The 141,667-nt window shown below is 48.5% G+C and overlaps 4 protein-coding genes across 6 annotated transcripts; 2 read left to right on the top strand and 2 right to left on the bottom strand.

Moving 5' to 3' along the window:
* Positions 1 to 2,124: 2,124 nt before the first annotated feature.
* Positions 2,125 to 9,219, bottom strand: Rbp7 (retinol binding protein 7). The gene is made up of 4 exons (XM_041653048.1): positions 9,088 to 9,219; positions 7,153 to 7,331; positions 6,606 to 6,707; positions 2,125 to 2,279 (listed from the first exon to the last, which is right to left on the bottom strand). Exons 1-4 carry the CDS (start codon positions 9,158 to 9,160, stop codon positions 2,229 to 2,231), a joined length of 405 nt encoding a protein of 134 aa, XP_041508982.1. The 5' UTR covers positions 9,161 to 9,219; the 3' UTR covers positions 2,125 to 2,228.
* An 8,833-nt stretch (positions 9,220 to 18,052) lies between these two features.
* On the bottom strand, positions 18,053 to 42,686 carry LOC121448161 (nicotinamide/nicotinic acid mononucleotide adenylyltransferase 1). The gene is made up of 5 exons (XM_041651948.1): positions 42,607 to 42,686; positions 25,938 to 26,108; positions 23,906 to 24,089; positions 19,744 to 19,886; positions 18,053 to 19,356 (listed from the first exon to the last, which is right to left on the bottom strand). Exons 2-5 carry the CDS (start codon positions 26,050 to 26,052, stop codon positions 18,941 to 18,943), a joined length of 858 nt encoding a protein of 285 aa, XP_041507882.1. The 5' UTR covers positions 26,053 to 26,108; positions 42,607 to 42,686; the 3' UTR covers positions 18,053 to 18,940.
* A 74-nt stretch (positions 42,687 to 42,760) lies between these two features.
* On the top strand, positions 42,761 to 54,210 carry LOC121448162 (protein LZIC). Its single transcript, XM_041651949.1, has 7 exons — positions 42,761 to 43,071; positions 44,188 to 44,296; positions 45,410 to 45,545; positions 46,112 to 46,210; positions 49,437 to 49,532; positions 49,929 to 50,010; positions 52,165 to 54,210. Exons 2-7 carry the CDS (start codon positions 44,196 to 44,198, stop codon positions 52,221 to 52,223), a joined length of 573 nt encoding a protein of 190 aa, XP_041507883.1. The 5' UTR covers positions 42,761 to 43,071; positions 44,188 to 44,195; the 3' UTR covers positions 52,224 to 54,210.
* Positions 54,211 to 74,552: 20,342 nt separating this feature from the next.
* On the top strand, positions 74,553 to 122,188 carry LOC121447914 (beta-catenin-interacting protein 1). Of its 3 annotated transcripts, XM_041651207.1 has the most exons (5): positions 74,622 to 74,739; positions 97,818 to 97,902; positions 103,534 to 103,654; positions 104,249 to 104,339; positions 121,852 to 122,188. In XM_041651207.1, the coding sequence occupies exons 3-5, from the start codon at positions 103,559 to 103,561 to the stop codon at positions 121,908 to 121,910; spliced, it is 246 nt and encodes an 81-aa protein (XP_041507141.1). In that variant the 5' UTR covers positions 74,622 to 74,739; positions 97,818 to 97,902; positions 103,534 to 103,558; the 3' UTR covers positions 121,911 to 122,188. The 3 variants fall into 3 exon arrangements, with proteins under 3 accessions (XP_041507143.1, XP_041507141.1, XP_041507142.1); XM_041651209.1 differs by lacking the exon at positions 97,818 to 97,902 and having other exon boundaries at positions 74,553 to 74,739; XM_041651208.1 differs by lacking the exons at positions 74,622 to 74,739; positions 97,818 to 97,902 and adding an exon at positions 102,875 to 102,999.
* Positions 122,189 to 141,667: the final 19,479 nt, after the last annotated feature.

Here is a 141,667-nt window from a genome sequence, read left to right as displayed (position 1 = left end):
TGGAGCCTGTCCTGGAACTAGCTCTTGTAGAGCAGGCTGGTCTCGAACTCACAGAGATCCGCCTGCCTCTGCCTCCCGAGTGCTGGGATTAAAGGCGTGCGCCACCACCGCCCAGCTAGTGGAGAGCAATCTTGTTGGCCCTAAATTTTATTTATGAGTATGAGAATTTTACTTGCATGTATGTTTATGTGCCACATACATTTTTGGTGCCCAAAGAGGCTAGAAAAGGATCCCCTGGAACTGGGGTTACAACAGTTGTTAGCTGCCACTTGGGTGCTGGGGATTAAATCTGGGTCCTCTGGAAGAGCAGTTAGGGCTCTTAGACATCTCTGCAGTTACCCAAACTGTGACTTTTAAAATTTGTCAGTTAAGGTCTTTCTTTGGTGACCTCCCTTGTCAGTCCAGTCTCTACTCACCCCACCCATGCATTTCCTGTGCTCAGCCCTCTTGCCTCAGCCCGGGCTGCATACAGATGTGAAGTGGCCTGTACTCGGCTGAGGATTGCACATTCAAGGCTGCAGGAGCCGCCATAGAGAAGCAAACAGCTCCCTAGAGCTCTCCTGTTGTAGGATAATCTTTGGGTACTCTGTGAAGACGTGCCTCAATTCTACCTCATCTGTACCTCATCTGCCTAAGGCACCTTCTGAAGCGCTGAGCAGCCAGTAGATGGGTAGGAGAGGATAGGCAGGTAGGAACTCTGGGAAGAAACCAAAGAAGGCAGGATTCACCAGACAGACTCAGAGGAAGTAGGACACACTGTGCTGGGGAGAGGTAATGAGCCCTGTAGTAGAACGTAAATTATATAAATGGGTTAATTTTTTGTTTTTTGTTTGTTTTGCTTTGTTTTGATGTGGGGTTTTTGTTTTTTGGGTTTTTTGTTTTGTTTTGTTTTGTTTTTTTGTTTTTTTTGGTTTGGTTTTGGTTTTTTGAGACAGGGTTTCTCTGTATAACAGCTCTTGCTGTTCTGGAACTTCTTTTGTAGACCAGGCTGGCCCCAAACTCACAGAGATCTGCCTCCCAAGTGCTGGGATTCCAGGGGTGCACCACCACCATCACCACGCAGCTTAATTTAAGTTTTGCGAGCTAGTTGGGAACAAACCTAAGCTAAGGCCAATAATTCATACTTAATAAGAAGGCTCTGTGTTTCATGACTCAAGAGCTGGCAGTCCAAAGAAAGCCCTGTTACACTCCCCTCTGGCCTTTCAGTAAATTGCTTCCTGTTTGCATCCGCATAAAGGCCACCTCTAAGTACCTCACCCTTGCCAGTGCCACAACTTGTCCATCTCCGAAGCCACTTCATCAACCTTTCTCACTAGCCTTGGAGGCAGCAGTTATGTCCTGTTCCCTAGCATGCACTTCACAGATGGAGCAGGCTTTCAAACATTCCTTTAAAAAGTGGGTTGTAGGGGGCTGGAGAGATGGCTGAGTGGTTAAGAGCACTGACTGCTCTTCCAGAGGACCAGGGTTCAATTCCCAGCACCCACATGGCAGCTCACAACTGTCTGAAGATCCAGTTGCAGGGGATCTGACACCTTCACACCCATGCACATAAAATAAAATTAAATAAAGCATAAAAATATTTTTTAAAAAAAGTGGGTTGTGATCTGGGCGGTGGTGGTGCACGCCTTTAATCCCAGCACTCAGGAGGCAGAGGCAGGAGGATCTCTGCGAGTTTGAGGCCAGACTGGTATACAAGAGCTAGTTCCAGGACAGGCTCCAAAGCTACAGTGAAACCCTGTCTCAAAAATAAAATAAAATAAAAGTGGGTTGTGTTGGGCCTGGCCTGGTGACCCATGCCTTCAATCCCAGCACTCAGGAGGTAGAGGCAGGCCAACAGGTGGATTCAAGGCCAACTTCGTCTACACAGTGAGTTCCAGGTCAGCCAGGGCTGCATAGTAAGACCCTCTCTTAAATGTGTGTGTGTGTGTGTGTGTGTGTGTGTGTGTGTATAGATAGATCGATAGGTAGGTAGATAGATAGATAGATAGATAGATAGATAGATAGATAGATAGATATCACGTTAAATTTGGAAAGAAAAAACAATTAGCATCCCTTGGACAGGTTTATTGAAACTGAGGTTGTCCTGCAGCCAAATTGTTTCCAGCACAGGTTGAATGACATCTTTCCAATTGCAAGGCCCTTCATCAAACCAGGACAGATAAACACCCATGCCTTCTGCGGGCAATTCAGCACTTAGCAGCCTTGAATAGGCTCTGCTGCTGGACGGTTCAGGCTCTCTGGAACGTTTGTTTGCACACCTGGCCTTCGCAGAACATTTCCTGTGAGAGGAAGGGGAGGAAGAAGAAAGTTGATGGATATTCTTAGCATGTTTGACACCAAATGGGGTTTTGCCTCCCGACACCACATGTAGGGTCTTCTCTGCCCTAACTTCTTCACTCTAACACAAAACGGGTGTCAACAATTTAATCTGATCTCTCCTGGTGTTAGTGTAAACCCACAAACAAAGGCACAGTTTTGTACTTTTTTTGAGACAGGGTCTCTATATAGCCCTGGCTGTCCTGGAACTCATTACATAAACCAGACTGGTCTCAAATGCACAAAGATCTGCTGACCTCTGCTTCCCAAGTGCTGGTATTCAAGGCGCTTGGTGCCATATCTGACACCAGTTTTATTCTTTCTAAAAGCAGAATTTTATACCTTCTAGATTGTGTTTTAGAGCTGTTGATTAGTTTGAGTTATACGCTGCAGTCAGGAAGTTCTGATTGTGAAACAAATCAATGCTTCCTCTGTGAGGAGGCCTTAAAGAAGCAACCTAGTGAGCTGTGCCCGGGTCTCTCAAGGGAACAAGACGCACCAGGGACCTGAGCTTTATTCATCGTAGAGACCACCCTGAGACACTATTATTTTGGGGATTTCATATCATTCAAGCTAATCTCCAACTTGTTCTGTAGCTGAAGATGACTTTGAACTTCTGAAGCTCCTGCGGCCATCTCCCAATTGCCACGCTTACAGATGCGGGCTCCAATTTGGGATTTCCCACGTGCCGAGCGTGTACTCCGCCAGCTGAGCTACACCACCAGAACCTGCAATGGTATTCTTTAATATTCAATCAAGGATGTGTTTCATTAAAATGTCACTCCCTCAGTCAAATGGACCACGAAACAGCCAGCTCACCGCCTTAATATATGATTTTTAAAATACATGGTGAGCCGGGCGATAATGGCGCACGCCTTTAATCCCAGCACTCGGGAGGCAGAGGTAGGCGGATCTCTGTGAGTTCGAGACCAGCCTGGTCTACAGAGCTAGTTCCAGGACAGGCTCCAAAGCCAGAGAAACCCTGTCTCAAAAAACCAAAAAAAAAAAAAAAAAAAAAAATACATGGTGAATTCAGCTGAGAGTGGCACCAGACACCTTTAAGCCTGGCAGTCGGAAGGCAGAGGCAGGTGGATTGCTGAGTTTGTGACCAGCCTGGTCTACAGAGTGAGTTCCAGGACAGCCAGATCTGCTAAACAAAGAAACCCTGCCTGTCTTTTTGTTTTGTTTTGTTTTTGAGACAGGGTTTCCCTGTAGCTTTGGAGCCTGTCCTGGGCCTATCCCGGAACTAGCTCTTGTAGACCAGGTTGGCATTGAACTCACAGAGATCCACCTGCCTCTGCCTCCTGAGTGCTGGGATTAAAGGCTTGTGCCACCACCGCCTGGCTGAGAAACCCTGTCTTGAAAAACAAACAAACAATCTCTTTTTATTTCAAAATTACACATTTTAGAAGAATGTGCATTTTAGACAGGTAATAGTGGCACATACCTTTAATCCCAGCACTTGGGAGACAGAGACAGGTGGATCTATCTGAGTTTGAGGCCAGCCTGGTCTACATAGTGAATTCCAGGATAGCCAGAGCTACACAGAGAGACCCTGTCTCAAAACAAAACAAAACAAAACAAAGAAATAAAGTAAAAAATATAAATACACAGTGAATTCAAGAGAAAAACTATCTAGAAAGCTATACAACATTCTTTTTTTAATATTTACTTTTATTTTTCAGTTATGTGTGTGTGTCTGTATGGGGGTATTGCTCGCGAGTGCTGTTACCATCAGAGACCAGAAGGGGAGGTTGGATCCCCTAGAGCTGGAGGTAGAGGGAGCGGTGCTGGGAGTCAGGTCCAGGTTCCTGCAAGAGCAGCACCTTCTCGTTTGCTGATGCCATCTCCAGTCCCAGGAAAAGGTTCTTTTGGTTTTGGTTTTTCAAGACAGGGTCTCTCTGTGTAACAGCCCTAGCTGTCCTGGAACTCACTCTGTACACCAGGCTGGCCTTGAACTCACAGAGATCCACCTGTCTCCTGAGTGCTGGGATTAAAGGTATATGCCACCACCATCTGGCATAAGTTCTTATTTTTTTTAAATATTTATTTATTTATTATGCATACAATATTCTGTGTGTGTGTGTCCGCAGGCCAGAAGAGGGCACTAAATCTCATTACAGATGGTTGTGAGCCACCATGTGGTTGCTGGGAATTGAACTCATGACCTTTGGAAGAACAGGCAATGCTCTTAACCACTGAGCCATCTCTCCAGCCCATAAGTTCTTATTTTTATGTGCACGGGTGTTTTGTCTGCATTTACATCTGTGCACACATGCCTAAAGAGCCAGAGGAGGCCACAGAAGAGGCATTAGATCCCCTTGGACTTAAGTTCTAAACAGTGGTGGCCCACAGTGTGGCAGCTAGGAATTGAGTGGAGGTCTTCTGGAAGAGCAGCCAGTGCTCTTAATCATAGAGCCATGGCTCCAGTCACAGAAAATGTTCTTCAGTCAGGCAACGGTGGCACACCTTTAATCTCAGCTCTCAGGAGGCAGAGGCAGAGGCAGGCAGATATCTGTGAGTTCGAGGCCAGCCTGGTTGACAGATCAAGTTCCAGGACAGCCAATGCTACACTGAGAAACCCTGTCTCGAAAAACAAAACAAAAAAATTATTTGTTTATGTAAATGAGAGTTTGCATGTATGCCCATGACAGAAGAGGGTACCAAACAGAACATGGCATTAGATCCCACTATAGATGGTTTTGAGCTAACATGTGGCTGCCGGGAATTGAACTCAGGACCTCTGGAAGAGCAGTCAGTGCTCTTAACCACTAAGCTATCTCTCCAGTCTCCAGAAAAATGTTGCAATATTGAATAAAAAGGCAGACCATCCTGAGCAGGACATGAAGGTAACTTGCAAAAGTAAAAGTTAAAACAAGGATCGAGAAGGGTAGGGCGACTGTCCATGGCTAATGTGTTGTTCAGCCCTCATCAGAGCGGCTTCCTCTAGCAGGAAATGGTGATGAACTGACTGAGACCCACAACGGGACAACAGACAGGCAGTGGGAGACCTCAGCGCACTCAGCACTGAATGAGACGCCTTAGGACCTCCCTGGAGGCTCAGGGATCTATGCCACAGGGCAGAAAGACTGTGAGAGCCGGAGGTGGTGGGTGACTCCAAGGAGACAGCATCTCCCAGATACAACTCACAGAGACTGACAGCATGCAAAGGACCTACATAGGTCCGGACAAAATCTAACCAGGGAGCCGGGCGATGGTGGCGCACGCCTTTAATCCCAGCACTCGGGAGGCAGAGGCAGGCAGATCTCTGTGAGTTCGAGACCAGCCTGGTCTTCAGAGCTAGTTCCAGGACAGGCTCCAAAGCCACAGAGAAACCCTGTCTCAAAAAACAAAAAACAAAAAAAAACAAAAAAAAAACCAAAATCTAACCAGGGAGAAAAAAATGGCCAAAGCCCCTCCCCTAGCCACGAACCTATTTGCATTGATACCTTCTTGAGAGAGGGAAACCAGTTTTCTCCAATGGTACTGGGTATTATTGGCCACACTCCAGGGCTGACCTCATGCTCAGGGAAAGTGGGTCAATGCAAACTAGACTCTAAGTTTTGTTGTTGTTATGGTTTGGTCTTTCTTTCTTCCTTCCTTCCTTCCTTCCTTTCTTTCTTTCTTTCTTTCATCCTGTCTTTCTCTTTTGGGTTTATTTTGGTTTCCGAGAAAGAACATGGAATCAGGTAGTTAGGGAGACAGGATAGTCTGGGAAGATTTGGGTAAGGACAAAGAATGTGATCAAAATATACTGCTATGACAACAATTTTTTTAAAATAGTAAAAACATGTAATAGAGAATCATAACAAGGGGATGGCAAAATGGCACAGAGGCTGACAGTTCTTTCAAAGGACCAGGGTGCAGCTCCCTGAACCCACACTGGGCAGCTCGCAACCACCAGTACCTCCAGTTCCAAGGGGATCCAGTGCCCTCTTTTGGTCTCTGCACACACTGCATGCATGTGGTGCACACACAGGTGCAGGTATACATTCACACGAATGAAAATAGAGAAATAGAGATTTGGGCTGGAGAGGTGGCTCAGAGGTTAAGCGCACTGGCTGCTCTTTCAGAGGTCCTGAGTTCAATTCCCAGAAACCACGTGGTGGCTCACAACCATCTATGAGATCTGGTGCCCTCTTCTGGTGGGCATGCACACATGCAGTACAGAACATTGTATACATAATCAACAATAAATAAATTAAAAAAAAATAAAAAAAGAAATAGAGATTTAAAACTCTCCCCTCCCCGCCAAAAATGGATTTTAAAGAACAAAATGTGGTAGGTACCAGGTGGAGCTGGCCCCCTTCAATCCAGTGGCTCCAACCTCTGTTCTTCTTCTCCCCTTTCTGCACACAAGTGAGTTTGTCGTTCTCCCAGGTAACCAAGCTCTGCATGAAGGAAGAGAGAAAACAACACTTTGTTCTGGCAGGAACCCTAATATCATCAGGTAGGATGCATGCCGAGCTAACCTTGTGAAACTGATAGATAGCTTATGCTACATTTCAAAATTTTTTATTTTGTGTGTGTGTGTGTGTGTCTGTGTTGCCTACATGTATGCATATATATTGTGTGCATGCCTGGTGCTCACAGATGTCAGAAGAGGGCATCCCTGGAATTGGAGTTGTAGGAGGATGTAAGCAGCTATGTGGGTGCTGGGAATTGGACCCCAGGTTCTTTACAAGAGCAACAAGTTCTTTTAACTGTTGAGCTGTCTCTCCAGCCCCACGTCTATGTTATTTTCTTTTCTAGCACCATAGGGTGCTTGAAATCTTAGCCGGCTTTCATGCATGCTAAGTGAAAACCCGACCTCTTAGTCACCCCCTACTGCCTTACCGTGCATCTTCTGTTATCCAGGCCTTTGTTATCTTCCTCAAATTCTTCTCCAACTTTGAACTTAACAAGATAATTCCTTAGACTGCTGTATGTGTGGATGGTAAAGGAATCCCCATTTTGTTCAATCACCTTCTGTGGCTTCAATAACTTGGCGATCTTACGAGTCGCAAAGTCGATACCTAGAAAGTTATTGTTCTTATTATATTTTTTATCTTAATATTTTACATTTATTTATGTATGTATGTGTAAGTCAGAGGACAATTTGTTTTAAAACAGGATCTTACATAACCGTGCTGTCTTTGAACTTGGTGCAAAGTTTTTTTTTTTAAATATTTATTTATTATGTATACAATATTCTGTCTGTGTGTATGTCTGCAGGCCAGAAGAGGACACCAGACCTCATTACAGATGGTTGTGAGCCACCATGTGGTTGCTGGGAATTGAACTCAGGACCTTTGGAAGAGCAGGCAGTGCTCTTAACCACTGAGCAATCTCTCCAGCCCCCAAACTTGGTGCAAAGTTGAAGGTGACATTGAACTCCTGATTCTCTTACCTCTACCTCCAAGTATTGGATTATAGGTGTGTACCATCATGCTTGACTCAAGAGATTTTTTTTTTTCTTGTGGATTTTTTTTGAGACAGGGTTTCTTTGTGTAACAACATTGGCAGTCCTGGAACTTAAACTCACAGAGTTCCAGCTGCCTCTGCTTCTCAAGTGTTGGGATTAAAGGTGTGAGCCACTTCACTCAGTGACTTAAGAACATTTTTGTAAATGTTATCTATTTATTTCATGTGTATGTGTGACACCCGCCTGCATGTCTGTACACCACGGAGTACCCACAGAGGCCAGATGAGGGTGTCGGATTCCCTGTAACAGGGCAACTGGGAACCAAACCTGGGTCTCTTGGAAAAGCAAGCTAGTAAGGGCCCTTAACTGAGTCATCTCTCTAGTCCCTCAAGAGGACTTTTTAAAAAATTGCTTTTACTGGGGTGTTGAATTCTGTTCTATTTACTGGAAGGCAAAAGGAAGAGTTTGTCAAGTAGCAAGTGTACCAAGGTATGGTAGCTTAGACCTGTAATCCCTATACTTGGAAGACTGAGACAGGAGGATTTCCTGGACCAGCCTTGTCTACATAGTGAGGTCCAGACCAGCTCGACCTAAAAGGGAGACCTTGTCTTAATATAGATAAACAAAACCCCAAACAAATAACTCCCAGAACAAGCCTGCCAAGGCAACGATGGTACTCCACTTATAATAACAGGGGCTGCCAAATCCATAAAAATCAGAGCAAGCTGAACAGACTCAGTTTGCAGGGCAGCAATATACCGAGAGTCTTTTGGGAAGCAGGGACAGTGACAAGACCCCCTCTTGTGGACCCATGCACCCCACTGGTGGCCACAGAACAGGGTCCAGGACTCAGTTTTCCCACTGCATGCATAGGCAGCCCAGGCTGACTCTACCGGCTTGCTCATCTGCAGGAGTCTGCAGTGGTCTCCCTCACCCAGAGCAGGCCCTGTTCTGGCGGGGGAACTGAATTCCCAAGGAGATTGTAGCTGCTGTCTGTCTGGTTCAGAGCCCTGGCCGGTCCTGACAGTCCCCACACAGAATTGGATAGACAGGAATACAGGCACATCTGGGACTCGACAGACGCAGAGGGGCATGCAGGAACCAGACTCGGGTGGGCAGGGACGATTGGCTGTCAGACAAGACAAGGGGGACAGAGCAAAGAGGATAGACAGAGGGCTGAAGATGGGTGCGGGGAGTCAGGGACAAGGACTAAGCAACATAACCCAACCGAGAGCATAACTCACGGGAGACAGGAGGACCTGGAACAGACAAGACAGGACAGATGGCCTTCGCTCAACCCCGAGACCCAAAGCTAGAGTCTTTCTCCCCTCCATTATCCCCTTTGCTGCACAACCCTCTGGTCCTACCCAGGGCCAGCATGTAGCCCTCGAAGTTGTCACTGCTGAGAAGGTTCCAGGTGCCGCTGAGGTCCGCTGGCATGGTGGGGGGTTGGCAGCCAAAGCCTGAAAGTCAGGGGACAATGCTGCCCTTATATTGTCATTGGGGTGGGAACGGGGGCCAGGGTGGAGCAGAGGGAACAACAAGCCTGGTCAGTGAAGCTGGGGTGGAGGTTGGGAAGCCCTGGAAGCAGCCTCTGGCTGCCTCTCCTAGCTTCCTTCCCCACCCGCTTCTGGTTCTGTCCCTGCTCCTGTCACACACTACCTTGGCAACCCCTGTTTCCTTTGGACTCCCTCCTGTCATTCAACTCTAAACACCTGTGACCCCAGCGAGTGTCCCAGGTCACCCTTTATTCCATGGCCTGGATGTTAATGACTAAAGGAAGGGCTTCAGACTCAGCACGAAGTACGGTGGTAACCACAAATAACAGTACATGCATGAGCCCAAGGCCACTCACAGGTCTCCCAGAAAATAGAAATTTTTACCTTGCTCGAGTTTAAAAAAATTATTTTTGTTTATGTGCATATGTCTACGTGGGTGTATATCACATGTGTGCTGGTTCCAGGAGAGGGTAGATCCCCAAGAGATGGAGTTAGAGGCAGTCTGCAGCCTCACCCACCCCACCCCACCCCATGGATGCTGGGGACCAAATTCAGATCCTCTGAAAGAGTAGCCAGTGCTCTTAGGGGTGTGATGCCTATCTAGTGCCTGCCTTGTTTTTGAGCAAGGGATTCGTGTAGCTCAGGTGGGCTCCTAACTCACTATGTAGGCCAAAGATGGCCTTGTGAGTTCATGATTCAGCTGCCTCTGCTGGATTACAGGTGTGCAACACACCCGGTTTATATGCTTGGGCTTTAACACAGAACTTCATGGGTAAAAGCCAACTGAATCACATCCCAGCTTCTTACCCAGTATTTCTGTGACCACTAGATTCCTAGGTGACACAGAATGGACGTCTGCAATCCTGGGGACTTTTTACTTCTGGTTTTGACTTCACTGTCATGACTTGGATTTCAGATGTCAGCCAGGTGGAGAAGACTAGGAAATGTCACACACTGTTATTCCCTCAACAGAAACTTCTTTAGCACAGTTCCAGTTACTGCTCATCTACACAACATGTCAATTACTACTGCTAACTGCATGGAGCCTGGGAAATGTAGTCTTCAGGATGTAGTCTCTACAGTAGAGTGAGGCAGAGGAGGAGAGAGGAGAAGAATGGACTAGCTAATAGTATCAGCCATAGTCAGCATCCATATACACTGTCTCCAAGACTTAGAGCCATGCTCATTCCTGTAATCCCAGAACTTTGGAGGTAGGGGCAGGAGAAACAAATCTAAGGCCATGCTCAGCTACATAATAAGTTTGAAGCCAGCCTGGGTTGTATGAGATCCTGATTTACAAAGACGAAATATAAAGTGGGGGAGGGTTTAGAGAGGTTAAAAGCACTTACTGCTTTTCAGAGTCAAGTCCCCAGCACCCTCGTGGCTCACAGCCAACTGCACCTCCAGATCATTCATAACACCTGTTCCAGGGGATCAGAGGCTGTGCCTTCTAGATTCTGGGGTGCCAGGAATTCATGTGGGACACATACATATAAGCAAGCAAAACACTCATACATATAAAATAAACCTTTAAAAATTTTTTAAAAAAGAAGTGGATTCCAGACCATAGGTAAAGGGCTTGGTGTGTGAGCAGAAGCCTGTTCTATGTGGTGAGGTTCCAGGCCAATGACAATCATGTCTCAAACAAAAGGTGGAAAGCGCCTGAGGACTGACATTCAGGGTTGTTTTCTGGCCTCCACGAGCAAACTGTACACACACACACACACACACACACACTCCATGACATATGCTTGAAGATCAGAGGACAACTTGTGGGACTTAGGTCTCTGCTTCTGCTGTGTGGGTCCCAGGGACCAAAGTCAGGTCACCAGATTGGCCACAAGCACTCTCTGAGCCATCTTGGGACCCCCGAGGTTTTATCTTTGAATGGAGTCTCTGTCATTCCCAATGGTGCTATTTTGGTTTCTCCATTTATGGCTTTTATGTTTTAAAGAACTTTAATGGAAAAGTACTTGGCTTTCTTTAAAACCTCTGACAGTCACTTTCTCAGTGGAACATTCAAATACATTTGTAAGTCTTTGAAAACTATTATTTAGCTGGGTGTGTAGGCAGATGCCTAATGGAGGCAGATACTGGAGGGGTTTGTGAGTTCAAGGCCAGCCTGGTCCACAGAGTGAGTTCCAGGACATCCAGGGCTGTCACACAGAAAAACATGTATATAATTTAATGTGGATATTTGTGGGTTAACGGTATATCTGCACACCATGTGTGTACAGTGTCTTCAGAGGCTAGAAGAGGGTGTCAGACCCTGGAAGTGGAATTACAGGTGATTGTGAGTCACCATGTAGATTCTGGAAACCAAACTCAGGTCCTCTAGAAGAGCAGCCTTAATCTTAACCTCTGAGTCATCTCCAGCCCCGTGGATAGGCTTTATCTCCATCCATCCATCCATCCATCCATCCATCTATCTGTAGGATTTTCTTTTGAGACAGGGTCTCACTATGCAGTCTTGCATTCACTATGCAGAGCAGCCTGGCCTTTAATTCACAGAGGTCTGCCTGCCTTTGCCTCGTAAGTACTGCAAGTAAAGGCATGTGCCACCATACCTGGCCACAGAGATACTTCTTAATATCCATTTCACCTGCATCACAGCCCTGCTTGAGGTGTTCATATGTCTCCCACTCCAAGATTTGATGGGTAATCTTGAGAATCAACGTGGTTGGGCTGAGAAGTGTGCCTAGGAGATCAGTAAAGCACACTGCATGGGTGAGGGTTCCCAGAGAGCTGCCCTGGATGTGGGTGACATGATCCCATAGGTTATAGGAGGCTACAGGATGAAAAGAAGTCAGAGGGGAGCTACCGGGACAGGAAGTCTCTCTTTGCTTCCTGGCAATCAAGATTTGGACACATGCTCTGCCTTGCCCTCCCCATTTTGATTTGAAACCCCAAATACTATCAGCCAAAAAGAAACCCCCACTTCTTTAAATTGTTCCTCACAGGCGTTTGGCCACAGAAATGAAAAGGTGACTAGTACTTGCCTCTGTTTCCCTTGTTGGCTGGCTGCCTTTTTCCTTGCAAGCAGAGACTGTGTTCACGTTATTCACAACTAGTGTCCCCAGGCCTTGTGCTTCTGCTCGATAAACACTTGAATGAATGAATGCATGCATGAATGAATGTGACCTTTTCCAGGGTGGGAGCAACTTTCCCAGAAAGGGCTGTTGACGCTCTTCCATCAGTTGGCTTAGGCATACCTTGAGGGATACAAAACCATGAACTCTGCCCAGACTTTTGGAGTGTGAAACAGGACATGAACAGAACAGCACCTACTTCCTATCCTTAACCATTTTATTGTTCCAGAGCCTGACCTAAGGTTGTATCTAATAATACTCTTAGCCTCTGTGCTAGTTGCTATGGCTTTGGGCCAGTTTGAGCAAAGGTCACCTGTTCTACCCAGGATGGAGCTGCGCTGAAGGGGACAGAGATTTGACTGTTCATAGGTTCCAGAATCACGTTTCTCCTGTTCAGTTCCAGGAGATTCACTCTAGGAAGGACCAGAAAGTATTGCTGGAAAGGGAAGAAAATCAAAGAAGGAAGGTATTTGCCTCCGTACCCCGGGCTTAAGGCTAGGGGGGGCTCAACTCTAAACTGTGGACAAGATGAGGCTCTGGACCTGCGCGTCGATGGAAACTGGACGGGAATGGATGAGGACACTTGGAGTGGGGACTGTTATTTGATGGAATTATATATTCTCCTCCCTACTGTCAGGAAATAATACCACCGAGGGAGTGGCTTCCATTCTGGGGATAGACCCAAATTAGTTTAAGGTTGACCCAATCACCGCAAGCTTCTCTCCTTTGCCAAGGACTGGCTTTAAGGATATGAAACTTCCAACAAATTTGAAGTACGCAGTGACTTGTGACGGCTGCTGGGAAAGATGTCTGATTTGAACGACTTTTCCCCACATCTGAGCTCGGGCAGGCAGCTGGCTTGTTTTCTGGGCCAGGAGCACCGCACCTTCCAGCTCCAGGGGAGCAGAACTAGGACACTGTGATTGGCAGGGACTGCAATGACTCTGGTGAGTCACTCGCACGAGCCCTGCATCCTGTCCTACATCTGCGCTTCTGAACACAAAGGTCTTTATTGTTTAGGCCACTTGGGGGTTGAGCTTCCTACAGTGGACAAATCTGACAGAACATAATGTCGAGGTATTTTCTCCCCCAGCAACTCTCTTGCCTTTGGTCACCTATGTGACCAGGGGGACATTCTGATTCAATGCCAGTGCGTGGATCCACCGTTTTTGAGTGTCTGTGTTGAACAAAATGCTACTTAATAAATACTGTTCTCTCAACAGCAGTATTGTGGCTGGAAACACATGAATTCTGTTTTGGGGACTCTGCCACTTTGAGCGGTACCCCTGTAAAGTTTGTTGGTTGTGGCAAAGTTTGGACCCTAAAAAACCTACATGGACAGCTAGGGACCAAAACAAGGGGCACTGAGCCCCTCAGCCTTGCTTGGCCACACCACTAAGGAAAGTCATCATGTGGATCATTTCTATCTGCTGCGTTCCCATGAAGCCGGCTCTTCCTCACAGCACAGGGCCAGAAATAGATGGCTTCTCTTGTGCACTTTTTATTTTGGAGCATTCTATGGTGGCCAGACCAGATTCAATGAAATCTATCCTCCAGCGAATCATCTTATATTGGAGACAAGGTGTCAAAGAGCCCGGGCTGGCCTTAAACCACTAATCCTCCTGAGTACTGGACTTCTAAGCATGTGCCACCACATCTGGCTACCTTCTTGTAAACGTTGTGTTCAATGTATTACTGTTGACTACAGGTACGATATTCTACAGGGACTCTAGATCTTTTTAATTGCACTATAAGATGTTGGAAGGGTATGTGTGCGTGTGAGCTTGTGTGAGCACATGCACACTCAGACAGCATCTAGATGACTTTGTCAGATCTCCTGGAACTGCAGTTACAGGCACTGTGCTGCTAGAAACTGAACTCAGGTCCTCAGCAAGTGCTCTAACCACCGAGTCACTTCTCCATTCTCAGATTTGTTTGTTTTTGGTTTTTGAGACAGGGTTTTCTCTGTGGGACAGTCCTGGCTGTCCTGGAATTTGTTCTGTAGACCAGGCTGCACCCAAATTCACAGAGATCCGCCTGCCTCTGCCTCCCAAGCGCTGGGATGAAAGGTGTGCGCCGCCACCCGGTCTCCCTTTTCCCTTAAAGGAAGGCACAGCAACTGTAAATTCCAGAGCTGGAGAGATGGCTCCGTGGTTAAGAGCAATGACCGCTCTTCCAGGGGACCCAGGTTCAATTCCCAGCACCCACATGGCAGTGCACAATCACCTGTAACTCTGGGAGATCCAATACCTTCTTGTTCTTCTCAGGCACAACTGGTGCACAGATACACATGCAGGCAAAACACCCACACACATAAAATATAAATTAAAAAAAATTGTAATTCCCATCATCCGGAGAGGAAGTTCTGGTCTTGAGGACATGTCTGCCTTTAGCAGAGCTATTCCCAAAAGCCAAGTATCAGGTTCTGTGCCGGAAGTTCACTCACAGTGTAATTCGGGGATCCCTGGGAGGGTCCCCGCAAGCCTTGCCCATGGGGTCCGAGGTGATCATAAGGTAGTAGGGTTTCAACACTTCCAAACGGGAGACACTAAGGTCTAAGGTAAGGTTACAGCAGTAACCCGTACAGCTCACGGCACACGAGATGAACTGTGTGTGCTCTGCCAGAGTCAAGTCTGATGGCTCTGCTGACTACTGTTACTGCTCAGTGCTGTCTCAACTCTTTAGGATCCTTATCTTGTCTCTACCGATTGAGATCTGGCCATCCACACAGTCAGCCAGCAGGTACTAATGCTGTGGGTGCCAGACTTTTCATCTCTGACAGCTATTGGATGGCTTTAGTAAGATGAGTAAACATTTCTCCCTTCCTGACATCAGATTTGGATCTGACAACTGCACAATTACTTTTTCCTTCTGTGGAAGTACAAAATCTTCTTCAAGAGAGGTGAGCATCAAACACGAATTTTGAGGGAAATTTAGGCTACTTGGGAGACAGGCAGGCAGATCTCTGTGAGCCCTGGGCCAGCCTGGACTGCTTATGGAGATTTCCCATCTCAAAAATTTAAAAGGGGCCAGGCGGTGGTGGTGCACGCCTTTAATCCCAGCACTCGGGAGGGAGAGGTAGATGGATCTCTGGGAGTTCGAGGCCAGCCTGGTCTACAAGAGCTAGTTCCGGGACAGGCACTAAAGCTACAGAGAAACCCTGTCTCAAAAAACCAAAAAAAATAAATAAAAAAATAAAAAAAAATTTAAAAGGGGAAATTATCTTTTTTTTTTTTTCCTGTAGCTTTGGGGCCTGTCCTACAACTAGCTCTTGTAGACCAGGCTGGCCTCAAACTTACAGAGATCCACCTGGCTCTGCCTCCCAAGTGCTGGGATTAAAGGTGTGCACCACCACCACTGCCTAGCTCAGGTGAACTTGAACTCCTGATTATCCAGTCTCCATCAAGTGAGTGCTGGGATTATGAGTGTGTCCCACCATGTCCAGTTGAGAAGTTTAACTTTACCCCTGTACCAATTGCAAGACCACTTTCATAAAAGTCCACACTGACCCAGTACCACCCCCTCCTCTGGTGGCTGCTAAAAACAGGACCATCACATGTGTGCCTGACACCTAGTGAGGTTCCCAGAGACACCGACTCAGAGACACCCTGGGTGAAGTCAGTGAGGACCAGTAGGAGCCAAGATGAGACTTTTCTACCATGTGGTGTTTGCCACACTGGCTGCTTCTCCATTAAATTCTCACATTGATTTGACTGCGGGGAAAGATCTCCAGGGCTCATTCTAGAACCCCCTAACAATGTCAGAAGCCCGTGGGGCAGATTTCTGGGGGCTACCATGCACAGTACACACAGAACCCTGCCAACTGCAGGGCTGGATCCTAGGGAAGGAGGACCTGAGAAGACAATGGCCCACAGTCCTTGGTGCCCATCATCCCCACCCAGTTGAGCCCATGACTCAGGGCCAACCTGACCCTGAAGACCACACCAGGCACTGACTATGTTTTCCAGGAGAAAATCCTAACTGAAAAAAACAAAAAATGGGGCAAATTCCTGTAAAATTTCAATCAGTAACAAATCATGTAATAACTTTGTGTTTTAACAAAAAGCTATGATCTCAGTTATTGGGTCAGAGAAACAGCTCCAGAAAAATGATGAGGCAATGGACCCTTCCTCAGCAGGTGCAGGATATGCAGATTCACACGGCTGGCACAGAGACCACAGGGCTCTTCAGAAACTGACAGCTTCAGGTGGAGCAGCAGTCACTGGCTCCAAGGTCGAGGCAGGGAGGGCTGCTGGGGCTGACCCAGTCCACTCCTCATGTTCTTAGGAGCTTCACTCATCTTTTAATTATAAAATTATAGATAGGGGCTGGAGAGAGGGTTCAGTGGTTAAGAGCACTGCTGCTCTTCCAGAGGACCCAGGTTCAATTCCCAGCAACCACACAGCAGCTCACAACTGTCTGTAATTCTAGTGCCAGGGGACCCAACACCTTCACACTGACACAGACGTGGGCAAAACAACAATGTCTATTAAATATAAATACATTTTATAAAATTATAAATAAAGGTGAAGAGGACAGTGGTGGTGATGCTTTTAATCCCAGCACTTGGGAGGTAGAGGCAGGCGGGTCTCTGAGAGTTCAAGGCCAGCCTGGTCTACAGAGTTCCGGGACAGTCAGGGCTACACAGAGAAATCTTGTCTTGGGGGAGAAAAAGAAAGAAACCCACAGAGAACGGCTGGTTAAAATATGAATGCTCTTCACCTTCATTTATTTGTTGTTTTTTGGGACAGGATTTCTCTACGGAGCCTCCCAAGTGCTGGGATTAAAGGCGTGCATCACCACTGCCCAGCTCTTTGAGATTTTCTTTTTTTTTATTTATTTTTTTATTTTTTCTTTGAAATTTTCTTAAAGGCACTGAGACATTGTCTTTGAAGCTGTCCCCAGAGTTAAAAAGAACGGTGAAGAGTCAGCAACGAAGGTTTGCTAAGACGACATTTGAAGCAGAGCCTGTCCCCACCCCCGCCTCCAAGCAGCTACACACAGGCAAAGCTTCACCAGCTTGGTTTTATTTCTCTCGTGCAGGTCAGCTACTGTTTAGGAATGGGTCTCTATTGCTACTGTGTGGGTCCTGGGGCTTGAACTCAGGTTGAAAGACTTGGCAGCAGGTACCTTTGTCCACTGCACCATCTCGCCCGTGGAGCAAGGAAAACTGTGGTATAGTCTGACTTCTTCAGGGTGTACTCACAACCTTCATTTTGCAGAGCTAGAGGACCACTGGTCACAGGTCATTTTACAGAATCACTTATTTTATTTATATAGAGACAGGGTCTCCAGCATCCCTTGATGGTCTCAAACTTGCAGGCTGTCCAGGATGATGCTGAACATTTGCTCCTTCTGCTTGTCCTCAAGCACCTGAATCACAGGTGTGCACTGCCATGCCTAGCTATGTGGTAATTTAACCCAGGGCCTCAGGCCTGCTGTGCAAGTGCTCTACCAACTGAGCTACAGCCCCAGCCAAGGTATGTTTTAAAGAATCCCTTCGGGCTGGAGAGATGGCTCAGAGGTTAAGAGCGTTGCCTGCTCTTCCAGAGGTCCTGAGTTCAATTCCCAGCAACCACATGGTGGCTCACAACCATCTGTAATGAGGTCTGGTGCCCTCTTCTGGCCTGCAGACATACACACAGACAGAATATTGTATACATAATAAATAAATATTTAAAAAAAAAAAAAAAAAAAAAAAAAAGAATCCCTTCCTCTGTCTATCCTGGATAAAGATGGCTGGCACCAAGCACAAACCGCATGTCAGGTCTCTTCATAGTTAAAGCTAGGATTTTGTTTTGTTTCTTAGGTTTTTTTTTTTTAATATTTATTTATTTATTATGTATACAATATTCTGAAGGCCAGAAGAGGGCGCCAGACCTCTTTACAGATGGTTGTGAGCCACCATGTGGTTGCTGGGAATTGAACTCAGGACCTTTGGAAGAGCAGGCAATGCTCTTAACCACTGAGCCATCTCTCCAGCCCTGTTTTGTTTCTTAGGAAGGGTCTGTGTTGTCTAGAGTCATCTCAAACTCCTGGGTTCAAAGTGATCTCATATGTCAGCCCCTAGAACAGCCGGGGTCTCAGGTGTGCATCACTGACCTGGCTGAAGTGAAGCTTTTCTTCCTTCTTCTGTGTGGGTGTTGTCGTGCATGTATGTCTGTGCAGCACGCGTGTGCCTGGAGCCCACGGAGGCCAGAGAGGACATCAGATCTCTCGAATCTGGAGTTACAGCCAGTTGGGAGCTGCCGTGTGGGTCCCCTGGAAGAGCATGGCATGCTCTTCACCTCTGGGCCATCTCTCCAGACCCTACAGGGAGGCTTGTGAATGGATTTGCTTTCACATCTGCTTCTCTTGTGTGGTAGAGCCGTGGGGTCTGTTCTTAGTAAACTTAGAGTAAACATGACTGAGATTTCATTTCAGTGAATCAGCTGTTATTTTAAAGAGGAATTATTCTTTTTCTAGAGACCTTATCTAAAACACTGATCTCAGCAACTGATCTGAATTTCCTGTTAGTTTTTAATCAAACCTTTAAACTTCTGTTTATGAAACAGGATGGCAATTCCTTCCCTGAGTTACTAATACTGGGTTGTTTTGAATCTCCACAAGAGCATGTGACGTCAAGCAGAGCTTCATGCTGTGGAACTGTTGTGCTTAGCCTCGGCAATGTTCCTCTGCAGAGGAGCCAGAATGACCCCGGCATTCCTGTCCTCACTCTCGGAGCTGTACAGATCATGCTTTTCTATGTACTCTTGGACAAGGTCCGGCACCAAGTAGCGGATGCTCTGGCCCCTTCTGAGAGCTCTCCGGATCTTAGTGGATGAGATGTCATTGGTGATCCATTCATCCACCAGGTGGATGTTGCTCTGGTATCTCCACAGCACATCGGACTCATAGATGAATTTCTGAGCATCACTGCCAGCCCGCGTGATACATATGAGCCCATAGTTGGCTACAATTTGCGTGATGTCCTCGATCTTCCACAAGTTGGGCACACTAAAGGATTCCAGTAAATCTGCCCCACACAGCAATTTCACCCTGGGTACACCTTGAAGAGAAAACCAGAGGTTCAGGGTTTCTTGTCTCTCTCTCTATTTTCCCCCAAGACAGAGTTTCTCTGTGTAACAGTCCTGGCTGTCCTGGAACTCACTCTGTAGACCAGACTGGCCTCCAACCCAGAGATCTATGTGCCTCTGCTCCTGAGTGCTGGGGTTAAAGGCAGTGCCACCACCTGACAGGTTTGTTTTCTTAATAAACACCCATACTGAAGTGCTCGTGCCTGTGCGTGTGAGAAGCAGATCTGCTGCCTTCTACTCCATCCTTCCCGACCATCAGAATCCAGCAGCTATGGAGTAAAATAAAACTACCCAGGGAGTTTTATCTACTCTACTGTGGAGTCTGAGCAATGGCTGGATCCTGATAAGACCCCACGAACCTGTTGGTTTGGACTCTTGGGGCTTCTTTGGACTAGAATCCTGTTTTTGTTCATCCCACTTCCTCTTCCGCCCAGGCCTGTCCAGCGAAGGTGAACTTTGTGGGTGACCACAGCTGCCAGTTGCCAGTTTCTCCTGATGGTGTCTACAAGATGACAAAACAAAAGAATGTTCTTTGGGGGCTGGAGAGATGGCTCAGTGGTTAAGAGGACTGGCTGCTCTTCCAGAGGACCCAGGTTCAATTCCCAGCACCCACATAGTGGCTCACAACTGTCCAGTTCCAAGGGATCGTACACCCTTATACAAACATACACGTACACAAAACACCAATGTACATTAAATAAAGAAAAAATAAAAAAAAAACATTCCTTGAAGTCAGCGTGTTCTCTGAAGCACTCTTGTGTGAGTGCTGCGACAGGAGAGTTAGTGGTTATTCCTCTTCACAACCGTCTGACCCCATCTCCTCAACTCCTCATGTAGTGATGGAGAGGAAGATGAAGACTGAAGAGATGCAGGTCTGCCGGGAAGTGGTGGCACACACCTTTAATCCCAGCACTCAGGAGACAGAAACAGGCGGATTTTTGTGAGTTCGAGGCCAGCCTGGTCTACAGAGCAAGTTCCAGGACAGGCTCCAAAGCTACACAGAGAAACCCTGTCTCAAAAAACCAAAACCCCCAAAACAGCAGCAACAATAGCAACAGCAACAACAACAATAACAACAAAAAGAGTTGCAGGTCCATCTCTCCAGCCCAGAGATGGCTCAGTGGTTAAGAGCACTAGCTATTCTTCCAGAGGACATGGGTTCAAATCCCAGCATCCATATGGCGGCTCACAACTGTCTATAGTTTCAATTTCAGGGTATTTGACACCCTCACACAGACATCAAGGCAGGTAAAACACCAATGCATGTAAAATAAAAATAAATCATTAAAAAAAAAAAAGAGCTGCAGTCCGCTTGGAGCAGAGTTCCTGACACTGACCGAGAACAGGCGCTACCATCAGCCCCACTGAGAGAGGAGCTAGTTACACTGCCCAGTCTTTTAGCTTTTGCTCAGCAGAACTGGGATTTGAGTGTAGCGCTCTGGACTAGAGCCTGCACCTTTGCCCACTAAAGACCACGGCCCGATCTTGTAGTGAAGAAGAACAGGGCAAGCACAGGGACTGGGAGGGGCAAGTGCCTGAGGCCGGCAAAGGAAGCAGCACTGCAGGAGCCAGGGCTGGCAGCAGGGGCAAAGCTATCCCCACAGTATGGCCCACACCTCTAGAACCAACAGTGGGCAACCCTCCACGCCCTTAACCCCGCCCCAGACTAACAGTCACACTGAACATGTAAGAGACACCAGTTACCACGGGGCCAGAGAGGGATGAGTGGGGCTGAAACAAGAGCACGGTCCCCAAGGAGAGGTTTTACCATTAGCAGGGAGACCGCTTTGATGGAGGAAGGTCATTGGTTAAATAAAAAGAAACTGCTTGGCTCTCATTGGTTAGAGATAGGTGGGAGGAGTAAACAGAACAGAACGCTGGGAGGAAGAGGAAGTGAGCTCAGACTCCACAGGTCTCCTCTCGGGAGCAGACGCCTCAGAGAGATGCCATGCTCCGCTCTCCCAGGCAGACGCATGCCATGAAGCTCCTACCCAGGATGGACATAGGCTAGAATCTTCCCAGTAAGACCGGTGCTCACAGATTATATTAGAGATGGGTTGATTGGGATATCAGAATTAGCCAGTAAGGGCTAGAGCTAAAGGGCCAAGCAGTGTTTAAATGAATACAGTTTCTGTGTTGTTATTTCAGGCATAAGCCAAGCAGGCGGCTGGGGTGCTGGGAATGCAGCCCCGCCGCCCCTATTTACAACACCGCTTTCCTGTCAATGCTGAAAAGGAAGCCCCAACACATCCAGGTAGCTTTTACCTTCTGGCTCAATGCCCCACCCTAACACCAGCCCATGCTCCTCATGGAAACTTCCAGTGTGGCTGAGCTTCTGTGGATGAGACCGATGCCACTGTCACACCGCGGCATCTTCCAGGACCCACAGAGGTCCTGCTCTGCAGCCCCCAGTCTCTAACATGTGGATCTCAATGAGCAAGGACACTGCATCCAAAGTGCCCAGAAGGGTTTCTGTGGCCTTCTCTGACCTTATTCAGCCAGTCTGAAGGAGTGAGAATCCTAAGAACAGGCATTAGACAAAAGTTTTCCAGAAATCCCCTTAACTCTCTCTCAAGACTATTAGAGACATCACTTCCTTCACTGGGCTGGTTTCAAAGGTCTGAGCACGGAGGTCTGGAGAGCCTCCTGTGTGCTCCAGGAAGCACCACACAAGGTTGGGCTGGATCCTGGGCAAGCAATGCCCGACACTCCTCCTTATTAAAAATGATAAGCCAGGCCATGGTGGCATACACCTTTAATCTCTGCACTCAGGAGGCAGAGGCAGGCGGATTTCTGTGAGTTTGAGGTCAGCCTGGTCTACAGAGATAATTCCAGGACAGCTAAGGCTGTTGCACAGAGAAACTCTGTCTCAAAAAACCAAAACAAACATAAAGCAAGCAAACACAAAAACAGAGAGAGGGAGAAAGAGAGAGAGAGAGCGCGCTGCTGTGAGAGGGATGTGGGCAGAGGAGCGTCTTCAGAACATCCAGCACACTTCCCTGAGCAAATCCCGAGAACAAAGCAAAGCTCATACATTTCTAAGTTTGGGGATGGCTGGCAGGAAGTTTCCCTGATCTGGTCTAATTGAACATGGTGACGACGAGCACAAAGAGCCAGTGTCCTAAGTGGAGAACTGTCAGGTCACGTTTCAGATGGCTTCTGAGTGAACCCTCTCCCAGAGACGGCTGCAGGGAGGGAGTCTTGACTTCATGTCTTCGGGCTGTGAACCCTGGCCTTTTGAAATAACTACTGTCTTGGAGAGGTAGGCCACGCTCCAACCTCCCCTTTAAGCCATCTCCTTCCCTCTTCCACAGCTAAGAAGACAGATGACTACAATACCCTGAGGAATTCTGTCTTTCTCCCTTCAGGCAGGAAGGCCAGGCTGGCTTCCTTTACTCTCTGACAGAGATATCTCTGAGGAACAAACATGTCAATATCTCACCCATGCTGAAAGACATGCAGGTGTGCCCATGTTCTGCTGCTGTGCTCTGCAGCCTGGGGTAACTTGCAGCCTTGGTGTGGTGAAAAAGAATGGCCCCCACAGGCTCGTACATCTAAATGCTTAGTCACTAGGGCCTGGCACTATTTGAAAGGATTGGAAAGGTTAGAAGGTGGGGTCTTGTTGGAAGTATAAGTATGTCACTGTGGTGATGGGGGATGGCCTTCTGTGTATGTGCTTTTTTTTTTTTTTTCTTCTTCGAGACAGGGTTTCTCTGAAGCTTTGGAGCCTGTCCTGGAACTAGCTCTGTAGACCACACTGGCCTCAAACTCCCAGAGATCTGCCTGCCTCTGCCTCCTGAGTGCTGGGATTAAAGGCATGTGCCACCACCACCTAGTTTCATGTGCTGCTTTTATTGATTAATGAATAAAGCTGTTTCAGCCTATGGCAGGGCAGAATATAGCCAGGAGGGAAAAGATATATTTAGAGAGAGTAGGCGCAGTCAGAGAGACTTCATGTAGCTGCTGAAGGAGACAGACTCATGGAACTTTACCTGGTATGCCACACACAGAATAATAGACATGGGTTAATTTAAGATATAAGAGTTAGCGTGGAATATGTCTAAGCTATTAGCCAAATGGTGTTGTAATTAATATATATCTGTGTGATTATTCAGGGCTGGGTGGCCAGAAAAAGAACGTGCAGTCTCCTCTGCCTACACTGTGGGTGGGCTTTGAGGTTTCAAAAGCCTGTATGCCAAGGCCTGACTCTCTCTTGGCCTGCTGATTAGAATGTAGCTCTCAGCTACACTTAGGCAGGCACAACATGTGCTGCTGTGCTCCCTGCCAGGACGATAATGGACCAAACCTCTGAAACTGTAAGCCAGCCCCCAATTAAACGCTTCCTCTTACAAGCACAGCCTTGGTCAGGGTGTCTCTTCACAGCAACAGAACACTAAGACGCTTAGTGACACCTCACAGACCTGACAACCAGAAGCAGGCAGAACTGCAAACACGGCAACAGGAGCGTCCAGTCCCCTCTCCCTTCCCCAGAACCAATGACGTGGACTGTAGCGGGGTTACCTGAGCACCTTCACAGTCTCCACCCACTCCTTCTGAAGACTTTCCCACGTGTCCACTTCCACCCAGTGGGAATTCTTGGTGGCAAGTTCTGCCATGATAACTCGGTGGTGGGCAGGGATGAGGCCTTTCTTCCTGTACGCATCGCCAACAGGTGAAATTATACCTTTGATAACTCTGTATTTTCCTGGATAAAGAGTTGGCTTGATATTAGGGATAACAAATCAGATTTAGTGGACAGGAAGTATGATTGATGTTATTTTATAGTTATAATCCCCCCTTTTTTAAACAAAGAGTCAAATTAGTAGCTAACTGAAACTGTGGTAAGACTCTGGCAAGATGGCTCAATGGGTCAAGGGGTATGCCGTCAGGACTGATGGTCTGAGTTCAATCCCCAGGACACTCATGGTGAGAGGCGAGAACTGACGTCTCCAACTGACCTGTGTAGCATGCCTCACACAACACCTGCACATGCAAAGAAACACATTTTTAAAAGTTATCATTTACAGGATTTTAAGTGTGCAATTCTGTAGTGTTGAGCACACACATGCACACTGTACACAACCTCCACCTTCTCCAACTAAAGCCCTACACCCCTTACACACGCATTCTGGGTTCACTGACATGACTTATATTTAGAGTTCTTGTTGGTCAGAATTCCAACCAGAATTGAACTCCCTTGTTAAAAAGCCTGACTCAATTTGCCTGTTCACCTAGACCAGAGGCAGGGATCTGTCTCTCCTCACTTAGGTGCTTGACCACATCTAACAAGAACTTTCTGGAGAGTGTCTGCCCAGCCCTGCCCCTTCTTATGCTAGTCATGCCCCACCACCCTTCAAGGTCTCACTGTGCAGTCATGGCTGCCCTGGAACTTGCTATACATATAGACCAGGCTGGTCTGACTCACAGAGATCCACCTGCCTCAGACTTGCAAGTGCTGAGAGCTCCACCATGCTCGGCCTGGCCTTATTCACATACATACTTTACAACATGTACTTTTCCTGCTGAGCTACCTCTGCTGGCCCTGTGAGGACCTGACCTTGCAAACTCCATTTTAAAGAAGGGGCTTCATCTTAAGCCATATAATGAGCTGGGGGGAGGAGAGCAGATCTCAGTTCCAGAAATGTGCTGTAATAGCAGAAATCTGAACAGATGCCCTAAAAATGGCCAATTAAGAAGATAGGGAGCAGGGCCATAAAATTTAACGAGATCCAGATGTTCTTGGGAGGCATCCTATCCTTGAACATACCTTGTCAGTAATTTATGGCTCTTTGTTAGGTTTTCATGCCCCAAAACTGACCAATGGGTTCTTACCCTTACCCTATGTATTCCTCACCCAATCCCAAGACGATAGAACTGAACTCCCTGGACTGTGGTATTTTTCCTTCCCCGGGTTCGGGGCTACACTTCCCTCACCCACTGTGTTGATGTGGTGGAAGTGGAGTCCAAACTTGAGTTGAAATAATATTAAAAACCCTCATGTAATTTGCATCGGAAATCTGGCTCTGTATATGCATTTGGGAAGCAGAAACTTGTGCATAACAGTCCCATTGACTTTTTTGGCTAATTCTCTACGCCAGGAAACATAGGAACACACTGTGTCCAGGGTCAGGTATCACACTGAATAGTTAAATGCGTTGCTAGTCTTTTTTTTTTTTTTTTTTTTTTTTTTTAAGAGACAGTTTCTCTGTGTAGCCTTGGCTGAAACTCAGTCTGTAGATTGGCTGCAAACTCACAGAGATCTACCTGCCTCTGCCTCCCGAGTTCTGGGGTTAAAGGCGTGAGCCCACCCTACTTCATCTATAGTCTTTTTTATTTTTAAATTCATTTTTTTCACATTTTATTTTATTTTAAAGACTTATTTATTTATTATGTATCCAGTGTTCTACCTGCATGTATGTCTGCAGGCCAGAAGAGGGCCTCAGATCTCACTACAGATGGTTGTGAGCCACCATGTGGTTGCAGGGAACTGAACTCAGGACCTCTGGAAGACCTCTGAGCCATCGCTCCAGCCCCGTCTCTAGTCATAAGCTACCTGTTGCATTCATGTAGTCCTTGCCCAGCTCAAACAGCCTGAGGTGCATGTTGGTGATGGGATTGAAAGAGCCACAGGCCAGAAGAACCACATCGGTCTTCTCAGACGTGTCCATGGCGACAAGTTGTAGCTGCCGATCTAAATGGAGACCTCTGACACCATTGCTGTCGTCTACAAAGGAGAAAGGAAACAAGCTCGTTTATAGATCTCTTGACATCCGCCATGTTCTCCCTGCAAACAGGGCAAATAGTCAACTTCACTGATGGGGATGAACTGCAGAACTGGCTTTACTTTCTGACCTCTGTCTATATAAGCGTGCAGTTCCTACCAAGTGGAATGGGATTAACTCTATTCCTTATAATTCACTTTGCCCAAAAGAATACAGCAGAAGAGGGCATGTTAACTGAGCCTAGCACTGAGGCCATTATATCACAGAGTAACACATAATAACATGCATGTCCCTAATTTCAGAATGTGGGAGAAGGACACAGGAGGAGACAGAGACAAAGTCTCATAGCCCAGGCTGGCTTAAAACTGGCTATGTAGTGGAGGATAACTTTGAACTCCTGATCCTCTTGCTTTCATGTTCCAAGTGCTGGGATCACAAATATGGCGTCATAACTAAGGGTTAGGTACATTTTATTTTTATTTATTTATTTATTTATTTTTTTGGTTTTTTCGAGACAGGGTTTCTCTGTGGCTTTGGAGCCTGTCCTGGAACTAGCTCTGTAGACCAGGCTGGTCTCGAACTCACAGAGATCCCCCTGCCTCTGCCTCCCGAGTGCTGGGATTAAAGGTGTGCGCCACCATCGCCCGGTGGTTAGGTACATTTTAAAGAGATTCCATAGGCCTAAGAACATAGCACCAGCGTACTGGTTGCTATCACATGGTGGAGAAAGAGAAAGTGGACAAGCCCTGTGTAGACAGGGCCAAGCCTATGCTGTGAAACAAAGTGTGATGGGGAAACTCTGTTAACCAATCACCTTTAAGAAGTGGAGCCTCTTAAGGCGTGGCTACCTGGAGCCCAGGAAGAAAACTGGGACGGACCAGGTGCTCTCTTTGGGTGACTCCTGCCAGAAAACAGAGGAACTCTGACTTCCCATTCTTGTGGTGTGAGTTTCCCCTTATAACAATTAAAAATATAATTTTAAGCTGGTCTGGTTATTTCCTGAATCAAGCCAAATTCAACAAAGGTGCACACCTTTAATCCCAGCATTCAGGAGGCAGAGGCAGGTGGATCTCTGAGGTTGAGGCCAGCCTGGCCTATAGAGTGAGTTCTAGGACAGTCACAGCTACACAAAGAGACCCTGCCTCAAAAAAGACAAAGAAACAAAAGAACAAAACCCTACTCTCCTGAGAACCAAGTCAGCCTCTCGACCTCCTTGTTTTCCACCAGGCACCTGTCCTGAAGGCACCGCCTCAGCACGGCCACACCGGATAGACACCACGGCACCACCTCAGCACGGCCATACCGGACACCACGGCACCGCCTCAGCACGGCCACACCGGACACCAGGCACCGCCTCAGCACGGCCACACCGGACACCACGGCACCACCTCAGCACGGCCACACTGGACACCACGGCACCGCCTCAGCACGGCCACACCGGACACCACGGCACCACCTCAGCACGGCCACACCGGACACCACGGCACCGCCTCAGCACGGCCACACCGGACACCAGGCACCGCCTCAGCACGGCCACACCGGATAGACACCATGGCACCGCCTCAGCACGGCCATACCGGACACCACGGCACCACCTCAGCACGGCCATACCGGACACCACGGCACCGCCTCAGCACGGCCACACCGGACACCACGGCACCGCCTCAGCACGGCCACACTGGACACTAAGCTTTCCACATTTCCACACACGGGCTTCTGAGGAAACAGTCAGACAACACCTAAACTGTAGCAGAGATGTCCCTGTCTTCCTCAGCTGCCCCTACCATGGAAACTAGCCCACGCTAGGCTGCTATGGGATGACAGCCGTGCCCGCCCCCCCCAGCCCTGCTGGTAAGACAGCTGACCTCTCAATATGTGACTGCAGCCATCAGAGGCCAGCTAAGCCACAGCCAAGATGACCATTCCCACAGCAAGCCCAGGTGACACCAGAAGCACGTGATCAGCAAACCCACAGGTGGTCCTGTGTCACAAGAAATGAATATTTACTGATGGATGACGTCACAAGGCTTTGTAATGGAGACAATCTTTTTTTTTTTTTTTTTGGTTTTTCGAGACAGGGTTTCTCTGTATCTTTTTTGGTGTCTGTCCTGGAACTAGCTCTTGTAGACCAGTAGACCAGGCTGGCCTCAACCTCCCAGAGATCCGCCTGCCTCTGCCTCCCGAGTGCTGAGATTAAAGGCGTGTGCCACCACTGCCCGGCTAGAGAGACAATCTTCTTAAAGTAATGCACAGGGCTAAGTGACAGAACACTTGCCTAACATATAGGAGGTGTCCAATTCCCTGCATAGCAAGCAAACAAACAAGCAAACAAACAAACAAGCAAGCAAACAAAAAAGGTAATTTATAGCTGGGAGGTGGTGCACATCTTTAATCCCAGCACTGGGAGGCAGAGGCAGGTGGATCTCTATGAGTTCGATGCCAGCCTGGTCTGCAAGAGCTAGTTCCAGAACAGTTAGGACTGTTACACAGAGAAACCCTATCTCGAAAAACAAAACAAACAAAACAACACAAAAGTAATTTATATAGCTCTTGAAGAAAGAAGAGAAACAATGAAGTAGTCGGTGGGAATGCAGATGAGCATGCCCGAGGCCCTCAAACCAAACAGCCCCTGAGCTCCAGCTGCTTGGGTGGGTGGATGGGGTGAGGCAGGGGTCTGAGAGGAGCCTGAACAAGAGACCAAGACCTCACCTCAAAAAAAACTTTCCAATCCCTCCCACCCTGTTCAAAAACAAACAAACAGACAAAATAACACCACAACTCAGGGGCTAGGAGACGGCTCAGTAAGTAAAGTGCTTGTCAGTCACGCAAACATGAGGACCTGAATTTGACCTCTGGAATCACATAAAAAAGACAGATACAGACAGGAGGGTGTCAAGGGATCTCTGGCTAGCCAGTCTCTCCAAACCAGTAAATTCCAGGTTCACTAAGAGACCCTGACTTAGAAGAAGATGGAGAGGGATTAAGAAGAAGCTGACACTGACCTCTGACTTCTACATGCATGCATATACACTTCCGCTCGCTCGCATGCAGATGGGCATTAGGTTGGCGGTGCGCACCTACCCCAGTCCTAGAGGAGGAGTCAGCTAGTCTAGTTCAACCAACAGGCTTTAACTTCTGTGTGAGACCCCATTTCAAAAGTTAAGATGAACAGCTATTGAGGATGACATCAGATACTGACCCGGGCTCCCACATGCACACACATATATATATATACATATATACATACATATATATACATGTGCACTTTCACACACACACATACCAACCAACCAATAAAACCAAACTACAAAAGACACAGGGAAACTGTTAAGCGTGGACAGAAAATTAAGAAGAGTCCCTGATGGTCAGTATGCTGTTCAATGAGTTAAGGGCTGGGACAGTAGCTCAGCAATCCAGTGCTTGCCCCACAAGCAGGTGCAGGATGCCCTAGGGACAATCCCCAGGAGTGTTCCCTCCACCTTCCAAAACAAGAAAAAGAGTGAGTTAAAACAGTTAGGATAGCTGGGCGGTGGTGGCACATGCCTTTAATCCCAGCACTTGGGAGGCAGAGGCAGGTGGATCTCTGTGAGTTTGAGGCCAGCCTGGTCTACAAGAGCTAGTTCCAGGACAGGCTCCAAAGCTACAGAGAAACCCTGTCTCGAAAAAAAACAACAACAACAAAAACCCAGGATTTCAAAGACCCACCTCACTCTTCATCACAAAACCAGGGTCCCCAAAGCCTGCTCCTTCTAGTGTTAGCTCTTTCCATTTCCCATACAAAGTACCTGTAGGAGAGCTGGAAGAAACAGAAGGATCAGAAGCTCAAAGCCAACCTGTCTCAAAAAAAGGCAGCATCTCTATAAAACTGTGGCCTAGGGAACTGGGGTGTCTGCCAGCCCTGGGCACGTTCAAGTCAGGCTCTAGACATTACGCCCCAAGGGTGGCAGAGTGGAAGGAAGGTAAGGCTAAGAGCATGGTGTGGGGGAGTCAAGGAGCCAGCTGGGGTCCTGAAACAGAGACGGAACAAAATGTTCCCAGCCCCACTCTGCTTTGGGGATGAGCTCAGGTTCCTTCCCTTGGGGAATGAGGAGGCTGGTGGAAGCTGATCTCTCAAGCATACAGGAGGCAGTCTTTGTCCTTTGTCACACTGGTGACCTGTCTCAGATGTCCATCCTGGCCTCACCAACTCAGTCATCTCAGCGAGTCTCTCGACCCTCCAAGCCATAGTGAGCTCCTACACTGTGGCCCGTCCCAACATGGAGGTGACGGATGGGTGTGGAATCTCAGACAGAACTGTTCTGAACGCCACCGGACCAGGGTCGCCATGATTCACTTTTGTTTGGTGCACACAACCTACCACCTGCACTGCTGGCTGCTGAGGTCGCATCGGCTCAGGCTGTAAGTGTTCCTCCCCAGCACACTGCGTCAAAAGGCTCATTGCTTCCTGGGGTCGTCTTCAAGTTTAACTAAAATTTACTTGTAATTCACCCATCTTTTGAGTTTTAAAGACACCGTGGTGGAAACGTTAATGTAACACCTTGGAAAACATTAACTCACAACTACAGCTGTTTCAAAGAGCACCGTGACTGGGCTGGGCTCTCCTCCTCCCACTTCCGGATGCTCAGTCTGAAGCCATGTTTGCCCACTGTTAAAGGACCTGCCCAGCCACACCATCCTCTAACAGGACGTTGTTTCTTTCAAACTAGTAACCTGAAGCATGATCCCATGTCTCGTTCTGACGCTGCTGCTGCTGCAGCTGTTTTAAGCAGTGTAGATTTTGAAGGTATCTACTGAGCACCTTCACCTGAAGGTGCAATAATTGTTTTCTATGAACATCCGAAAGTCATTCGGCCCTACAGCTACAGTGGAAATGGGGGAGGGGTCGGACTACTATGTAAAAACCAGCGTTTGCAGCAACTAGCCCTGATTCCCATCTGGTCTGCAGGTTGTGGCAAGCAGGCTACCTGGGTCTGTCAGTCACACTGTGGCTGACACCAGCAGGAGGCAAGGCTGTCCCAGTCTTGGTGACATGTTCCTCTCTAGTCCCAGTACTTGGCAAGCTGAAGCAGAGGACTGCTTTAGCCTATGAGTTCAAGGCAAACATGGGGACATAGTAAGACTCAGTCTTTAAAAAAGTGATATACACTCATGTGTACATGCTCACGTGGTGGTGCTTGTCTTTAATCCCAGCACTCGGAAGGCAGAAGCAGGCAGACCTCTGTGAGTTCAAGGCCAGCCTGGTCTATATAGGGAGTTTCTGGCCAGTCAAGGATATGTAGTGAGCCCTATTTGTAAAAAAGAAAATAGAAAAAGAAAAAAAGGCAAGGGGGAGTGGGCATAGTCCTTACCTTGCAGAACTTTGTGAATATTGAATAAGATAGCACATATAAGATATTCAATATATCTATCCAATTCAAATATTAACTTTTTAGTTTTGCTTTTCTATTTATGCTTACTTTGAATGAATACTTCTTACTACTTGTATGCTGCTTCCTGACATTAACTACAGTAACGGAATCAAGGTCCCCCGGATTTCTCAGTGAGTTCAAAAATGGCAGTTAGGAATTTTTGCTTAGGTATTAACAGGTATGTCTCACTGGAGACTGCAATGCTTGGCAATTCACTCTTGCCTGGTTTAAAACCCTCCCTGTGGTTTAATTAGCATGAAACAACTTGAATTTAGTTCCTCAAGGTCATAAAGGTGTACCTCCTGTCCCCTTGCTGTACAGCCAGGTGGTGGTGTTCCTGTTTGGGATCGGCACCCTGACGCTCCAGTTCTACGTGCTGCTAAGGTGAGTCAGCCCAGGCAGGCTTATCTGCGGGGTGGTGCCCGCTGCTAAGGTGAGTCTCAGCCCAAGCAGGCCTTACCTGCGGGGTAGTGCGGGTGTTCCTTGACATTCCTGTCACGCGCCTGAGCGCTGCCTGTCCCATTGTCTCTGCTCCTGTTATTGGTGGCAGTCAAGTCCACCTCTCTGCATTCTTGAAATCTCAGTAGGGTGAAGGTTGCAGAGATTTTGACAGATCAAGTTTAACTTTAACACATATTGACTTCCTGTATAAGAGACTGTGAGGGCACCAATGTCTCTATTCATGGATTCCCCAGAGGCCGGTCCCAAGGGCCTAAGCATTAGCTAATGTCTACAGGGCCAAGGGGAAAGCGGGCACACTCAATCAATCAACTGGATTCTGAACTGATGTATGATACAATTCAGTGCTAGAGCTTAGTCATGGAGGCCAGAGATCGTCCACTAACCACGGTGGAGGCCAGAAACCGTCCACTAACCACGGTGGAAGCCAGAGACCGTCCACTAACCATGGTGGAGGCCACAGATGGTCCACTAACCACGGTGGAGGCCACAGATGGTCCACTAACCATGGTGGAGGCCAGAGACCGTCCACTAATCACAGTGGAGGCCAGAGATTGTCCACTAATCACAGTGGAGGCCAGAGACCATCTACTAACAATGGTAGTGGGTAGAGACCATCCACTAACAATGGTAGCGGGTAGACACCGTCCACTAACAACTTTCATTGAGGAAACAAAGCAAATATAATCTATTTGCTTAAAGTAAAGAGTCACAATCTTAAAAATGTGAAAATTGTTCAAAAATCTGAAAACTGAGAATTCACTGGCCTGATGGGGATGCAAGGCAAAGGCATGAGCTGGTGGAATTACTCAACACAAGTCTACCACAAGAGGTTTGAACACAACACAGCACAGTTCTTTACTCCCAAAGGTCAGAATTTCTACAAAGCGCTTTTCCCCAAACCATCAAAAAGGATTAGCAAACCTCAGCATTATTTCCCAGCTTTGACGAATGAGACTCATTATCAAGCCAAGATGAAGCCACTGTCAGCGTAGTTAGGGCAGGGAGGGAGCTCCTGATGTGTCTCAGACATGGAGGGCTCTGTAACGAGTGGTGGGCGAAGGGTACCAGCCTGTGAATTGCTTTGCAGGCCCAGATCCTCCCGGCACTGCAGTCAGCCTCTCCTGGCCAACCTAGTTGGCAGCATCGTCTTCACCTTCTTCACTTTGGGTAGGTGTGCAGCTGCCTGTGGGTGCTCACCAGGTGTCTATATCTAGTACCCGCTGTGGGGACAGAAGCAGCCAAGAGGAGGTTTCTGCTCTGGGGATGTTCACAGGCTGGCACCCAAGAAAATGACACTGGAAACTCCGGTGGTTGGCTGGGTTGCAGACCAATGGTAGAATGTTCGCCTGCTATGTGTGCCCTGGGTTTGATTGGCACCATCACTAAAAATGAAACAAAACCTTGAATGAAGAGACTCTTAAATTCCTTGGATAGCAGCCCTTATAGTTATCCTACAATCAGAGTGTGGAACTGAAGCTGAACCTAGTATTTCACTGGATTCTCACATTTTTCTCCTTTCTTCGCCCTCCTCATTTTTGGGGGTGGGATGTGGGGTGTTACTTTCTTGAGATGGATGGTCTTGAATTCACCGTGTATTCCAACTAGCCTCAAACTCATGGTAATCTTCCTGCCCCTCGGCCTTCAATGCTGGGATTGCACGCCTGTGCCGCCGTGCCTGACCTGCAACAGCCTATACAGTTATAATAAAGTTATGGATTTAGCTATTTATTCAGTAATAGTGTTGGGGCAGCACACTGGCTCAGCAGGTAAAGGCTGCTTGCTGGGCAGGCCTGGCAACTGGAGTTCTATTCCAGGATCCCAAGTAAAAAGAAGGAGACAACAGACTTCACAATGCTGTCTCCTGATCTCCTGCCACATACAGCCAGTGAGTGGTCCTTGTGCCCACACACAGATCTCGATTTTGATCCATCTCTCTCTTCTTAATAAATATATAAAAATAAGTCATGTTGAACAAGAGATGTTGTTTCTGAGGTCGGGCACAGTGGTGCACACCTGTGATCCCAGTACTCAGAAGATGGAGCTTGAGGCTAGCCTGGGCTACAATAGTAAGAGTGTGTTACAAGATACAAAAACAAAACAAGGAAGAAGCGCATGTCTCTGAGCACACTGTCCCGTCCTTCCAGGCCTCATCATACTGCTTACTCAGACGGAGCCGGCCCCGCAGGCTCTGAGGACAACGTTCTCAGTGTTTGCTGTTGGGTCCTTTGGTGAAGGAGCGTGCACCGTGCTATTAACAGTCTTGGCATCAGATTGTGTATGCTTTTTTATTTTTTAACATTAATTTATCTGTGTGTGTGATGCATGCATGCCACAATATTTGAAGGGGCCAGAGCACAATTACAGGAGCCAAGTCTCTTCTTCTATCTTTCCCATGGGCTCTAGGGATATTTGGGCTGTCAGGCTCCGCAGCACTCACTTCACCCAGGGAATCATCTCTCTGGTCTGGTCCTGGTTTGTTGTTTTGTTTTTTAAGGTTTTTTTCAATCAGGGTTTCTCTGCATAGCCCTGGTTGTTCAGGCAGATCTCTGCTTCACAAGGACTGGGATTAAAGGCGTGCACCACCATCGCCCGGCTTTAAGAATTTTAAAAGGCTCATCATACTCTGAAAGCTTGGTTACAAACAATCATTACTTTTCAATATTTACTATCTATTTACGCAGAAAATAGAAATATGCAGGCATGGAATTCCTCATCTATGCACAACGCAGCTACTTTAGGAAAGACAAAAACATCCTAGAGAGCTCAGCTGGTGAAGCGCTTGCCTCACACGCAAGGCCTGGATTTGATCCTCAGAAGACAGGATGGAAAGGCTGGGTGTGCTGGTACATGCTGTAATTCCAGTGTTGGGGAGGTGAAGACAAGCGGATCCCGGGGGGTCAAGGGTTGCAAGCCTAGACTAATGACACGAGGCAAACAGCATTCCTGAGGATGATACCTGAAGCTATCCTCCTGCTTCTATATGCAGGTTTACACTTGCACAAACATTACACCCTCACACACACATGAATATACACACACATGCACAAGAAAGAAGAAACTATTTTTTAAAAGAGTATGGGTTGTAGCTCATTGGTGAAGAACATGTGTAGCATGTGTGAGACCTGGGGTTATGCCAGCATGTTCCTAAAAACATCCCCAAATGACATTTTGGTTGTTTTTGGTGGTGATGGTGGCCTTGTTGTTTTGTTTGTTGTTGTTTGTTTTTTGAAACAGAGTCTCTCTTTGTAGCCTTGGCTGGACTAGAACTCAGAGATCTACCTACCTTTACCTCCAGAGTGCTGGGATCAAAGGTTTGCATCACCACACTTGGCCGAGATTTTTCTTATTGTGAGTGATTTCTACTTTAGTAGAATTTTATCTTTTAAAAATTTAAAACTGTATCACTATTGTGTGTGTTCGTGATGTGTACTTCGTGATGTGTACTTGGAAACTTAAGCCATGGCAAGCAAGTGGAGGTCAAAGCTGACTCTGAGGAGTAGATGTTCCTCTTCCACCATGCAGTACTGAACTCAGGTCATCCGGCTTGGCAGCAATCACCTTTACCCACTGTCTTAGTTAGAGTTTCCATGGCTGGGAAAGACACCATGACCATGGCAACTTTTATAAAGAAAACATTTAATTGGGGTGGCTCATTTACAATTTTAGAGGTCGAGTCCACTATAATCATGGTGGGGAGCGTGGCAGCACACAGGCAGACATGGTGCTGGAATAGCAGCTGAAGTCCTACATTCACAGGCAACAGGAAGTCAACTGAGACACTGGGTGGTGATCTGAGCATAGGAAACCTCAAAGCTCACCCCCTCAGTGACACACTTCCTCCAACAAGGCCATGCCCACTCCAACAAAGACACACCTCCTAATAGGGCCACTCCCTGTGAGATTACGAGGACCAATTACATTCAAAGTACCATACCCATTAAGCCCTCCTGCTGGCCCTAAAAACCCTTTTTGGTAACTATTGACAATAAATGTGACAAGACTCCTGTAGAGCATGTACCTGTGACTTCAGAACTTGGGAGGCAGAGCAGCAGGACAGCAGACTCTGGGTAGACTGCCTACACAGATACACTAAACCAAAACCCAAAGAAACCCGGGCGGTGGAGTCACACACCTTTCATCCCAGCACTCAGGAGGCAGAGAAAGGCAGATCTCTGCGAGTTTTTGTGTAACCTGGTCTATAGAGTGAGTTTCAGGACAGCCAGAGCTACATAGTGAGATCCTGTCTCGAAAATACAAACAACAAAAAGTCAAACAAAACCCAAACCAGTCACCACTGGCCAAACAACAAAGGTGCTTCTGATGGTGCTTTTTGCATTTCATACAGGAGAAAACCAGCCCTGAACTGTACTACCTGTCTGTGCTGTTGTCAGTGGGCAGCCTGGTATCCACGGGTAAGTCAAAGCACTTCCCAAGACCCATCCGGGTTAGACACTTGCAGACCCTCAAGAGAAGACCACTTAACTAGGATCATTACACGGTAAGGAGCCCTGGCTCCTCTGACTGCAGACCCTCAGAGACAACAGAACCACACAGGAATGGGGGGCTTGGGATGGGATACAAAGCATCTTGGGGATGTAGCTCAGTGGGGAGAGTGCTGACCCAGCACAACACAGGTCCAGGGCTCAGTCACTATGCCCAGGTGGTGGCACATAGGCTGGTAACCCACACTCCAGAGGTGCAGCAAGGGGAACAGTAGTTCAACCAGTTCCTGGACCACTAAGGTATATGATACCCTGTACTCAGGAAGCAGAGGTAGGTGGATCTCCGTGAGTCTGAGGCTAGCCTGGTCTGCATAGTGAGTTCCAGGAACTTCATAACAGAGAAACCCTGTCTAAGGTAAGCTTTTCACAGCAGCAATCATTAGCTGTGCAGGATTGAGCCTCTCAACATTCCATCATTACGGACGGAGGAGGGGCCCATAAGGCTCCACCCTCCCCAAAGAGCTATAGACAGTTAATGGTTGCTGGTGGAGAGAAAGTCAAAATTCTCATTGGTGTACCCACTGGTAAGTTACTCTTGCATTCTCTCTCTCTCTCTCTCTCTGTCTGTCTCTCTCTCTCTCCCTCTGTCCCTCTCTCCCTCCCTCCTCCTCTCTCACACACCTTAATTAAAGCCTCTGGGCCACAGAGAACAAAAGGAGAGTGAGGGGACTTGCTGGGGAGGAGGGTTTTGACGGAAGGGGAGGGGACAAGAGGATACTGTTGGGCATTTTATATATGTGGCCCCATGTGTATGAACTTTTGAAGAGATCTTTCCAACATAATATTTTTATTGAATATTTGTGAATTTAACATAACGTACCCCATCACACTCACTTCCCAGTCCTCCCAGGTCTGCTCCTCCATCCTTATGACCCCCTCAAAAAAAAAAAAAAAAAAAAAGAAGAAGAAGAAGAAGAAAAAAAATACCAAGTCTAATTTGCATTTCCTTTATACTCCCTGGGCAGGGCCAAAATCCCGGCACCAGCCCCTTAAAGAGATCCAAGTCCTTCCCCACCCCCACCCTGCCAGAAGCCAGCAGGTGTGGAAGCTACACTTCAGCACCCTCTCACAACTTTGAAGAGTTCTCTATGGCTTCCTGCCTAGACTTTTTTTTCAGGGGTGGGGGTGAGATGGGAGGGTGGGAGGAGAGGGCTGTCAACGAAGCCCTCTGTGTCTCTTCTCAACTCCAAGTCTGCAATTAGTGCTATCAGTGCAAAAGAAGCTTCCTTGAGAAGGCATGTTTTTTTTTAACGCCAAGTTCTGCTCCACCTTGACTAGACCCTGTGCTTTGTCCCGCAGTGCTTTTCTCTGGCATGGGGCTCATCTGGCTGTCTAAAGTGACCTGTCCAAAGCCAGACGCAAAGCCAGCAATCTAAAGCTGGCCAGAGGGTCCTGCTGGTCTCCTGCCTTAGTTACACGCCTGGGTCAACTGAGCCTGTCCCAGCAGCACTGCCAATGCTGTCACCATCTCACAAGACTATCTTAGCTGCCACTCTACACAAAATGTCGGTTGCAAATCATGGCCACAATAGAAGCATGCCAAGACCAGCCATTGTGGAAGAAAGTTGCTTTTAAACATGAATGAGCGCTGAGGAAGTGGGAAATGAATTGGTCAAGTGACATCACAGGATTGCCATCACCATCAAATATACCCAAAGGAGATTGTGGCACTGGCTTCTGAGAAACCCGTTTCCTGTCCATGGAAGTTAGGCTCTGAGCGGATGATGGCCACAGAAAGTAGCAGGGACATAAGAAGGGAAGTCACTTATCTCAGAAACGCAGAGCGAAGCTTCACAAGGACACAGCAACTTGGACCATTCATTTCAACAGCATCAATTTATTGACTCTTTACATTGTGGGAACTTTTGGGTAAAGAGACAGTGGATTACAACAATCTTTCACATCATTACAGCCAATTATTGTGTAGCCATGTCTGAGTTTCATTCCTATGCTGTTACAAACACTCTAACCAAAAGCAGCTCGGGGAGGAAGTTTATTGCCTCCTATTTCCAGGTCAGTACATCATTGAAGGAAGTTGGGGCATGAACTCAAGTAGGAGCCTGAAGCAGAAATTACTGAGGAATGCTGCTTGCTTGGCTCAATCATGGCTTAGGCCAAGCAGGCTTTCCTGTACACACAGGACCACCTGGCAGGGAATGGTGCTGCTTAGGGGACCGTGCCCTCCTCTATCTACAGGACAGTCCCCCACAGACACACCCACAGGCCAATCCAGTCCAGGCAATTCTTCAATCAAGTTGTTCCTTTCAGATGGCTCCAGGCCGTGGCAGTTAACAGTTACAGGTGATCATGAACCTTTACCCCTTCTCTACTTGATATGCAAACACACATTAAACCATGACCTTTTGATGTCTTGGCCCCAAAGTCTTATGTTAATATTACAATACAACCATCAGCCAACTTTCACAATTCTCTGTCTTTAAAATCTTCAATACTTTTAAAATTCTAAGTCTCTTTAAAAGTTCAAGTCTTTTTTGTTTTTTGAGACAAAGTTTTAGTGTATAGCCCTGGCTGTCCTCGAACTCACTCTGTAGAACAGGCTGTCCTCGAACTCACAGAGATCCACCTGCCTCTGCCTCCCCAGTTTTGGGACTAGTCGTGTGCTACCACTGCCTGGCTCAATCCTATAGCTTTTTTTTTTTTTTTTGGATTTTCGAGACAGGGTTCCTCCGTAGCTTTTGGTTCCTGTCCTGGAACTAGCTCTAGTAGACCAGGCTGGCCTCGAACTCACAGAGATCCGCCTGCCTCTGCCTCCCGAGTGCTGGGATTAAAGGCGTGCGCCACCACCGCCCGGCCTAATCCTATAGCTTTTTATGTCTTAAAAGGAAACAGGACCTCACAGAGACCCTCAGACATTGCCACATTCAGCTGCTAGCTCGAGTATAGTCTTGGACCCCTCTGGACTACAACTCCATGTACTTTACCTGAGCAAACACTTTGTCCCAATAAAGCATAAATTTCACATCAATGGCATTGATCTCTTATTAACTGTAGCTGTTTGCCCCAGCTGACCAGCAACCACAGATTCTTAATAGAAAGCATCACACAGAGCCAGGCATGGTGGTGCAGTGCACACCTTTAATCCCAGTACTCAGAAGGCAGAAGAAGGCAAGCATCTCCTATGCACTCATAGAACCTGACAACACAATGAGGTGGGAATATCCCCAAACCCACCATCTCTACAAATGAAGACGCTGGGGCTTAGAAAGGTTGATTAACCTGCCCAGGACTTGACCACTGGAGAAACACGCTAATTCTAAAAGTAGAAGCTCTTACCCATTATTGTAAAACTTACAATGGTACAAGCTATCTGTTAGTGGACACAGAAAAGAGGCCCGGGACTAGAGGTCTACAGGACTTGCCTTGTATGCAGAGGGCTCTGGGCTCAACTCCCAGCACTGCATGAATAGGACAGGTAGTGACTTTGGGAGGTGGAAGCAGGAGAATCAGGAGTTCAATGTCATTACATCTCTAGCTCAAGGCCAAGCGGGGCTGCATGAAAACTCTGCCTCAGATATTAATGAGATAATTAAGCTCAACACAAGCATTAGGTGTAGAACATTAGGCTTGGGTTCAATCCCCAACATCACATAAATAAATAATAATGGTGGCCCAAGTGTCCAGAAAACCTTTGGATTGTGGTCCTTCCCACCACTCAGGTTCCATCTGTCCCAGCATGTCCCTACTTGGTTCTCTCAGCTCTCACACTAAGTCCAGGCTGAAGTCCCCTAAACTCCTGCCAAGCCCACGTTTATTTAGCTTCTCTATTAGGATTCCCACTGCGGAAGTGGATTTCTTTAGTTCTGTCTTCCACAGTGACTTTCCCAACACATCATTCCTCCTTCCTAATTTCCTCTCAGTCTCCTGCCTCAAGATCATAAACCCAACACAAGACCCCAAAGGCACGGAAGAAAACTTGGCATAGAACTGCCCTGTCAGACTGTCACTGACCAAGAAGAAGCAATACATAGAAGGCAGGACCTTCCCTGCACACCCAAGACTGCACACACTCAAGCCAGACGCAGTGTCTGAAAGGATCATCATCTATGGAAGTAGCCAGGCAGTGGTGACACACACCTTTAATCCCAGCACTGGGAGGCAGAGGCAGGAGGATCTCTGTGAGTTTGAGGCCAGCCTGGTCTACAAGAGCTAGTTCCAGGACAGGCTCCAAAGCTACAGAGAAACCCTGTCTCGAAAAACCAAAAAACCTCTCTCTTCCATCTCCTGGTAGAACTGTCTGGAATAGGCTTTTTTCCTTATCCTGTTTTCTTGCAAGGGCAAAACTCCCAGATGCATAGTGGTGACCTCAAGCCGAACAGGCCACTTTCCTGTGTTTACATTTAAAAAAATTTCTGAGAATTGTCATTCATATTACTAGAAAATTTTTAAAAATCCAAACCACTTGAGTAACGTTCAAAAGGACTATTTCTCTCCACCCATCATCACTCCATAGTTCTGGGAACAGTACCCAGGATGAAGCATATGGTGACATACCTCCATTCCTGAGCTAGTCAAATGGCACACCCCCCTCTCGCCAGGGCCTCACCATGCAGCCCTGGATGTCCTAGAATTCACTCTGTAGACCAGGTTGGCCTTGAACTCAGAGATCTGCTTGCCTCTGCCTCCTGACTGGTGGGATTAAAGGCATATACCACAATGCCTGACTCTGAATCTGTCTCTTTTCTTCTTTCTTTTCTTTTCTTTTTTTTTTTAATGATAAGGTCTCATATAGCCTGGGCTAGCCCAGAACTTCTGGTCATCTGGCCTGAGCAACCCAAACACTGAATTTAGAGGTGTGGACTATTGCACTCAATTTTAATTGCTGCTGTTTGGTTGAATTTTAAGACAAAATTTCAGCTGGCAGTGGTGCCTTTAATCCCAGCATTTGGGAGGCAAAGATAGGCAGAGTTCTATGAATTTGAAGCCAGCCTAGTCTACAAAGTGAGTTCCAGGACAGCCAGGGCTGCTACACAGAGAAACCCTGTCATCCTCTGCATCCCCATCCCCTAAAAGACACATTTTCATGTTCCTAGGCTGTTCTAGAATTCACTTTGGTGCCTCCAGCCTCTACCTCAGAGTATAGCACCACTCCCAGTTTTGCCTGGTGCTGGCGACCAAATCCAGGGCATTATGCAGCCGAGTTACAACTGAGTTTTCTCTCCAGCCCCACAAATCTCACTGTTGCCCTCTTCCTCTTCTCTCTCCCCTCCCAATGTGAGCGTCTGGCTGAAAAGTTCCCACACTTCAGGCTTCAAGTCTGGTACCACCAGAATAAAGTTTCCTTACACCCTTCGGGGCATTCCGCCTAAGAAGCTGGCACACATTCTCATATGGAAAATCAAAGACAGCTGCATCAACACAACAGGCACACGCTTGACTCGGGGAGCATTTCTGCAAAGCAGGCCGAATAGCTGTCTAGAAAGGCCGTTTCCACATTGCAACAAACAGCAATGACAAACAGCCGAGGCAAAGGGGCTGCAATACACCCCGGAGAGCGCTATGATAATTCAAGTCTGGAGTTCGTACTGACGGAATGAAATACAAATTTTAATACTGTCTTTGAACGAAGTTTACCTCAAAACCCAATGCCCTGTGGATCACTATAGTACCTATTCAGGAAGATGGAATCACTCCAAAGCTTTTGCACTCAGTTTCCGGGTAACGTTTAAAATCCATCCAGCAGATATTTTCCTAGTTCTCAAGGCTTTGACAAACGGCTGTCAGTAAAGTGGATCTGATCTTTCCCATATTTGGAAAGAATTTAGGAGGGAAGGAGGAGTACCTCACAACGCCGGTTTTCCCCCACTGCCTCTCACCCACGTCCCTCTAAGCGCTCGGGCTTCTGCTCTCAGGACACCTCTAGAGAAGGAAACCCCCCAGGGCATCCCAAAGCTGACTTGCACCAAGGTCACAGGACATTTTACCAACTTTTTGGTTCCGAGGGGGAACTAACGAGCAAGAGTTGACTCTGAAGACCTGGTTCCAGGGACCGTTACAAAGGACTCTAAAGGCCCAGCCACTGCGCTTTCCCCTTTGCTTGGCACAATAAGGGGTGCTGGGCTAACGTTCCCCAAAACGGGTTATCCTAGGACCGCGTGCGGGGTGCTTACCAAGCCCCGCAGGCCAAACCGCCCCAGTCCTCCAGCAGACAACCTCGGCCCGGAAGCTAGCGAAGGGAACACCGCACCGCGCTTTCATTGGTTCCACGCAGCCGGAAGTACGCGCGTCCAGCGGAAGTGCTCCTCCGGCCTGGTCCGCCCGGCCCGGGCCGTCAGGGGCGGGGCGCTTGGATCCAAACCCTAGGATCTGCTGGCCGGAGGCGGGCGGGCAACGCCAGGGAAGAAGGAGGTTGTCCGGTTCCCGATCACACGCCGAGCGTTTCGTAGGCGTCGGACCCCACGCCACAGCAGCTGAGCACCGCGCCCCGGCGGGAACCCGGCCTCCGCGGGACCTGCGCGGACCGGAGCTACGAGTTCGTCCGCAGGGAGGAGGTTGGCGGCCGAGGGTGCCGCTTTCCCTGATTCCTGTCCCCGGTGGTCCTGGGTCGAGCGCTGCTCACTTCCGACCCTGAGAAGGTGTGCTTTCTGCCCTTGCCTTTCGTGCTTCTGAGTTGGACAGTTTTCCTCAAGGCGTTTCCTGGGCGTTGTGGCCTCATCAGAGGAAACCTCAGAAAAAGCTACAGGAGGCACAGTCCAGGAGTTAAACGCCCTCTGTTGCGTCTTCCTAGGAGTGGAAAGTGTATTTCAGTTACAGGCTACTTATACTTAAGGGGAAGTTATCTGGACGTCTGTAGGCCAAGTTCATACATAGCAAATAAAACTACTTAATAGTTTCCCTTGGTCTAGCCAACTCCACCCCTCGGAGGTTTGACGTTCGAGCCTCCTTGTAAACCCTATGAACAATTACGCTTTTCTCAAACTGACGACACTCCGAGCTTCCAAAGTTGGCGGTTTGTGCAATCCGAGAAGCCCGATCAGCATGAATGAATGTCCCCTTCCTCTCCAGCTGACAGTACTGGAGGGCCATTTCTGCAGATTTGAAGAAAATGCATCTCTTATCTTTATTACTAGGTGGTGCCAGTGAGTTAAATCTTCCTGTCATAAATCTGTAGCGTGTGGTTAAAGCTTTTTAAAAAGCCTCAGTATTCCCTGAAATTTATTCAGAATAACTTTGCTTCTTGAGACTGAATTGTGGCTTGGGGATGTGGCCTGGCGGTAGGGGGCACACTTAGTATGCTGGTTCTTCCTATTTCCCCCAAAAGGAGAGAGACAGATTTTTCTATTAAACAGTAAAAACTTACTGGGCAGGGGATTTTCTTAATGGTAGAGTGCTTGCTTAGGCACGAATGAGACCCTGAGTTCAATCTCCTGCAAAAAAAGAAAAGAAAAAGGCTGGGCCTGTTGGCGTATACCTGTAATCCTAGACATACTATAGTCTCTTCAGTTTTGTTTTTTGGTTTGGTTTGGGTTTTGGTGTGGCACTGGCTGTCCTGGAAATCACTCAGTAGACCAGGCTGGCCTTGAACTCAGAGTTCCCTCGCCTCTGCCTTCCAAGTGCTAGGATTAAAGGTGTGCGCCACCACTGCCACTCCCAGCATTTTATATTTTCTTAATTTTGAATTGTACTGGTATGTTCAGTCTTCTTAAGTAACCAAATCCAATGTACTCCATGTGGGTTTATCATTCTTATAGTGATTAAAATGGCTTCCAGAGGAAAGACAGAGACAAGCAAATTAAAGCAGAATTTAGAAGAACAGTTGGATAGACTGATGCAGCAATTACAAGATCTGGAGGAATGCAGGTAATAATATAATTATGTGTCATTACTCTGTTTCTGATGGAGAGAGTTCAAGCTCCATGGATGTGACTTTGGTCTCCTCTGTAGTGTTCTACAGCACTCTGCCTGTGGGAAAAGTAAACTTCTCATAAAGCCTGGGATGTGGAAGACTTAAAATATTCCTGGAAATAGCTAAGCTTACGTTGTCTTTAGTATTTAAAACAGCTCTGTCTAGAATGAACTCCTAGCTAATTGCTCAAAATGCTGTGATTGGGCTGTGGGCGTTCTTCTGCGGATGAGTGGGCGCCTAATACACCAGAGGCTTGGACTCAATTCCCAGCATCAAAGAAGGGAGGGAAGAGAGGGAGGTTGTACACTCCTATATCCCAGCACATGTGAGGTAGATGCAGGAGAATCAGAAGCTCAAGGTCCTTCTTGCCTACATTGTGAGTTTCAGGCCAACCTGACTGTATGAGACCCCATTTCAATAAAGCAGAAGAAAACAAGCTATTAATTGTAGTTTTTATAACCTCCCAAGGATGCTGTAAATATGGAAATGAAAGAGACAATATAGTGCTTGGCCTAGAGTAAGTTCCCCGTAAATGGTAGCTGAGCGTGTAGAGCTCTTGTTACTTGTAGTAAATATTTAATAAGCAGCTTGTTTGGTAAATAAAAATAGCTTTTTACTCAGCTGACAGGTGTGCCGCTCTGCTCGCCAGTGGGCACACAAGGTGCTTCCCGCCATTGATGAGACGGAAGCTAACAGCAACCGTTTACCGTTACTATAGACGCCAGGCGTTTCCTTCTTAATGAACACTTAGGAAAAGGCACTATAGTGATCTGAAGTTGTGTAGACAACTGAGGTTTGTCCCTGTTCATGCCTTGCCCGAGGTTATACAACTGGTCTCTTTAGGAGAAGGTACTGTGTGCCTAAGCGTGCCTCCTGGGGCAAGGGGAGATAACACACACTCAGCCCCGGGTTCAGCCGCAGTGAAAGACAATGGAGATGCCAGTAGCTCAACTCTGTGGACATGTGCCGCTCCAGCTGGTACTCCCCTTCAGCCTTGCTCTAGATCGAGTACCGAGGTTTTCAGGCTTAGACGTGTTTTCTGCACTCTGATGTAAACTGTGCTTCAGAGAGGAGCTTGACACCGACGAATATGAAGAAACTAAAAGGGAAACACTGGAGCAGCTGCGTGAATTCAGTGACTCCCTAAAGAAGATTATGTCGGGAAATATGACCTTGGTCGATGAGCTCAGCGGCATGCAGCTGGTAAGAGGAACTGACCAGTCGAGTCTTCTGTGCATGGCTTGTTGTTTGCTTCTTTGTGAGTGTATTTCAGATAGAAAATGTGCACTTCGAAAGCCAAGGACCGAGCTCTGTGGTACTGTACGTGCCTAGCAAGTACAAGACCCTAGATTATTTCCCAGCATCTCAAAATAAAACATAAATAAGTGAAGGAAAAGAAGAAAGAAAAAGTGCTGTGTTTCTGAGATTGCTTCTAGATTTTGTGTCTGCTTGGCTCCACTAATGTGCTCAGAAATTATAAATTGAAACTGATCTCAAGCTGGGCGGTGGTGGCGCACGCCTTTAGTCCCAGCACTTGGGAGGCAGAGGCAGGTAGATCTCTGTGAGTTCGAGGCCAGCCTGGGCTACAAGAGCTAGTTCCAGGATGGGAACCAAAAAAGCTACAGAGAAACCCTGTCTCGAAAGAAAAAAAAAAAAAAAAGAAACTGATCTCAAACACTAAAACCTATTAACTAAGACTCATTAGTCCAGTATCGCAGATGTAATTGTGTAGAATGTTTTGGTTAGTTTTTGTGTTCCTGTGTTTCCAGGCTATTCAGGCGGCTATCAGTCAGGCCTTTAAAACACCGGAAGTTATCAGATTGTTTGCAAAGAAACAACCAGGTCAACTTCGGACAAGGTTAGCAGAGGTAAAGTTTCTTCACGTTGATCCAGTTGCTGTGTGTGTTTGTCTTCCAAGCCCGTGACTGTACTGATTGTAGTAGCCTACTGTTTACAATTTGCTCAGTTGGTGTTAGAGCCACAGCCCTCAAGTTTTTGACAGTTTGTACCTTGGACAGTTATAATTCATAATAAATGAATGTTTTAACAGCATGTGGCTATTTAAATCTCCCCCAGCCACTTCTCTTGGCCTCCACCTTTAGTATTTTGTCCTTTATATCTGGGGCCCTAACTCGAGATCCTCTTTGGAATTCAGCATCAGCATTGTTCCTGGGTATGCACTGTTAATCTTTTTTTTTTTTCTTCAGATTTCTTTCTAATTTGTTTTTGGTTTTTCTAGACAGGGTTTCTCTGTAGCTTTGGAGCCTGTCCTGGAACTAGCTCTTGTTCCAGGCTGGCCTGTGCCTCCCGAGTGCTGGGATTAAAGGCGTGTACCACCACCAGGCTGGCCTGTGCCTCCCGAGTGCTGGGATTAAAGGCGTGTACCACCACCACCCAGCTTATTTCTATTGTTTTGAGTGATGTTTGCGGATGTCTGTAAAGTGCACATGTGCACAATTGTGCAGATGTCCTCAGAGGCCAGAAGCATCAAATATCCTGGAGCTACAGGAGGTTGTGAACAGCCTGAAGTGGATGCTGGGAATTGAACTCGTGTCCTCTCAGAGCAGCACACAGTTCCTAATCACTGAGCCATTTCTTCTGCTTGTCCAGTATCTTTTTGTTTCTTTCTTTTTCTTTGAGACAGGGTTTCTTTATCTCTGTGCTGCATAGAGGAGCTCTGTAGCCCTGACTGTCCTGTAGGCCATATTGGCCTAGAACTCAGAAATCTGCCTGCCTCTGCCTCACGAGTGTTGATATTAAAGGTGTGTGCCTCCTCTGCCTCTTTCTTTTCTTTTTTTTATTTTTTTATTTTATTTTTATTTATAAATTCTTACTTCCAGAAATCTTTCCGTGGACTTGAATATAATTACGGACTAATAGGTAATTTCCATCTACAAGTAATTCAGTAGACTAGTAAGAGCATAACTTTAGGGAATGGAGAGATGACCCCCTTGGTAAAGTATGCCAGGTGAGCAGCACACACAGTGGTCCTGGCACTGGGGAGACAGAGACCAGAGGCTCCCTGGGGCTCTTGCCAGTGAGAGACCCTGAAATTGACCTCTAGCATGACTCAGACACGCTTGTATACACATAGGAGCACATACACACACGGGGAAACATCATAGATTAAGATGAGATTATTGGGGGCTGGAGCAGTGGCTCGGTAGTTAAGAGCACTGACTGCTCTTCCAGAAGACAAGTGTTCATTTCCCAGCACTCACGTGGCCGCTCACAACCCTCACTAACTCTATACCAAGGTACCCAACACCCTCTTGTAGACTTATACAGACAAAACACCAATGCACATGAAATAAGAACAAGGGGAAAAAATATATTTATATATATAAATTATATAATTTATATATTATATAAAATATATATATATATATACACAAAAGATGAGGTGAGTTGGGTCTGAGTTCCTGCTGTGCATCCTGGGTAGGGCAGGCAGCCTTTGGTGAGTTGTTGCAGTCACCCTTGTATCGTGTACCTTCATTTTCTTCTTTTTTTTTTTTTTTAAGGTATTTTTTTTATTATTTATTTATTATGTATACAGTATTCTGTGTGTATGCCTGAAGGCCAGAAGAGGGCACCAGACCTCTTTACAGATGGTTGTGAGCCACCATGTGGTTGCTGGGAATTGAACTCAGGACCTTTGGAAGAGCAGGCAATGCTCTTAACCACTGAGCCATCTCTCCAGCTCCCTCGTTTTCTTATCTGTAAGGTGACTATGTCAGTTTCTACTTGTGGATGTCATGTGGGTTTGATGACACTTAGAAGCTGGCTGCAGTCCCAGCTCCTTGGGAGCCAAAGGGAAGATCATTTGAGGTAGGGCAGGCCTGGATAACACAAGAGACCCTGTCTCAAGAGTAAGAAGGGCCAACAATGTGGTGCTTCTGGTAAAGGTACTTGCCACCGAGCCTGATGACCTGAGTTTGCTTGGGCCCATGTGGTGGAGGGGAACTGACTCCTGAAAATTGTCCTCTGAGCTGTGTTCATGCACTGTGAACACAAAGTAAATAAGTAAATGTAATTTAAATAATAAGAATGGGGGAATGTAGAGTGAGAGAATCACTTCCATGTCCTCTGACCTCTACACGCATGCTGTGGTATGCCTGCTCACATGCATACAACACACACAATAACAAAATTTAAAAAGAAAAGGTAATACAATATTCTGTCTGTGTGTGTGTATACCTGCAGGCCAGAAAAGGGCACCAGACTCCATTACAGATGGTTGTGAGCCACCATGTGGTTGCTGGGAATTGAACTCAGGACCTTTGGAAGAGCAGACAATGCTCTTAACCTCTGAGCCATCTCTCCAGCCCCCAGTAATAATAATCTTAAAATGTATTAAAACTGGGCTGATGTGGTAGCTTATGTCGGTGGCCTTAACATTTAGGAGTCTGAGGCAGGAGAGTTACCCACATGTTTTGAAGTCAGCCTGAACTACAGAGTGAGTCAAAAAGCAAAAATGGAAAGTAAAAACTGTTCTAGGCCAGCAAGATGGCTCAGTGGGTAAGGCCACCAGGCCTGACAGCCTGACCTGATTTGATTTCCATCTCCAGACCCACATGGTAGGAGAGAATCACCTGCCACAACTTGTCCTCTGATTTCACACAAAAGCCCAGGCATGCACACTCACACACAAGAACATACATGTACGCACATGCACACATGCACACATACATACACATGCATATACACACATATATACACACACAGATAAACAATGAAGGTAATTTTTTTTTTAATTTCAAAAACTTACCTGATGGCACTTATGTCGTGACGTTTCAGATTATTTCTATATTTTTTTATATTAACCAAGTACTTTTGTTTTTGTTTTAAGAAATAGGACTGGCTGGGCGGTGGTGGTGCACACCTTTAATCCCAGCACTCGGGAGGCAGAGGCTCTGTGAGTTCGAGGCCAGCCTTGTCTACAGAGTGAATTCAGGACAGCCAGGGCTGTTAGAGAAACCCTATCTCGACAAACCACAAGCAGAACAAAAAAACTAAGAAGCAGCACTGAAAAGCTGGGTTTTCTACACAGACTGCCTTTTGCTCATGTGCACACGCCTTGCCTTTGCTCTTTAGATGGACAGAGATCTGATGGTGGGGAAGCTGGAAAGAGACCTGTACACGCAGCAGAAAGTGGAGATTCTCACCGCTCTCAGGAAGCTCGGAGAAAAGGTCCTGGCACGCAGTGTGATCGGCTAATAGAACATTTGTGTTGTGCTTGTTACAGAACGTGCTGCGATGTGGTCTAGAGATCTAAGAAATTAAGAAAAATGATTTTAGGTTTATTTTAAGTGTGTGAATGTTTTGTCTGCTTGTATGTGTGTATGCTATGTGCATGTGTGCCTGGTGTCCAAGAACGTCAGCAGACAGTAGTGGATCCCCTGGAACTGGAGTTTGGGTTGGTTGTGAGCTGTATGTGGGTACTGGGAATGCACCAGGCTCCACTGCAGGAGCAGTGAGTGCTTTTAATTGCTGGGCCCGCCTCAGCCCCTAAGCCTTCCTTACTGCGGGCCCAGGACTTGCTCTGACCCTTGCTCTCACCCACTGCACTTTGTCTCACCTGTGCAGCTGACCGACGATGACGAGGCCTTCCTGACAGCCAATGCAGGTGCTGCGCTCAGCCAGTTTGAGAAAGTCTCCACAGACCTAGGTGAGTGAGTTTCCTCTTCGTTCCCTCTCCCTTCCCATTTCTTTCCCTCCCCTCCCCTCCCCTCTGCTCCTCTTGCTTGATTTTACTCCTTTTCTTCTGTCTTTTAGAGTAAACATAGATTTATTAAGGAAAGTAAAAGAACTCCCAGGAGTAGAAGGGTCTTAAGGGAGAGATACTGTGTGTGTGTGTGTGTGTGTGTGTGTGTGTGTGTGTGTGTGTGAGAGAGAGAGAGAGAGAGAGAGAGAGAGAGAGAAGGGGGGAGGGAGGGAGGGATGGAGGGAAGGGTGATCAAACCCCATCACCTTGTGCTTGAGACAACATAATGACCTTTCTTCGAGTTTAAAGTGACAGAATTATTCATATTTGATTTTCTTTCTGTGTGTCTGTATGTGCATGTGTTTGTGCATATGAGTGCTGGTGTCTGAAGAGGCCATATGAAAGTCCTGGGTCCCGGACCTTGAGTGAGCAGGTGGTTGTGAACTACCCATGTGGGTACTGGGAGCTGAACCGGGATCCTCTGGAAGAGCAGCCAGTACTCTTAACCGTTGAGCTATCTTTCCAGCCCAGAACTATTTTCTTCAAAAATCCTTTAAATTAGTTATATTTTACAGTTCTAAAAAGAGATTTCTTTTTTATGTATGCATGTGTGGTGTGTATGCATACGGTCATGCAGAATGGAGCCTTCGATCCTGGAACCTAGAGTTAAAGATGCCTGTGAGCTTTCTTTTTTTTTTTTTTTTTTTTTTAAATATTTATTTATTATGTATACAATATTCTGTCTGTATGCCTGAAGGCCAGATGAGGGCGCCTGACGTCTTTACAGATGGTTGTGAGCCACCATGTGGTTGCTGGGAATTGAACTCAGGACCTTTGGAAGAGCAGGCAATGCTCTTAACCACTGAGCCATCTCTCCAGCCCTGTCTGTGAGCTTTCTGATGTGGGTGCTAGGATCCAGTTCAGCTCCTCAGATAGCACACTAGCCATTCTTCACCACAGATCTGACTTTTTAGCCTTTCCTTTCATTCCTTTTCTATGCAGGCTCTTACCAGGGACCCTCATCTGGCCTTGAACTCAGCATCTCTCTGCCTTTACCTCCCAAGTGCCAGAACCATGAGCATGTACCACACACTTAGCCCCAGTATTCTAAAAAAATAAAATAAAGCAGATGAGTTTTCAGAAAATTACATGCCATGTTGTTGGAAAGATGGTTCAGAGTACTGGCTGCTCTTCCAGGGGGCCTGGTTGAATGCCCAGCACCCACATGATAACTCATAACCGTCTGTAGCTCTGGTTCCAGGGGCTCTGGTGGCCCTTTCTGGCTATAGGCACCAGGCATGCACAGGTGCACATCCACATGAAATAAATTGTTTGTTTTTGTTTTTTGAGACAGGGTTTCTCTGTAGTTATACTGTTAAGTCCTGGCTGTACTGGGACTCACTCTATAGATCATGCTGCCCTCAAACTCACAGAGATCCTCCTGCCTCTGCCTCCCGAGTGCTTGGGTTGAAGGTGTGCTCCACCACCGCCTGGCTTCCCCTTCCTTTTCTTGAGATGCTCCTTTACTGTGTTGTCTAGCCTTGCCTTCACCTCTCAGCTGAAGTCATCCTCCTGCCTCAGCTGTCATGTAGCTAGGACTGTAGGAACACACCAACATTCTTAGCTGTTTTTCCTTTTTTAAAGAATTATGTATTTTAAAAATTTACATGTATGAGTGTTTTGGTTCCATGCATATGATGTCTTGGCGGTCCATTAGAGTGTGTTGGGTCCCCTGCAACTGGAGTTACGGTTGTGAACTGATGTGTATACTGGGAATCAGACCGGAGCCCTCTAGCAAGTGCCCTTAATCCCCAAGCACTGGCTTCTTAGCCCCAGTATCCCCAGCTTTGCAGCTGTGTTCAAATACCTTTCAGCAACATGTAATTATAACAGTAAATGAGAATTTTACATATTTGCCTTCAAACCTAGAACTGAGTTAGGATTCGTCACCAGGAAGCCACTCGTGTGGCCGGAGTGTTTATGGAGGGGTAGGAGATCCAGATGGCAGCCGGCTTTGTTGAGGTTAATGCATCTGATTGCTGTTCTGTGTCTATGTGGTTCTTACCTGGGACTGTAAATGCCTTGAAATAACCTTTTTATTTTGTGTCTTTTCCTTAGGCTCTGGAGATAAAGTCCTTGCTCTGGCAGGTTTTGAGGTTGAAAAAGCCAAGAAATGACATTGCGGCGGCTTGGCGCCACCAGCCCCATCGTAGCTGCACATGGTGCTTTCATCCTGAGGACTTGGAGATTCTCACAATGCCCAAGAGCAGGTGACGCGGAAACAGTGTGGCTTCTGTTAGGTCCTTCATCCTAGAAGGTCCTTGTCCTTCTCTGTATGGGGCTACCTTCAATGACCCTGGGCTTGTTGACACACAGGACCTGCTGGACTCTTTCTGATGGTTCCATCTATTACGACGCCTTGTGTTTAGTGCTGATAGTGAAAGCTGTGAGCTAGTGATTGTCTTGATTCTCGTCTGCACGCCTTGAGGAGACTGGTACGGTGATGTCACTAGCCCTCCTGTGTCTGTAGACTTTTAGAAACCTTTTCATTTTCCCACAAGGAAACCAAGACACAGAAGGAGCATGTGATCTGTCTAAAGTCACATTAGGGACAGAGCTATGGCTCTGACTCAGGTGTCTTGACCCCTGGTTTTATTTTTTTATTCTATACTGTTTCAGTTTTTTTGTTTTTGTTTTTTTGTTTTAATAATTAACTTGTATTTGTGCAAGTTGGCGTCTATGAAAATTCCGTGTCCTAACCCAGAGTTGAGTGGACACTGAGGGGCTGTTCCCAGCCTGTGATGGGCAGCATGAATGGGGCCCATTGTATCTCTGAATTTCTAACAAGCAACAATGGGAGGCCCTGTTGAGAGCCTCCTGAAGTAACTTAACCTCCTGCCTTGTCTCGGTGGGGAAGCAATAGGAAACGGCAGCCGCAGGCTCTCTGAGTGTGACCTCTTGCCAACTCTGAGGGTGGTAACAGTAAGTTACTGTAAACTGTGCAGTTTGGGGGAAACACAAACCTAGTTTCTCCCTGAGAGCGGTGACTCTGCACGGGCAGCTGCACAGCCATGTCCTTACATGTACTTCCCAGGAGCCCTTTCTGTGTTTCTCACTGGTTTTTTGTTTTTGTTTTGGTTTGTTTTTTTGCACTTTCTACAAATTAAAAACATTTTTACTGCTTCTTATAAGCTTAACTCCACTAGGTGCTGTGCTACCTGGACAAACTAGGGAACCTCAGCTATGTAGATGCCTTATTTGGAACTTGTAATGTCTTTGGGATTATTTTGAAAGGGGTGGGTCTCTGGGCCAACCAAATGGCCCAGTAGGTACAGGTGCCTCCTGCCAAGCCTAGTAGCCCAAGTTTAATCTCCAGATCCACCTGGTAAAGGAAGAGAGCTGACTTTTACAAGTTCTTCTGACCTCCACATATGTGCCATGTCCCATATGTGTGCACGCATACACACACGTACCCACATACACACTCAATAAGTAAAAGAAAAATTGTAAAGGGTTCTCTCTGGGTTGGAGTCCTAGGCTCAGACTCTTCTCTGGCCTCAGCCTCCCAAGAAGCCGTTTCTGTGGATGAGTGCCACTGTGCCTCACCAACAGGCTGTCTCCGTTTGCTGTCTACTGACATCAGTCACTGAAGGGCAGCACACCCAGAAAGGCTGAGCACCCGTTGTGACCTACGGTTTGTGTGTAGGGCACCACCGTTTTGTAGCAATGAAGCTCATGTTAACACGGAGGTCACTGTGTCAAGACGTAGACTCAGTAGCAGTACGTCCACAGTGCTGTGCAGTTCCCAGCCTAGTGCCAAGTCATCCTTTTATTCCATCACCCCCCGCAGGAGAACCTTGTAAGCAATCACTCCAAAATGCCTTCCTCCCAGCCTTCCAGCATCCGCTGGTCTGCTCTCCTGTCCCCTGACCTTATCTCTCTGGATAGTTCACATGAATGGATGTGTGATTATGCACTTTGTGGCTTTGGTATGTATCTGGCTTCTTCACTTCATACAATATTTTATTGCTAACCCACAGTGTAACACACTTCAATACTTCATTTCTTTTTAATGGCAGAATAACACTTCTCTGTATAAATACTGCATTTTGTTTAGCGTGTGTCTGATGAGCATCTGTGTTCTTTTTTTTTTTTTTTTTTTTTTTTTTTTTTTTAAATTTATTTATTTTACATATATAGTGTTCTGGGCACCAGATCTCATTATAGATGGGTGTGAGCCATCATGTGGTTGCTGGGAATTGAACTCAGGACCTCTAGAACAGCAGTCAGTTCTCTTAACCTCTGAGCCATCTCTCCAGCCCGAGCATCTGTGTTCTTGTCACAGCCTCAGCTCCTGTGAATGGTGCCACTATGAAATGTCTACACAGGCACTTGTTGAATGCCTAGTTTTTCAGTTCCCTTTGGGCAGTACCTAGTCACAGAATTGTGATGTTATTTTTAAGCCCTAACAAGATGACCTTATGCCTCATGATCCGCCAGTAAACCCAGGAATCTAAGAGTACTTTTCATCTGAAAGAGGCTCGTGTCAGTCTGGAACCCTTAATCTTGGTGACCTTTAAACATTGTTAAAGAACAGCACCAGACCACACCTGTAACCCCAGTACTGGGAGGCAGAGACTGGGGGATGAAGAAGTTGAGACCAACCAGGGCTTCCTGGTGAAACCTATCTCAAGTCAAAAAGCAAATCAGACGACCAGATCAGCGTAGTGAGGCCCTTACTGCTCACAGATCCACCTCCTGTACTTACAGCTATCCTCTATTAGAGGACGCTGGTGTCTGTGCTCACCTCAGTTACTTCATCCTTTTCTCTTTCGGTTTTTGAAACAGGGTTTCTCTGTGTCACAGTCCCGACTGTCACGGAACAATCTCACTTTGTAAACCCGGCTAGCCTCGACCTCACAGTGCGCCACCACACCCGGCTCAGTTACTTCATCCTATGGAGCCTCCCTTTCTGCAGGCCTACCTTGTACCTTACTTCACATCTCCCTTCCTTAGTACAGACTAGCATTGGTGCTAACCCACCGGTCAGCTGCTGAGTTTAGCACTGTTTGACATGTGCTTCCCCGATGTCACGTTCACCAGGAAGTTCTGTGCAGTGCAGTTATTAAATGCTCGTAAGCCATGTCTCCTCATTTGCATACTTTTCCAATCTCTGTAACTTGGATGGTCCTGTCACACAGCACATAGCCTCTTAACATTCTTATGTCAAGATGTTTTGGGGAAAGTCCTGCATTCAAGCCAGGTGTGGTGACACACACCTCGATCCTAGCAGTGAGGAAGCAGAGGTTGGCAGGTCTCTCAGCTCCAGGCCAGCCAGGGCTACAATCCAAGACCGTGTCTCAAAATAGATAAATAAATGTCCTCATTTCTCAATGAATTAAGGCTGAAGCAAAAAAATCAGTTCCGATGAGTGAGTGTCTGCATGAGCTGTTGGTGAGATCAAGAAAACAGATTTTTTTTTTGTTTGATCTTGTGAACTACAAAACAGGTAGGTGGTTTTCAAGGAGAAAACCAAGGCTTCGTGGGGGGAAAACACCTTGTTGGCTTTGACGGTTGGAGTTCACTGAAGGCAGCATGCCGAGGAAAGGCTGTCTTCCTGCAGACATGATGGGCAGTTGGAATCACCGTGGAGTAAGTGATCCGGCCATCACCACAGCGGTCACTCACCTTCCTGGCTGCTGTTTGTTGTGTTTGGTTTTTTTCTCTGTATTTTTTCTATTACAGAGACCTTTCTATTACTTTGCCTCTCGAAATGTTTTTCCAGAATTAGTATGGAAATTAAAACTGCCAGCATTTCACACACAGACTCCCAGGAACAAATTGGGCCATATAATTACTTCCATTCTGTCTGGCTCTAGGAGTCAAAAAAGATATTAGAAACTGGAGAAAAGTGTTCAATATTTCAGGCTTCTATAAACCAGCTGAAAGTATGGCTTTTAGTAGATAATCCCCAAATGTATGTCACTCATGACATCTAACTCACCTCCATTTTGATGTTTTTCTCACTATTTCCATTGATCTCACAGTATAGAGACCATGTTGCTGGCAGCGCCTTGAATACGAGGGGTCACACTCTTCCCCGCAGATCTAGCACTTAATGAGGTTTGAGTTGGAAGCACCCTAATGTTTGTCATTTGTATATAGGGGTTTCATTGCTCACAGCCTCTGTCAGCTGGCTCAGATACCTGGAACAGGGGGTGGATCTCAGTGGAAGAGCACTTACCATACATGCTCCAGACCCCTTTATTGGAGAGGGAGGAAGGGAGAGAGAGAGAGAGAGAGAGAGAGAGAGAGAGAGAGAAAGAGAGAAAGAGAGAGAGAGAGAGCTCGCGCCAGTCAGGTTTTGTTGTTGTTTGTTTTTGTTTTTTAATGAATGTAAAATTTTGTATCAAGCCGGTTGGTGGTAGTGCACACCTTTAATACTAACACTTAGGAGGCAGAAGCAGGCGGATCTCTGAGTTCTAGGACAGCCAGGACTACACAGAGAAACCCTGTCTTGAAAAGAAAATTACTGTATCAAAAGAGCACATCCAACATTGGTGCAGTCCTCAGGAAAGACTTCGTCTCTTTTGAGTCATGATCTCTCATTGACCTCAAGGTCAGTGTTTAGGCTAGACCAGCTAGGGACCCCAGGCACCCACCATTGTCTCCCTAGTGCTGGGATTAACCAATATGTGCCACCACATTAGGTTCTGTGTTCTAAGACTGGAATTTAGGTCCCTGTGTTCAAGACAACCAATGTACTTACTGAAGCATCCCTCTAGGTTCTGGCCCTCCCTCCCTATTGTGTGAATGACAGCAATCCTGAAAAGGGTTATTTCTAAAATCATGTATCAGCCATGGATTCTCTGCCCCAATTTCTAGCAACTGTAACCATGAACTTCTGGTACATTCTCCAGTGCCTCTGATGAAACCGTGTTCCAGACATTATTTCAACACGAGTTAAGAATGTACATTCTCAGATGGGCGGTGGTGGTGCACACCTTTAATCCCAGCACTCAGGAGCCAGATGCAGTCTACAATAGAGTTCCAGGACAGCCAGGGCTACACAGAAACTCTGTCTCAAAAAACAAAAGGATGTAAGTTATCTTTTAAATTTTATTCATTTGGGTTTTTTAGACAGCCTCCAGCCCAGGATATCCTAGAATACACTGGGTAGCGTGCTGGCATTGCAGGCATGAGGCTCCACACTGCCTCATAAGAGTGCTGTCGGGGCTGGAGGGGTGGCTCAGCACCCAATAGCACTGGCTGCTCTTCCCGAGGACCTGGGTTCAATGCCCATCACCCACATGGCAGCTCGCAATTGTAACTTCAGTTCCAGGGAATCTGACACCTTCACACAATGCACATAAAGCTAAATAAAATAATAAAAAATGTAAAAGTGTGCTATCAAGCAGTCAGCTCTTATTTATTTTTATCACCATCAAATTGCCATATTATTTGAGACTATACTATAAGAGGAGTTTGTTTAGGGTTCTGGTAAGATGGCTCAGTGGATAAAGGCACCTGTTGCTAAGCCTGACAACCTAAGTTCAGTCCTGGGGACCCACATGAAAGCAATTAACATCAATGATAAAGAGACAGGTAGTTTAGGTCAGAGTAAACGTTTGCCAGAAATGGATTGTATCATGGCCATGTCTATGGTTTGTCCATGGCCGTAGGAAATCTGGAGCTTTGCTGTTTCATCTTTGGAAACAGTGGCCTTTTGTTAGAACCTGAAGTTCACAGCTAGTTGATCCTGATTCTTGACGAATGTACCTTAGGTCTACTTTATGAAGTTTTTAGACCTACTGAAATACCGTCTCATGCTTACTCTGAGCATCTGTTCTCTTGGAGCACACACAGCCAACCCTGTCCCTGGCCTCAGCCTCACGGCGCCTCCCTCAGGCCATCTCCGAAAGTATGAGCGGCTTGTTCTGTGCCAGTAAATAGCAAGAGCAAGATCCCACATGAAGTTTTTAGACAGACACAGTGCTCTCAGGAAGTCAAAACATGGACCCTGCTCTGCATCTCAAAATAGACACCTCTCGGGCTGGAGGGATGGCTCAGTGGTCCTGAGTTCAATTCCCAGCAACCACATGGTGGCTCACAACCATCTGTAATGAGGTCTGGTGCCCTCTTCTGGCCTTCAGGCATACACACAGACAGAATATTGTATACATAATAAATAAATAAATATTAAAAAAAAATAGACACCTCTCTTCAGGACATCAGACGGCCAGCAGAACCCTCCAGCTCGGCATTTCTGACCACCTACTGTATGACTTGTACCAGAATGGGAGGTACATTGTGCCAGAGTTCTTTGGCTTTGGGGAATCTCGCCCTGTGTATTTATTAAACAGTTCCAGGGACCAAACCTCAGAGAGCACACACACATACTAGGCAAGTGCTCCACGTTTGAGCTCTACCTCCAGCCCTGCAATTCTCCTCTGACCCTAGTCCCACCCTTCTTTCATACCTGCTTTTTAAGTTTGTGTGTGCGCGCGTACCATGGTCCACACGTAGAGGTCAGAGGACAACCTCCAAGAGTCAGTTCTTTCCTTCCACGATGTTGAGCACCACTGCTGAGCTCCATGAGAGACTTCTCATGACCTGACTGACCTCAGAATTTCTATGTAGCCCAGGCTAACCTCAGTGTTCTTGCTTCAGCCTCCTGGGTGCTGGGGTCACAGGTTTACTTCCTGTTCTCTGACTTTTCAAGGGCCTCTATGCGCTCATAGGTGTTTTTCGAAAGGCTGCTTTGAAGCTGCAGTGTGTACATTGTGTGCAGGCTAGGGAGATGGCTCAGTGGAAAAGGGTGTTTGCTGTGCACACATGAGGACCTAGGTGTGGATCCCAGCACACCGTGAAAACAAATGGGTATGGCTGTGCAAGCCTGTAACCCCAGTGTCGTGGGGAGCAGAGATAGAAGGATCCCTGGGACTTGCTGGTCACCAGCCTAATTCCATGCTCACTGCGATCTCAAGAGTGATAGAACAAGACTCCTGACATCCTCTGCTGACCCCCACATGGGTGTCCACTCTCATACACGTACATACATCAAACTATAAATGCAAAATAAACCAGCGTGGTAGCGTCTGCCTTTAATGTCTTAACTCAGGAGGCAGTGGCAAGAGGATTGCTGTGAGTTTGGGGACAGCTTGGCTTACACAGTGAGTTCCATTACAGCTAGGGTTACACTGAGACCCTGTCTCAAAAGATAAATAAATAAAAATTTAAGAAAGAAGAATACTGGCTTTAAAGCGGGGGGGGGGGGGGGGCTGGTGAATTGACTCAAAGGGTAAGTAAGAGTGCTTGCTGAGTGAAAACCTGACTCCAGGCTCCCACGGGGAAGAGAACCAATCTCTGAGCACTGTCCTCTGCCTTCCACGCCTGTGCCGTTTCGTGCACCACCCCTCACCCCACCCCCATATACAGACTCAAAGAACAGTAAAAGTGGGCAGTGATGGCTCAGGCCTTTAATCCCAACAGGAGGCAGAGGCAGGTGGATCTCTCTAATTTCAAGGTCAGCCTGATCTACAAGAGCTAGTTCCAGGACAGGCTCCAAAGCTATAGAGAAACCCTGTCTCGGAAAACAAAACAAAAAAACCCCAGTAAAAGTATTAAAAAATACTTGGTAAAACGATGACACTGTCTGGCTTAACTAGGGGCATGTGTGTTGAGAGTCTAGGTGTCTGGAGGGATGGGAAGGTCTTGGGCGACACTGGAGCAGCCAGTGCAGCCCACAGCTCACAGTTCTGTCCCTCCAGTGGTACCCTCTCCTCGAGGTGAGGTGAAGAAGGACTTTCTGTATTTCCTCTTAATGATGCAAATGAGCTTTAAGAGACCTCGCCTTAGCTGATAAAGAGTATGAATGGGCTTGTGGGGTTGTCTCAGCAGGGTGCCATTGGCAGCAGAACCGGAAGGCAAATTAAAACTAGTTCCTTTATCTCTTCCAGCCCCTGCAACCCTTCTAGCTTGCTGCTTCTGAAAGGCAAAGGAGCCGAAAGGGCAGCTCCAAGTTGTTTTTACAAGTTTGTGTCACCTGTCTGCATGCTCAGAGACTCCCTGCCTCCTTCCCTGCGAGCCTCATTCCTACTACTGCTTTTCTGCTAGTTAGTGAAATAAGCGTCCCTTTCTGTCCTGTACTTAGCGGCCAATTAGTCAGATGAGCAGAAAAGCTCCCCTGCTGTGCACTGTGCCAGGGGCATGAAGAAGCCAAGAAGGCGTTGCTGCTGTGACTACTTTTCAAGCTCTTTTATCTCTCAGGAAAGGGCCTCTCTGGATCTGGTCTCCTCCCCGGAGCCTGGAGCTATTTCAATCTAACTACTCATTAAAGTCAATTTAAGATATTACTGAAACCTTTAGATTCTTTACATGAATCACCTCTACTTGAATTTGGTTAAAAATAGCTCACTTTCACAGCTCACGGGTGCCCGTCTCCAGCAGCCTCAGCCCCCAACAGAAATATTGATATCCAACAATACTAGCTGCTTATTAAAAGCCCAAGCTGCCAGGCATGGTATCACACACCTACCTACACTCCCTTACCTCCAAAGTTCAGGCCAACACAGACTGTGTGATAGACCTCATTGTTAAGTTGGGAGCATAGCCCCCAGCCCCCAGGCCTAAACGTTGTATTGGTCTGGACTCCAAATCCCAGCATGCCAGGTCCTGACACCCACACAGCGTATTTAAGATAGCTCCCAAAGGATAAACGTGTTCTCTTTCTTCCTCATCCCCACCCTCCCACCCCTACTCCCTCACCTCACCCCCATGGTGGTCGCCTTAGCGGCCTTCTGGTTCCCCTTCGGGACCACCCGAGAACACAGGAATCCCATTAAACCTGGATATTTGTGATTTGGCTTGATTGGGATTTTTGCATCAGCAGAGAGCTCGCATTAGGAAAAATTCCTAACACTCATCTCCAAACAACGAAGAGTCATGAAAAAGGCTGAGATTTTATTTTACAAGCAAACAATTATATCACCACCCAAACCAGGTGTGGTGGCACACATACCGATTAAATTCCAGCTTTTGAAGCTAGGTGGTGGTGGCTTACACCTTTAAAACCAACATTCGGGAGTCAGAGAGGCAGACAGATCTCTGAGTTCAAAATCAGCCTGGTCTACAAAACAAGTTTCTGGATAACTAGGGCAGTTACACAGAGAAACCCTGTTTCAAAAAACAGACAACCCAGCATCTGAGCAACAGGGGCAGGAGAATCAGAAGTGTTTTTTCTTTAGGGGGACTGGGAGGCAGGGGTTGGTCCTTGGTTAAACAGAAGGAGCTCAAGGTCATCCTTGGTCACGTACTGAGTTCAAAAGCAAACTGGACGTACGAGACCAGGTCTTAAATGTGGGTGTGTTAGGTGGGATGTGAGCTCAAGCCACGTCTTCTTGGGAGGTCAGAGGATAACTCAGGGTTAGGCTCTCTCTGCCTGCTGCGTGGATCCTAGTATTGAACTAGATATCAGACTTGGTAGCGTTTACCTTTAATCACTGAGTTACCTATCTCTCCATGCCCTGTCCCTTACTCCCTCCTCTGTCTTAGAAAACAAGAGGAACAGGAAGTTCCTTGACTATAGCTGCTTTGAGAAACTGCAGTATTACACAGAGAATTATTTTTTCACACCTCCTCCCTTGGGTGGAGTATGCTTCCTTGCCTGGTTGCTTGTTTGGGCTTGGCCAAGAGACAATTGGCCACTGGAATGTTTGTGGTTCTGGCTCCTGGAAGGAGCTTCAGGGAGCTTTCACTATTGCTCTTACTTTTCTGCCGTCCATCCTTGAAGAATATGGCCGACTAGCCCCTGGGCTAAAGAGACGTGGAGACACGTGGAGCAATCCTGCTTCTGAACCCTCTTAATCCAGCCAACCAGGCAGAGTGACTGGCCAGCCCACAGCCTGAAGCCTGACAATTTTAGCCCTTGAGAGAGAGAAAAAAAGAGTTCCTAACCAGCAAATGTCAGGTGGCTGTTGTGCTAGGTACTTTTCTATTGCTGTGTCTAAACATCTTGGCCGAGCAAGGCAGTGGTGAGGCACGCCTTTAATTCTAGCACTTGGGAGGCAGAAGCAAGAGGGTCTCTGTGAGTTCCAGGCCAGCTTGGTCTATAGAGCCAGGTCCAGGACAAGAAGAGCTGCATAGCAAAAACCCTGTCTTGAAACACAAGCAAAAAAGACTTAAACTTTTATTCGTTTTTATTTGGGGATTTTTTTTCCTTTGCTTTGCTTTGCTTTGAGGCAGGGTCTCAGCCAGGCTGCCTGTAAACTTGCTATATAGTGAAGAGGGCGACCTGAATTGCATCCTCCTGCCTCAGCTTCTGTAGTGCTACCATATCCAATTCAAGTGTAACCTTAAATGTTACCTTCCTAAGGATGAAGGATCCTAATAGAGCCTTGACCCTAATACAAGGTTGTCTTCCTAGCAATAGTTCAGCCTCCGTTGCTTAGCTACAGTTACAAAGAATTTACAAAGAATCACTCTTTGTTCTTCTCATTCACAGGTGTCATACCCACCAGGAGGGCAAAGGAAATCTAAGAGATTTGCTGCCTTAACCCCTGCCTCCTGGGGGCTGTGTACCTGGGAGGTACTCAGTGACTGTCCCTAGAGTGACTGATAGAGACGGGTTCACGTCTGGACCCTAGAGAGCTGGCTCAGTGTTTAAAAGTGTATAGCTCTTGCAGAGGACCCAAGTTCAGTTCCCCAGGTGGATCACAAACACAACTAACTCCAGCTCCAGGGGAATCTGAGGCTTCCGGCCTCTGAGTGCCAGCTCACACATACCTGTACACATAATTAAAGATAATAAAATATGGGGCTAGAGAGATCCCTCCCCGGTTAAGAAGGCTGACTGCTCTTCCAGAGGTCCTGAGTTCAGTTCCCAGCAACCACATGGTGGCCCACAACCATCTAATAGGATCTAATGCTGTCTTCTGGCACGGAGGTGTACATGCACAGCATTCATACATAAAGTAAAAGTAAATAAATGAAAATTAAATAACAGTAAAGTCACTCTTTAAAGGAATTTGTGCTTTATCTGAAGTAAAGGCTGCCTGTGGCATTGGCAACAAGTGAATCCGTGATTAGAAGGTCACATGGGAGCTGAGTATAGAGTGGAATGAATATCAAAAAAGAGACTTGGGGCCAGGCAGTGGTGGCGCACACCTTTAACCCCAGCACTCGGGAGGCAGAGGCAGGCGGATCTCTGTGAGTTCGAGGCCAGCCTGGTCTACAAGAGCTAGTTCCAGGATAGGCTCTAAAGTTACAGAAAAACCCTGTCTCTTAAAACAAAAAACAAAAAACAAAAAAACAAGAAAACCAAGCAAACAAAAACAGGCTCAGGGGAGGAGGGGGAGGGAAATGAGAGGCGGAGGCGGGGAGGAGGCAGAAATTTTTAATAAAAAATAAAAAAAAAATGAAGAAAAAAAAACCAGGCTCAGGAAAAGACACCTGCAAAGGAGACAGTCTTGCTGGCCTCAGAGGCCAGTTAGTTACAGTAATAATGAGAGGTGTCAGAGTGCTACTGAGCTAGAAGTGGACACTTTGGTAATACAGTAAGAGGAACATCACTAGCAGCAAGGAGGCTGGCAGCCTGCGAAGGTTAGACCATAATCGAATTGCCTGTGAGTTTCAGACAAGTGACAACAGCCCTAGAATATGAAAATAGCATCAAAATCGTGCCCCCTTTTTGGTTCTTAACTTTAAAAATAGTGTGAAAGCTTTTGAAAGACGCTATTCTAAGTACCACAGGATGTACAGACAGCAAGTAGAGCCTTATAGGATTTGATTGTTGAGTTGAAATTCTCAACAGAGCCTGGTGGTACGCACCTGGGATCCTGGCACCAGGAGGTGAGAACAGGAAGATCAGGAGTTCAAGGGCATCTCACAAAGCCAGGAATAGCACGGCTGCTGTAGGAGGATCGTGAGTTCAGGGCCTTGAGCTCGTGAGATAGCCCTGAGGACCAGAGTTCAAATCTGTAGTGCGAATTCTAATTGGTCTTAATAATACAATCGCTGAGTCAGGTATTAGGGGTGGAAGCTGAGAGATCAGAGAAGCAGAGCAGCCAGCCACTAGACATACCTTTTTCCTCTATCAGTGCTCAGGCCAAAGGGGCGATCCCATCCTCAGACTGCCTCCTAAGACTGTATCCTCAGACTGCATCCTCAGACTGCATCCTCAGACTGCATCCTCAGACTGCCTCCTCAGACTGTATCCTCAGACTGCATCCTCAGACTCACTGCCTCCTCAGACTGTATCCTCAGACTGCCTCCTCAGACTGCATCCTCAGACTGTATCCTCAGACTCACTGCCTCCTCAGACTGTATCCTCAGACTGTATCCTCAGACTGTATCCTCAGACTGTATCCTCAGACTGCATCCTCAGACTCACTGCCTCCTCAGACTGTATCCTCAGACTGTATCCTCAGACTGTATCCTCAGACTGTATCCTCAGACTGCCTCCTCAGACTGTATCCTCAGACTGCCTCCTCAGACTGTATCCTCAGACTGCCTCCTCAGACTGCATCCTCAGACTGCATCCTCAGACTGCCTCCTCAGACTGCATCCTCAGACTGCATCCTCAGACTGCATCCTCAGACTGCCTCCTCAGACTCACTGCCTCCTCAGACTGTATCCTCAGACTGTATCCTCAGACTGCATCCTCAGACTGCCTCCTCAGACTCACTGCCTCCTCAGACTGTATCCTCAGACTGTATCCTCAGACTGCATCCTCAGACTGCATCCTCAGACTGTATCCTCAGACTGCATCCTCAGACTGCATCCTCAGACTGTATCCTCAGACTGCCTCCTCAGACTGCCTCCTCAGACTGCATCCTCAGACTCACTGCCTCCTCAGACTGCATCCTCAGACTGTATCCTCAGACTGCATCCTCAGACTGCATCCTCAGACTGTATCCTCAGACTGCCTCCTCAGACTGCATCCTCAGACTCACTGCCTCCTCAGACTGTATCCTCAGACTGTATCCTCAGACTGTATCCTCAGACTGCATCCTCAGACTGCATTCTCAGACTGTATCCTCAGACTGTATCCTCAGACTGTATCCTCAGACTGCATCCTCAGACTGTATCCTCAGACTGTATCCTCAGACTGTATCCTCAGACTGTATCCTCAGACTGCATCCTCAGACTGCATCCTCAGACTGCATTCTCAGACTGCATCCTCAGACTGCCTCCTCAGACTGCATCCTCAGACTGCATCTTCAGACTGCATCCTTAGACTGTATCCTCAGACTGTATCCTCAGACTGCATCCTCAGACTGCATTCTCAGACTGTATCCTCAGACTGTATCCTCAGACTGTATCCTCAGACTGCATCCTCAGACTGCATCCTCAGACTGTATCCTCAGACTGTATCCTCAGACTGTATCCTCAGACTGCATCCTCAGACTGCATCCTCAGACTGCATTCTCAGACTGCATCCTCAGACTGCCTCCTCAGACTGCCTCCTCAGACTGCCTCCTCAGACTGCATCTTCAGACTGCATCCTTAGACTGTATCCTCAGACTGTATCCTCAGACTGCATCCTCAGACTGTATCCTCAGACTGTATCCTCAGACTGCCTCCTCAGACTGTATCCTCAGACTGCATCCTCAGACTCACTGCCTCCTCAGACTGTATCCTCAGACTGTATCCTCAGACTGTATCCTCAGACTGCATCCGCAGACTGCATCCTCAGACTGCATCCTCAGACTGCATCCTCAGACTGCATCCGCAGACTGCATCCGCAGACTGTATCCTCAGACTGTATCCTCAGACTGTATCCTCAGACTGTATCCTCAGACTGCATCCTCAGACTGTATCCTCAGACTGCATCCTCAGACTGTATCCTCAGACTGCATCCTCAGACTGCATCCTCAGACTGCATCCTCAGACTGCCTCCTCAGACTGCATCCTCAGACTGCATCCTCAGACTGCATCCTCAGACTGCATCCTTAGACTGTATCCTCAGACTGTATCCTCAGACTGCATCCTCAGACTGTATCCTCAGACTGCCTCCTCAGACTGCCTCCTCAGACTGCATCCTCAGACTGCATCCTCAGACTGTATCCTCAGACTGTATCCTCAGACTGCCTCCTCAGACTGTATCCTCAGACTGTATCCTCAGACTGCCTCCTCAGACTGCCTCCTCAGACTGCATCCTCAGACTGCATCCTCAGACCGTATCCTCAGACTGTATCCTCAGACTGCATCCTCAGACTGCATCCTCAGACTGCCTCCTCAGACTGCCTCCTCAGACTGCATCCTCAGACTGCATCCTCAGACTGTATCCTCAGACTATATCCTCAGACTGCCTCCTCAGACTGCCTCCTCAGACTCACTGCATCCTCAGACTGCATCTTCAGGTGACTGCTTCAGACTGTACTGAGCTCCTGTCTCCTCCCGTCTTATATTCCTTTTTCTGTCCTGCCATATCACTGCTGTCTCCACCTCCCTAGTGCTGGGATTAAAAGCATGTGATCCCAAGTGCTGGGGCCACCGTTGTGTGAGCTCTATTTCTATTAGACAGATTCAGTTTCACGTAGCCCAGGGTGGCCTTGAACTAACAGAGATCTGTTTGCCTCTATCTCCCAAGTCCTGGGATTAAAGCTGTGTGCCACCACTGCCTGGCCTCTAGTGGCTTAGCTCTGCACTCTGATCTTCAAGCAAGCTTTATTTGTTAAAACACAAATAAAATCCCACCACACAAATCCACAGCACCCACACAAAAAGAGGGTGTGCCTACATGAGCCCATAGCCCCAGTGCTCTGCAGAGCAGATGCCTGAGGATCCCTGGGCTTTGCTAACTGCCAGGCCATGAGAAAAATGTGGCACTCTAGATTCAGTGAGAGACCCTGCCTCAAGGAAACAGAGTGGAGATTGAGCAGGATACCCAATGCCTTCCTTTGGCCTGTACGTGGGCACACACGGGTGTGCACCCTACACATAAGTGTGCACACTTCGTACATACATACAGCACATGCATAGACAAATCTCACCAACATTTCAGGCCCTTTCTTTGCTATCATAAAAGGAAGCCTGCTGAAGCAATTTTGTTTTTAAATTCTACTTTGTCCACAATGTTTCCAAGCATAACCTAATTTGTCATTTTTTAAAAGGAAAAAGCAACAGAAAAAAATATTCTTTTGCTGGTATCATGATATATTTCTCTGGGCACTATAGCTTCTGTTAATTAAAATGATTTAAACAAAAGATCCAAGAGTGTAGCTTCCATAAAAAAAAAAATGGCCTGTGTTGGCTCTAATGTTCATTGCTTAAATAATTAATAGTCATTACTGCCTGTCATGTAGCACGTGGGAGCAGAGTGAGTAAGCTCAGATCCCCGCATATCTGCCCCGTGCCTGTCCCTTCCGCATACGCATTTGTGTGAGGCTCATCATTAGCAGACATGGGGCATAGAGGCGTACCCTCAGCCGTGACTATTATCAACTTTTAAAAAGCAGCCTCTGGTTAACCAGCTGGGAGGCAGTACTGCCGACGGGAAGTAACTTCCGTGGGAATTGTAATGAGGAAACAAGGAGGTTGGGTTGTGGAGAAACAAATTCCAAACTTCGTTTAGATTGAACAATCTCCGCTGGACCGAATGAAATCTGGCTGCCCCAGTGTGTGAGGTGAGAGGGCAAAGTCAGACCTCAGTGGTATAAATCCCAGAGGACTCTAGCAGAAGAAGCCTGTGGCGCAGGAGGGTGTTGTCTCTAGGAGGCTGACAACTTCTACCATCTTGTGAGGGGAACATGCAGAACAAAGCTACAGATAGTAGCAACAGGCTCTGGGCTTGTTTCTCACTCTGTTGAACGGTCTGTATTCCTCACGGTGGCCAGGAAGGAGTTGCTTGACGGCCATGGTCCCTTCGGCCTCTCGGGATACTCTGACTGTCCCGCAGCATCTACAGGTCTGCAACTCAGCTGTGTTCTAGGAGGGAGTCATGGCTGTGTTAGCCCTCACAGAGAGATTTGCTCTTAGGGATTACCTTTTTCTTCAGCCCTTAACTGGACAATAACCAGGGTCAAACGGTAGTAGACAGACTACATTTTGAGGCAACAGGCCGAGTGTATGGATCCAAGGTGAGATCTCAGTTGCTCTGTCTTTACCGTGATTAATATGTCTGAAGGTGCGCCTACAGTCCATTACAGTACATTCTCAGAAACATGCAGGTCTACTGAACTACCAGGCTCAGGAATGAGGTGTGATTTCTTTTCTCTGACCCCTAACAGGTATATCAGGGCTTTGTGATGTCGTGGGGAACGTACTTATCAGATGCTGTGGAGACCAACGAACGCTCTGGGAGCAGGCTGGCAGCTAGCCAGATGGTCACAGCTGCACCTACCGCACTCAGAATACGAAATATGTATATGCACTCATCTACAAAATGCTTTCATCATTACTTTTAATAATTCCTTATTATCTCCAAAGGAAAATTGGTGGAATTTTTGCCAAGGCACAACTGAGGAGAATGGAACATGACTGCCAGTCTTTGTCCCTTGTGCATTTGGCCTCCAAATATCTGTCCTCTGAAAAGTTAAGAGCCACGCCAAATATAAGCAGATCACAGGCATAGGGACCAGAACGAAAGGTAAAAACACAAACCCGTGTGTGTGCATGTGTGCGTACATATTCCTTGGTGCACATATTAACATCAGAGGAGGATTGTTGAGCGTCAGTTTTCAGCTTCCAGTTTGTTCAAGGCAGGGTCTTTTATTCAGCTATGTGTACACCAGACCAGCTGGCTGTGACCTTCCAGGGATTCTCGTGTCTCTGCCTCCTTACCAGGGCTCTAGAATTAAACATAAACCAACATGCCTGGCCTTGTATGAGTTCAGGGAATCAGATAATTCTTGCATAGTGATTGCTTTGCCCAGTGAGTCACCTGTCCAGCCCTTGTGAGTGTGTGCATGTGTAGGTGTTTGCGTGTGTACGTGTGTGTGTGTATATGTGTGTGTGTGTGTGTGTGTGTGTGTGTAGTAGAACTTTTGGAGTTGATTCTCTCTTTCCATGTTTACACGGGTGTAGGATAGCAAACGCAGGCGATCAGGCTTGTGAGGCAAGTACTTTTACCCCCTGTGCCACATCAGTGGCCTTTGTTAGCATTTCTGAGACAGGATCTCATTTCCATAGCCCAGGCTAACCTTCAGCTCAGTATGTAACTGTGAGGTCTCACAGCAATACTCCTGTTTCAGCTTCCTGAAGTTACAGATGTGAGCTACCATGCGTGGCTTGGTATTATTTGTTAGTTAATAGTTGTTACATTTAGATTTTTTGAAAATTGGTTCATCCCCTCCTTTTGTAATGCTGGGTCCATCAAATTCAGTGCCTTGTTCATGCTAGGTAAGCATGTCACCACGGAGGTACACCATGGGATGGTGCTGTCCACATTTAATCCACCTAGTCCAGATGATACCTTGCAGACATGCCCACAGACTTGTCTCCAGGGTGATCTGAGACCCTGTCACATTGACAATCAATATAAACATCACTGTTGATTTATATAAATTGGTTATCTTTATTATCTTATGTTTTTTTCTGTTTCTGAATCTGTTCTGAGCTGTGTAACTGGTGCCCATCCTGGCACTGAGCTTATGTTCTTCCTGCTTTTGCTTGGCAACTGCCCAACTCTGGTTGCCCTTTAACTTGCCAGGAAGACCAAGTTGGCTTTAAACTCACAGAGAAAGATGGTTGTCACCATTCTCTTCTCAGTTTTATTTTTGCTAGTGCGCGCGCGCGTGCATGCGTGTGTGTGTGTGTGTGTGTGTGTGTGTGTGTGTGTGTGTGTGTCTTTGCATGTACGGGAGGGGGAGCTGGTGTGCCATGCAGCGTGAGTGCACAAGCCAGAGGGCCACTCTGCGGGATTTGTTCTCTCCTTCCACCTCTGTGTGAGTTCTAGGGCAGGGGGAGGAGGCGGGACTCAGGTGATGGAGCTTGCGCACGAGTGCCCTTTACCCACTGAGCCATGATGTCTTCCATTCATTGCCAATTCTGAAAGTTTAAAGGAAGACTTCAATTGGTCCACGTTGTGTCACGTGTCTCCCCTACTTCAGGGGGAGGTAAATACTGTAAGGGGCAGCCTCACGAATGCGCCAGAGGGCTCAGGCTAACTTCCCCTGGGAGGGGAGATGGCTTGGGGGCTGTCAGCACTGACAAATGCTCCTGTTTCCTAGGCAGAGGGTGGAGCCAGAGCGAATCTAAAGTCACAGTGCTGCCTAGAAATGCAGATTGCTCAACTCTGAGCCCCGGGGTAGTTGAGAGACTGACTGTATTGATGAACTTACTGTAATTTTAAACCATAAAAATAATACAGGGGGCTGGAGAGATGGCTTAGTGGTTAGGAGAACTGGCTGCTCTTGCAGAGGACCAGAGTTAGGTTCCCAGCACCCACAAGGCAGTTCACACACATCTGTCCTCCAGTTTCAGGGGATCCAGTGCCCTCTTGTGGACTCTGAGGGCACTGCATGCAAGTAGTAATACATGCAGGCAAACACATATAAAACAAAACAAACAAATCTTTAAAAATTACATATGAGCCGGGCGATGGTGGCGCACGCCTTTAATCCCAGCACTCGGGAGGCAGAGGCAGGCGGATCTCTGTGAGTTCGAGACCAGCCTGGTCTACAGAGCGAGTTCCAGGACAGGCTCCAAAGCCACAGAGAAACCCTGTCTCGAAAAACCAAAAAAAAAAAAAAAAAAAAAAAAAAAAATTACATATGAAAAATTTGGGAAGAATAAGAAAAGTATCCATTATTTTACACTAACACATCTTAATCTTCTGCATTCCTTTCCCACCTGCTCCTTAAACATATCTTAAAAAAATATAATCCATCCTGTATTCACCAGGAATCTTGGAGGACCCATTGATAAGCTGTATTGGCAAAAGTTTGTTGAAATTTTGCTCCAGACGCAGGATTCTTTGGAGATCTAGTCATGAATAAGACATTTCTGGCCTTGGAGGATTCATAATCTCATAACTACATGTCCCTCAGTCATGACTACAATACAGTCTGTGGAATCAAGAGTAAAGAGTGATGTGGGCATTTCCAAATAGAAGAAGAGCATTTTTAAAATGTTTACTCTGAGAGTCGGGAGCTTGGTCACTGAATCTCCAGCACCCACGTAAAAGCTTGTAATCAACTTGCTGAGTAGGCAGAGCTCTGGGGCTTGCCAGTCTAGTCTAGCCAATCTAGACTTAATTAATCAAAAAAAAAATTTAAACAAGTTTGAATGGAAATGCTCTCTATGGATGGAAAATGCTACCCCAGAAGCCATAGGTCTCTAAGCAACAATCCCAGGGTCAGGTATGGGCCTCTCCCTGTCAGCTGGCCAGGGAGCCACAGAGGCTCCAGAACAATAGAAGTCTATTGCATTGGATTGCTCCTGATCACCCACCCACGATACTGAAGACACCAACCACACACTGGAATGTATCACACCGCCAAATCAAGCTGGAACTGAGCCAGCAGCTTCCTCCCTCCTGGACGGCAAATCGTCATGAGGTGCTGTGCAGACTGCTGGGTAGGAACACTCAAGAGGCTGGAGCAGTGGCTCAGTGGTTAAGACATGGGCTGTTCCTCCAGAGGACCTGAGTTCAATTCCCAGCACCCAGATGGCAGCTTACAACTTCCTGTAACTCCAGTTGTAGGGGATCCAATAGCCTCATACAGACATACATGCAGGCAAAACTCCAATGCACGTGAAATAAAAATAAATGTCATTAAAAAAATCAAGGAAACCTCATCAAGTGTTTCTCAGCTCCACATTCTGTGAGAGACACTGACTGACTCACAACAAAATAAAAACCATAATAGAAGAAGGTGGAAAATAATAGGGGGAGATACAAGACTTGACATCCACACACATGTGCACACACAAACAATATGTGCACATATAACTGTTGTATAGCAGTTTCCTCCAAGATTATAACCTGTCTTTGTAGCAAGCTCCTTAAGATACAGGATATTAAGCTGGGGCAGTGCTGGGTATATTCTTTTAATCCCAGCACTCAGGAGACTGAGGCAGGTGGATCTCTGTGAGTTCAAGGCCAGCCTGGTCTACAGAGTAAATTCCAGGACAACTAGGGCTACGTAAAGAAACCCTGTCTCAAACAAAAACAAAACCAACTAACCCAACCAAACAAAAAAAGACACAGGCCAGGTGGTGGTGGCTCACACCTTTAATCCCCATACTTGGGAGGCAGAGGCAGGCAGATCTCTGTGAGTTTATTTTATGGAACTAGATCCAGGACAGCTAAGGCTACACAGAGAAAACCTGTCTCGAAAAAACTAAACAAAACAAGACACAGGATGTTAAAGTGGAGTTGAAGCACCTGTATGTTCCAAGGGAAGGTGTAATATTCCATCCCACAGCTGACCACATTAAGCCCAGGAGGTAAATAATTCAGTGGCTTCAGGAAGTTCCTGAAATTGATCAGATTCACTAGGCTCCTCTCTTCCCAAGCATATATAGGCAGTAAGGCCTGCTGAGCTGCCTAGAAGGGGTACGGGCTGCTGAGCTGCAGGGAAAGACTGTTCTCCAGCCTGTTAAGCTGCCTGCAGATTGTGCAGTGTGTCCCAAGTTTCCAGCTTTTGTGAGCTGATACTCACAGGATATGTGGGTGTGGGTGATACAACTGCCTTCGAGTCATTTCTGTGCCTGTAACTTCACCCATGCTCCTGGAAGTAATACCAATAAGATTCATTTGGTTTTACCAAGTTGGATTTAGGTAGATAGTTGTCCTGTAGTTAGCACCCTGTCTGAGAGGAGGAGGTGCTTGCTCAAGGCTCCCCAAGAATAGTGCCATACAACAGCAATACACAAAAGTTTATTGTATTTTAATTTTTGTCTTTCTTAACTTTATTTTCAAATAGGAAATGCTTCAGAAATTTGTATGTCTTCTTTGGGCCGGGGCCATGTTGATTCCTATATCATTTCAATTTTAGTATACAACTTTTAATTAATAATTTATACAGGGGTGTATACCTGTTTTATGTCCACCATGTGTAGTGCCCATGGACACTAGAAGAGGGTGTTGAATCCCCTAGAACTCGAATTTCAGTCATAGGTGGGCTATCTGATGTGGGTGTTTGGAACCAAGCCCAGGTCCTCTGCAAGATCAGTTAGTGCTCTTTTTTTTTTATTTTAAATATTTATTTATTATGTATACAATATTCTGTCTGTGTGTCTGCCTGCAGGCCAGAAGAGGGTGCCAGATCTCATTACAGATGGTTGTGAGCCACCATGTGGTTGCTGGGAATTGAACTCAGGACCTTTGGAAGAGCAGCCAGTGCTCTTAACCTCTGAGCCATCTCTCCAGCCCCAGTTAGTGCTCTTAAACACCAATTTTTTCCACAGCTAATTTTTATTTTTTCAATTATATGTATATGTGATATATTATATGTATATCAGAGTGTGGTTTTATACATGTGAATGCAGTGCTCACAGAGGCAGAAGAGGGCATTGGATCCCCCGGAGCTGGAGTTAAGGTGGTTTGTGAGCCATTTGACATGGACACTAGGAATCACACTTGGGTCTTCTGCAAGGGCACTATGTACTCTTAATCACTGAGTCATCTCTCCAGCCCCTCCCAAGAGGAAGGGGGAAATGTACAGAAGAGGGCGGAATAAAGAACAGAAGACACTGGAAGGTGGAGAAGCTGTTAAGGAGAGCCTCTGAACTGACAGCACCCTTTGTAAACGGTGGGCCAAAACATTTTAAACCAGGGGCTGAAGAGATGGAGGGCTCAACTGTTAAGAGCACTTGCTGCTTTTGTAGAGGACCAGAGTTCAGTGTCCAGACTCACATGGCTGCTCACAACCATCTGTAACTCCAGTTTCAGGTCAGATTACACAAACATGCATGTGGATACACACATAAATCTTTCAAAAAATAAATACTGGAAATGAGACCACACTTAAACATTCTCGTCCCTTTAAAAGGATGTCGAATACCAAAAGCAATTCGTGTTTTACTTGAAATGTGCTATTGCCCTTTTTGACCCTCTCTAGATACAGCAACATTTTTTACCACAGGCCCTGGGCACTCCGGGCGACACAGATCCCAGGCTAGGCCACAAATCCAAGAGCGGACCTAAGTGTTTCAAGGCACCACGCCCCTAAATAGTCTGCAACCTCTTCCATTTCAGATTCTTTCGGGGTTCTGGGTCAACTAGCCTCAGCGAAGAGTCTACCCTATGTGACCCCTCGGTGCCCACAACGCCCGCTCCTCCCCTGGGTTCTCCTTACGGAGTCATCTACTACCCCTCCACCAGGAGACCCCGCCTCCGAGCAGAGATGCCCAATGAACTGCCTTCCTCCCAGTGAGGCTCCGGACTCCGCCCTCCAGCCAGCCCCACAAGCAGCGCTAACCAATACCAGGCTCTCTCCCTCCCTCGGGCTCCGCCCCTCCAGGCCCCGCCCCTCTCGGGTACCGCCCCCGGGGGCGTGGCCTTTGCCGCGCCTCCGCCGAGCGCGCGGAGCCCAATGCCTCCCCCTCCGCCGGTCCCTCCTCCGGCGGCCTGGCGCCTCCCTCCTTCCCCGCCGCGGTGACTCACGGAGAGGCGGAGGCTGAGGCGGCCGCTCCTGCTGCTGCTGCTGCCGCCGCCGCGGCTGCTGCTCCGGCTGAGCGCGCCCCGGAACAGGCCGCCGCGCTCCGGACCCGCAGCCCCCGGCGCCGCGCGCTCGGGCGGCCCAGGTAAGCGCGAGGCCGAGCCGCGACCGCAGCACGGGGTCGGCGCGGCGCCGGGGCACGGGGGAGCCGCTGGCCCTTTGTCTCCCGGGGAGGGGCCGCGGAAGGCACCTTCGACCCCGCCGAGACCCACCGGGCTGGCCCCGCTGGCGCGACGCCCTGGGCCTGGACCCGCCGTCCCCACCACGGCCGGCGCTGCTACCTCCCGCCTCAGACCCCCCTGCTACCTTCTTCCCTTTCCTTTGGGGTTCTCCCCCTCCACAGGTGTCCCAGTTGCTCACCCTCTGGGCCCGTGTGCTTGACATCGCCTGTCCACCCTCCTGGTCCCATTGCCCTGTCTCCTCTTTACCTCACGTACACCCCTCTCCCAGCATCCCGACTCTCCTTGTTTCCCCTACTAAATGCTGCCAAGGTCTCTCTGGCTGCCCAGCCTCCCTTCCTCCCTCTGTAGTTTGAATGCACTGTCCGCTCCCCCAGTACCACCTCTCCCTTGTGTTTTTAGAAGGTATATGTGAGAGACACATGGCTCATGTTCGCAGGGTATTTGTGAACATGAACCTGCAGGTTTAACCACTTGGACCTCCAAACTGCCTTTAACCCCTCCTCTTTGCCACCCCATTAACGATGCACTTCCCTTTCTCTTGAGCCTGGAGCTCTGGACACCCTGCCTCTTGAGGCCCTGCAGCCCTTGCTTGTTCCTGTGTATGGAACTTGTCTGAGCAGTATCTCTGTCGAGTTAGTTTATGGGAAGGCCCAGGGGTATTGTGCTGGGCACAAATCAACAGTTTTATAAATAATGGGACGTGTGGCTTGCAGCACTTCCTATCTGAGGATCTAACTATGCCCCTAGTTGTTAATTACTTTGTCTCCTGTTGCAGATGTCAAGGAAGTGTGCCTAGATAACTGCTGGGTAAATTGAGGCACAGATGTGGTATAGGAGCTGGAGGCAAGTCAGTTTTTCTTGAGATTTACTTCCCAAGTGCGTTGGCTTCTGGTTCCCTGCTGCAGCCACTGGGCTCTTGTTCCTGGCTGGAACCCTGTGATAACTGATCTCTTCTGCCATTAAAGTGTTCGGAGATGCCAGAACTTCCTTGGATTCAAAGCAGGACTTTGAATCACAAATAAAGGTGCCAACTGTTAAGTGCCAGTGTGTCATTCATGGCTTCCTGGTAGAGTCAGTGTGGTCCATGTGGACAGAAGTCACTGCTGTGAGATGGAAATTCATTCACGAACTCCATGCTCTGAGGCTTACACAATCCTTGTCTTCTGGGAGATGACATTCCAAGAAGGAAAGAGGACAGATAATAACGAGTAAATAAGTAGGTGGCTAAAAGTCATTTCAGTGTTAAGTGCTGCGAAGGGGCCAGAGAACTAAGAATCGACGACAGCCTGGATGTGGCGGCGCAGCATTTGGGAGGTGGCGGCAAGGAGATCAGGAGCTCAAGGTCAGCCTGGGCTTCTTGAGACCCTCGTAGAGAGAGGGAGTGTGTTGGGAGAGAAAGGAAGAACCTGTATGTTAAAAGAATACATTTTGTAGGTTATAGTATATTATCCAAAGAGTTAGAAGCCATTAGAGTCTGTTAAACAGAAAGGTATTAAGATATGATCTAAGTTTTAAAGGATTGCTCTGGCCGCCATAAAGAAACAGAATTATGGGGTGTGGAGGTGGAGGAAAAGTTGATTGTTGAAATTGCCCAGCTAGAGATGGTGGTGATTTTGCATCTGGGTGATGGTAGTAGAAGGATGGAACTAGAGCCAGCCCTGTTTGTTCCTCCCACCCCTCTACACACACACACACACACACACACACACACACACACACACACACTACTTGGTGCAGGGAGCCGGGAAGCAAACTCTGAAAAACAGAACTACAAGTTCCATGTAGCGTAGGGAATGTCTCCCTATCTGACTTTGCTCAAGTTGAGCTCAGCAGATCTTGTTGAGGCTCCGCTGTGGGTCAGGCACTGTGTTAGACACACTCAGGTATGATGTCGCTCCTGCCTTTTGCAGTCTGGTGGACTCATGACTTAGCTCAGAGAGAAGTCACCATAGTACAGCAGTGTGCTCGTGGGATAGGCTACCCCTGTGATGGAAGAGAGCTTGTGGGCTTATAAATTAGAGATGGAGGAGAGAGAACGCATTGGGCTTCCTTCCCATATCCAGCTGCAGCGTTTAAATGGAGACATTAGTGCCCTGCCTCTGTTGTGAAGTGCTGGACAAAGACACTGAAGGGGCTAAGAATGTAGCTCAGTTAGAGGAAATGTGTGAGGCTCTGGGTTTGGTACTCAGTACTCCCAGATTAAGAAATTTGTCTCTGAGCTGTCTGAGGCCAGGGTCTCCATTGGAATTGTCTTTCATTGTTTGAGGCCAGTGACCTTTAATCCCAGCCCTTGGGAGGCAAAGACAAGCAAATTTCTGTGAGTTTAAGGCCAGCCTGTTGTACAGAGTGAGTTCCAGGACAGCCAGGAGCTATCGAGAAACTCCGAAGTTAAACAAAAAGCAAAATCAAAAGATTAAAATTTTAAAAAAGGTGAGGGGAGAAAGAAAAGGAAAATAGTAAGTTAGGATGGTTTATTACAGCGAGGGAACACCTGAGTGTCATGAACTCGAGCTATTTAACAGAATTAAACTTGCTCTATGCTGCTGTAATTCTATATGTCACAGAGGCCTTCGGAGGTGACACGTGTGGGCAGTGGGGACCTAGGGGCTGGACTCCTTGGAAATCCCGTAGCAGGTTGTGCCTTTCCTTTGGTGCCTGTCATGTCGTCTGTTTCAGCTTCGTGTATACATATATGTGTCTCGGAGCTGTCTGAGGCCACGGTCTCCACTGGACTCATCTGTGTCTTTCACAGTGTTCGAGGTCGGTGACCTGCACAGAGTGTAAAGGTTGACGGCCAGCGGTGCCGCCCGTTCCCGTGTCTTTTCTCATCATCTGAGGAATCCCAGCAGGCTGCCGTTGACTGTGCTCACTGGAGAGAGCAGCTCTTCCTAGATAGGGCTGTTCTCTGTCCAGCCCTGCCCCCAGAGAACAGCTGCCGAGGGTGCTGACCACGGAGTTATTTAACACCCCACAAATATGAGATGTAGCTCTTAATTAGAGCGCGAACTTTATACCGAGACTCTGGGCTTGGATCTCGGTTCTGCCGTCTTTGACTCTGCGAGCTTCAGAACATTATTAACCTTTCCATGTCTGAGCTTGCCTCGTCTGTAATGTAGTGCTTTTTCCCTTGTGGAGTTGTTGAAAGGGTTAAATTAGCGAGCCCTATTTAGTGCCCAGGATGGCACCTTGTATTTAGTGTTCGCTTCGTTGAACTGATAGCTATTGTTTCGTTTTTCAAAGGATTGGGGCTGGGGAAATGGCACAGATGGTGAAGTGTTTGCCATACAAGAGTAAGAACTGGAGTTTGGATCCCCAGAACCCACACCAATGCTGGGTGGGTGTGGTGGCCTGCTGTAACTCCCCAGAGTAAGCCTGCTAGCCAGACTAGCCGCAGGAGGCTTTGGCCTTGATTGAGAGACCCTGCCCCAATGAATGAGCAATCAAAGATAATCCCAGGCATTAACTTTGGGTTACCTCATGCATATGCTCACGCACATAAACCTCCACACATGGAAAACATGCATGTACATGCACACCACATACATGAGACTGGAAAAGGAAAGTTAATTAGTTTGGTGTGGGGTGTGTGTGCGTGCACGTAACACACTCTCGAGAGTTGGTTCTCCCTCTTTTCTGTGGGGTCTGGGCTTGAACTCAGGTCACCAGGCTTGCCAGGCAAGTGTTTTCAAGTGCCGAGCCTCCATCAGCCCTGTTATTCCAGTTTTCTTTCATCGATTTCTTACTTCCTGCGAGAATTTAAGCTCTTCGAGAGCAGAGTTTGTCTTTGTTTATTATTTATGGTCCAATTCAGCAGACACTCGGTAAATCATTGTTTAGTTGAAGCTGGGCATGATGGCACACACCTTTAATCCCAACACACAGGAGGAAGAGGCAGGAGGATCTTTGTGAGTTTGAGTCTGAGGCCAACCAGGGAGGACCACATAGTTGAGACCGTCTTTCAAAAAAGAAGTAAGCCAGGCGATGGTGGTGCACGCCTTTAATCCCAGCACTCGGGAGGCAGAGGCAGGCGGATCTCTGTGAGTTCGAGGCCAGCCTGGTCTACAGAGCTAGTTCCAGGACAGGCACCAAAGCCACAGAGAAACCCTGTCTCGAAAAACCAAAAAAAAAAAAAAAAAAAAGAAAAGAAGTTAAAATAACTGACACCAGACACCAGTCGCTACTGTGCTGCAGATGTAGCCAAGATTCATGGTCTAATGAAGTTAGTTTTAAGATCTAGCATTTCTTTAGTTTTGTTGGAAGCTAGACTTCAGGCCTCAGATGTGCAAGGCGGGAGCTCTCCTACTCAACTGCTGCCCAGCCCCACTTGGTGCTTCCTCTACTGATCCTGTCTCCTAGTCGGTCAGCTTCGTAGCTCAGTGGTGGCGCACACACTTAGTATGCCTGAAGCCCGCTGTTCTATGTTTAGCAATGAAGAATAAAACAAAAAATAAATAATAAGTGAGCAAAAGACTGTGGGGTATTGAGCTGGGGCATGATGTCATCCCAGGGAGATCAGGAGCTCAAGGCTGTCCACAGCTTTATGTATGAGACTTTGTCCCAAACAAAGAACATGGGATGTTGAGGGAATAAACCTGGTTATAGCCGAGACAAATGAGTGTGAGGGTCTAGCTAGTTCTGAGGGGTGACTTTTGAATGATGACCTGGTGAGCCAAAGGGACAGCTTGTAGGCAGCAAAGTAATGGGGGGCTGGAGTGTGGTGAGCAGAGTCAGGGCTGGATGGTGGCTGTGGTAGGAATTTGGGTTTCTCATGGATTCTGTACAGTAAGGACTTGCTGCATGAGACCTTTTCCTGGAGCTCTCAGATGTCTGAATGCATCCTTGGAGAAGAAGCAGGATGCTAGCAAGAACAGTTGGAGTAGGAGCCTCTTGTTCTGGCCAACAGAGTCTGATTGAATAACCCTCAGGTAATCTAGGAGTCACAGGCTAGGCTGACCAAGACCTAGAGACTCAACTGAGCTTTCTTTCCTCCTGGAATCTGCAAATCAGCAAGCATTGCCGAGTGCTAAGGCACTGGGTGAGCATGGGCAGCCCTTAGCTCCTTGCCCTCCAGCAGGGGATATCTCATGGGCTCTGGTTTAAGCTATGTAAATTAGTTCTCCCTCCCCCTTTTCTCTGCCCATGTTCCTTCTCCTCTTTATTATTATTATTATTATTATTATTTTGCAGTGCTTAAGTCTAATGCAGGGTGTTGCACATGTTAAGCAAGTGCTCTCCCAGCCCCGAGCTTCTGATATATCATGATTGAATAGGTAGCTTTCCTGTCTCCTCTTTGCTTCTACACTCATGCCAAGTATCAGCAGGCCTGCTGCGGAGTCAGGCACGCTGTCGCCTATGAGCGCCTGCTGTCTGGTCACCTGATGAGAACACAGTGATGTCTAGAAAGCACTGGCCTTCTTTGCTGTGAATAGAGCAGAATTGGAAACTTATTGCAGTCAGAGAGAAGCAGGCAGAGGCACAGCTCACTGGGAACTGAGCTGGCATCTGGCCTGATCCAGCGGCCAGCTCCCAACCTCCCTCAGGCATGCCATTGTCCATTATGAGCGTGATGCCGCATGCCTGCCAACCTTGAGAGGCCAAAGGCGTTAGCAGGGATCAAACTAGTCTCCTGTTGTGTAAGTCACACTCGGGGTCCTGAGGCATTTCATTGACAGAGTCTGAAGCAGCGATTAGTCACACATTGTCTGTGTAGGTGCAGCCTCTAGCTCGTGTAGCAGGGCTTCTTATGAGAGTAAGAATGACGTGTGCTTATTTAGAAGACGAGGAAGTGAGCGGCAGTGACGCTTGTATCCATTGTCTCATTTGAACTTCACTATGGTTTGGAAATGTGTGGTTGTTACTACTTATATAACCGGAAGTGGAGGTCTGGAAAGGTGAGCAAGCTTGTTTGTGGTCCAGCTCATCCTGGACAGAGAGCTGGCTCTCTGGCTGTGGCCCTTTTCTCTTGAGGGGGCCAATTAACCTTTCTTTACTCACTTTCCCTGATGGTAAATGGGAATAATGATACTTAGGCTTGAACTTGGTTTATGAGAGAGGACTGGGCACCAGCTGCGGACTTGCTCTGTTATTAAAGGCCTGTTATGCTCTGGTCCTCCACAAAGCCTTCCTGTGCTTGGAATAACTGCACTAAAACATTGTTCTCCTCCTTTGTAAGTTTCTGAAGGACTGAGGGTCGCCAATGAGTCTGTTTTTTATAGTTGTGTTCTGTGTAAGCTTCTGTAAGATGTGTGTAAACCGTGCATCATACATGATGGTCATTTGTCATACCCTGATGTCATGTGTGGAGCAGATAAAGCTGATCCCTAATCTTGTTCTGATGCCATTTGTCATTCAAACCAAGACCAGAGATGGAGAAGTGTTGTCTCCTACTTGTCCATCTTTCTTCTAATGAGCTGTTACTCCAGTTAATACATAGTTGGGGACTAGGAACGTAGGTCAGCCAATACAGTACTTACCTGACTTGTAGGTACTGGGAGTATGTAGTAGATAGCAGAAGTATCACCAAAAAGCTAACTGTCTAATGGAGTCATGTGAGTCAAAAACACAAGAGTGTTTTGAATTCTCGGGAACAGACCAGGGGTAGAGTTCTCAGAGGTGCACAACAGATCAGGTGCCACATCACCTGGAAGAAGAACAAGGGGAAGAGTTAATAGCCCAGCACCTTTGTGTCTGGTGACAGATGTGACATTTAGTATCTAATGATAGCCACAAGAACACCTTGGAGGCCAGGGTTAGCCAGACCTTGCTTCCATGGTGGGCATGCTGGTGTGTTCCTGTGATCATAGCGCTTAGGAGGCTGAGGCAGAAGGTAGAAGAGTGTAAGAACAGTCTTGGCTACATAGCTAGTAGCCTGAGCGGCTGTCAGGTACTGTCGGGAAAGAAGGAAGTTGCTTCCCCTTAAAGGGCTACTTTGGTGGTTGGTGGCAGAGGCAGACAGATCTCTGTGAGTTTGAGGCCAGTCTAGTCTATGAAGAGAGTTCTAGGACAGCCAGGTCTGTTCCACAGAGAAATCCTGTCTCAAAAAGAAGAAGGGGGTGATGGCCTTGAACTCACTGTGTAGAGCAATCTGAACTCACAAGAGATCCACCTTCCTTTGCCTTTCTGTGTGAGACTGTCATGTGTATCGCCACGCTGTGTGAGTCTATTGTGTGTATCGCCACGCGGTGTGAGACTATCATGTGTATCGCCACGCTGTGTGAGTCTATCATGTGTATCGCCACACTGTGTGAGACTATCGTATCGCCACGCTGTGTGAGCTATCGTGTGTATCGCCACGCTGTGTGAGCTATCATGTGTATCGCCACGCTGTGTGAGTCTATCATGTGTATTGCCACGCTGTGTGAGACTATCGTATCGCCACGCTGTGTGAGCTATCATGTGTATCGCCACGCTGTGTGAGTCTATCATGTGTATCGCCATGCTGTGTGAGACTATCGTATCGCCATGCTGTGTGAGACTATTGTATCGCCACGCTGTGTGAGCTATCGTGTGTATCACCACGCTGTGTGAGACTGTCGTGTGTATCGCCACGCTGTGTGAGCTATCGTGTGTATCGCCACGCTGTGTGAGACTATCGTGTGTATCGCCACGCTGTGTGAGACTGTCGTGTGTATCGCCACGCTGTGTGAGACTGTCGTGTGTATCGCCACGCTGTGTGAGACTGTCGTGTGTATCGCCACGCTGTGTGAGACTGTCGTGTGTATCGCCACGCTGTGTGAGACTGTCGTGTGTATCGCCACGCTGTGTGAGACTGTCGTGTGTATCGCCACGCTGTGTGAGACTGTCGTGTGTATCGCCACGCTGTGTGAGACTGTCGTGTGTATCGCCACGCTGTGTGAGACTGTCGTGTGTATCGCCACGCTGTGTGAGACTGTCGTGTGTATCGCCACGCTGTGTGAGCTATCGTGTGTATCGCCACGCTGTGTGAGACTGTCGTGTGTATCGCCACGCTGTGTGAGCTATCGTGTGTATCGCCACGCTGTGTGAGACTGTCGTGTGTATCGCCACGCTGTGTGAGACTATCGTGTGTATCGCCACGCTGTGTGAGACTGTCGTGTGTATCGCCACGCTGTGTGAGACTGTCGTGTGTATCGCCACGCTGTGTGAGACTGTCGTGTGTATCGCCACGCTGTGTGAGACTATCGTGTGTATCGCCACGCCAGGCCACCTGTTGTGTTTCAGTAGTCATTGCCTTTCCTTGTTTCTGCAGGATTCTTTTCCTATCAGTCAGGTTCCTCTGCTGCCAACTTCAGACAAGGGCGCATGGTGGTGGGTGAGCTGTGGGGGCCTCTGCTGTGCCCACGGAGTTCATCATGGAGCTTGTGCATGCGGAAACCCTGTTCTTCCCCTGTTTCAGGTCAAATGCGCAGAATGGGGTGGGGGCAAGACTCTTCTTCCCCAAATCTGCCCAGCACCAGGCCTGCCCATCTCCTCAGAGGTCAAGGTGAGGGAGATCCAGCAGGTTATATGGAAGCACACAGTGTTCCTTCCCCCTCCAGTTTGGCCAGGTGGAGGGAGCAAAGGGCTGGAGAGGTAACTTCCCACATTTGGAGAGAGAGAGGAAGGTGGAAGGCCATTGTGCAGCCCTCCTGGGCTAATGGACTGCCCCGCCCCCAGACTTTGACTGGGGCAGAATCTGTCTGATTAGAAGGTGGGCCCAGCAAGGACACCAGGTCACTCAGTGCCCCTGTACTTCTTCAAGTGAAGTTAGAGCCTGTGGTGATGCTGTGGCAGTCAGAAGAATGTGACCCACTTCTGCTGCCTCTTCTGTGTAGGGAGCTGGGCCATAGGCTTTGAGACAGGCTCCAATTAAGCCTTTCTCGGGCCTGCGAGTCACCTAAGTGTCTAACCACATGTTTCCTGCTGCTGGATCCTGTGGTCCTTGTCCCTAAACTGAGCAAGCAAATGAGCTTACCGCCTGTTATTCTGCAACCTTGGACTCCACCAGTGGGGTTTCCTGTGGAGATCAGGGTCCTTCATGGATCAAACACCTCTCACTGTGTGGTCCCACCCCTGTTCTTCCTGCTAAATCATGAGGCCAATCGTGAACCAGTTTCCAAGGAGATGGTTAGCCCTGCCCATACCTGAGTCTCAGCATGCTGCCCTAGGCAGCCCAGCTTTCCAGAGACCCGTCCCAGCCATCTCCCTGTCTCTGCCCCATTGAGGACTGGGGAATAAGACCCACTTCTAGTTTCTATCAGATGGCAAGTATTTAATGCCCTTTTGATTGTTATGTGTCTCGTGTGTTAAGTGGGGGCTGCTGATGTAAACACACAAAGGTATGAATACTGCTAGTATAAAACCTGGTAAATCTGTCCTCTGATTGGTGCCGTTTTCTTTATGAAGGCCACAAAAGGCCAGTCATGGCTAGGCTGTGTGAATCCTTTCCTAACTATGTTTCTCTTGATTTCTAGACTGAGGAAGAGGGGCCCCTCATCCTGTCTGTCAGTGTTGATGACAATGCTTGCAGGCTTAGGAACTTGGCCTTCCTCTGGCCAGTCACCGGGGCTGGCAGAAGATGGGGTGCAGGTGGATCTTAGAAGGGTATGGTGGGGCTTTCAGGCAAACAGCTGGCTGTGAGGCATCCCTCCATCTCTCCTCCCCATTTCCACTCTTTTCTCAGCATAACCTGCTGCAGCTTGAGACAGAACTCACTGGGGTGCAGACAGCTAATGCTGAGCTGGGATCACCTCCTCCTGGGGATGCTGCCACTGCCACCTGAGAGGCCTCAGGCTGTCCATTCTCATTGCACTTTGGGTAGTGACCAGTTACACTCACTCCTTGATCTCTGCAGAGCAAGGACTTCTGAGGCCTCTCAGTACTATGGATGCTATCAAACACTGCCCGGGACCTGCAGGCCCACTCAGATGCAGTATGCTCATTTATCTTGATCGTTGGACCCTGGGTCGTTCCTCTTTCTTTTTTTAAAGATCTATTTTTTTTTTTAATTCTGTGTGTATGAGTGTTTTCCCCCCGTGTATGCATGTACACCATGTGTGGACCTAGTGCCCAAGAAGGCAGAGCAGGGCACTGGATCCTCTGGAACTGGAGTTACAGATGATTTTTAGCTGTCATTTGGAGGCTGAGACCTCCAATCAGTGCTCTTATCTGCCGAGCCATCTCACAGGAGGAGGACAGGTCCTCTGGCATTCTATACACACAGGCTTCTAAAGATTTAATTAGGGCTTTTGTTGTGAAACGTGACAGTCTTTGGTGAGTGACTTTAATTTAAAACCAGGAATGTTTGCCGGTTTCCCCAGGGACTTCTGCTCCCTTTTGAGGCTTGGTGGTTTGGGGAATGAGGGGTGTCACTACAAGTGGGAAGTATGGCTTTAGCTCCTGAGCTAGATTACCAGGGTGTGTCCAGTTCTGAGTAGATCCACCAACCTATTGGCAGTAGGGACAGTTCTTTGTAAGCCTCCTGCCAGTCCCTGTGGCTTCCAGTCTTGTTTCTGATCACTTTCCTGAGCTTGCTTTCCCTTGGAAGCCCTGGTGTAAGCCCCATCCTACCCCCGTTTCGCTATCACAGGAGCTAGCTCCTTGGAGCATGCACTGCCTGGTCGCTCCTCACCTGAGCCGTGGCCAGCACTGCCCATGCCTTCAGGATGGACGAGGCCTTGTGACCCCTCTTCAGTGTTCTTGGTACCATGTCCCAGTTATTGAAGAAACACCTGGGGGCTGGAGAGATGGCTCAGTGGTTAAGAGCATTGCCTGCTCTTCCAAAGGTCCTGAGTTCAATTCCCAGCAACCACATGGTGGCTCACAACCATCTGTAAAGAGGTCTGGTGCCCTCTTCTGGCCTTCAGGCATACACACAGACAGAATATTGTATACCTAATAAATAAATAAATATTTAAAAAAAAAAAAAAAAAAAAAAAAAAAAACACCTGGGAGATCCCGAGGACATCTGTGTTGGGAACAGCCTGTCAGCAGCTGGGGAGGAAGGAAACTAAGTCCTCAGCAGCCAATGAAGGGGAGGTTCCTCCTTCCTTGGATTATGTTCTGTTCCGAGGTAGCTGGGGGCGGAGGAAAGGGAAGCTTGCTGGCTGTGGCTCAGCAGAAATGTTTCCCGGAGGCCTTCAGCTGCATTATTAGGAATGTGAGAACTGAAGTAGGTACCTGTGTCTTAGCACAAATTCCCACGTTCCTATGTACTAAGATTCCGTTCATTAGAAAGAGGCAGAGACCCTACAACTTAGGGTGGTCACTAGGAGTCAGCTCAGGTCGTCACCCTGAGATTCTAAGCTGGATCTGAGAATACAGATTTGTCATTCCCAAAGCTGGGCAAAGAAATGGAGTGGCTCAGAGGCCAAGCCTGCTGCCTCTGGGGGACACAAGTAATGATAATGAGCCCTCACGCCACAGGCCAGCCTATTGATTTATGTTCTAGCCCCAATGGTAGAAGGCTTGGGGTTCCCTGGGCCATCAGAGGTGGCTTGGGAGGCCAAGGCAGAAGACCTGTGGAAAGATGTTTCTATTTGTTCGATTGATTATTTTATGTATATAAATGTATGTCTGTGCACCGTGTGTATGCCTGGTGCCCACAGAGGCCAGAAGAGGGCATTAGATCCTCTCAGTTGGAGTTAGAGATGGAAGTGAGCTGCCTGTGCATTCTGGGAATTGAACCCAGATCCTTTGGGAGAGCAGTCAGTAATTTTAACCACTGAGCCAGGGAGGTTATTCCTGAAGCAGTAGGCTACTCTAGGTTAGTCTGGGAGAGAGACCCTGTGGTCCTGTGAGGCTTGGGCTGGCTACCCAGGCCTCCTTTTGAGGTGGGCTTGGCCCATAATGATGAAGGCCACTAAGTAGGTCTATGGCTCAGTGAGGAGACCGTATGCAGTTCACAAAGAAACTGGAATGGCCTTTCCGTGTAAATACACAACACCATCCTAGTTTCCTCCTGGGTTGGGGTTCTCTAGCAGTGCAAGGGGTGTTGTACACTCTGGGGAGCTGAGGGAGTTGCTTATAAATAGGCCAGGGCCCTAGACTCCGTGTCACCCGCCCCTCTGGGGCTTGACAGGCTGATGATCCTGGGACAGGTTAGATTAGAGGAAGATCCGAGCCGGATCCTGGAGGCGAGCTGGTTCCTGACTTAAGGTCTCAGACCATGACTTGGCCGGGTTTCAGTGTGCCAGCTGTTCTCTAGGGAGGGGACAAAAAATAACTATGCCTTTCTTCCCCTCATCTCTGTCTCCTCCTGTGCAGAAAAGAGACCTCTCTGGTTCTCGGTCAGAACTCTGGAGCCTAGGGACAGAGCTCAGAAGCTGGAGTGTTGGGAGCAGTCAAGAAGCTTCCTTAGCTCAACATCCTCTTCCTGTGTGCTTTGTTCTCTGCTGACATACCAGGGCCTGATGCCTTGCTCTGGACAGTGGCATACAGTCTCTCTGTTACGGATTTTCTGTGAGTTCTATCTAATGGGAGGTGTGAGTCCATTGTAATGCATTTCTGAGAACAAGGCCCTGGGCCAGCCTTAAACTGCCCCCTCTTGCACTCAGCCACACTCTGGACTCAGTGACCTGAGTGGATGGAGGTGCAGGCAGAAGTGTAGGCACGCACTGTGACACGGGCAGAGAACAGTCGTGGGTTGGTGTTATGGATCAGGGCGGGAAGGAAGAATGTTTGAGGCTGAGGAAATAGATGCAAAGGCCCAGAGTATGTAGAGCAGGGTGTGACTGGCAGCTGTGATGTGGCCATCAGACAGGTTTTCTTGGCCTTGATTCCTGGCTCTGATATAGTTCAGTTGTGCCTGGTGTCCTTAGAGCCCACCTGCAGACACTAAATGCTGCAGATGCTCAACTCCCTTGTGTGAAATGATGTGTTTTCACACCACTTGTGCACATCTTCAAATATACTTTGTCTTTTAAGATAGTCTTATAGCTCAGAGTGGCTTCAGACTCCATTAGTACCCAAGGATGATCTTGAATTTCTGATCTTCCTGGCTTCACCTCCTAAATTCTGGGATTATACATGTGTGCACAGTTGGGCAATGGTGGCGCACGCCTTTAATCCCAGAACTCAGGAGGCAGACGCAGGCGGATCTCTGTGAGTTTAAGACCAACATGGTCTACAGAGTGAGTTTTAGGACAGTTCCAAAGCTACACAGAGAAACCCTGTATTGAAAACCAAAAAAATAAATACTAAGTGTGTACAACACACTCAGTTTTGTGTGATGTTCGGGATCCAGCTCAGGTCTTCCATAGGCTAGGTAAGCACTCTGAACTGAGCTACACCCCATGCCCTCCAGGATTTTTTATTTTTCTGATTTATTTATTTGCTAAGCTTGGTGTCACATTCAAGCACAAAGAGAGAAAGAGGCAGGCTGATCTCTGTGAATTTGAGTTCAACCTGGTCTATATAGTGAGACCCTGTCTCAAAAAAACCTTACATATAAAGTGGGCAGTGGTGACGCTTGCCTTTAATCCCAGCAGTCAGGAGGCAGAGGCCAATAGATTTCTGAGTTTAAGACTGGCCTGATCGTGCTGGAGAGGTGGCTCAGTGGTTAAGAGCATTGACTGTTCTTTCAGAGGACCTGAGTTCAATTCCCAGCAACTACATGGTGGCTCACAACCATCTATAATGAGATCTGGTGCCCTCTTCTGGCCTGCAGGCATACATAAAGGCAGAATGTTGTATACGTAATAAAAAAATAAATTAAAAAAAAAAAACTGCCCTGATCTACTAAGTGAGTTCCAGGAAAGCTTTCAGAGAAACGGTGTCTCAAAAACCAAAGCCTTCCATGGGCTGGCTCAGAAGTTTAGAAAGATTGCTATTGTTGTAGAGGACCCAAATTTGGTTCTGATTATTCAAGCCAGGTGGCTCACAACCACCTCTAACTCCAGCTCCAGGGCATCTGATGCACTCTTCTGGTCTCCACAGGCATATATCTGCATACGCATGTGCTTATACCTACATACAGACACACATCAATAAAAATAAATCTTTTTTTTTTTAATGCTGGGGCTAGAAAGATGATGGCTCAGTGCTTAAGGGTGTACTGCTTTTGCAGAAGACCTAAGTTCAGTTCCCAGCACCCAAATGATGTAACTCACAGCCATCTGAAACTCCAGCTCAGGGGACCTGAAGCCTTAGCATCCTTGGTCACTGCACTCATATGCACATACTCATATATAGCACCCACAATTAAAATAAAGTGAAAAATTTTGAAAAACAAAATGTTCCTAGCTGGAAACAGTGGTACACGCCTTTAATCACAGCACTCAGGAGGCAGAGGCAGGTGCATCTTTGTTAGTTCGAAGCCAGCCTAGTCTACAGAGTGAGTTCTAAACCAGCCAGCCAGGACTATGTAGTGAAATCCTATCTCTAAACAAACAAACAACAAATAAACATATAAACAATGAAAGTCTTGTAGGGTTGGAGAATGTAGCTTAGAGGTGTGAATGTGTGCATGTGTGAATCTGTGTTACAGGGCCAGAAAAATTATCTTTAGATGGTGCCAAATGTCTCCTGGGAAGTGAAATTGCTCCCGTGAGAGCCACAATGTAGAAGGAATAATGGTGAGCCTGGATCTGTCCCTGCCCCTGCTATGGGCAGGATGAAAGGGGCCCTTTTGGCTTCTTTTGTAGCCTGTTAGTCTTGGGAAATCTGTCTCCAGGTGGGTCCTGGAGCCCTTTTGTTTTATGTGATGGTGGCCTTTGGAACCTTCACTGAGCCAGGCTCACTGCCCAAAAGGGAAGAGTCACACACATCTCCAGGGCTCTCATGGACTTTCCGTCCTCCCCATCCTGCTGTGCTGTGGCGTTTCTCCTGTGACAGGTTGGAGTACTAGTTAGATTCAGTACAGTCAGAGCCTTCACTGAAGGACGGTCATGAGGGCTGTGCTCCTGGATTATCCTGAAGCCCCGTGAGTGGCACTGCTGTGACTGGGACAGGCAGCAGCTTGGCTCGGAAGGGAAAGCATGTAGTTAGAGTCAGAGAGACTGCATCACCCCTGCATGGCCTCACAGCTGTTTCCTACTTGATGAAGCCTCATGCACTGAGACTAAGGTGGGCCATCCTGGATGCGACTGAAGCCAGGGCCTTTGGAGAACCACTGCGTCCTCCCCTCTTGCCCAGAAACAACCAAGAGTTAGTTGACGCCTCGGATCTTGTGCTTCTTAGGAACCAGACAAATGGGTCTGGAGAGATGGCCCAGAGCTTAAGAGCACAGACTGCTCTTTTAGAGGACCCAGGTTTGGTTCCTAGAACCCACATGATGGCTTGCAACTGTCTCTGACTCCAGTTCCAGGGGTCCTGGCCTCTGAGAGTACTGTACGCTCCTGTGCACAGTCGTAGACCCAGGGAAAACATCCATACACATAAAAATAAAGAGATAAAACCCCGATGTAACCACAGTATAATCATTCCACTCCACATGGATAGCCCTGACACAGTATTCTCACGTGTTACATGATCTCCAGTTGCCCAGTAATGTCCTCTGTAGCTCTGCCCTCTGCTTGTAGGATGCAGCTCAAAGCAGGGACTCAAATCCAGGCTGTGCTTTGGAGTCCTTTGTGGCCTTGGCGGATTGCTTAGTTTCTCCCGATCCTCAGTTGCCTCACCCATAAAATGGAAATAATTTCTACCTTGCAGGCTTGTGAAGACTAAATTTAACTAAGACAATGTGTAGACCATGACTGGTTCCATTCCTGGCACTTGGAAAATGCCACAGCAGCAGTCGTAATTACCATTGTTCTGCAGCATGGCCTGGCTTCATACAGCAGGAAGGAACTGGAGGCAGGTTTGAATTTGGGTTGGCATCCTTGGGACAAATTCCTAATCCCAAACTCATTTCCCAAGATTGGCACTGCGCCCTGCAAACTGCGTAACTTGCCCGAGCCGTCATCAGGAGCCACGTTGTTGCAGGTTAATTGCTGAGGATGGAGCAGGTGGAATTTTCTGTGGCGCCCATGTTTATTACGTCCCTAGAGGACCTGAGGTGCTGCCCTGTGTGGGATTCCAGCAGAAGACATAACTCAGCCCTCCTCCCTCTCCCTGACCCAGAACACATTTTTACTGATTACCAGGAGGGTGACAGAGGAGCCCACATGACCTGGGTTTAAATCCTGATTCGGGTTAAAAAACCTGGGCAGTCCTGTGCAAATCATCATGGTGCAGTTTACATGGTTGGTGGTGATAGAGATGGTGTGGCTTATTTGCAGAGCCAGGGGAAGTGCTTTGCCCGCACCCTGTTTAATATAACGTTCTCAAGTGGCCATGGTTTTGATTGTCACGCCTGCAGAGGAGGTACTGGCATCTGGTAAGTAGAGGATGCTGGTGGTCATCGTACAGCACACAGGGCAGCCTACGACGAGGACCCAGCTGTTAACCGTCCTCAGGGTGATGCCCAGAGACCCCTGTGAAAGATCCCCAGTGATTGGGACATAGGGGGTAGGAGGGAGTCCCCTCTAGATCCTCACCCCTCCCATTCCTGTGAACCAGCTGGGGCCTGGTGGTCAGATTCAGAAGGGGAATGGAGAGAAAGAAGCTTGGAGATTTTAAGCATGTAGATTTTTAAATTTTTATGTGTATTTATTTGTGTGTACTGTGTGTGGAAGCAGAGGACAGCCTGTAGAGTTCTCTCCCACTAATAGAAGTTTTACATATATATATGTATATATAATATATATCGTTTAATTTTACTTATTTAACTTGTATTTAATTTATATTTATATTTTATTATATTTATTTTGAAATTATATAATTCTATTTAATTTTTATTTTAATATATTTAAATATATATTTAATGTATGATACTATAGGCGTGTTCTGCTGTGGTGGCCCCGCTCCTCAGCCTCTTTAAAGAGAACTTTTTATCTTAGAACAGTCTCATTAAGTCTGGCCTTGACTCACTCTGTAGCCTAATCAGGCCTTGAAATTACAGTCCTATGCCTCAGCCTCCCCAGGCCTACAGGTCAGCAGTGGTGTGACATTGACTTCCTGTTTGCTGCTGTCATCCTCATCCCGCAGGTCAGGAGTCTGAGAAGGCTGTCCCTGTAAGAGCCCCAGTGTGCACCTTCATGCTTCCCCCACAGAATGTGGGTCCTGAGGTCTGTCAGCACAGTGGGTCCCCAACCTGGGGACTTCCTGTCACCATCCTCCTCTAAGACTCTTGTAGCGCCTCTGCCTTCACCCTGTGCACATATTGATGGTGTAAATGCACACATTTTCCCAAGGCCACTCGCTGTTGTCAGGGACCGGGTGTGTCTTCAAGTTCCAGTGTCCTGCCCTGGTGCCTGGCAGTCAGTCACCAAGCCCTACACTGGCCTGACACAAAGTTTTCTTGTTCCTGCTTTTGTTGGACCCTTCCCTGCCTGTTTGGGCTCACTGGTGTTGGTTAGGTAATATTTGGGGTGCCTCTTTGCCTCGGCATTGCTCTGTTCCCTGCCCCCGTATATCACATAGTTAGAAGGCTGGAGGAGGCCACTGTGACTCAGTTCCTTTTCACCTGCAGGAGGACAAGGGTTGGGTTCCTCTGGCAGCAGACTCTGAACTGATGACCAATGACCTGGGCTGGATAACCAGTGATCTTGTCCTCCCATCTTATAACCTTTGACTGGAGGTTGTGTGGGGGGACAGGAGCTTTGTACAGCCAGTCTGTCTCCCATTTACTTCCTGACCTGTGGTGGAGGCAGAGGGTGCTGGTACTGTAGCAGTCAGGGCCTGCATATCCATTCTGCAGACTCCAAAGTGGTCATTTCCTTTTCCTCTGGTCCCCAGCCCCAAGGCTGCATCTGCTTGGGAGAAAACCTGAGCTTGGGAGCTGACCTCTGCCTTCCTGTTTCAGGCTTTGCCTGGGATGATTCCAAGAAACAATGGCCTTTGTGTTCACTTAGAAAGTCCTCCCTGACACTGGAGTCATCCTAGCCCACAGCCCCAGCAGTGCTTGCTCGCTTGTGCGCTGTGTGTATGTGTGTGTGTTCGTAGGTGGGATCTGTGCAGGCTTAGCACAAGGGATTGATGCCTGTAGGTGGTCCTCCTTTTCCTGTCTGTGCCTCCTCCCCAGGTTTCTCTGTGCTCTGCTTTCTTCTGTCTTTGTGCTGTGCTCTTTGTACCCTTTCTCATGTGTAGACCCCTCTCTTCTTCCTTTGCGTGCTTGATTTAGTCAGTTCATTTACATATATATATATATATATATATTTGTTGTTGTTGTTGTTGTTGTTTTGGTTTTTTTTTTTAGACAAGTTCTCAAGTAGCCTGGACTGGTCTGGTCTCAGGTCCCTAAATAACTGAGGATGACTTTGGACTCTTGCCTTCATCTCCCAAATTCTGGCCTTCTAGACTTGTACCACCAAGCCTGACTCCCTTGTTCTTTTGGACTGTGTGGATGTGGCCTGAGAATCACCCCCAAACACACTGTTGACTGGCCCCACCTTCAAGAGGCAAAAGGAAGATTAAGAGTAGTTCCAGACAAGACCCAGGCCAGTCTCCAGCAAATAGTACAGTGGCCACCTAGCAGGAGCGGACCCGTACAGGCACAAGGACAAATAGGACTGTCTCTGCCCTGCTCTGAAGTGGGACAGAGAGGTGGCTGTCAGCACCAGTGCTGAGTTTGGGGGTGGGGGACTGCTTAGAGCCATAAACCCAGGAAGAAGCCGAAGCCGAGGAGTGCCCCTGAGGAGAGGATAGGTTAGCACTCTCCCACTTGCAGTAGGTGCTGGCTAGCAACTGCTCTTACTGTGCCCTGTCTGCCGCAGCTGGGGTGGGAGGGGCTTCTCCGTGATGGCTGGGTTAGTGACAGGTGAACAGTGGGGCCTGACTGAGGCAAAGTGGGTAGAGGGCTCGCAGCAGAGCTGTTCTCGCTTGCTCGCTCGTCATGCACGCTGGGGCTTCGCCTAGGCCACTTAGCTCGGTCACCCTAGACCAGGGCTTGATGCTCTGGCAAGCTGGGTTTGGTTCAGGGAGGCCCAGACACCTTGGGCCTCAGGTTTCTCTGCTGTTCTGGGTGTTCTGCAGCAGCCCAGGCCTTCCTGTGTTATCACCTGTATGGGCTCACAAGGCTTCTCCCCCATAGCCCCATAGGAGGTCCTGGTGCCTCCACTCTGGTCCCAGGCATCTTTGGAAATGTCCACTGTGTGCTTACTCTACGCGAAGGAAGAGTCTGTGTCATCTCTCTGTAGGCTTCTCAGTCCTGCTTGTCCAGCTTGTCCTCTGGGCTGTCACTGGGGCCCAGGTAGTCTCCTCACAGCCGTTCAAACAGGCCAAGCTCCAGGAAGCATGTCCCCAGGATGCCTTATATTTCTTTCTGTGTTCTTTGTCACCCTGTCAGAGAAGCGTTGTTGATGTGGGATTCCCTGTGTATGCTGTGATGTTTTATTACCATTGGTTAATAAAGAATCTGCTTTGGGCCTATGGCAGGGCAGAATAGAGCAAGGCAAAAATTCCAAACAGAGATTGAGGAAAAAAGAAGACGGAGTCAGGGAGACGCCATGTAGCCATCCAAGGAGACAGACACCAGACGGAACCTTACCTCCAGAATATTAGCCTCGAGGTAAAATACAAAATAATAGCAATGGGCTAATTTAAGATGTAAGAGTTAGTTAATAAGAAGTGTCAAGCAGTGTTTTAATTAGTATAGTTTCTGTGTGATTATTTCAGGTCTGGGCAGCCAGGAAACAAGCGAACAGTCTCCGTTCACATATTGTCCTGAGTATGATTTGCATGATGTCTGTCTCCCCTCATCGCAGGTCAATCTTCCTATATATTCTCAGTGCCTGCTGTCGAGAAGATAGATGCCAGTAATTGTTGTTAGTGCCTGTGTCTGCACCTTCCTCTTTCTCTTCCTGCTAAGTCCTATTCATCTATCAAGACCCAGGTCCTGTGCTTACACACACACACACACACACACACACACACACACACACACGCTTTGCTACTCACTGCTTTGAATTAAGGCCTTGGGTCTTTCCTTCTCCTGCCTCTGAGCTCCTGGAGTAAGGGAGGCAATCCCTGGTACAATCTGTAATCTTTTTTTGGCATTCTAGAAATGTTTGTGTTTTAACCTATCTTTGTGGCTCATCACAGTATCTTTATTTGTGCTATTGGCCATGTGTAATGTGATTTCCTCAGCCATTTGGCTATCTCTGGCAAAGAGGCCCCTATGTTAATGTCTCTTTTCTGTATCCCCACAGCCTGAGCCCAGAACAGAGCACAGTGTGCCTAGAACATCTTGATAAGTCCTTGAGTCCAGGTAGTGGTCTGTGTAAGACTGTGGGGCCCTTGGCATGTTGGGAAACCCCTTTCATTTTGGACCAGCCATATAATTTATGAGGCTCAATAATGGACTCTTTATTTAAAATAAATATTACAGAGATTGGAAAGATGACTCTGTGGTTAAGAGCACTAACTACTCTTCCAGAGGTTCAATTCCCAGCACCCACAGGGTACCTCACAACTGTCTGTGACTCCAGTTCCAGGGGATCTGGCATCCTTACACAGACATGCATGCAGGCAAAACACCAATGCACATAAAATACATTATTACAAATTTCAAAATAAGTTTGGGGGTGTATAATTCAGTGATAGAGTTTTGGCTTAGTATGCATGGGGCCTTGGGTTTGATCCCAAAACAATCAATCAATCAATCAATCAATCAGTCAATCATTAGATGACTCATAGACAAGAAAATCATAAAGAGCTCCCAAACATGTGTAAGTATCTTGGTGATATGTGTCTGTATTCCTAGTACTTTAGGCAGTAAGATCAAGTAAGCCAGCCTGGACTATATGAGAACCTATCTGTAAGAAGGAGAAAGCTGAATGTGGTGGTGCACACCTTTAATCCCAGCTCTTGGGAGGCAGAGGCAGGTAGATCTATGAGTTCGAGGCCAGCCTGGTCTACAGAGCAAGTTTCAGGACAGCTATACAGATAAGACCAAGGCTACACAGAGAAATATTGTCTGGAGAAAAAAGAATAAGGACGAGAAGGAGTATGTAGCTTGTTAGAGTGCTTGCCTAGCATATATGAAGCACGAGTTCAATCCCCAGCATTGAAAAAAAGGAAAAACAGGAAGGAAGAAAGAAAGAAAATGACAGAATTCCAAAGCAGTGGTAGCAGAGTGGTAAGGCCTAGCCACCCTGCAGCCCCAGTGCAGGAAGCAGCCGGCATCCCATGGCTACCCTGTGAGGCACACAGCTCAAGCCCTTCTGACATACTGCGGAATGAACCACATGGGTGGTGAGCAGCCTTGGGTTGCACTGCTGGTCAGCGACAGCTGGCTGGAAACAAGCCAGCTCCTGGAGCTCGCTAGGTGTCTGGTGCTGCACAGGGCCATGGCACCATGAGCCTTAGTTTCTCTCTTTGTAGTCTGGGACCATTGGCCTGACAAACAGGCTAGCTGGCTGGGAGGCTGGGTAGCCCTGCCCTCCAATGCCTTCACTTAAAGCCACACAGTTGCCCTCCCCTCCTTGGAAGGTCCTGCGCCCCGTGGACAGGAGGGATAATTAGTGGTCTCGGCAGTTGAAGAAATGAAAGCCCCTCAGAAGTAGGAGGAGGTTCTTCTCCTTTCATCTCTTTCTGAAGGAATGTGAGGGCTTGGGTGGAAAGTTCCCCAGGGTTCCTTGGTATTTCAGAGCTTTGATATCTGGAGGAAGAAGAGAGCAATTAATTGCTATAAATGGCCTGTTCCTATAGGGCTGCTCGGATGGTGGGTGGGGGTGTCTGGCAGAGTACCGGCACTTCCATCCCAGCCGTCCTCTAGATGGAGGGACCCACACGGCAGACTCAGAGACTCTGAGCGGTCTTGCAGTTCCACAGTGTGGGGCTGGGGAGATGACTTAGTGGGTAAAAACAGTTCCACTGTAGACTTGAGGACCTGAGTTTGAATTCCCAGCACTATATTAAAAAAATGGCCATGTGCTTGTAACCCATTGGGGGTAGGGGTAGGCAGAGATAGGCAGATCCTAAAAAATTGCCAGCTAGCCTGCCAGCCTCATGGTAAGCTTCAGGTTAAGCTTGAGTCCCTGTCTCAGAGGAATGAAGCCAAGAGTAGGGGAGAAACATGCTACATCTTCCTGTCACCTCCACATGCGTGTTCAGAGGTGTGTGTGCACATACACACCCATGCACTCACACTGTGTTTGCGAAGATCCCCTTGTAGAAGCTTGCCGCCCTTAGCCTCTTGGCAGCTTTGACTACAGAAAGGGGATAAGGAGATATTCCCAGGCTGCCTTGGTCCCTCCTGCATCAGCCTCAGAAGCCATTGCCCTCAGGCTTGGCAGGGCTGAGCAGGGCTGAGACTTGGAGGCTACTCAAGGCTTGGTGAGATACAGAAGCTCACAAGCCCTCAATGCCCTGAAGTGGTTGTCACAGGTCCTTTCAGTAGGCCACACTGCCACCAGGTTAGTTAGCACATATTAGCCAGGTGATGAGATTGGTGGGGAAAGTCCAGAGAAGCCATGTTCTTTGGTTCTTGGAAGAGATGTTCCTGGGGCATAGACTTGCAGCTAGGCCAGTCAGAGTATAAGCCTCGGTCGTGCCTTTTATATATGTGACATGCATCTGTACCAGTGCACAGCTGCAGATACCAGCTACACACACAGGTGGACACAGCTGGAACACACAGGAGGCAGAAGATGAGGACCTGGCCTTGTTGTCTGAGGTGTTTGGTGGGTGGGAGGTCATCTTGTGCAGATGCAAGGACTTGCCCATCACTGTCACAGTGAGTCACTCTGGTCCCATGTCTCTAGACAGGGTGACTGGCCCAGAGAAGGAGGTGTGTGTTGTGTTAGCGGGCAGACCGGTCTGAGCCGGAAATGACAAGCCTGGTGCACACTCAGCACCCTGTCTTAGGTGCTGGAGCAGGCTCCCTGGGCTTGCCTGACACACAGGTATTTCTGGACTATGACAGAGCCCATGGCCACGTGCCAGCACTTCTGTTCCCTCCGCGTGGGGGTGTGCACCAGGTCCTGCTGCAGCAGCCTCTGGGCCCTTCTGGCTCCTCCCATGACCGTGTTCTATGTTTCCACAGGGCGGCACCTTCTTATTTCTTCTCAGTCGCAGCCCTCCCCTTAGAGTTGAGCATCAGTTTGCCTGAAGTTCATTTCCAGAAGCAGGTAAGGACCTGGGGGGAAGGCTCTGTTGTGTGGCCATGGGACAGTGCTGTTGTGGAGGGAGATGGGGGAAGCCTTGACACACCAGATTCACCCATCCTTCTGCCTTCCTCCATGGTCCTATACGATACTTGTTTCTTCCAATATGAGGGTTCTTTTTCTTTCCTGTTTTTTTTTTTTCCTTGCACTGCTGGGCATTGAACCCGGGCCTTGTGTATAGTAACCGTGCTGCACTGCTGAGATGCCCTACTTGATGTGTGGATTCTTACAGCCAGTGTCACCATGCTGCTGATTTATCAGGCTAAGATTGAGCAGACTCTGGATTTAAATATTTTATTATTGTGTCCCATATGGGGGGCAAAGGCGGAGGGCAATACCAATGCCCATGTGAGGTTGGTTTTCTGTTCACCTATGCATGAGTTCTAGGAATAGACTGTGTAGCAAGTGTGTTTACCTGCTGAGCTATCTTGATTGCCCTGGGTTAATATTTTCTATAAACTCTATAAGCTACATGCTGTGTTTTTTTATCTGATATAAACCCTATGAAAACATGGATGCATTTAAAAGTCGCAGAGGTGTTTCCTTACTGTGGTACATTGTGGGTGGCACTCAGGCCTTGTGCATGCTACCACTGAGCCGCATCCCAACTCCCCTCTCCGTGTGTCCGTCTGTGTTGCCTGTTTGTGTTTTGGAAACAGGGTTTGCTGTAGCCCAGGCTGGCTTCAAACTCACTGAGTAGCTGAGGATGACTTTGGAAGTCCTGATCCTTCAACTTCTACATCCCGAGCAATGGGATCGTAGGCATGTGCCACTATGCATAGCTCCTTTAAAAAAAATTGTTCCTATGCTTTAAAAATTTTGACCCAGGCTGGACAGTAATGGCATATACCTTTAATCTCAGCTCTTAGGAGAGACAGGCGGATCTCTGTAAGTTCAAAGCCAGCCTGGTCTACAGAGTGAGTTCCAGGACAGGCTTTGTACAGAGAAACTCTGTCTTGAAAAACAAAAAAGAACAAAACAAAAGAAAATTTAACACGGGCATAGTAGCAGACATAGGCTTTTAATTCCAGCAGTTGGAAGGCAGAGGCAGGCAGATTTCTGGGAGTTCAAGGCCAGCCTGGTTTAAATAGTGAGTTCCGGGATAGAGCTATGGAGAGAGAGAGAGAGAGAGAGAGAGAGAGAGAGAGAGAGAGAGACCCTGTCTCAAAAAATAAAACAAAAGAAAACAATTTTTGACATGTGTTCTCATTTTATAGCCTAGGCTGACTTGAAACTCACTGCATAGCCCAAAGTAGCTCTAAGCCCGAGGGCAAGCTCCATGCCTCAGCCTCCCGAGTAGTGGGATTCCTGCTGAGTGTCCATGCCCAGCTCTCATGCATGTGTGTGCGTCCTGGGACTCAGTGTGTAGACTAGGCTGTGACATCCTCTTGCTTTCCATGCTGAGATTATAGGTGAGAGGCACCACACCTGGCTTTCCTAGGATATTTTAACATGGACAAAATGAAAGGCAAATACTGCAGTCCACAGGGCAGCGACCCTTGAGACCCAGCAGGACCCATGCTGTGGTCTGGCACAGCTTGAGTTTGAGTTTTCTAAGCAGATGCGAGACCCCCATTGTTCTAAGTGCGAGTGTGCAAACAGCATTAGCTTCAGGTTTATAAATAAAAATGTACTCAGGGCCACTCAAGCAGGTCAAAGGGAAGTCAATTGTCAGGCTCTTATCAGCTCTGATAGAAACCCACGTGGGCAGCGCTAGCCTCCCAGCCTCCTGCCGCTGCGTGTCACATTCTTGGCCTCTCCTGCGCCGACTCCTACTTCTGAAGTGCCATCAGTTGGTCCATGTAAGTCTACAGAGATCTGGTGGGAAGTGACATCACTGTCCTTGATGTCTCCTACACCTCGGTGCCCATCTCAGCTCGTGACCTCAGTTTTCTCCCCGTGTGGGTCTTGCACAGTAGTTGGGAACCAGCCATGCTTCCTGCAGCAGGGGGCAGTCTCAGAACCACCAGCTGTCCACGTGTGCAGTGTCTGCCTGTGCGTGGTGACCCTTAGTATTTGTGTTTATTCCGTCACGGGATTTTCTGACATGGCACCACTTCATACACGGCTTGTGGTTTACCACCACATGATACAAACCCACCTCTCTCCTCCTCATTTGCATGTTGACGCTGCCTGTTGTTTCTTTCCATTTTCCTTTTCAGTTCTCTGACTCCTGAGAAATCTTCTTAGTGCAAGGGAAGCACTGCCCTATTTTTAGGGCTGGGATGTGTAGGAATAGCTGAAACCACTCCTACGATGCATCGTTATTTTTGATTCTTAGGTCTGAGCTTGGATAAATAATTAGTATCTAAATTAATTGCAGTTTGAGCTTATGTAATTTAAGCACAGTTTAATGGAGACCAGTTCTTGATCCCTACAGGGGAAAAAGGAATCCTCCAGTGACATTAATGTACTTGACAGACTTGTGATGAAAATTTAATAACATATTCGCCTGGATAGGCAGCAAATCCAAGTACACTGTAATACGCTTACGGCACACCAGCAGCCATTTGTCTGGGATGATTATGACTTATTCTCTTCAATTATTAATTTTCCTCACATCGACACCCTTACAGGGAATTAGGACAGAATTACATCAGTTAGGACGCTTTCTGGAGCGTTTGGCCTGGAATGTGAAGGGCAGGGACCTGTGCTCCACTTTCTATCCCAGAGCCAGCCCTGGGCGTTCCTTCCTGGCAGGCAGCAGGACAGGGTCAGCAAAGCAGAGCTTTAGCAGCACCAGTGGGTAGAAGTCCTTGGCCCCCAATCCTTGCACCAGAGTTCAGTCCCTAGGAGAGAACTGAGTCCTGAAGGTTACCCCTTCTGTCCTCCACATGTGTGCCATGGTGAGCACACAGACATGCAAATCAATCAATCAGTAGGTATAAGCAGAATACTAGATTAAAAAAAAATTTTCAAAACGCTAAGTCGGATTCTCCTGAAGTTTAGGAAGCAGCTTGTTCCAGGCAAGTGTGTTAAAATAAGAATGACCTGACTCCAAAGACCCCGTTGAGCCCTGCTGCTGCAGACCCTAAGGCTCACAGCAGGACTGCAGCAGCAAGGAGGATGGGATCTGCCCATCTCCGGGTGTGGAGGGGTAAAGCTGTGGGACAGAGTCTGTAGGGCAGACGCTGTGTGAAACAACTGCACAATGGCGGTCCTCCAGTGAGCACCAACGTGGCAGCACTAGCCAGACCCTGTCCTGTAGGAGCAGCCCACCATGACTAGAGTGTGGTATGTAAGCACTTCCCACCGGAGTGACTGTTAGGAATTCCCCTGTGTTGCCAAGACACCCAGAAACCTTGGTGTATGGCGGCACCTTGTGGCCGGTTCCTTGAATGCCATGCATCCTTCATAGGGGATGGCCTTCTGAAAACTAGCTCTGACTCCCAGTGTGAAGACTCCATAAAATACTTATGATATTTGCTGGAGGTCACAGTGGCTCAGGCCATATTATGTACTTTGGGAGGGGGAGTCCTTTGGGAAAGTAAAATTTGGTTGCAGGACTCTGGGTTAGTACTTAAGTCTCTTAATACAATGACATTAGTTCCAAATTGGTATATATACAGTAGAAAGGGGGTATCTGAGACACTAAAGACTGCTCCCCTGTTCCATTCAGCCAGATGGGCAGTACTTACTAAGAGCCTGCTGGGATCCAGGCTCTAGGAGGACAGGGCAGGCAGAGCAGACAGCAGGGAAGGGAAAAGACAATAAACAGATGGTCCAACAAGATGCTCAGAAAACTAGGACGGTGAGACAGGGCTGTGTGACAAGAGGTGGAGGCACAGAACTGACCCCTGGAGAGTTACCTTGAAGCCAACATGAGGACAGTTCTGGGCCCAGGGGATGGATACCCAGTGCAGAGGCTGACCAGCAGAGGAGCAGGGAGAGCTGGGCTACAGGGGGGCAAAGATCACACTTGGCCTCGCAGGCAACTGGCCAGGGCTAGGAAATGTACTTTCAGGTAGAGCTAAGAAGATTTCTCAGGAGTCAGAGAACTGAAAAGGAAAATGGAAAGAAACAACAGGCAGCGTCAACATGCAAATGAGGAGGAGAGAGGTGGGTTTGTATCATGTGGTGGTAAACCACAAGCCGTGTATGAAGTGGTGCCATGTCAGAAAATCCCGTGACGGATTTCTCTTGACACCACACACACACACACACACACACAGCGACTCTGTAGGGGAAAGGACAATGGAAGATGTCAGTGGGCTATGAGGCCAAGGCCATAGTAGCCCAGATGGAGCCAAAACATTGATACTCAAGGTCCAGGCAAGGATCAGCCCTGTGCAGTTCATCCCCAGAGCCGCAGTGCTGGTGCATGAGCTAGAGGGGCGGAGAGCCTTGCTTCCTGCTGGGCTCTGCCAGAAGTGAGGGCCATCCATAGGATGGTGTGTGCCCTGGCGACTGTGCTCAAAGCCACTGTGCCTCTCCCCAATCCCTGCTTGTTATTTGACCCCTTTCTGAGCCCAGGGTGAGTTGGAAGTAAGGAGTCTGGGTTCTAGGGCTCCAAGGGTGGATACAAAGACTCTGGAAGGATCCTGTGCTGTGTTGGATATGCAGACATGATGTCAGCCCCAGCTGGCCAGGTTTTTAACCTGTTGTGTGGGCTTGCAGGGCGAGGGCCCCATTAGGCTTTTGAGCAGCTGATGAGTAGATACTCAGGAGCTGTTGCCCAGGCTCTGGCACATTCCCGGGTGCGCCCTTGGCATGGAGTATTGCCTTGTCCAGCATGTCCCTGTCTAAGATTCATGGGCCACTGGGAATAGATGGTGTAAGGAGTGTCCTTAGCCTGCCAGCCGGGTTCCCTGTTCCCCGAGTGCAGCTCCTTGGTAGCAGGGCTGCTGAGGCTCCACCCCACCAGCTGCTGCGTTATTTCTGACTTGTCCAGGAGTTCAAGTGTGTAACCCAAACCCCTAGATCCTGTCTCCTCTCCCCCAGCTCCTTCTGCAGGAGGAGGCTCCGGGCTTCTCTTTCTGGGGCTGGCTGTAGCTCAGGCCAGAGACACCTGGACACAGCCGTTGGCCTTTACAGCTGTCTTCAGGAGCTACCCTCTAACAGGTGGGTGGGTTTGTGGGGTGGCAGTAGCAGCCCTATCAGTGCCTCTGCTCCATAGCCCTGGACCAGCCACCCCCGTAGAGGGAGTTCTCGGTGCCTTGCCCAGGAGTTGGCCTCTTGAGTTTGGTAGGGGCTTTTGCACAGGGTGCCGTCGCTGCCATGGGTGCTGTCACTGATCTTACGGTTTCCTGTGCCAAAGGCCCCGGCTAGTCACCTCTGACCAATTCCTTTTACTTCTCACTCATGTTGTCTGTGTTGAAAACCTAGAAGTCTTGGGACTTCATGCCTCATTTCCCCTGTGGCTCATAACAGAAACCGTGGCTGTCCCCTGCAGCCTATTCTCTAGAATGAGTGCTCCTCAGCCGTGCTTCCTGGGCCTCAGACAGGAGGTAGTCTGGACCCCCTCCCCACCTCTTCTGTGACTTCTGTGCTGTCAGGATGGGGCCCCTACTGGGGAGGGACTACTGAAGAAAGGTGTCAGTATTAGAATGATCTCATCCTGGCATTTTCTCTGTGACGCTGCCCCTCTTCTTGCAGGAGTCCCCAGAGCTGGACCAGGGGGATGAACCGTGAGGGAGCACCCGGTAAGAGCCCGGAGGAGATGTACATTCAACAGAAGGTCCGCGTGCTGCTCATGCTGAGGAAGATGGGGTCAAATGTGAGTGCCTGTAGGGTGTCAAGCATCTGGGTACCTGCCGCCCTGAAGGAGGGACAAGGCAGCAGGGCCAATTCAGGCTCCCCCTACACAGAGCCCTGCATGTCCAGTGTTGGGGGACATTGCTAAGAGAGAACCTTTCCACTTCATTGTTGATTTTCAGCCAGGGACTATGGGGGTTTTAATCTTCCTTTCTGACCCTCAGTGACCTGAGAGGCTTCTCTCCTGGGAACAAGTGAGGGGCACCTGGGCAGGGTGGCCACGGAGGAGAGTAGTAGACAAACATGCGCAGGGACATCTTTTGAAAAGAAGTGGAGGGATTTGGAATGGCTGGTTGGCTGCTGGTGTCTGGCCAGGGCCTGGCTTTCATACCTGCTCTCTACCAGAAGAGGAGAGATCTAGAGTCAAAGTGGTAGGACATGTGAACTTCAGGGACCTGGTTTTCAGGGTGGAAGCAGGGAGGGATTGCTGGGAGACTAGCAGCCACCCCAGGAATAGAGGGTAAGAAGCACGAAGGGAGGTACTAGTGGGATCAGGTAGGGTGCCTTTTGGGGACCAGGTATGTGCTCCCCTCACCACAGCACTCTCACCCTGCAGCTGACCGCCAGCGAGGAAGAATTCCTGCGCACCTACGCGGGGGTCGTGAGCAGCCAGCTCAGCCGGCTGCCACAGCACTCCATCGACCAGGGTGAGTCAAGGGCCAGGCGCCAGCCAAGCCCTCCCCAGCGCACTCAGCAGAGGCTCTTCACAGAGCTGAATGGGTGATGTGGGAGTCTAGGCAAGAGAAACGAGGCCTTTGTTCTTCCTCATCCACAGACAGCCTCCCCTCTGTCCCATCCCCATCCTCAGGTGGGAATCATGGTAGATCCCTTCCCAAGCGTGGAGGAAGGAGATAGTCATGTCTGGGAGCCTGTGCAACCTCAGAGGGTCTGAGCCCTGTCCTCTCATTCAGGGGCAGGGAGCTGCTCTGTGTATTCTTGACAGCACTGTCCCCGTGTGGCACCACTGTGCAGTGACTGGCCAGCCTGGCACTAGCAGGAAGGGATAGCTCAAGGGGCCTGATGTCTTCATATAACCAAGGGAGTTCTGAGGATCCTCATGGTCCAAAGTCCCACAAGTGTTTATTGAGCAGCAGGGGCTATGCCCAGGGACCGGTACACATCATTTGACAGTTGCCAGCTGTTGCTCGTGTGACTTCCATTTGGCAGGCAGTGGTTTGGAAGCAGAACTCATTGCCATTGACCACACAGAGGTGCCAGGAGTCAAACCCGCTCCTCGCTGACAAGGCTGCTGGGCAGCTCCCTTGGCTGCTTCTGGAGGCTTTCCCTGTCTGAAAGCTCGGCCTGACTGTAGCATAGCGTTCTGAGCAGCATCTTGCACTCCTTCTCTGTCGTTCTCACGCTTCCTTGGGATTTCGGCTACAGGATACCTGAGTGACCCATGGCAAGTCCAGGCAGGGGCAGCCACCAGAGCAGAGTGTGCTTGCTGTGTTGAGGCTGCTTGCAGGGGGAGCAGGTCTAGCACATTGGGCTGCCTGACTATCTATCCTACATGTTGTGGGCTCAGCCCTGATACAGGGTCTGCTTCCCTAGTGCTGGTGCTGTATGTAGCCCAGTCAGCTCGCCAGAAATCTCCAGGGGACCTCTGCTGACTCAGAGTGGTGTAGGACTATGCGTGTCTCATAGTCAGCCTGCCCAGGTGTGCCCGCCTGCTCAAGTGTGCTGCGTGCTGACCAGCACCAAGACCAAGTGTGTATGTAGTCTGTCCTACCTTTCCACTGTCTCTTGGAGGAGTCCTTTGCTTTGCCATCGCTGGTCTGTGTTTTCCTCTCCTAGCTCCAAAACCAGGTCCCCCAGAAAACTTCAGTCGTCTGAGTTCCCAGGGTCTTCCTTTCCTCCCATATGCTCCTGAGTCTCTGAGTCTCTGTACAAATGTCCCTAGTTGGGAAGAGACAATAAGCAGATGCTCAGAAAACTAGGACGGTGAGACAGGGCTGGGTGACAAGAGGTGGAGGCACGAAAAAGTAAAGAAGCTGTGGGACCGTGTCAGAATAGGCAGCGCCCAGCACATGTACCCTGCCACACACATCCAATCATGTATGCATATGGAAAAGACATTGGGATACATCCTGAGCTGTTAGTAGGAAAAAATGGTTTATATGGTATTGAGGAGCAGCCCTGGGGCCTCATGCGTACTAAACTGTGCCGTACCCCTGGCCTGCACCCACTTGATAGAACATACTGACTGGATATAGGTTTTCATAACGGATTTTCACTTTCCAAGTTAGCAAATTTTCTAAAATATTTTTGTATGTTTTGCATGAATCCATATGTAGTAAGAAGTGAAGGATATATTTTGTGGTACCAGGGATCAAACCCAGGGCCTTGCACATGCTGGATAAGGACTAAACTATTGAGTTCTAGCCACTTGCTCTTAAGAAGCCACATTGGCCCAGAGAGATGGCTCAGCAGTTAGAACAAGTACCTGAGTTTAATTCCCAGCACCCATATCAGATAACTCACAACTGCCTGTAGCTCCAATGTAATCTAATGTCTCTGGCCTCCATAGGCACCTGCACTCACATGCACAGACCCACACATACACATAATTAATAATAAGACAAATACTTTTTAAAGTTACATTATTTAGCCTGACATGTTGTACACTTTAATCCTGGCCAGAGTTCAAGGCCAGCCTGGGATATATGAGACTATTTTAATAAACCATATATATACATATATATGAAAGTTCACTTTGCTGGACCAACAGTTGGGGATACAGTGCAGCCTGCTGTGTTGTTTAAGGAGGTCACAGTTAAGGTTGCGGACTTAGCCCAATGGTAGAGTGCTTGCCTAGCATCCATGAATCCTTAGGTTCAGTCCCCAGCACCAAGTAAATGAGTGGCACCCCCTGTAAATCCAGCACTTGGGAGGCAAAGGCAGAAGAATCAGTTAAAAGTTGTTGATCACACAGTGAGTTTGAGGTTGGCCTTGGATCACAGTGAGCTCACTGCTCACTGTTGCCCTTGGTGCAAAGCTGCTGACTCGGCCATAAGCACCAGGCAGGTGGGTGTGACCATCCATAGACACTCTGGAATCTGGGGCCTCTTGGGTGTGTGGCAGCCGTAGATCCTTTCTTTGCCATGGTATGAGTTTCAGATTGAGGGAAATCGTATCAGACAAAGGATGTAGAGGATCTGTGCTGCTGATGCCGCTGTAGACTGCCCCTTACCTCTGCAAGTCACCTCACCGGGAACAAATGCTACTCCGGGAGGCCCTAGGGATATCAGGAGATCAGGAGGAACCCAAACATGGAAGTCTCAAGCCTTCTTTTATTTTCTCTTGTTATAAATAAACCACATACAAACACCTATTAATAGAACCCAATCTAGTCTATAGTCTAGGTCAGGAGCTTGTGTTTGTCAGTCCTGTGAGGCTGAGCGGATTTCCAGTAAAATTCTAACCTACCTACTTCTCCGTTGTCAGAGCCAACCTCTGCTCATGCACCAAGGTGTCCTGCTGTCTCTTTGCCTGGGGGGGTGCCAAAGCCTGGACCTGGGACTAGGAGGAGTCTGGCATCTTCTGTCCACTAGGTGGCTCTGTTTCTCAGCCAGATGGCAGGGCTCCACCCTAAGGTTCCCTGAACTTGAGAAAACTTCGTTTGGACTGTTCCTCTACACCGAGGTCCTGAGGCAGACCCACCCAAAGGACAGCACTCAGCCTCACCCCTGGGAACCCAGCTACCATCTAGGCTCATACACTATTGCCCACTGGGGCGGTGGGTGGGGGTTGGTACCAGAGTAGTTGGTTCTCTACCCACCACACACAGTCTAGCTGTGTTTGTAGAGAACGGGCAAATGCTGGAAAAGACCCTGAGCCAGAAGACTGCACCTAAGGGCTGATCAAATGGTCTCAGTAGTGGCCTCCCAGTACTAAACAGTGTCCCCCTGCCTCCCCCAGTTCTCAGCCTGCCTGATCCCTATTAAGCAAAGATTACTATGACTGCCTCCTTCCTCGCCTTCATCCTCAATGCTCCCCCTTCCTGTCCTCTCCAGTGCATTGGTGTCTTTAGATTCAGTCCTTTGCCTTAACCCTTTCTCTCTCTACCCTATTTCCCATGACTTCCACAGACCTCAGGTCAATACCTTCCAAATATTCCCTTAGCCCAGCCCCCTCTCCAAATCCCCAGAGCGTCGTCTGACTGTCCTTACACAGCTCCTTCCCTGCATGCTCAGCAGGCCCAACTGGGCCCTCCTTTCCAGACCCACTTCTCCACCTGTGTTATCACCAGGTGCGGGAGCAGAACATGGGCTTGGCTTATTTCTAGCACTGTGGTTGTTTCTCCTGCCTTAATGCTTCCCAGATGGGCCTCAGCCTCTCCTTCTTGTTTGACTTCTTGTCTTATGTTTTTGTTGCTGTTGTTTTGTTTTGGTTTTTTAAGATTAATTTATTTTTATTTTTATGTGTGTGTATTACACACACACACACACACACACACACACACACACACACACACCATATGCCTGCAGTACCCATAGAGACCAGAGAGGGCACTGGATACCCTGAACTGCAGTTATAGATGATTGTGAGCTGCCATGTATGCTGGGAACCGAATGCAGGTCTTCTGCAGGAGCAGCCCGTGCTCTTAATCTCTGAGCCATCTCTCCAGGCCCAGTTGTCTCAGGCTTTTTGTGTGTTTCCAGATAGGGTCTTGTATGGAATAGGCTGGTGTTGAACTTGCTTTGTTGCTGAGAATGATCTTAAACTTTCAAAAATATTTTTCATTTATTTATGTGTGTGTGTGCCTGCCATGACACACAAGTGGAGATCAGAAAACAATTTTCAGGCGTCAGTTTTCTCCTCCTATTATGTGGGATCCAGAGATTGAACTCAGGTTATCAAGCTTAACTGCAGGTGCCTTTCCCTGATGAACCATTATGCCCACCCTGTCTTGAACTTTTGACCATTTTTAGTGCTAAGATTATTGGCATGCTGTGTTGAGGACCAAACCCAGAGATTTATGCATGCTAGGCAAATACCCTACCAATTGAGCCATTTCCTATCCCTGCTAGCTCAATTATTTTTAAATTAAGCAACAGCTTATTTTATTTTATTTGAAGATTTGTTTATCTATTACATTTACAGTGTTCTGCCTGCATGTATGCCTGGAGACCAGAAGAGGGCACCAGATCTCATTATAGATGATTGTGAGCTACCATATGGTTGCTGGGAATTGAACTCAGGAAGAACAGTTAATGCCCTTAACCTATGAGCCAACTTTCCAGCCCCAGCTTAATTTACTTTTGTGTGTATGTTTTCTTTGTCTGCATATGTGTGCTTGGTGCCTGCAGATGCTACATCATATGGAGCTGGAGTTATGGATAGTTGTAAGTTGCCATGAGAGTGTTGAGAATCAAATCTAGGCATCCTCTACAAGAATGGCAAATGAGGACTGGAGAGATGGCTCAAAGGTTAAGAGTACTGGCTGCTCTTGCAGAGGTCCTGAATTCAATTCCCGGCAACCATATGGTGGCTCAGAGCCATCTCATAATGAGATCTGATGTCCTCTTCTGGCAGGCAGGCATACGTAGAGGCAGAATGTTACATACATAATAAATAAATAAATCTTTAAAAAAATGGCAAATGATAGCCACTGAGCCATCTCTCCAGCCCCTTTCCAACTGAGCTTCTAGAGAGGTTCTCAGTGGCATCTTTTTGGTTTTTCAAGACAGGGTTTCTCTGTGTACTAGCCCTGACTATCCTGGAACCCACTTTGTAGATCGGGCTGGCCTCAAATTCATAGACATCTGCCTGTCTCTGTCTCTTGAGTACTGGGATTAAATGCGTGCACCACCACTGCCTGACTCGTAACTGGCATCTTGATTAATCTTAGTCCCCTGGTCCACTCTCTATTCCTATGGCCAGAGTGACTTTTGAAGGCTTAGAAGGAACAGTACTGAGGAGGTACAGTCTTACACTTGCACGGTACCCTCACCCATACCTTACAGTCACAGTGATTGACTGGCATCCTAGACTGCTGTGCTCACCTCTCTGCCTCTGCACTGGCACGCCCAAGAACTCAGCCCTTAACCCCTGCCTCCGGCGGCTTGGCCCAGACCCTCCGCTGACCAGATGCTGAGTTCCTTGAGCTTGGGATTGAGGCTTCCTTCTAAGTGTGCATCTGTGTGGCTGTGTCGACCTCACCAGGCTCTTGGTAACTAAGGTTGAGCACAGTGATCGAGCAGGTTCTAGGAGTCAGAGAGGCAGTGAATTTTGTGGGTACTATCTCCTGGTCCCCAAGGATGGCCTAGCAGACGTGACAGCCAGGCATGACTCTGCTTTGAACCAAAGGAAATCAATGCTTCACTAGGCAGTTGGTCCTCCGCAAAGGTCCAGCTGCAGACATGGTAGAGGGTGGGGGATGTGGGGTTGGAGCTGCCGCTCTTGAAGCCACAGAATGCTGAGCTTCCCTGTGGCGTCGGTGCTAGCACACAGTGTGCATCGATTCTCTTTCCTGGCTCTGAAGGGATGCGTGATCACTGTGGAAATGAGAGAGGAGATGCAGATGAGCTTAGACTTTGCACAGACTGTTTCCTTTTCTTCATGTTCTTCTTAGCCTCTCATAGCCTTTTACCAGCTAGGCAGTCACTTCTGTCAGCGTTGGCTTCAGAGTATACTGCTTTGATACTCGTCTGAGCATACATACATACATATATGTATATTTGTAAGATTTTTTTTTTTACTTCAGGCAATTTCATTGAGCTCTTCAACAATTCCCAAGAAAACGTTTTGGTCGTTGCATAATATGCAGCATCTGTCTATCATAAGTTATTGACCAGTCTCTTCCTGTTGGATCTCATTTCTGCTATTAATCATCATGATGGCAAGCATTCATTAGGCTGGTTTTCCGTGCCAAGTTCCTTGCAAAGAAATACACAAGGGCTCCCCCAGTGAGTGTCGTTAGAACCCTGTCACATTGGTTCTCTCTGGCTGAGAGAGGTAGCTCAAGACCATAGAGTCAGCCAGTGTGGGACTTGAACCCAGGCCCTATAGAAGAGCAGCCTAACCACTGAGCCATCTCTCCAGCCCCCTAGGGATGTTTTTATACGACTTGGTTTGGTTTTTTAATATATTGGCCTTGAACTCACGGTGTGCCTTAGCCTCACACTGGGATTACCACTGAGTGCCACCATACCTGGCAGAATTGTGACTCTTGTGCTGTGCCTTGGGTGGGCTCTTGTCCAGTGTCCCAGGGCTGACATGACTCATTTTGACAAGGAACCTCCTTGTTCTTTCTCTGCCAAGGGAATTCCGGGGGACACTCTTGGTCTGCCTTTGAGAGCTATTGTTTGTCATATTGGCTCCCTGGGCCTGTTATAGCTTCTGTCTGAGTCTGCTTTCTCGGAGGGATTTTCAGGAAAGGGCTGTGGGCTTTTTCAGGCCTGCTGGCTTTCCCCTGCAGAAACAGAGGCAGCTGGTTCAGGATGCTACCAGAAAGCCTAAAATAGTTTCTTGGTCTCATGGTTAAACTGAGAGCTTCTGATAGCAATGTTACAGGGAAAACAGCAGGAATTAGGCACTTTGGGAGTGGCCCAGTTCTGCAGTCTCTGCACTTGACCCTTAAAGTGCCCCGAGGCCAAGGATGTCAGCTTGAGCATCTCCATTTTTCTCTGGAATTTTCTCTGGGATCCCCCGCCCCCACCATTCAGCCTCTGTCTTCTCTCTTCCTTCATGTGCCCTCTCACAGCCCTCCCATGCCCAGCTGGTACCCGGCTCTGGCTCCCACTCCCCATGCCAGTCTTTGTCCCACAGTAGCAGGACTCTGTGGAGAGAGGGTCTGTGCTTAGTTTACGTCACACATTCAGACCAAGCCCCATGGAGGCTGAGAAGCTCTGAGTGTGCTGACCCCCCCCCCCCCACTGTGATTTTTGGCTCTCTCCCCCAGGCCAGCTCCTTCCAGGCGCCTTCTAGAAGCCCCAGGTGAAAACTGTCAGTGCTGAAATTAGAGTCAGCCCAGGGAAGGTTCATCTGGGACAGGAAGCTCAGCCTCTTGACTTTAATTAACACTTGTGTGAGAATTACCTGTAACCCAGTAACAGGGTTGAGGCAGAAGTCACATGCATTGTACAGAAATCCACCGGGATCTGGTTTGTAACACTGGTATTGACAGAGAAAAGGAACCCCAGACAGGAGTGGAGAATGTGCTGCGATGCAGCCCTTTAGCAAAGCCGAGAACAAATGCTTGAAAGGCCTTAAAACCCCTGGCATGACTTCCCAACACCCTGCTAAGCGGTGGGTCCCTGTCCTGGGCGGGGCATGGGGGCCACTCTGTCCAGCATTTGGACAGTTCCAGTCACATGGGCCTCTCTTTACTGTAAGCTCAGCACGGTGTCAGATGACAGCTGTCCCCCATGAAGGACAATAGGGTACGTGTACAAATGCCTAAGAGCTTTGAGTACGGAAGCCCACCCAGGAAGCTAGAACGCAGGCTCAACCCCAGTCAATCACAGTACTTTGCCAGAGAGCCTGGTAATCTGCATTTTTAGCAAAGTGTGGCGTGGTGTTGTATATCTGCAATCCTAGCACTCAGGAGTTGATGCCAGCCTGTGCCCTTCCCTAGATTCAGGGAATCGTATGACAGCTAGATGTGCCTAGCTTTAGAGCCTGTCCTGGAACTTGCTCTGTAGACCAGGCTGGCCTCGAATTTACAGAGATCCCCCTGCCTCGGCCTCCCGAGTGCTGGGATTAAAGGTGTGGCCACCACCGCCTGACTGGATGCCGCCTTTTAAACAAAGCTAGATATGATGAAGTTGGGCTATTGCCTGGCTACAATGGAAGCTGAGGTAGTAGTGTCACCTGAACTCAAGAATTCCAGAATAGCTTGGGGCAAAGTATCAAAACTGTCTGGGGATGGGAGGATGAGGTTGAAGGAACAGAGCAAGCAGCAACAAGGAAATGGCTCCAAGGTGATTCTGACGCTCTGCTGCAGGGTCTAATCTGAGAATATGCAAGTTCTGTAGTGAGAACCTGGTCATCCCTGAGCCCTGGGGACAAGGCCCATGTGTCCTTTCATTCTGTTGCTGTGGACACTCTGACCGAAAGCATCCTAGGAGAGGAAAGGATCTATTTCACCTTACAGACCAGTCCACTGTTGAGGGATGTCAAGCAGGAACTCAAGGCACACAGCGTTTCTTCTAACCAAGGACCTCCCTCATAGCCATGGAGGCACAGCAGACGCCACGCTTCCTTCTACAGCTCATGCCTAGGGTATGCTGCCTCACACAGAGGGCTGGGCTCTCCTAGATCAGTTAACAATAAAAGTCTCCCAGAGGCCTGCCCACAGGCTGCTCTGACCTGTGCAATCCTTGTTTGAGACTCCCTTCTGGGTTGACCTTGAAGCCAACTAGGACACCTCTGGGACATAGTCACATTTTCTGGTCTGGAAGAACCTATGTTTGGGGGAGATACTGGAAAAATTTATATGGGGAGAAGAAACACCTCGCCTGGAAACTTTAAAGGTCGTGTGTGTGTGTGTGTGTGTGTGTGTGTGTGTTGCAGGCTCGGTGGGGTGGGAGGGTAGTTGTGGGTGCAGGGCCCCAGGGGACGCAGCTGGAATTTGTCACCACCGATGTCCCTGGACATTATTCCCGGTGTGTTAGTGAGGACACAGGTGCCATTTACCTTACTTCACAGATGAATAAACTGAGCTTGACTGCACAGGGACCTCCCTGACCTCCACAGGTAGTCAGAGTTAAGGTCGGGCCCAGGTCCCAGGAAACAGTGGAAGCTGGAAAGGGCCTGTAGTTGTTGTCTCCTGTACTCTTTATTGGCCTGTTTTAGGAAGCCACCCATGACATCTCTGGCTTTGGAACCCAGTAGGCACCACAGAGCCTAGTGCTGCTCCTGCTGCTAAGCCATTGGTGAATCAGAACCCCCTGTTCCCATAGCAACCCAAGTGTGGCACTCCCTTGGGTAAAAAGCCTCCCCTGGGAGCTTTGGGCTATCAAAGCGGAGGTGTATAGAACACCTGGCTCATAGCCTTGGGATGCTAAAAACAGCACATGCTGCCCAGTGGGTGTTGGTTTATGTGGGAGGAAGCCCCATGCAGGAGGAGCACCAGCCTTGCTCCCCTCAGAACTTCTTCCCTTTGGGGCCAGTTTTTCCAGATAGCAATTCCCCAGAACTAGTAGCTGAGGCCTTGCAGTCTTGGATACTTGCTGACGTTCCAGATAATGAACTCATGGCCTGAGGAGGTGCTGCACCCAACCCAGGCAGTCAGGGAAGGGGCTAGAGCATTCAGAGCGGGAATCACACCATGTTCCTGGGGTCGCTTGCTCTGTCATGAATGGGTGTTGTGTGTGCTGAAAATGTCTCACTGAGCCTGGAGTTCACAAGGCTCGGCAGGGGTGCTCCTTGGGAATTTAGAGGTACTCATCAAAGTGCCCTACATTGATGATGACTCACAAAGGGGGTTCCCTCTATTAGCTTTGGGAATTTGGAGTCTCTGCAGCCATAGGGTTGCAATTTTTTAGGTTTTCAAACAGCTGATTTAAAAAAATGATTTTTTATTTTATATGTATGAACGTTTTGCCTGCATCTATATCTGTGTGCCATATGGATATGTGGTATCTACAGAGGTCAGAAGAGGGCATTGGATCTCCTGGAACTAGAATTACAAACAGCTGTGACCCGCCAAATGCTGGGAGCCAAACCTGAGTCCTCTGCAAGGGCAGCGAGTGTTAACCACTGAGCCATCTCTCCAGCCCCAACAGGCTGTGTGCCTGTGTGCGTGTAGGTCAGAGGAGAGCTTTCAGGGTTGTTCTGCTCCACATTGTTTAGGCAGGGGTTCTCTGGTTGTTTCTGCTGTGCCTCATACTCTAGGCAGCCTGGTCCCTGAGCTTCTGGGCAGTTTTCCTGGCTTGTCTCCCATAGGCATGCTGGGATTACAGAAGCGTACATTCTGAGCCTTCACAAGACTCTAGGGATTTAATTTAAGTTGGCATGCTGTCAGTTTCCACCTTTTTTTTTTGTCAGAGTCTCTGAATTTACCAATTGGCTAGACTTGCAGGTTAATGGTTAATGAGCTCCAAGGATCCTCACGTCTCTGTATAACCTAGCATGAAGGTTTCGGACATGCATAGAATATGTATATGTAGCCGGGCGGTGGTGGCGCACGCCTTTAATCCCAGCACTCGGGAGGCAGAGGCAGGCAGATCTCTGTGAGTTCAAGACCAGCCTGGTCTACAAGAGCTAGTTCCAGGACAGGCTCCAAAACCACAGAGAAACCCTGTCTCGAAAAACCAAAAAAAAAAAAAAAAAGAATATGTATATGTATATACACATGTACAAATACATACAAAGAATATACATATACATATTCTTATGTATATCCAACTGAACCATGCCCTCCCTCAGCCCCGAGGTCTCTAATCTGTACTTGGGCTAGGTAGGTGTAGGGTTCCATAGAAACACAGGAGATAATGGGTACCTGGCCCCAGATGCCTGTAGCTGGAGTAGTCCTGGGACACCTATGCCAGTAAGGGGTGCTGTAGTTTCAGTGACCTTAAAGATGGCAGAGCCAAGGTCCCTATCCCCAGGGCTCAAGCTGTCATGAAAGTTGGGCTTTGAGGAGCTCAAGATTAGGTCATATGGTATCCAGCTGTGGCTGGTGCTGCTCGTATGAGTCCCCCTTTCCCAGTGTCCTGCCCATCCTGGGCTGTGAGGTTCTTGGGGCTTGCAGGAGACTTATAAGTTCAAGGTCAGCCTGGGCAACATATCAAGACCCGATCTTAAATTACAACAGAAGGACAGCAAGGATGATGCTTGTCCACCTTCAGGAGCCCTTCTCCCCAAACCACACTGTCCCTGTGGTCATCTGTTTTGGGTGTGAGTGCTGGCTTGAGACAGAGCCTTGCTTTCAACACGGCTGGTGTGATTTCATTCCCAGCTCACAAACAGCAGTGACCCCATTGTCTGGCCCCGCCCCCGGACTAGGGCCAGCTTCCCTGTTTCTGTGCTTCTGCATACTTGCCATTTTTCCCTCCCCAGTCACTTGACTAGCTCCATTAAAAGGCCAGAGCTGGCATTGGACGTGGGTTGGAAGGACCAGCGGGTGCCTGCCCCACCCTATGCAGAGAGCTGAGCCTTAGCCCTGCTTTCTAGATGGATGAGCCACAGGAGTAGAGGCCATCAGAGGATGGTTGACACTTGAGTTCCATGTTGAGTTCCCCTAAAGCTTTGTTGGTGTTTTCTAACCCTGGGTCTTGGTTCCCTTCTCATAGTAACACAGACAGATTGGTCCAGGCTTTGTCTGAGGCTTGGCATTCCTCAGTGCTCTGGACAGCTAGAGACAGTTGTTTCGCTTCTCCTAGAGAAATAACAAGGTGCTCTGTGTAGAAAAGGCAAGGACTCCAGACCCTAGGCCTCAGATTCACCCAGCTGCTTCATGTCTCTGAACAAGGGGCTTTCCCAGGTGATCGGACTGTGACTGAGAACAAGGCTAGTTCACAGCATGTACACCATGGCTAGTCCCCGAGAATACAGTGTGTCCACCATAGCTAGTCCCTGGTCACACAGCATGTCCACCATGGCTAGTCCCTGGTCACACAGCGTGTCCACCATAGCTAGTCTCTGTGTCCACCATGGCTAGTCCCTGGTCACACAGCATGTACACCATGGCTAGACTCTGGTCACACAGCATATACACCATGGCTAGTCTCCAAGAATACAGTGTGTCCACCATGGGGAACAGATTAATGGCATTGGAGGCATACCCCAGTTGTAGACTGCTTGCCTAGCATTCCTGAGGCCTTGTCTTGATCCCTGTACCTCACAAAACTGGATGTGAGATATCACCTGTCATCTCAGCACTCGGGAACTAGTAGGAGGGTCAGAAGGTGAACCTTATCCTTGCCTACACAGTGAGTTCAAGGTTATCCTGGGCTTCATGAGAACATGTTTCATCTCTCTCTCTCTCACACACACACACACACTGCTATGGTGCTGAGAATGCTGAAGATGACCACAGCTGCCTGGGCAATAAGACCCTGGGCACTGTTTCAGAATGGCCGTCAGAAAGGGTGTGAGGTTGTGTGGGGGGCTCCAAGGCCTCTGCTTTCTTATCACTTGCTAGTGTCTGTCTCTCATCCTGCCTATCCTGTCCACATGTGTGGGGCAGCACCTCCTGGGAACTGTGGCGTGTGTTTCCAGAGTGGTGCAGAGCTGCTCTCAGGAGCTTGCTGGCCATGCCTGTAACCCAGCACTCAGAAGGGATACGAGTGTCAGTCTGAGGCCAGCCTGGGCTAGCTACCTAGTAAGGCCCTGTCTCCTAGAAGACTGAGTTCAACTGGAGATGTAGCTCGGTGATGATCGAGCCCCCTGCTTCTTGTGCCCTGGATTTGTTTAATCCATCATTGAAAAGGGGCGGGGTAAGTGATGTAAGTAATAGATTTCAACTTCTTGTTGTTTTGTTTTTACCAAGACAGGCTTTCTCTGTGTAGCCCTGGCTGTCATGGAATTCTGTCTGTAGACTATTCTGGCCTCGAACTGACAGAGATCTGCCTGCCTCTGCCTCTAGTGCTGGGGTTAAAGGCTTGTGCCACCACTGTCAGGTGACTTCAACTTTTTTTAAATTTTGAGTAGTTAGAGTATAAGGCAGTTCTGTCCCCAGGCCCCACATAGTGGAAGGAGAGAACAGACTCCTGCGGTGTCCTCCAACCTCCGTGTGCCCTATATCACACACACATCCTCACCCACACAGAAAATGAGGACATGTAATAAAAATTGCCCCTAAGTGTTGTAGTATTGTTGATAAATGATACTATCAGTGAAATTATTTTCTTTTTTAATAATTTTATTTATTTTTTATTTCATATGCATTGTTGTTTTGCTTGCATGTAGATCTGCGTGAGGGTACTGGGTTCCCTGTAAATGGGGTTGCAGACAATTGTGAGCTGCCCTGTGGGAATTAAACCTGGGACCTCTGCAAGAGCAGTCAGTGCTCTTAACCACTGAGCCACCTCTCCAGCCCCCAGAATTATTTTCTTAGTTTCATTTTCAGATTACTCATTGCTAGTGTATGCAAATAGAATTTACCTGTTTGTTTAATTTTGTTTTTTGAGACCAGGTTTTTGTGTGTAGCTCAGGCTGTCCTGGAACTCGCTCTGTACATCAGCCTGGTCTCAAACTCACAGAGACCCTCCTGCCTCTGCCTCCCCAGTGCTGGGATTAAAAGTATGCCCCACCCTGCTAGTTTGTAGCTTTTCAGTAAGTAGAACTTACAGAGCATTTTCTACTTATAAGATTATGATATCCGCAAATAGAAAGTTTCCTCCCTTTTTTCTAATGTGTATGCGATTTATTTAGTTATTTGTTTTTGCCTAACTGCCCAGGAACGAACCTTCAGAACTACCTAGAGAAGCCAGGTGAGGTGGCAAATGCCGGAAATGTCAGCACTGGGGAGGCTGAAGCAAGAGGCTTGTCAGTCAGCCGCAAGTCTGGGCTACATGAGACCTGCTCCCAAATATCCAAAACAAATAAAAATCAATTTGAGTAAAAATTTTGAGAACAGACAGGCTTTTTCTTCTTCCCGTCTTTCTGGGGTGAGTTTTAGCCATGCAGTATGGTGACAGTTGTGGTTCTTGTGGGTGCCCTTTATCTGGGTAGAGAAGTCCCATGTTTCCTGTTCAATGCATCTTTGTCATGGAAGGATGCTGGATTCTGTTAGGTTCATTTTCTGTGTAAAGGTGATGGTGTGGGTTGTGCCCTTTAGTCTGTTGGTAGACCATGTTACGTCACGCGAGTTTAAGATGTTAAACCAGGGGCTGGAGAGATGGCTCAGTGGTTAAGAGCATTGCCTGCTCTTCCAAAGGTCCTGAGTTCAATTCCCAGCAACCACATGGTGGCTCACAACCATCTGTAATGAGGTCTGGTGCCCTCTTCTGGCCTGCAGACATACACGCAGAAAGAATATTGTATACATAATAAATAAATAAATATTAAAAAAAAATCTGTGAGAGACCTTTAAAAAAAAAAAAAAAAGATGTTAAACCAGCCCTGCTTTCCTAGAATAATTTGGTATGGCTATATGATCTATTTTTATGTGTTGTTCTATACATTTTGCTAGTGTTTATTAAGCAGTTTTTCCATATTCATAGGAGGTCCACATCTGTGGTTCGTGTGTGTGTGTGTGTGTGTGTGTGATGTACTGTCCAGTCTTGGTATTCTTATTTAATTTGTTAAAGAAGACATTCAGGAGTGTAGCTCCCCCTGCCTGGGCTTACCTGTATCTGGTGGGAAGCAATGAACAGAAGGTCTGAGCCCAAGTTCTGACTTTGGGTATCAGTGGGAAAGATGGGAAAGATTTTTATGCCAGTAAAATAGATTGCTGGCCTGGGGGTAGAGGATGGCATTGACAGGGCAGCGAAGAGGGTACCCGGGGGCTGTGTTCCTCTTCTGGCTCAGGAACTGAGTTTTAAGGCTCAAGCCATGATGACAAACTGAGCCGCTCTAACTGAATGATCCACTGTAACAGAGAGGCTGAAGGATGCTCCGGAAGAACTTCAGCTGCCCTCTCTTTGGCTCCAGAGGAAGGAGGTCCTGGTGGTCAGCCAGTGCTTCAAAGACAGGAGATAGTGTGGGATGGGCAGCACCTCTGGGCTGCCGCAGCCCCAGCCACAGAGCAGAGGCTCGGAATGAGGCCTGTGGATTCTCAGGCAGGGAGGACATGGCCAGCTGGCATGTGGGAGGGTAAAACTCTTACAAAGCTTGCTCTGGGTGTCTTCTTACATACTCACCAGAGTGACTATGTGACCTTAAGAAGGTCATTGTCCTAGCTAGAGTTTCTGCTGTTGTCATTTAAACACCATAACCAAAGCGTCTCAGGGAGGAAAGGGGTTGACCTCACTCACAGTTCCATGCCACTGTTGACCCATTGCCAGGCAGTGAGGGCAGAGCTGATGCAGAGGCCATGAACGGGTGCTGCTCGCTAACTTGCTCCCTGTTGCTTGCTCAGCCTGCTTTCTTATAGAACCCAGGACCACCAGCCCAGGGATGGCCCCACCCACATTGGCTATGTCCTCCCCATCAATCACTTTAAGGAAATGTCTTACAGCCATATCTTATGGAGGTATTTTCTTAATTGAGGTTCCTTCCTCTCCAATGACTTCAGCTTGTATCAGGTGGACATAAAACAGCCAGTACAGTTACTGTCTTCATAGCACAGGACGTATACCCAGCGAGCAGTCTGCAGAGTTCAGTAATCAGGATTTGAGCTTCTCTGAGGAGCTGGTGGCCCACTCCCTCTGCACACCCACCATTCCCTCCTGGGGACCCAGTGCTGGTTTTGTGCCTGCAGCTCACTGCAGAGGCCCAGGGTCCCTTCAAGAAAGCCTACGAGACAGATGAGAAAGAGAGCGCATTCACTGCCACAGAAGCATCTTCTGCCGACACTGGCAGTCTTGCTCCCACCCCCTCATGCCCTCGGAAAAACCAGCTTCTGTAGGTGCCCAGCTCAGCTGCCATGCCGAGTATGATGTAATCCCGGAGTCTGTGGTTGCTAGGACAATCCTGCCTGCAGTGACAGTGCGTGGTCCCAGGACTGGAGCCAGAACAGAATGTTTCCGAGAAAACAGAAAGGATTCATAGGGCATCTCAAGCAAAGGTGTCTCTTCCCAAGAAGCCAGATATCTGCTCCTTTCTGGGGGCTTGTCTTCTCAGGAATGCTGCTAAGTACAGACTCCCAGAGGCAGAAATGGTGGGTGGATGACAGATTAAGTTGCTTTAGCGCCTCTGCTGATGTGAAGGCGGGCCTTCCGGATGTCATGTGTTCTTATGGGCTGCCCTTCTGCAGCAGCACCTGAGGTGCCTCCTGGCTCCTCCCGGCAGCAATGTGTGCAGGAAGCACTCCCCGGTCCTGTGGACAAGGAGAGCCATCTCTACGTTGACTCTAGTCCAAGTGACAGAGACCCTATTGCACCCCACCCCCATCCAACCCAATCCTCGGAGGCCTTTCCTGTCCCTGCTGTTCCCATCTGCCTCTTCCAGGGAGATTGCCTCCAATATCGCAGCAGGGAAGTATGAAAGACCACCGGCAGCCTGACAGTTACAGTTTAGAGCAACATGCTGGACTACCGGTTAGAAAAGGCAGACAGGTAGTGTGGGATGCAAGGACAGAGAGGCACAGGCAGCTCGCAGGTTAGCTTGTCCAGCTCCTTCCCTCCTCCTCTTGCCTCTTTTGGCCAAGTGTCAGAGCCTGTCTTAGGGAAAACAAGACAAAGGAAGTGGTGGTACATAGCTTTAATCCCAGCACTCAGGAAGCAGAGACTGGCAGAATTTTGTGAGTTCAAGGCCAGTCTAGTCTACAAAGTGAGTTCTAGGACAGTCAGGACTGTTAACACAGAAAAACCTTGTCTCAGAAAACCAGTGTGTGTGTGTGTGTGTGCATTTTGTTTTATGTCTAAGAGCATTTTGCCTGTGTATATGTATATGGTGCTCATGGAGGTCAGAAGAGAATGTTAGATCCCCTGGAACTGGAATTACAGATAGTTGTGAGCCAGGGTGCACGTGCTAGCCACTGATCTTGGGTCCTCTGCAAGGGCAACAAGTGCTCTCAACCTCGGAGCTATCTCTCCAGCTCCAAGATCTAAACCTGAAAGGTAGAAAAGTTTCCCAAGAAAATCTTACCTCCCACCCTAATGGTCCAGGGCCAACGACCTGTCTCCTGACTTAGCCATGTGGCCTTGAACAAGCCTCTGGACCACACCCCATAGCCTCACAGCAGGGTGGGATCACTGGCAGGTCCCCAGCTTGGCTACAGGAGACAGGAAAGGGCTGGATTTCATTAGAAGCACTTCTCCTCTCTTTCCCTCTTTTATTTAGGTTGTCTTGTACCCCAGGCTGGCCCTAAACTAACTGTGTAGCCAAGGAGGACCGTGAACTTCTGATGCCCTTGCCTTCACCTCCTGAGTACTGGGATCAATAACATCACCCAGTTCATGTGGTGCTGGGGACTAAACCCAGGGGCTTTGTATACAAGACAAGCTCCCTGCCAACTGAAGCATGTCCCCAGCGCTTTGCGGCCCTCTGCACTGCTTTGCCAGGCCTGGGAAGATAGAGGAGGGATGCTCCACGGTGAGCACAGCCTTCTGCCCTGTCCTGACACCAGAAGTCATCGATGGGCAACTCTTCTTCCTTGGTTTGCAGGTGCGGAGGACGTGGTGATGGCGTTTTCCAGGTCAGAGACGGAAGACCGGAGGCAGTAGCTGAAAGCCCCTTGGGATACCCTGAAAGCCACCGAGGGCCACAAGATCTGTGGGGCTCCTTTCCCAGTTGAGTGGTAGCAAACCACCTTCCGCTTCCATCCCTCTGCTCCCCTCCCCACCCTACCCCTCACCTTCCCCACCCTAGCCACTCGGCAGGGCTGGCTTCAGGGAGATGCCAGCGGTGGTTTGTGATTGGCTTGAAGGGATGGACTGTGATTGGCTGCAGGAAGAAACCTTTTTATTTTTAAATCTTGACCAACGGAAACCTTTTATTTTTATTTCTGACTCTTTATTTTTTTAAAAATTTGCGCCTCGGTATCTGGCTTCCCCGGAAGCTCTCCGAGCTCTGGTGCTTTATTTAGGTCATTTTTTTAGGATTGTGAAGAGGCCCAATTGGCTGCTTAAACTGGAAAAAGATTGTGATTGGCTGTCTTGTGGGAAATGGTCTTTTCTTTGATTGGCTGCAGGTGTTCTGCTCGTATTACCAACTTCCTCTCTTCTGAATGCAGAAAACAGGGTTTGGGGATAATGTTATATTTGACTTGAAAAAAGAAAAGAAAGAAACCAAATGAGCTTCGCAATGTTTATTACACAAAGGTCTTGCTGCTGCCTTCATGTATTGGGTCCATATTTGAATTTGATTGGCAGTCAATTTGTGGATTTGGTTTCCCATTGGCTCACCCCTGACTCCCGTTGCCATGGGCTTACTTCCACTCTGCTGGTTATTGGAGGCCTGAGGGCACACCTGGAGATTGTGTGCTTTATTGACCACACATGCCTCCCCTAGCAAAAGGACTCCAGGGACCATGAGCCGGGTCCACAGCTGGAAGAAGCCCAGAGCTCAGGGCTTACCAGGAGGCAGGATTTATGTACTCAGTTCTAAGAGCTGGCAGGCAGCCAGTTTCCCGGGGGGGGGGGGGGGGGGGATCCTGCAGACCTCCCCCACCATCAGCCCATGCTAACCAAGCACGTAACACTGACCAGCAGCGCCTTCCTCTTTGCTGCCTCCTGTGTCTCACTTCCTTGGGACTTAGCATCACCAGATCCTGAAGAAGAGGGGTCTTTACCCGAGCAGATACCCCAGTTTCACTCTCAGACCCCCATAGACCTTCACTCCAAGCACCAACCTAACTCGGCTTCCCAGGGTCCCTTGCAGGGGTGGAAGGTAGGTCTGAGGTAGCAGGTGTGCTCTGGCTGACCCAAGCCCCCACTGCACAGTACCTGTCCATGTCAGCCTCAAAGGGATCGTAACGTGGCTTGTTTATGAGATGCCCACGAGGAAGACCAGCTAGGCCGCCAGTAAGTGGGCCCCACAGGCTAGCCCTCTGGGACACATTTTACAGCAGCTCCTGAGGAGGGTCTGGGTCATCATCCCACCCACCCTTACCCCTACCCCACCTTTTCTGGGAAGTAGAGGAATGGTAAGTGCCTGGGACATCTTGGCGCCAGGGAGTGTACAGGAGCCAACACGTCTTGAGACCAAAGCCGTGGGGGACCTCACTGTTGGTGGATAGTTTGCACTGATCAGCCTAGTTCCAGGAGGAGAATTCAAATGTCATAGCTAAGGCCCATATCCTCCAGCACATGGTCCCTGTCACTGACAGTAGCATGCCACGGCCATTGAGTTCCAGGGAGCAAGGCCAGTGGAGAATCAGCTATGCCCATGCCAGCCTGACCAGCAAGGTCTGAGGGTATCGCTCCTGGAGAGGAGCCGTGTGCGCAGGCGCAGTGAGAGTTCACGCACAGGCAGACACTCACACTGTGCCAGTTCAGCTGGCCTGGAGATGCGGCTGAGCCCCTGGGCAGAGATGGGGTTCTTCAGTCCCACTCACTCAGGAGAGTGTGTAAAGTAGGGTGCTGCCACCTTCAGTTGGCTCCTGCGACTCCCTCGGAGCCGAGCCCTGGTGGTAGGCGGTGGCGTGTGCTCACTCTTCCAGCACTGATGGGCTCCCCTGCTGAGGAAGTGCAAGTGTCCTGTGGCTTCTTACTCCAATGGAAAGTCTGTCTAATGGAGAAAAACAGAACAATAAAGATTTTCATAGCCCGATGGGTGAGATGAGCTGGTTTCTCTCTCAAAGCTGCCATTGCTGGGGCGCTTCTCAGGAGCGTGGGGAGGAGGGAGGGCAGTGTGAAGTTTCCTATGTTTATAGCCTGGGCTGGGAATGTAACTCAGTCAACAGCTGATCGTGCGGGAAGCCCCGGGTTGATCCTTAGCATCATACAGACGGGTTGTGTGTCACAGACCTGTAATCCCAGGAATCATGAGGCTGAGGCAGGAGGATTGAGGTGGGTTCCAGTTCAGCCTGGGCTACAATGATGCTCTGTCTCAAGAAAAGGGAAAAAAACCGAGCTGGGCATATTCCCACAACTCTCATTCTCAGCTCTAGTGAGGGGGGAGCAGAACTAGGAGTTCACAGTCAGCTGTGGCTGTATAGTTAGTCCTGGGCAGTCTGGACTGCATGAGACCTCACCTCAGAAAGGGATGGGGCATGGTGCTCTGGCACATTTAATCCCAGCACTCAGGAGACAGGTGGTAGGTCTCTGAGGCCAGACTGCTCTACAGAGACAGTTTCAAGACAGCCAAAGCACATAGGGAAACCCGGTCTCAAGAGGGGGAGTGGGAGGAGAGTGCTGGACATGTAGCTCTACTGATACTGTGTTTGTGTAGCACAGCATAGAACCCCTGGGTTTGATTCCCACCCAGCACCATGTAAGGCAGGTGTGGTAGCACGTATGCACAATCCCAGCACTTGGGCCTCTGATGGAGGTGGAGAACCTCTGGAAGTGACTTGTGGTTATGCTCACATAATCCCAGCACTTGGGCCTCTGATGGAGGAGAACCTCTGGAAGGGACTTGTGGTTATGCTCACATCAACTTGGTCTGTCCTCTGTGATTCCACATCTGTACACAATTCCTTATCTGTACGGCACACTGAGTTAGCCAAACTTAAATGAAACGCCTATTCAAAGGGTCAGGCAAAAGAAAGACGCGTGTAGAATCTACCCTCTCCCTGCAGTTCTAAGCCCCAGGGCAAACTTGTACTCTATCTAGTTAATTGCTCCAAGGAAGGGGCTGGCTGACTCAGGTCCAGCCTCTTAGCTGAGCAGGGGTGGAGCTGGGAGTCATTCAACTTGCGCTGTCTGAGCACACTGAGTCTGTAGAAGGAAGTAAGTCACTAAAATGACGGACGCTCAGCAGTGAAGAGAAAGGGTCCCCCGGAGCCACCTGGCCGCACACAGCAGGACCCTCAGGGATCTGCCTTCCTGGCCGCAGGTGCTTGCCGCTGATAATGAGCTTGGAGGGTGGGGCTGGGATAAAGATGCAGTGGGGTGTGCAAATACAGCCTGGGGGCGGGGCTCGGGAGCTGGAGGGCAAGTGTTTCCCATTCCCAGGGTAGGAGACTGCAGAGAATGAAGTGTTTCTCTGTTCCCTTAGGTGAGTAAGCAGCTGTAGCATCCAGGCTCCTCTCAGCCTTTAAACAGGATCCTTTGTCTGAGAGAAATCTTTCCCTTCTGTGGCAGCTGGTCCAGCTGAGGGAGGCAGGAGCCAACTTCCTGGACCCCAAGGGACCTCAGCACTGCCCTACACCTTTCCCACAAGATGAACTAGGCTCAGACTAGCCAGGGGAGCCCCATTTAGAAACCATTTACCCTCTCTGAGGTCCTTTGAAATAATGTGATATTCTGGGAGACAGCTGGGTGGGTTAGGAAGTGAAGCCAGTGATATAATTGTACTTTAAAAAAGTCGCTGGGCAGCCGGGTGGTGGTGGTGCAGGCCTTTAATCCCAGCACTCGGGAGGCAGAGGCAGGCGGATCTCCGTGAGTTCGAGACCAGCCTGGTCTACAAGAGCTAGTTCCAGGACAGGCTCCAAAACCACAGAGAAATCCTGTCTTGAAAAACCAAAATAAATAAATAAATAAATTAATTAATTAATTAAATTAAATTAAATTAAAAAAAAAAGTCGCTGGGCAGTGGTGGCGCACACCTTTAATCCCAGCCCTGGGGAGGCAGAGACAGGTGGATCTCTGTGAGTTCGAGACCAGCCTAGTCTACAAAATGAGTTTCAGGACAGCCTATTACACAGAGAAACCCTGTCTCAAAAAAGAAAAAAAACAAAGCTGGGTGTAGTGGTGCACACCTTTAATCCCAGTACTTGGGAGGCAGAGGCAGGTGGATCTGAGTTAGAGGCCAGCCTAGTCTACAGATGAGTTCTAGGACAGCCAGAGCTACACAGAGAAACCCTGTCAAGAAAACAAAAACCAAAAAAAAACAAACAAACAACAACAAAAAAAAACAGGGTTTCATATATCCCAGGCTAGCCTCACAATATGGCCTTGAATTTCCGATCCTCCAGCCTCAACTTCCTGAGTATTGGGCTTGCAAGTGTGGGCCAGGTTTATGCAGTTCTGGTTATAAAACCAGTGTCATGCATGCTAGATGACCACTCTGCCAGTTAAACTACATTCTCAGCCCTCACAAGTGTCTTTAATATCAGCTAGGGTCTTGTCTCCACCTGGACAACCTGGATACTTTCCAGAAAGCCAGCTTCACCTTTCCTGCCTCTGGGCCTCTTCCTAAGGCTCTGGGGAAGACATTTCTGTTTACACACCTGTGGGAGCCCCACCAGCCCCACCCACCCTGCACAGCCCTGGGAGGTAACATCAGACCCACGGCCTTCTAGAATTTCCACTTCCTGACCTTGCATCCAGCGGAAGAAGGTGAACATTTACAAATATCGTTCATTCCTTTGTACACATGCTGTAATTTATTTAAGTGTGGCCCTTAATCCCTAAATTCCTATTTCCATGGTGTCTGGGCAGAAGTCATTGGGGTCGGATGATGTCACAGGGTGGGACCCCGTGGTGACACTGGTGCCTTTACTGGAGGAAGAGACCTGCGCGGGCTTACTCTGCATCCCCAAGTGCCGCTGTCCACCGTGCCACAGCGCAGCACCAAAGCCTCCACTAGACGCCCACGCCTTTGTACTTCACAGCCTCCAAAGCCAGGAGCCAAATAAGCTTCTTTACGGCTTGCCTAGTCCCAGACATTTTGATGCAGCAACAGAAAACTGTCCAAGACATCGGGCATCTCCCACGTCGCAGTCTTGATAGCACAGCTGATAACTACTAGATGCTAATGGGCGGTGTATAGCGCTCTGCAAGTGCCAGCCCGAGGAGTGGGTGACGTCATCGTATTCCTGGTCTGCCCCTGGTCTGCCATCTTCTCTCTGCTTTCTTTCCTACCATACCATGCAGACATGGCAATTCACTGCTAAGCTAAGCTGGTTTTTCTAGAAACTTCTCTTCCACTCTTGGACTTAGAACATTGTTTGCTCCCACAGAGTACATCTTTATGTCTGGATGAAAAGTAAACAAATACAAAAAGGAAGAACATCACTGCTCCTAGGTATGGTGGAAGACAGTTTGCTGTAGATTAAAGAGCTAACATAGCTAGAGGCAGAGACATCTGGGAGAGTCCAGAGTGGACATGACCCTGAGCCCTGTGAGGGAAGGGGAGGGCAGAGAGGAAAGCCAGGTGTAGCAACCAAGTGGGCCAAAGGTAAAAGGGGAGGGTAACCAAAATGAAGAGTCTCTGGGCAGCCCAACCCCTGGGCCGGAGAGTTCAGGGGAGAGGGCAGGTATGCCTGTAACAGGTAGGGACTGGGGGATGCTGGAGAAGCTGGCTGGCAGCAGCGTCCACTTCAACATGTTAAATAGGCACCTCCATTTGTCCCAGGGTTTGAGACCTAACAATGTCCACATGGCCAGGGTCTGGGGAAAGATGGTTTAGAGCGAGAGCTCTGGAGGCCGACAGGCCTGAAAGCCGTGTGACAGAGGAGCACCCGTCCCACGAGGCTGCTACAGAGGAGTAATGACAACATGTAGGACATGCTCAGCAGTGTGACCCATGCACCGTGGGTGGTCAGGACATACGGTCACCATGAAGTCACCCTGGCGGGTGTCCCTTTGCCCCCACCTGCTCAGAAGTCATACAGAAGACAGTCTTATCTACAGTACTTGGGGAGAAGCCCAGCCCCAGGTCCAATTACTTGCCTATTAATTGCTTTCTGATGAGGCTAGGCAAGCCAAGGCCGAGGTTTCTCCCCCATCACCGCAGAGCCTCTGCCTCCCTTAAGAGGCTTTGCTGCCCATGGGGGAAGGGTGTTAACTGGAGTGGTGTCCCTTGGCCTTCTCCAGCTGGTGCAGAGAGGGGGTCCCCCAGATGGCAAAGCAAGCAGAGCCTGGGCACAGCATCTCTGCCTTCCGGGGGCCTCTTGTGTTCAAACTCCAAACGCAATTCCAGCCAGGCAGGGAAGGGGATAAAATTAAATCCTCGATCATGATCAAGTGGTTAAAATAAGCCATCGCAGCCAGAGGCTCCCTCCCACTGCGCCAGCTCTGTTCTCAGCAGGCAGGAGGAGGAGGAGGAGGAGAAAGAAGAGAGAGGCACCCTGTGTGCCCAACACCCATGGGGACCCAGTGCCCAGGCTGCCACCCTGTGTGCCCAACACCCATGGGGACCCAGGGCCCAGGCTGCCACCCTGTTCCTAGATGGGCTGCCCTGGCCTTACTGGGGCTAGGAACTCACACTAAGGGTAGCTGCCCCAGGGGACATCCAACACTTTATCCAAGAAGACAGGTCCTGAGCTTGGGGTGGGGAGTGTCCAGTACTGTAGGTCAGGGTTCAAATTCAGACTGCCAGTTACTAGCCGTGTACTGTGGGAGTCACAGGAGGTCTCTGAGTCCTTGTTTCTTCATCTGGAATGTAAGAACAATGGCACTTACCTCATCGACAACTGCCCGCAGTCACCAGCCGTGGTGTGCCAAGGGTGGGATCATGTGGTGTGTGGAACAGCCTGCCTGGGGCTCAGACAGGGGCCTATGCTGACTGGAGAGAACTTCAAAATGGTAAGACCAAGTGAAGGCCTGCTCCTTCTTTCTCCCCTATTCCCATCCCCTACACCTCCGCCCTGCACCCCCCTCCATGCAGGGGCTGCTCTGTCTCTCAACCTTTGCCTCCCCTTCTCCCCCTTAGGGAGCCAACCCTGTCTGCTGGCTCTGTCCACGCAGCGCTCCTCCAAGGGTCTAGGTGGGCTGGGGCTAAGGACAACTGGGTGAAATTTCCCTCCATGGTGGGTAATGCCCCAAGGCCAGGTACCTCTCTGTCTTCCCCACCCAGCCTCAAAACTGGCATCAGGCAGAGACCTCATCCTCTCACTGTGGATCACGGTCGACCCCAACCGGAGGCAGCGCCTGGCGGTGATGGCTGGTATCGCTGTAACCTGGCAGGGCAGAGCCTGCTGTGCCGGAAGATCTGTGAATATATATGGTGTGCTCCAGGGGTGTACCTTGGCTGAGGATCTAGGAAGCCGAGTGAGAAAACAATGAGGTGGTAAAAATAGCCCTTTGTTTACGTAGCGCACATCCTTGTGTGTCCTTGCATGAAACAGAAACCACAGCAGCAAGATGCAGGGTGAACCATGATGGAGGAGTTCAGCCTCCAGTGCAGAAGGTCCTGGCTGGACAGGACTGGGGGCATCCACCCCTGTGGGAGAGGATCCCATGTAACCTCCCATGTTATCTTGATAGCTGGGTCCTTTTGTGTGGTTATTGCTGTGGCCCCTTAGAAAGGCCTTGCTCCCCATCCCAGCCCTGGAGTCCGTGGGGCCCAGTGGCGCCTGGCTGCTTTTTATTTTCTCCATTCTTAGCTAGGCTACTCGACCAGCTACCCCTTTGGGAGTTTGTTCCCAGGGACATTGCATCATCCTGGGAGACTCTGGCCATAGTGGTCTTTGAACTCTCCTCATGCTGACCCACCTGCCCACCGGAAGTGCTGAAGCTTTCTTCTGAGAGGCAGCCACCTGGTATGGACAACCTGGAATCTGTCTAGAACCTTTCTCTAGCTCTTTCAGAGATCCCCCAAAGCATACGGCTGCCTACCGAGGTGAGCCCCAAGACTCCTCCAGGCTCCTGGAGAGTTAGCCCAATCCACCAACCCACCCTGAGCCAACAGTGCTTCTGCTAGATCCCAACTAGTCAGGACCGGCGGGCAGGCAGAGACGCGGGACCCAGCCCTGCCCTTGAGTTGCTGAGGTTGCTGGAGTCAGACTTGGAAAAATTCTCATCACCCAGAGGAGGACAAGTCACAACAGGCAGACCCAGGCTTGCCAGCAGCGAGGAATACTGTCCCTTTGGAACTCCTGCACAGGCCCATGGGGACTTTCTGCTTTGTCATGTAGCTGATGGGAAAGTCAGGGAAGGTACAGAGGCCTGCAGGTCTGCCGGTCCCTGATCCAGAAAGCTTCAGGTATGGAAAACCCAGGGCTGATTTGTCTGGACTAGCCCGGAAGCTTTGCTAGAGAGCCAGCTCTGTTCCGTCAGCACCCCAGTCCTGGGTGGGGGTTCCCCAATATGTTGGAGAGCAGCAGCCAGCACCAGTTCTGGCTGGATTTATCCACCCCTCTCTAAGCTGTATTGCTTCCTGGGACATCTAGGGAGGAGGAAGAGGAGAAGGGCTGTCCCACTCAGCTGTCCTGCTGGCACAGAGGATTTACCCAGCCCTACCTTCCAGGAGCTGAGACTTGAGGAGGCAGAGAGGCTTAGGGGATTACTGTCTGGAGGTCACCAGGGGGCCACATGGGGAAGGGTAGAGTACCAAGGAGAGCAATAGACTCACCTGCAGCCAGGGCTGGATTTGTCCACTTCCCCTCCACCCCCCCCCTTAGGTAACTCTGTTCCTTATGTCTGAGCCTCAGGGAGCCTGTGGGTCTCATTGTTGGTTCATTTTCCCCCCTTTTTTGAGACAGGGTTTCTCTGTGTAGCCCTGGCTGTCCTGGAACTCACTTTGTAGACCAGGCTGATCTTGAACTCACTGAGTCCCAGCTGCCTCTGCCTCCCAAGTGCTGGGATTAAAAGCATGCGCTACCACTGCTGGGCATGGATTCCTAGGCATGCCCATTTAAGTACCTTCCAGATGCTCATATTTCTGTTCCTTTGCTCCCTGGAAGTGTGGTTAATGAAATCGATGCGGTCCAGTAAAGGGTCATGCTGGGTGGCAGCTTTGGAACCACTCTGTAGCATTGCAGAGGTGACTGTCCCCTCAGCCTGAGTCCTGGCAGAGTCGCCTTCTTCTCCATGTATGAGGAAGGAGCCATGGTGGTTCAGGCTCGGGGAGTCTTGGCCTTGTCTGGTTCTGAGGCACAACAAGGCCTCTCCTGGCCATTTGGGTTGTGTGGCCTCATCTCTCAAGCCACTGAAATCTAGGCCTACTCTTGATAGACCCAAAGGTAATCTAGTCTCTGAATCCTAAGATTTCCCAGGCTGCATGACAGCCGTTTGCTTTCTCTGGTGCTTGTGGCAGCACAGGAATGCAGAGCCATCCTGGAAGTCATTAGAAGTCAGCGTTCCCTTCCTGTCCCATGCCCTTGGCCCTCTGACCCTCTTCCCATGACCCCTGCTTGCTCCCTCCAGCCACTGGGGTTTTGCTCTCTGTTCTCCAGACACCCTGAGCTTGCTCTTTGTTGTGTGATGTTTTGCTCTTTTGGCTTTTTGGGGGGGCCCACCACCCAGCTCCCAAATAAATCACACACGATGGCTTATTCTTGGTAACAAATGCCTGGCCATAAGTAGGCTGGTTTCTAGCCAGCTTTTTTTTTTTTTTTTTTTTGGTTTTTCGAGAGAGGGTTTCTCTGTGGCTTTGGAGCCTCTCCTGGAACTAGCTCTGTAGACCAGGCTGGTCTCGAAGTCACAGAGATCCGCCTGCCTCTGCCTCCCGAGTGCTGGGATTAAAGGCATGCGCCACCATCGCCCGGCTGCCAGCTTTTATCTTAAATTATCTCCACTACCTTTTGCTTCTGGTCTTTTATCTTTCTCACTTCTGGATGGCTTATTTTCCTTCATACTCAGTGGCTTGCTGGCTGGTTGGCCCCTATCTTCCCCCTCTCCTTGTTCTCCACTCCGCTCCACTCTCTTTCTGTTTATTCTCTCTGCCGGCCAGTCCCACCTATCCTTGCTCCTGCCTCGGTATTGGCTGTTCATCTCTTTATTAGATCATCAGGCGTTTTAGACAGGCACAGTAACAGCTTCACAGAGTTAAACAAATGCAGCGGAAACAAAAATCATACACCTGAAAAGAATATCCCCAACAGCTCTTATTTTAGAGCTTGCTTTCGTTCTCTCTCTCTCTCTCTCTCTCTCTCTCTCTCTCTAGTGGTGGTGGTGCACACCTTTAATCTCAGCACTTGGGAGGCAGAGGCAGGTGGATCTTTGTAAATTCAAGGCCAGCCTGGTCTAAAGAGCTAGTTCTAGGACAGCCAGAGAAATCTGTCTCAAAAAACAAAACAAAACAAAACAGAATTTCTTTTTTCTGATGCCAGCTTCAGTGATTTCCCCCCTCACATTAGGGTTCCCTGATTGTCTGATTTTTCAGTCTACAAATACTGACGCCTTTGACTTTTTAAATTTGTGGAGTTTTTTGTTGTTGTTGCTTATTCCTTCCATATCGAAAGGAAGCTGTCTGGGAAAGGGACTTGGATCCATCACTACTGTGTGGACATCTAGGCGTGCTGGCCTTGGCCTGCAGTGGCTCACCAGGCCCTCCTGTCCCATTGAGTCTGTCTTGTTGATGAGTTTGGGTCTGCTGCAGTGGTAGGGGTTGGAGCATGGTCAGGGCCTTTCTCTTCACCAAAACACAGCTCAGAGGGCTAAGACGGTTGTTGGAACCACAGCCTTGGGGCCTGGGCCTGGAGCCTCAGTGCTGCCTCCTGAATGCTCCTTTAGGACCCTCTGCTCCTTTGGGACTCTCTGCTTCTCGCTGCTGTGTGACCTCAACTTTTGTTCTCACACAGATTGGACCTCTCTCCCTGCCAACTCCCAGCGATGCTGGTGGAAAGAAAGCCGTTTCCTCCAGGTCCCAAAGGAACCCCAAGGTGTGCAACCTGCTGGACCTCTCACGACGGCTGGAGATTGTCATTAAGACGGCTTAGTTATAGTTCCACTGACTACGTGAAGCGGGTGTAGCATCCTATTGAAAGGGACATCTCACCACGAGAGGCACACAGAGACCCTGATGGTTCCTAAGAAGGATGCTACGTGCTTAGATTAGGATGTCTACTACAGATCTCTGATGCTGGCTGAACCCTCAGGGTGAGAAATTCTGCTGTAACATCAACCCGCATGGCTCAGTCAGCCTGCCACATGGATGAGGACCCCTGAAAGTAAGACCTCTAAGTCCTTCATGCTTTTGAACTGTCTTTTGAGGTTTATGTGTCTCCCCGCAGGTTGTTCTGCTCCCAGCCTTGCCCAGAGAGGCTTCTACTGCGGTGAGCAGCAGTTAGCGCAGACTCCTGACCATCAAACTGCTGAGAATCAGTGATTATCGAGTGCTCAGCTCTAAGTAGGATCTCTACACTATCACCTCCAAAGCTCAGGCAGCATCGTAAAGAAAAAAAATGCCACCTTTTACACGTAGATCTGCTTGTGCCATCGGAGTGGTTGTGGTGCCATGTGACCTTGCTTGCTGTGCTGGGCACCTAGCAAGTGAGTGACTAGGGACTGTGATGCATACATACTGTGCTGTAAGGGCCTTGAGAAGCCCACAGCAAAGACATCTAAAGTAGACACAAAAGCCAGACAACTGTAAAGACAGCCTTTCCTGCCTACCTGGCCACAGAACTCTTGTTTTTGTTTTATTTTGTTTTGTTTAACACGGATTTGTTTATTTGTTTTTTTTTTTTAAAGGAGACTGCACTTTCGTTTCCTGCCTGCCCAGATCCGAATAATCACACAAAACTATATTAATTTACAACACTGTTTGGTCAACGGCTCAGACATATTTCTAGCTAACTCTTATATCTTAAATTAATCCATTCCTATTAATCTGTGTATCGCCACGAGGCTGTGGTTTACCAGTAAGATTCTGGTGTTTTTCTCCTTGGGCAGTTACATGGTGTCTGCCTGACCCTGTCTTCTTTCTCCCTGCGTTCAGTTTAGTTTTCCTGCCTAGCTCTATTCTGCCTTGTCATAGGTCAAAGCAGCTTCTTTATTAACCAATGGTAATAAAACATTCACAGCACACAGAGGGGCTTCTCACATCACGTTTATTTGCGTGTAGCCCAAGATGGCCTCAAACTCACTCTGTAGCTTCTGCTGGCCTTGAACACCTGATCCTCCTGTCATTGTCTTACCTGTGATTACAGGTATACACTACCACGCATGGTTTGAACCCAGCCACTACCCCTCCTCTGCCTTTTATTTACTTATTTATTGATCTATCTATCTATTGATCCAGCTATCTATCTATCTATCTATGTTTTTTTTTTTTTATCGAGATAGGATTTCTCTGTATAGCTTTGGAGCCTGTCCTGGAACTAGCTCTTTTTTTTTTTTTAAATATTTATTTATTTATTATGTATACAGTATTGTCAGTATTCTGTTTGCATGTGTGCCTGCAGGCCAGAAGAGGGCACCAGATCTCCTTACGGATGGTTGTGAGCCACCATGTGGTTGCTGGGAATTGAACTCAGGACCTTTGGAAGAGCAGTCAGTGCTCTTAACCTCTGAGCCATCTCTCCAGCCCCCTGGAACTAGCTCTTGTAGACCAGGCTGGTCTCAGAACTCAGAGATCTGCCTGCCTCTGCTCCCTGAGGGCTGGGATTAAAGATGTGTGCCATCACTGCCTGCCGGCTGCCTTTCTTTCTTTTTTTTCCTTTTTTCCTTTTAGTTTAGAGACAGAACAGAATCTTGCTAAGAAGCTTAGGCAGGCTTTGACCTCACTGTGTCACTTGCTCAGGCCTTGAATTCTCATTTACTCTTTAGACTTTGGACATAACTGAACTAGGTAAGGTCTCACCCTGATGGCCTCATTTTAACTTGATGACCTTAGTACAGACCTAGTTAAGGTCACGTTCTGACAACCTGGAGATAAGGAATTCAACATACACATTTGGGGAGACACAGTTCAGCCCACAATAGTGGGCATACTGTGCAAAGGGCATCCCCGGTCTCTACCTCGAGAGTGCACAACACCTTAGCCAAAAGTTCATGGCTTGTGGCCTGCTGGAAGAGACAGCGAGCCCATAATCGTGTTAATTGCTGCAAAGCTACGTCTGCAATTAATACGCCCGTGGAACAAAGAGTAAACGCTCTAATGGTGCGTAATTAGCCCTCAGCGACACCCTCGGCCGAGCTTTGCTGCGAGCTCCGCTGTTTACGCTCCTCTCCGGATTAGCAAAAATGAACAAATTAACATCTGTTTCCCCTTTCCCCATGCTGGGGGTGGCGGGGTTCAGGGGTGTGGCGTGGAGCTGGCACCGAGGGCTGGAGTCAGGTGGTTGGGAAAGTGTGCTTTAGTCTCTGTTATAGTGGGGGAATTCACACACAGGGTGAGGGCAGCTGGGGCCCTGAGACAGGTCTGTGTGGCACTGGGAAATCTGAAGCTCGGAGCTGCAGTCTCTCAGTAGAGGTCACTTCTGGAGTAGAGGAGGTCAAGTCCAGAGGCAGGTGGCTGACTGGTGAAGGGGGTGCCAAACCCCCCACGACCCCAGACACAGCTCAGGACTCCCGTTTCTTACTCCTTTTCCCCTCTCAGCACAGCCTTGTGCTTTGTGTCTGCAAGACCTCAGGGACAGACCTGACAGTCCTGCTCACCTAGCTCCTCCCCCCAAACACACACAGGAAGGTGCCCTCTTCAGGCCTAGAGGCTGTAAGGCTTGTCAGCCTTGACAAGAGGCACCAGCTACACAGTGCCGAGGCCTGTCAGAGCCTTAAACCTCTCTCTTAACATAGCTGGAACTCTTCTCTGGCCTCCCATCTGCCTCTTGCTCTAACTCCCTGGCCTCACCAAAACATGCCAGGGAAGAACTGCCATTAGCCTATGGTTTAGTCTTTATGCTCCCACCCATCCCAGCTCCGAGCTGGGCCTCTGCCGGCTGGCTGTCAGGAGGCCTCCATCCTCACCGACTCCTCAGGGGCCCTCCTCTCCTTTGTGGGTCCCTAGTTTGTCTTTCTCCCCCTCCATCCTTAAAGGCGGTGAGGGTCTGTTTCGCTAGCTATCCTTGTCCGTTCTCAGGTCTCTCTGGCCTCCTCCTGGCTCCTGCTTATCAGTACTCATTGAGTATTCCCTGAGCTCTGTAGCTGGCTGTGGAGGCGACTGTCATCCCCAGACAGGCAGCCCGCTCATCTGCGGCCCGGCACTGCAACCTGACCGAGGTGAATGAGGCCCTGAGGGAACATGGGTGGCAGGACAGGGGAGAGGAACAGGAGCAGCCCTCCTTCTGGGGTGTGAGCACAAAGGAGCAGGGGCAGAGAAGTCCCATCCATCCTTCCTGCCACCACAGGTGCTCCCTTTCTTTGGTTTTACTCATAGTGCTGGGCCCTAGGGACAAGGCTTGCCAGGATATTCTAGACTCCTGACTCCGGTACTCAAAGATGTCAGTACTAAGTCAAGTGCCTTGACTTAGACTCCACCCATTTTTGTGGATTTATTTTTTTTTTCAGACTGCGTCTTACTATATATTTAGTCTTGATTGGCCTGAAATTACTATGTTAACCAGGCTAGTCTTGAGCTCACAGAGATCTGTCACTGCATCTTTGTGTGTGTGTGTGTGTGTGTGTGTGTCTGCACACATGCGCATGGATGTGTCGCCCTGGCTGTCCTGGAACTCCTTCTGTAGACCAGGCTGGCCTCTAACTCACAGAGATTCGCCTGCCTCTGCCTCCTAAGAACTAGGATTAAAGGTGTGTGCCATCACTGCCCGGCTCTGCCTCTGCAAATTTTTTAAAAAAAATTATTTATTTTTTATGGTTTTTTTAAACTTTTTATTTTTATTTTTATTTTTTTTAAATCTTTTTTTAATATTTATTTATTTGTTTATTATGTATACAGTATTCTTCCTGCAGGCCTCATTACGGATGGTTGTGAGCCACCATGTGGTTGCTGGGAATTGAACTCAGGACCTTTGGAAGAGCAGGCAATGCTCTTAACCGCTGAGCCATCTCTCCAGCCCAACTTTTTATTTTTTATGTGCATTGGTGTGAAGTGTCAGATCCCCTGGAACTGGATCTTCAGACAGTTGTGAGCTGCCATGTGGGTGTTGGGAATTGAACCCGGGTCCTCTGGAAGAGCAGTCAGTGCTCTTAACCACTGAGCCATCTCTCCAGCCCCCTCTGCATCTTCTTAAGTGCTGAGATTAAAGCCAAGTATCACCATGCTTAGAACTTAAGGGATTCTTCAGAAACCAGCAGATGAAGACATGGTCAAATGTGTCTATGATTCCAGCCTTCAGGAGACTAAGGGGAAATCATGAGTTTAGGTCAGTCTAGGCTACACAGTAATCAAGTCAGCCGGAGGATGGGGGTGGAGGTATTCCCAGCCTGCTCACAGCTGTGGGTGTGAGATGAAGGATCGTATCCCTGCCTGGACGACAAGCATCCGTTATGGAGCACTCGCAAGGGCCACGCTTCCACGCCATCCCTTGAACAGCACACATCGTTATCACCCTCCTTGTGCAGACAAATATGGGGTGTGGACAGCCCAGGACTGAGGGAGGTGGGAGAGCCAGGGTTACACGAAGGGACCCAGGAAGTGTTTGGACACTTGTCAGGCACCCTGTGCCGACTAGGAGGCTGTCTGCAGTCTGGAAGGGCACAGGGAGACCTCTCCTACAGCTCTCGCCCAGCACTTGGTGCCACCCTGACACTGTGACGCCGTGAGCTCTCAGAGCTGGCGTGGGAAGCGATGAGCTGGACTGTAGGGGGCAGACAGATCTTCATGGCCTTGCAGGCTTCCAATGCTAGCATAGTCGTGATGGGATAGCCATGTTCGCCCTAGGGTTGGCATCTAGGGACAGGTGGCTGACTGGTGAAGAGAGGTGGCAAGCCCTTGTTGGGAATATTATTTTAAGGTGTGTTACTTTTGTTTATGTTGCATTTGTTCAACTCTGTGAAGCTGTGATACTTTGCCTCTCTCGAACGCCTGCTGGTCTAATAAAGGTCTGAACGGCCAATAGCAAGGCAGGAGAAAAGAGACTGGGCTGGCAGGCAGAGACAATATATAGATGAGGTTCAGAGTAGTAGCCCCAGAAGGAGGAGGACATCAGGAGCCAGCCACCCAGCTACACAGCAATCTAAGGAGTAAGAGTAAGATTTAAAGAACTAAGGGAACGTGAAAAGCACAGAGGCCAAAGGGTAGATGGGATAATATAAGTTAAGAAAAGTGGGCAAGAAACAAGCCAAGCTGAGGCCAGGTGTTTATAAATAAGAAGATGGCTCCAGGGAGCTGGAGAGATGGCTCAGTGGTTAAGAGCATTGCCTGCTCTTCCAAAGGTCCTGAGTTCAATTCCCAGCAACCATATGGTGGCTCACAACCATCTGTAATGAGGTCTGTTACCCTCTTCTGGCCTGCAGGCATACACACAGATAGAATACTGTATACATAATAAATAAATGTTTAAAAAAAAAAAAAAAAAAGAAGATGGCTCCATGTGTGTTTACTTGGGAGCTGGGTGGCGGGTCTCCCAGAAGAGCCCTAAGAGCATAACATAGTATTACTACAAGCCCCCGTCTGAGGCATAGATCAGATTCTGGTCCTTCCGTTCGTTCTCTGGCCCTCTCAGCACTTGCTTTGACGCTCTGTGGCCTCAGGGGCACGCTGACAGACTCCACTGTGTGATTTTGGGCAGACCACTTCGCTCCTCCAAAGGCCAGTGTCCTCCTCTGTATGAGAGGGATTATAATTATTTTAATTGTGTGGGATTACTGCCAGCATGGACTCAGACAAGGTAAGCAGCAGCCTTTGTGGAAAGGCTGGCCCATCACAAAGAACGTGGGAGCTGAGCTGGTTAGGTCTCTACAGGGGCCATTAATTCCCCTCTACACAGAGGTGGAAGGAGGGAGGAGGTAGCCCCAAGCAACAGAGTGAGCAGGAGGCTTAGAAAGGCCAGGGTTTGGCTTTTCTTCCCCCTCCTCCTCCAGTGCCTGGAAATTGATGGTTGAGCTTCAAGGCCAAGAAAAAAGAATCATTACAGGGACAAAAAGACCAAAGAGGAGCTGGGGACTTAGCTCAGTGGGAAAATGCACTTGATGAGCAAGCTGACAACTTGAGTCCAGATCTGAAGGCTTTTACACCAGTAGGAAGTGTGTCTGTGCCTCCCCCAGCTGTCTATCCGAGGGCGGGAGGGGGCTCTGCTGCCCATGGCCTGTGGTTTGGGTTGAGAGGGAGAAGGGACGGTAAGAACGTGAGGTTTTCCTTTCTGGCACTCTTAATCCCTGAAATGATAGCTGCTTCTCCGTACTGGAGATTTTCTTGTCCCATACAAATGCAGAGCCATAGAAAGTCCTAGAAAGAGTCAGAAACATAAAGCAAGATGTGGTGGCACAGGCCAGTAATTCTAGTGCTGAGGTAAAACTCCAAGGGTCAGAGACTCAAGGTCATCCTCAAGGTCATCCTCTACCGCACCAAAGCCAAGGCCAGCCTGAGCCGAGGTGAGCACGACTGTGGGGGGTGGGGAGAAAAGAAGAAAAGGTGTAGACCAGGTGATAGAGTGCTTGTCTAGTGTGCATGAGGCCTCCTGGGTTCAAGTCCTCAGGACAGGTGCAACAGAACTCTGGAGGCAGACACAAGATTAGAAGTTCAAGTTCACGGGGTGGTGGTGGCGCACGCCTTTAATCCCAGCACTTGGGAGGCAGAGGCAGGCGGATCTCTGTGACTTCGAGGCCAGCCTGGCCTACAGAGCTAGTTCCAGGGTAAGCTCCAAAACTACAGAGAAACCCTGTCTCGAAAACCCCCCCAAAAGGGGCTGGAGAGATGGCTCAGTGGTTAAGAGCACTGACCTTCTAGAGGTCCTGAGTTCAATTTACAGCAACCACATGGTGGCTCACAGCCATCTATAATGAGACCTGGCACCCCCTTCCGGAAATGCGGGCACACATGGAAGGAATGCTGTACACATAATAAATAAATAAAAAAAAAGAACCCCCCTCCAAAAAAAGAAGTTCAAGTTCATCTTTTGTTTTGAGCTGCATGCAGGCCAGCCTAGGAAACTTGAGACCTTGTCTCAGAAGAAAAAAAAAAAAAAAGCCAGTGGTGCCACACTCCTCGCACTCAGCACTCAGGAGGCAGAGACAGGTTGATCTCAAAAGCAAAACAAAAGTCAAAGTCATGAACACTTAATTAATGACAACAGTACCAATCATTGCTGTCTTGCGCTTGTAGCTGCAGGCGACAGCATTGGGCCCGGTGTTGTTTGTGTCACCCAGTACGGGTGCTAACTAAGGCCCTCACCCAAGGTCACAGGTCTAACGCCCTTCACAAACACAGAAGACTGGACGCGATCTTCTAACAGGGGGAGGTATCCCCTACGGACCACTGGTAAGTTCCTATTGCTCATGTGGTCACCCAAGCGAGTACTACACAGCCGTGAAAAGGAATGAGTGTGTCCATCTCTCTCCTTCCTGGGGGTCTTACACACGCTGTGCAACTGCTCCTCCCTGAGCTACACCCCGCCCTGGGATATTTTCTTAAGTGGAAAAAAAAAAGCAAACTGCAGCGCAGCAGGTGCGATCCGCTGCCTTTCATCTCAGAAAGAGGAGAGAAATACCAAAAATCAAAATAGAAACCAGGCTGGGCGCGGGGGCGGAATCCCAGCGCTGAGGAGACGGAGGAGGATGGGGAGTTCAAGGTCACTCTCTGATGTGGAGCAAGTTTGAGGTCAGGCAGAGCTACAGGAACCTCTATCTCGGACAACAAAAGACAGACGAAACCTCCAAATATCCACAAAGTAGAAAGATAACCAAAAGTAGACAAAAATGGTAAAGGACAGGAGGGAGGAAGTGGAAAGGAGCAGTAGTGAGCCAGACGGTGGTGGCACTCGCCTTTAATCCCCACACTTGGGAGGCAGAGACGGGCAGATTGCTGAGTTCGAGGCCAGCCTAGTCTACAGAGTTTCAGGACAGCCAAAGCTACACAGAGAAACCCTGTCTTGAAAAGCGCCCCCCAATTGCTTTCTAAGTATTACTTCAGAGCCTGGCAGATATTTAATATAACTATAGAACAACTGATCTGAACTTTTACAGCAGGTAGAAGTGAGTAGGAGTATGTTCAACCCTAGTGTGGCCCGCTAGAAACCTTCATTCTACATGGTATCTGGGTCTGTAGCTCAGAGGTAGAATGTTTGACAAGGATGCACAAGGCCTTGAGTTCTATTCCTGGCACTGCCAACAAACAAATAGGAGAAAAAAAGGCTAAAACAACATCAAAAGACTTTTCATCAGGGCTTGCTGACATATACCTGAAGTACTAATACATGGGAGGATAAGACAGGAGGGGCAATACTTCGAGGCCAGGAGCTCGAGAGACGGTTCAGCTGCTGCCCTTCCAAAGGACTTGGGTTCAGTTCCCAGAGCCCATGTCATGTGACTTGCGACCACTTGTAACTCCAATTACAGGGGATCCATCACCCTCTTCTGGCCTTCTTATGCACACGTGTGTGCATACACACACACACACACACACACACACACAATCACATACAATGTAGCTGGTAGAAAGAAAGTTCAAAGCCAGCATGAGAAACACATAGAGACCTTATGTTAAATGGGGGGAGTCTTTTAACATCCGGAGAGTGACCTGGTCAAGAGATCAGGCTAGACTATGTACTCGAGGTCCTAAGGGGTGCTGGTGGTTTCTTGGCAGTTAGAGTCAGCATGGAGACTCTTCTAACCTCTGTTTGCAGCCCGAGTGGTTGTTTCCCCGGCATATC

Source organism: Microtus oregoni, unplaced genomic scaffold, assembly GCF_018167655.1.
Source record: "Microtus oregoni isolate MIOR12 unplaced genomic scaffold, Mior012 000005F_ref0000423, whole genome shotgun sequence".
NCBI lineage: Eukaryota > Metazoa > Chordata > Mammalia > Rodentia > Cricetidae > Microtus > Microtus oregoni.
The sequence above is the reverse complement of the archived record's forward strand: the minus strand, read 5'-3'. Positions and strand labels throughout refer to the sequence as shown.

Bases quoted from the DNA above. Each gene is read 5' to 3' on its own strand.
- Rbp7 (XM_041653048.1), bottom strand. From the start codon at position 9,160: ATGCCAGCGGACCTCAGCGGCACCTGGAACCTTCTCAGCAGTGACAAC. The intron at 6,708-7,152 runs GTAAGGCAGTAG...TCCTTCATGCAG, and splicing joins TGGATAACAGAAGATGCACG to AGCTTGGTTACCTGGGAGAA. The intron at 2,280-6,605 runs GTACCTACCACA...TTCCTCTCACAG, and splicing joins AAGGGGGCCAGCTCCACCTG to GAAATGTTCTGCGAAGGCCA.
- LOC121448161 (XM_041651948.1), bottom strand. From the start codon at position 26,052: ATGGACACGTCTGAGAAGACCGATGTGGTTCTTCTGGCCTGTGGCTCT. The intron at 19,887-23,905 runs GTAACCCCGCTA...GTCATCTTGTAG, and splicing joins GAGACTGTGAAGGTGCTCAG to ACACCATCAGGAGAAACTGG. The intron at 19,357-19,743 runs GTTCGTGGGGTC...TTTCTCTTCAAG, and splicing joins CCAAGAGTCCAAACCAACAG to GTGTACCCAGGGTGAAATTG.
- LOC121448162 (XM_041651949.1), top strand. From the start codon at position 44,196: ATGGCTTCCAGAGGAAAGACAGAGACAAGCAAATTAAAGCAGAATTTA. The intron at 44,297-45,409 runs GTAATAATATAA...ACTGTGCTTCAG, and splicing joins CAAGATCTGGAGGAATGCAG to AGAGGAGCTTGACACCGACG. The intron at 45,546-46,111 runs GTAAGAGGAACT...CTGTGTTTCCAG, and splicing joins AGCTCAGCGGCATGCAGCTG to GCTATTCAGGCGGCTATCAG.
- LOC121447914 (XM_041651209.1), top strand. From the start codon at position 103,559: ATGAACCGTGAGGGAGCACCCGGTAAGAGCCCGGAGGAGATGTACATT. The intron at 103,655-104,248 runs GTGAGTGCCTGT...CTCACCCTGCAG, and splicing joins TGAGGAAGATGGGGTCAAAT to CTGACCGCCAGCGAGGAAGA. The intron at 104,340-121,851 runs GTGAGTCAAGGG...CTTGGTTTGCAG, and splicing joins ACAGCACTCCATCGACCAGG to GTGCGGAGGACGTGGTGATG.